The sequence below is a fragment of the Phascolarctos cinereus genome, unplaced genomic scaffold (genome assembly GCF_003287225.1).
Source record: "Phascolarctos cinereus isolate Bilbo 61053 unplaced genomic scaffold, phaCin_HiC Scaffold_2;HRSCAF=192, whole genome shotgun sequence".
Taxonomy (NCBI): Eukaryota; Metazoa; Chordata; class Mammalia; order Diprotodontia; family Phascolarctidae; genus Phascolarctos; species Phascolarctos cinereus.
The window spans coordinates 82,639,329-82,758,982 of NW_027555625.1; the positions used below are offsets into that span (position 1 = coordinate 82,639,329).

Here is a 119,654-nt window from a genome sequence, read left to right on the forward strand (position 1 = left end):
CCGAACATTCAAAGGTCAGTCCGTGTGGTGTAATTAGGTGGTACAGTGGATAGAGTCAGGAAGACTTCAGTTCAAATCCAGCGTCAGACACTTATTAGCTATGTGACCCTGGGTCACTTAACCCTGTTTTCTTCAGTTTTGTCATCTGTAAAATGAGCTGGAGAAGGAAATAGCAAACTACTCCAGCATCTCGGCCAAGAAAACCCCAAACAGGGTCACGAAGAGTTGGACACAACTGAAACAACTGAACAACAAATATATCAGGCTGAATTGTTTTTTGGGAAATTGTTCAGGACCTTCAATAATCCCAAGCCATTCCTTAACATAAAAGTCTATCTTTCCAAGGGAAGTAAACAAGTAATTATTAAGTATTTATTATGTGCCAGACACTATGCTCAGCTCTTTACAAATATCTCCCTTGATCCTTACAACAACCTTGGGAGGTAGGTACTATTATTATCCCCATTTTATAACTGAGGAAACTGAGGCAGACAGAGGGTAAGTGACTTGCCCAGGGTGACACAAACCAGTGTCTGAGGCCAGATTTGGACTCAGGTGTTCTTGATTCTAGGTACAGTGCTCTATCCACTGTGTCGCCTAACATCTCTTCAACATAGACATTCTCCCAGTGATAATTTATGGCTGTGATTCATGGAATATCATAGTCTTCAAAGGGAACAAACATTGCTGCTGCTGGACACTGGGAATACAGAGGCAAAGGTGACAACGGTTAGAAATTGCTTACATGTGCGGCATCTCACTCTATCCTCATAACAGCTCTCTGTGATAGGTGGTGCAAATATTATCATCCCCATTTTACAGATGAAGAAACTGAGGCTCATAGCAATCAAGTGACTTGCCTTGAGTCACAAAGCTAATAAGTAGTAAAAGTTTCAACCTGACCCTAAGTGATCTGACTTCAAATCTAGTGCTCTTTCTAATTTGACACAATACTTCACTGTTTTGATTTATTTGTGATCTCACTGATGTGAGACTTCCTCAAATAATCCAGATTTCAACCCAGCCACACCTTCTTAGCCTAGGTACCAGAAGGATTCCTTTAGTTGTTCGTTCATCACATGGATGTTAGTTGTACCCCTGGACTTGTTGTTATTCAGCCGTGTTTGTCTGTTTGTGACCCCATTTGGGGTTTTCTCAGCAAAGATATTAGAGTGGCTTGCCATTTCCTTCTCTGATTCATTTTACAAAAGAGGAGACTGAGGCAAACAGAGTTAAGTGACCTGCCTAAGGTCACATAGCTAATAAGTGTCTGAGGCCAGATTTGAACTCAGGTCTTCTTGACTGCAGGACCAGTGCTCTATCTACTGCACCACCTAGCTGCTCCACAAAATGGTAGAGCTTCCTTTTGGTGCAAATGTGCAATACTTCCTGGAATGAAATTAGTTTTGAGGCAAGGAGGTGAGAGGTCAGCTGCACTTGTGATGGCATCAGCACCACCTGCATTTCGATAAAGCCTGTAAAGAATGCTACTACAAAGGATTCTACTATACTAGCAAAGAAATGGTAGAAATTCTCCAGGTAATTAATAGCTTTTCAAAGTGGTAGAATTTTGAACCAGAAAATCAAACTAATACGATGGGTGAATACAATCCTTACCGTTCAAAATCTGGCATGGGGAGATAGAAACAGAGACAGAGAGAGACAGAGACAGAGAGACAGAGACAGAGAGGAAGGAGCAAGGGTCAGGGGACAGTTAGATGTCTTTGAATTAAACTACAGAACACTTGGAAACACTAAACTCCACCTTTGCTCTGAAAGCTTAGGAGATGCTAGATCCTGTGTGACATGTTCCTTTAAGACTGATATAAAGGAGGTTCTACCTTTATCCCAAGATTTCCCTCTTCTCAAGACAAAGAATGTATTATTGCTAAATAAGACAAAAATCTGTCAGGGTCATAATGTCCTGATTTTCTATACAACAAAAATTGGGCCAAAGTTATGTGACAAAGATGCCAGCAATGCTGAGTACAGACTGGGCACCAGAATTTGTGTAAGTTGGTGCTGTGGGAACTGAAGGAAAATTGCATATGGGGAGCCTCCCACGGACTGCAAAGTCTTGAAATGTGACTTTCTTTTCTGCAGGGAAACCCTGACCCAGGACAGAGACCTAACACAGACCTATTTTAAAGGAAAGTCATGCAGAACATTCCCCATTGGAAAGGGAGAAAGGACTTTCTGCCCCTCTGTTACCAAGGAGACATTGAATGTTGGAGCTGGAAGGGACCTAAGAGGTCACCTAGTGCCAGGGGGTTCTTAACTTGGGGCCATGAACTTGTTTTTAAAATATGTTGATAACTGTATCTCAATACAACTGGTTTCTATTGTAATCCTGTGTATTTTAGTATATGCATTTAAAACATTTCTCTGAGGAGGGATCCATAGGTTTCACCAGACCACCAGAGGGGTCTGACAGAAAAAAAAAAGTTAATTAAACCCTTGATCTAGTTTGACAGATTAATTTTAGGGCTGAGGGAAGTAAAGCCATTCATATTGCCTTTCACAGAGTACAGCATGTTTGAATTCTAAGTTCAGGGAATAAAGCGTGTGGTGCTTTTAAAAAATTGTTTTTTAAATCATGAAAAAAACGTCCTGGTAATCTTAAAGGCAAAATGATGATGAGGCAAAATGAAAAATTATCCCATTCCTCTCTATCTTCTGGCACCCCACCATCCTGTCTATTCTGTACTCAGGCAAGGAGGGCCTTATTCCCAGTCAGTTGTCTTGTTTTGAAAGCTATAGGTTGAAAGCTATGTCCATTAAGATGTAGCACTCCCATTGAGGCATCCTTAAAAACAAACTCAGAAGTGAGACCAAAAAGAACCTTAAGGGGCAGCTAACTGGCACAGTGGATGGAGCACTGGCCCTGGATTCAGGAAGACCTGAGTTCAAATGTGACCTCAGACCCTTGACACTTACTAGCTGTGTGACCCTGAGCAAGTCACTTTACCCCATTGCCTAGCCAAAAAAAAACCCAAAAAACTGCAGATCACAAATAGTAAATATAACTTTGAATGTGCATAGTATGTTTATAGCAGCTCTCTTTGTGGTGGCAAAGAACTGGAAATCGCAGGGATCCCCATCAGCTGGGGAAGGGCTGAGCAAGTTGTAGTGTATGGCTGTGATGGAATACTATTGTGCTACAAGAAATGATGAGTTCAATGACCTTAGAAGGGCATAGAAGGACTTGCACAAAATGATGAAGAGTGAAGTGAGCAGAACCAGGAGAACACTGTGTACGGTAACAGCAATATTGGTTTAAGAACGACTTTGAGTGACTAAAGCATTTTGACTGTTGTAAATACACAAATTAAAAATAAAGGACATATGAAGAAAGATATATTTGCATCCACAGAAAGAACTGATAAATTAAAGTATATATAGAATAATTATAGGAAGGGAAGATAAAAGGGGGGAAAAAAAGAAATTTACATGCTAACTTTGTTGTATATTTGGAAGGAATAGCAAAGTTATACATGGCAGATTTGTAGTTTCGTGTGCAATCATCTTTTTTATTGTATTGTGTTATGCAAAGTCTTGTTTTGTTCCATGAATTGAAAATAAAATAAATAAAAAAGAAATGTGTGTATGTTCATGACTGCAAACTGGCTTCTAAGGTTGGAACATATGTTATATTGGCATCAGGCAAAAAATCTTGCCCATGCATTGGATAATCTGCTGGGAGGACAAGTCTGAAGCCAGGGCCTTCCTTGGGTACTCCTCTATTACAAAGCTATTAATTATAAAGAGCTTATGGTATCTATGATAGCTCTATGATATTAGAATTTTAGAAAATGTGACTATCCAAGGAAGGAAATTTAAGGAACAAGACTTTTCCTAAAACTTTTAAAATAAGAACATGTAGACAGATACCTACTCTCTTACTTGTAAGGTCGATTCCATCTTCCCTGCTTTGCTACAAAGAAGAATTTAGCCAACAACTGGGGGGCTCCTCCTCCATCATTTTTTTTTAAATGCTGACAGTTCATGGATAACCTTTTGATTACATGTGGCCATTAAAAAGTATCCCCAGGCCATGGTAGCAAACCTTAACTCATCAGATATATTTAGTAGTTCTTAATGATGATGGGGCTGAGCAGGTTCATAAATGGCTTTAAGGAGACCTGTCGCTAAAGCCATGCAGGGCTGAAGATAGGTCCCGTTACAGCAATTACTCAGTTCTGCTAACTGGGGCTAGCCTTTTTGTTGCTAAGTAACCTCTAAAGTTTCTCTGTTTTTCTCAGTGCCAATGATCATGAAGACTCCTATCCCCTTTAGCTGGCTAACCCATGTTTATTAAGCACCTACTATGTGCTGTGATGTTTAAAAAGTTCAAGAGACATAGCTTCTGGGGAATCATTTTATTAATAATGCTAGCATATTATTAATAAAAGGGATCAGTGACACTCACAAATGCCAAAGACCCCTCATGGAACCCACTCAATGCTCATATGCCCTTGGAAGGTTAGGTGTTCCTAAGAGTAGCATTAGACTCTGATTGCTTAACAAGTAATAAGAGAGAGGTAAATAGGAAAGAGAAATCATAAGAGACTTATTAAGGCTGAACTGTTTACATTCCTGCATGGAAAGATGATATTTATAACTCATGAGTCCTTTGTCAGTATTAGGATAGTAGGAGGGGAAAAATTATATGTATGTATGTATGGATAGATAGATAGATAGATAGATAGATAGATAGATAGATAGATAGATAGATAGATAGATAGATAGGTAGAGGGCATAGGGTGAGTTGAAGATGAAGGGGTGATATCTGGAGAAAAAAATTAAGGGGTGAGAGAGGATTATACTAGGAGAAGGAGAAAGAGAGAGGTAGAATGGGGTACATTACCTTGCACAAAACAGACAAGAATAGGTTCTTACAGTGGGGAAACAGGGGAAGGTGAGAGGAAATGAGGGAATCTTATTCTCATAGGATTTGGTTAAGGAGGGAATAACATACACACTCAATTGGGTATGGAAATCTGTCTTACCCTACAGGAAAATAGGGGAGAAGGGGACAAGAGAGCAGGGGGATGATAGAGAGAAGGGCAGATTGTGAAAGGGGTAATCAGAAGTAAATACTTCTGAGGAGGGACAGGGTCAAAAGAAAGAATAGAATAAATGGGAGGGCAGGATAGGATTAAGGGAAATAGAGTTAGTTTTTCACAACACATCTACTGTGGAAGTGTTTTGCATAACTGCACATGTCTGGCTTGTATAGACTTGCATGCCTTTTCAGTGAGGCTGGGTAGGGTGGGAGGAAGGGAGAAAATTTGGAACCCAAAGTTTTAAAAACACATGTTTAAAAAAAAATGTTTCCACATGCAACTGGGAAATAAGAAATACAGGAAATGAGGTACAGAAATCTATCCTGCCCTACAGGAAAATAGAAAGGGAAGGGAATAAGAGAAGGGCGGGGAGACATAGAAGGGAGGGCAGACTAGGGGAAGGGGTATTCAGAATGCATGCCATCTTGGGGTTGGGGAGGGGCAAGATGGGGTGAAAATATGGAATTCAAAATCTTGTGGTAAAAATAAATAAATTTATATACCAAAAATAAAAAAATTTCTAAAAAACCAAGTAATAAGAGAGAATGACTATTATAACAAGAGGTGGACCTAATCTAATGAGAGGCTGAGGGGACATGACTGATCATGTCATTTACTTCCAAATCACCCCCAGCCTTGGGCAATTTAATCAAAGAATTTATCTCTACTCAGACCTGAGTAGAGCACAATGGGCTTCCCAACCTGGATGGGGGCTGAACAAGATTTTTAAGAAAGTTAATCCAATCTCATTATCAGCAATGCCCTTCAGAGATTGAATAACCTATTGAATAACTGATTATCAATACAAGAAAGAAATAATCATTTCTTTCAGTGCCTAACACTATTAGGAGTTATTGGGGAATAAGAAAGGGAGAAAAGTCTCTGTGTCCCATCAAACCACCTAACAATTTGGCTGAAGAGAATAAAAGTACATGAAATGTAGTTCACTGGAAGGAGTCAGAAGACTGGGTTCAGATCTGTGTGACCTTGAGCACTTAGTCACCTACCCTCCCCGGGCCTCAGTTTCCTCAGCTGACAAATGATGGGGTTGGACTAGACAGTCTGTGAGTTGCCTTCTAGCTCCAGATCTACCATCCTATTAAATAAATATATATATATGTATATACATATATATACACACACATATGTATTTATGTGTGTGTAATATATGTATGTGCATGTATATATATATATATATATGTGTGTGATATATAGGTATGTGTGTATATATGTGTGTGATTTGTGTGTATGTAATATATATGTATTGTGTGTTTATAGATACATGCATACACACACACACACACACACACACACACATATGACCAAGAACTACAAAGAGCCATATACAAAATAATGGACACTCTAAAGGCATACATTTTTTAGCCATCCAGAATAAGGGAATTATAAGAGTAAGATGAAAGAAATTGATGAATGCTTCCTCAAAAAATTTAGAGTCAGATTTTTTTGAAGAATAAACATGGACTGGTAGAAAGTAGAAGAGAACTTTCTTTAGGGAAGTGGTTTAAGCAAAGGGGATAAAAGCAAAATGTCATAAGCACAATGAGTGAGTGAGAGAGACAGATAGCAAGGAGATTGGCTTGGTTGGAGCGACGTTGGGAGGAAGAAATCAATACCTCAAGGATCTGAGAGTCTGTTCACCTGCACTGATAACTTGTCCTTAGGAAAGCAATCCATCAATAAGCACTGATTAAGCACCTACTATTACCAGGCTCTGTGCTAAGTGCTAGGGATGTCAGTGCAAAAATGAAGCAGATACTCTGTCCTCAAGGAGTTCACCTTCTATAGTGGGGATATAATACATTCAAGGGGCAGCTAGGTGGTGCAGTGGATAGAGCACTGGGTCTGGAGTCAGGAAGACCTGAGTTCAAATGTGGTCCTCGATACTCACTAGCTGTGTGACTCTGGGTGCATCACTTAGCCCTATTTGCCTCAGTTTCCTCATCTGTAAAATGAGCTGGAGAAGGAAATGGCAAACCACTCCACGATCTCCATCAAGAAAACCCCAAATGGGGGGTAGCTAGGTGGTGCAGTGGATAGAACATTGATCAGGAGGACCTCAGCTCAAATCTGGATTCAGATACATAACACTTACAAGCTGTGCGACTCTAGGCAAGTCACTTAACCCCAACTGACTCACCAAAAACAAACAAACAAACCAACAAACCAAATAGGTCACGAAGAATCCAACATGACTGAAACAACTTATCAACAACAACAAATACATCCAAAGCAGCAAATATAGGTAACATGTAAAATAAATAAGTGATTGAGGAGGATTAGGAAGGTCTTTCTAATGATGGAGGAAATCCTGAAAGGTCTCTCGATTGAGCTAATTCCTGAAGGGAGCTAGAGGTTCTAGAAGGAGCCGGTGAAAAGGGAGTGCATTTCCAAGAAGGACAAATAGCCCATTCGAAGACATAGAGGTAGAATATCAAGTATGGGGAATCACAAGAAAGCCAATTTTTTTTTTTCTGGAACAGAGTACACATAAGAGGAAGTAATGTGCAACTAGCTTGTAAAGATAGGCTGGAACCAGATTTCGGAGGACGTTAAATGCCAAACAAAGGAGATTATATTTATTATATATATGTCTTAGAAAGTTGCCTGAAGCTCAGAGGTGGAGTGGCTTGTTTAAGGCTATACAGCTAGTAAGTGGCAGTGGCAGAATTTGAATCCAGATCTTCTTGACTCCAAGTCCAGCACTCTATCAGCTCTGCCACACTGCCATATTAAGGAGTAAAATAATTGGTAATTAGAGATACTGCATTAATGACATTAGCTCAGATTTGAATAGTATTTAGAGACATTAAGGTGGCACAGTGGGTAATGATACAAGGACACTTTCAAGGTCACTCTGAAGAACTTTGGAATCAAATGGGAGACATGGGAGACACTGGCACAGGACCACTTAGCATTGTGTGCCCTCATCAAAGAAGGCACTACATTCTATGAGTGAAGCAGAATTACAGTAGTTCAAAAGAAATATGAGATGTGCAAATTAGAGACATCTCCATTCCAAATGTTAATGTGGACTATCTGTGCCCAACTTGTGGTAGAGCCTTCTGAGCCTGCATTGGACCAATCAGCCATAGTTGGACAAACTATACCTTGATTCCAACATAATGACGTTGTTCTGGTCCTCTTTGAGAACAAAGGACAACAATCACCATGATCTCTTCGTCACCCCTCCATCGAGAAAGAAAAAAAGACCAAAACTCTTTTTACAAATAGGTATAGTCAAGCAAAATAAATTCTTACGCTGGCCATGAACCCTCTCAGTCTTCAGTATGGATCCATCACGTCTCTTCCAGGAGGAACTTATAGTCATCTGGAATCATGGAGCAAGTATGTCATATAGGTGGAGCATTGTGCTAAATGCCACTGTGAGGTGGAGATGGAAAGAAAAGCATAGGACAGAAAATTGGAAGGGACTTTAAGGATCGCCTAATCCAATCCCTTCATTTTATAGAAGAAGAAACTGAAGCCTCAGAGATGAAGTGACTTGATGGATGTCACATAGATAGTATGTAGAGCCAGGATTTGAACACAGAATTTCCAATTCCAAATCTATCGCTCTTTCCCATTATACCACACTGTAAAGCAGAAAGCATTGTGGTGAGGATTAAGGGAGGAAACAGGAGACAGGATGCCAAGCTTTTACTCCAGACCATCAGGAAAGCCAAAAGAAATAGATAATTCCAGTTATATAAGCCTCACTGGAATAGAGGCTAGGTACAATTATGATAGAGATCTTCATAATACTGAATCAGCTACTAAAAATTTCTCCCTACCTCTCCAAGTAGAACTTAGGATAATTCTTGACTTGCTTTAGTAATAATTTCAAGGGCAGCTAGGTGGTGCAGTGGGTGGAGCACCGGGCCTGAGGTCAGGAGGACCTGAGTTCAAATCCGGCCTCAGACATATAACACTCACAGCTGTGTGACTCTGGGCAAGTCACTTAACCCCAATTGCCTCATGAAAAAAAAAAGTAATAATTTCATAATTTAGAAACTGGAGGAAGTAATTCATGCAAATACAATTCTGGCCCTGATTCAGACCCCTCAAGACTCAAAGGAGTCTTGAAGTAACCATAACCTCCCAAAGTTCATGATAGATAAGGAAAGAAAAATTCATGATTGGTAGATAAGGAAGGAAAAGTTTGTGATAGATAAGAAGAGAAACATTGAGAATGGTTTGATGAGTTTCTTTGATTTTCGGAGAGCAGATTTCAGAGTCCAAAGATGAGTTCTGTAGGATGTAGGCTGATGCCAAAGGAGAATGTGTGATGTATGATGCCAAGGTCCTAGATTCTAAAAGGTAGTATATATTGCCTTGTGTTTAGTTCTGGGTGCCACATTTTAGAAAGAACACTAACAAACTGAACATATACAAAAGAGGGTGCGTAGGCTCATGAGGTAACTTGAACATTGAAACAATTCCATTCAAGCATAAACTTTAATTATCTGGAAATGACCACTCTAAATAAGAAGACAATTCAACGAATTCAACAAACAGCTTTATTACAGATCTGCTTTGAAATTCACTGTGCTAGGAGCTGGTGATACAAAGGTCAAAATAAAACTGTGCTTGACCTCATGGCGTTTGTATTCTTCTAGAGGGATGCAGGATATCTGTCTTCAAGTTTCTGAAGGACTATGATATGGAAGAAGGGATGAGACCTGTTCTAATTGGCCCCAGAGGGCAGAAATGGGACTAATGAGTGAGTAGAAGCTACATGGAGACAGATTTTGACTTGATATAAAGAAAGAACTTCTTCAAATTAGTTGTCCCCAAATCAAATGGGTGGCCTTGGAAAGAAATGAGTTGTCTATCATTGGAATTCTTCAAGTGGAGGCTGGCTAACCTCTTTTCAGGGTTGCTATAAAAACAAAATTCATTCTTTAGATAATGGTTGGACTAAACCTTTGGTTTTTCACCTTTTTGTTTGTGTCATGGACCCCTTTGACAGTTTGGGAGTCTATGGACTCCCTTCTCAGAATAATATTTTTAAATGCATAAAATAAAATCTACAGGATTACAAAGGAAACTCATTTTATTGAAATACAGTCATCAAAAAAAAAATTTCCCTAATTTCATGGACCCCAGGTTAAGAATACCGGGACTAAATGACCTCTGAGATTTCTTTCGACTCTGGGATTCCATGATTTCATGAAGGTATTAAAAGTATTCCCCCTCAAACAAATGAAAAAATATCCCCCCAAATAAATATATTAGAGATTATATTATAACCTCTATTTAAATGTGTACCAAAAATTTTCTTTCAGAGAAATATAAGTGTGGAATTTAGATAAGCTAATGTCAGAGCTGATAGACAAGGAAGAAGATAAGACCCAAACCTCAGCCATCTATGTGGACTGATGACCTAAAATAGAGAACAAGGATAAGGGGAAAAGGAAGCATTTTAAGAAACCAGTTCAGACAACAGGATGATTTGGTACAGGCTAGAAGGCCTCAGGAGTACAACAGAATACATTACTTGACAAAAGTTAATTAGGAAAAGCTAAGGGTTTAGGAAGAAATGAGCAACTATATAGGAGAAATTATCCAGGCAAGCAGAAAAGGCCTGGGGAAGAGAAGTCAATTAAAGAGGTGCTAGGCCAAACAGGGAGCTGAGAAGATAAATTAAGATGATCTGTCTAAAGAGGTTGATGTGGATATAAAAGATCCTCGACAGAGACATGTACAGAAGCTGGAAGAAAAGGTAAGTAACCTAAGATGAATACGAAAGGATGGCATCAGGGGTGCAAAATGTCAGAATTGATTGAGATTGGAAAGGAAAGCTTAGAAGATCATGGAAAGGGGCAGTTAGGTGGCACAGCACCGACCCTGGATTCAGGAGGACCTGAGTTCAAATCTGAACTTAGACACGTAACACTTACTTAGCTGTGTGACCCTGGACAAGTCACTTAATCCCATTGCCTAGCCAAAAAAAAAAAAGAGCACGGAAAGATTATTGGTTCAGCTATACTGGAGAAAAGATGATCGATAAAAGAAGGGAGAGAGCCATGGCTTAGGATGCATGGGAATGATGATAAATGATATGAGAGAATAGACAGCTACTTATCCTTTATTTTGCTTCTATTTTCTCAGCCAAGGAGAATGAGCCTTGGATGAAAAAGGACAGAATGAAAATGGCCAATGGGGAACTGATACTCAAGGTAACGAATGACATGATCAGAGAACACTGGCATTTCCCTGATGAGTTTGAGTCACCCAGCCAGGTGAACCTCATCTAAGGGTAAACACTGTTAATAATCTTTGCAAAATCATGGGAAGCTGGAAAGGCAGCACAGGATTGGAAAAGGGCAAACGTCTGCAAACTCTAAGAACATGAACTTGACATCATCTCTTGGCAAAATTTGAGGTCATGTTATTAAAAGGAGGGTTAGTGAGCACTTAGAAAAGGGAATGGTGATCACAGAGAGGCAGCATGATTTTATCAAGAACAGATGATGTCACCTTGATGATTTTTTTTAAATCAAAAAAAGCTTCCTTTTTTTTCACTATGGCACTAGACTGTAAATTGTCCTCAGAGATAGAAATGTCTTTTACTTTTCTCTGTATGCCCAATGCTTAGCATAGTGCTTAATAAATTCTTGTTGATCGACTGAGTAACTAACATACTGGTATATCGGGGGCAGCAGTCAGTCAGTCAACAAACATTAATTAAGCATTTACTATGTGCCAGGAATCTGTGCGAAGCACTGGAGATACAAAGATCTCCCCTCCCCCCCCCCCCAAAAAAAAAACCCAGTCCCTACTCCCAAGGAATTCACAGGAAGTGATGAAGGAGACAACATGAAAATTAATATATACATACAAGATCTAGACTGAATAAATTGGTGATGATCAACAGAGGGATACACTTGCATTAAGAGGGACCAGAAAAAGCTTCTAGTAGAAAATGGGATTTTATCTGGGACAAAAGCCAGAGAAGTCAAAAGAGGAGATGAAGATAGGGAGTATTCCAGGCAATTTTAACCAAGCACTAGACAAAGATTTTCATACTATTCTTATGGAAAAGACAAAGAGGTAGGACTCCTTGATAGTACAACTGGATGGATTCTGCAATGGCTGAATGGTGTGTCCAAAATGTAATAGCTCAATGTGTACCTGGAAAGCTGGTCTCTAGTATAGTGCCCCAGGGCTCTTGGCTTGGCCCTGGTTAATATTTTTATCAATGCATTGTGGGTGGCAAACTCATCAAAGCAGTGACTAACGTAAAGTTGGGAGGGAAAGGTAGTCAACAAAGAGAATGAAAGAGTTAGGGTATGAAAATACCTTGACAATAAGCAACTCTGAAAGACTTAGAACACAACACAATATGATCAACACAATGACCCATCACAGTTCTAAAAGATTCATCATGAAACATGCTATCCACCTCCAGAGAGAGAACTGCGTATACTCAGAGTATACTATAGATTAAAGACAACTTTTTACCTCTGTTTTTCTTGCTTTTTATTTTCTGGAATATGACTATTGAGGAAACCTTGCATGACTATACATATTTGTAATAGGTTTGGGGTTTTGTTTTGTTTTGGTTTTTTTGGTCTTCTCATTGGGTAGGGAGAAGGGGAGGAACAGAATCTAGACGGGGGAGGGAAGGAAGTCTCTGTTTCAAAAAAGAAAAGAAAGGGGGGAAAAGAGAAAACACCTTTACAGTTAAAACATTAGGCAACATCTAGTAAGATGAAATGTAATAGAGATAATGGAAAGTATTATATTTAGGGTTTAAAAAAATCTCCTTGGTATATTCAAGTCAAGAGGACTAGATGATCAGTATCCAAGGGCCCTGCAATGGTGGAGACATTCTTAGAGATCTTTGCAAAACCATAGAAAACAGAAAGTAAGTTGGGACAGGTGAGGGCTGAAAGATCTAAATGATTCAGTGGCTTGTAAAGTCAATATGACTCAAGAATGTGATATGACGGTCACTCCAGGAAGTTGCTCACCCCAACACGCCATCAGGTAACTAAATTTCTTTTTAACTACATATTCTTGCTTTCTTAGTACTAAACTCTATTGCTTCTATGCTGTGGGTGGTGGCCAAGTACTGTCAGAGTTCTCTAAATTCAACCCCCTGGCAAAAAGTTCTAGTCACTCTAGCCTAGTTTTATAGCTTGGAGCACCCCCCCCAAAAAAAAAAAATTAAAAGATACCACTGCAGAGGGTTTATCTTTGGCAGAATACTAGGAGGCTCTTCTGTTTGGAGGACCCCCAGGCCTTGTATATCAAAATGGAAAACCAGCACAGTGCCTGGCACATAGAAAGGGCTATATAAATGTCAGCTATCATCATCACCATCATCATCATCCTTATTAAGACACAGTCCCCAAGAAACCAGTTGAGGAGACAACTGGAGTCCATAGCCATATATAATCAGGAACGAGTTAGTTTGGTATGGGCCTAAAAGGAAGTAATCAATTATTGTGATGAATAGTTGGCAACTCCTCATTCGATTCAGCCTCATCTACACTACCTCCATACCTCTCCATTCTTCTGCCACTGATCACTACCAGGACCATATAGATAGCTCCCTTAGGGTAAGGGTACTTAACCATTTTGAGTCATGGACCCCTTCTGCAACTGTCTGGTGAACTCCCTTCTCAGAACAATGTCTTAAAATGTATAAGATAAAACACATGGAATTGCAAAGGAAATCTTAACGTACTGAAATACAATTATCAAAATATTTAAAAGTCCCCAGTTCATTAAATCTATCCACAGATCCCCTTGGGGGTCCCCACGTTAAGAACCACTTCTCTAGAGGGTAGCAAGATTGTCTTAAGCTAAAAAATAAAATAAAACAAATGCTTCATTCTCCAAGTAGCTCAGTAAGGAGGAGAACCAAGCCCAGAAGTAGATCAATTTTGTTGTCGTTTCAGTTGTGTCTGACTCACAGTGACCCCTTTTGGGGGTTTTCTCGGCAAAGATACTGGAGGGGTTTGCCATTTCCTTCTCCAGCTCACTTTACAGATGAGAAACTGAGGTAAACAGGGCTAAGTGACTTACCGAAGATCACACAGTAGTAAATGTCCAGCTAAAAATCTGCAATGAGGAGAAACTGAGGCACAAAATTCTTAGCACAATCAATTTATTAGTTTCTAGCAAATACCTATAAATTGGATCCAAGAAATCTCACTAGTCAAGGATCCAGCTGACAGTCAGAGCAGCTCTTTTATACAGTTCAAAATGTAGCAGATTATATAGGTACAAAAATAGCCCAGTGCTGCAAATTACATCTGCAACTATGATTGGTCTGACCCCAAAATGGAGGGCGGACTATATTTAGCTTAATTCAGAGGGGATTTCCATAACTCTTCCATAATCCAGGGTAACAGGAAAAAAACACAGAGTTGACTAACATACTATGGAAAGTTTCATGGGGAACAAACATCCAGTGACCAGACTGACTCATCTCCTCCCATGCTCAGAAAAAGCTCACAGATTTGAATTTTTGTGTCTGGACTTTAGCCAATAGGAATAGGGAAGTTCATTTTGACTATTATAAATACACAAACTAGCTACAAAGGACATAAGAAGGAAGATGCTATCTGTATCCAGAGAAAGAACTGATAAATAGAAGTATATATAGAATGATTATGTATATACGTATATGTATGTGTGTATATTATACATATATATGTATACATATATACACACAAACATACATATTTGTGTTTAATGATAGCCATCTCTAGGGTGGGGGAGGGGAAAAAGTAAAAAAAATTACATGATAACTATCATATATTTAAAGGGAATAGCAAGATGTACATAATATATTTGTAGTTTTATGTGCAATCATTTTTTTTATTATACTAGGTTATGGAAATGCTTGTTTTATTCCAAAAATTAAAAATAAAATAAATAAAATTTATTTTAAATACAGATAACCTTTTTAAAAATGTTATTTAATTTAATGATAACAATAAACCCATTATGTGTCCAATATATAACATAACGTGAAAAAAATAATAATTAATCATGGAATACCAACATTCAAATTTCACAATAGGCAACTAAAATTACAGGCTTAAAGGAACTCAAATTCACACAATGAGGGGGCCAACCAATACATAGTGCATTGATCTAAATTAATACATAATAAATTGAAAATAATAACAAAATAAAGTGGGGATCAATTTTCAATTTCACAATAGCATTAAACATCTCTATGTCTGTTTCTCTTCAATTCCCCTAAATTAAAGTATGCCATGTATAGCTAATGGGGGGAGGGGGCAGCACCCAAGGTAAGTGAATCAAAATTATAGCTCAGGGGGAAAAAAAGACAAAGGAGGACTACAGAGGTGTGCTTCTAGTCAGTTCAGACTAGGATGAAAACAAAGCAAAGATTTTTGAGTTTATGGGTCAGTTTTTTTTTTAAGCCTGGTTTCCACAGATACACTCTGGCTTATGGTTTAGTTTGTGTCCAAATAGCCACTGGTTTGCCATCTTTCTTGGCGTCTGCAAAGCTGTCCAGAGGATGTCCTTTCTCACTGGGGTGTATTGACATGTTCTACTGTGCATAGACTCATAGCTGTGGTTACTACTGATGCAGCCCACTTTGCAGGCACCAGCCATTTCTTTTTGTCAGTGAAGAATTTGGATAATAAAGTAAAGGCAATGTGGTATAATGGGTAGAGAAGCAGCCTCAGAGCCAGAAACCCACCTTGGACACATCCTGGCTGTGTAACCCTGAGCAAATCACTTGAGCTCTCAGTGTTCTAGGCAACTCACATTATAAACTGCAGAAAAGATGCTGAACTCTATTGGTAGAGGGAGTTTCCTCCCCTGGGACTTCCCTATGCCAATGAAATCATCAATCCACTCCCTGTCCCTATCCCTATCCCTATTGACAGTGAATGGGAACAGAAACAATTCCATTGAGGGTAATAAGACTCATTAGCCCTTTTCCCTGAACTTTTAAAGACTAATGTTTTTAGTCTTTAATAAAGACTAAATATAAATAAATTAATTAATTTTTAAAAAACAGTCTTTAATAAAGACTATTATTTGTTTCAATTCAACTCCATAGAGTAAGGTCAATGGTTTAAAACCTTGCAGAGAAAAAAATGTTGTCCCAATTTCTTTTCATTTATATAATCTTTATTCTTTTTGTCCTTTCTTTAGATTCTGCAATCAGATGCATCCTTTCCGTGGAAAATGAGGAAATTCTGACATTGCTGAATTTTTTTTTTAAAGAAGGGAGAAAAATGAGGCCATTCAAATTTCATGGAGCCCATATAATGGTAACTGATAACAGCTTCCAGCAATTATTTTACTCTTAAGAAAAGTAATTACCATAGCAACCACTTTCTGCATCAAGCATTTCCTAAAAGCTCTTCCTAAGCTCAGTGCAAAAAGCAGTGAGGGAAAACAGATTTCAGAGACCACACGTGCTCTGCCTGGAGGTAAGGGAGTGTGGGGCTAAGTGCAATAGTAATGTCTGGTAGCATGGAATAGCTTACCTGTCAGATCTATGGATAAGGGAAGAATTTATGACAAAATAAGAGATAGAGAGCATCATGGGAAGTAAAATGGATAATTCTGATTGCATTAAATTAAAAAGGTTTTGCACAAACCAATCCAATGTAGCCAAGATTAGAAAGAAAACAGAAAACTGGGAGAAAAAAATTTGATAGCGTCTCTGATAAAGACCTCATTTCTCAAATATGTAGAGAACTGATTCAAATCTATAAGAATGAATCATTCCTCAACTGATAAATGGTCAAAAGATATAAACAGTTTTCAGAAGAAGAAATCAAAGCTATCTGTGGTCATACAAAAAAATGCTCTAAATCACTATTTATTAGAGAAATGCAAATTAAAATAAGTCTGAAGTACCACCCCCTACCTATCAGATTGGCTAAGATGAAAGAAAAGAGAAATGACAAATGTTGGAGGGGATGTGGAAAAATAGGGACACTAATGCACTGTTGATGGGGTGGTAAACTGGTCCAACCATTCTATAGAACAATTTGGAAGTATGCCTAAAGGGCTATAAAACTGTGTATTCCCTTTGACCCAACATTACTGCTACCAGGTCTGTATCCCAAAGAGGTCAAAAAAGAAGGAAAAGGACCTAATGTACAACAATATTTATAGCGATTCTTGTTATGGTAGAAAATAATTGGAAACTGAGAGGATGCCCAGCAATATGGCTGAACAAGTTGTGGTATATGATTGTTATGGAACACCATTGTGCTATAAGAAATGATGAAGGGGATGGTTTCAGAAAAACCTGGAAGGACCCATATGAACTGATGCAAAGTGAAGTGAGCAGAACTAGGAGAACATTGTACACAGTAACAATAATAGTGTTAATGACAATCAATTGTGAAAGACTTAGCTACTCTGATCAATACAATGGTCTATTGACAATTCCAAAGGACTCATGATGTAAAATGCTATCCACCTCCAGAGAGAAAACTAATGAACCCTGAGTGCAGACTGAAACATACTTTTTTTAAACTTTATTTTTCTCGGGGATTTTTTGGTCTGTGTTTTCTTTCGCAGTGTGGCTAATACAGAAATGTGTTTTGCATGACTGCACATGTATAATCTATTTCCAATCGGTTACCTTCTCAAGAAGGGGGAAGGGGAGAGAGGGAGAAAGAGAATTTAGAGCTCAAAACAAAAAAACTCAAATGTTAAAAATTATTCTTACATGTAATTGGAAAAATTAAAATTTTAAATTTAAGAAAAAATTTTAAATAATGTATCATATTTATATAGTACAGGGTGATTTTACAAAAGTGCTTTACATACATTATTAGTCATTTGATTCAAAGTTAAATAGACTCTTGGCAACATTGTAAGTTTTGAGAGGCAATGTGACATAGTAGATGGTGTGGCAGACTTGGAGTCAGGAAGTTTTGAAGATTTGAATTCTGCTTCAGACACTACCTATGAGACTCAGGACAAGTCAACTAACCTCTTAGCCTCAGTTTCCTCACCTGTAAAATGGGCAGGATAACTGTAGCAAGTGCCTTACAAGCTTGTTGTGACAATAAAATGAGATGATGTATTAAAGCTCTAGATGGGACCATCATTATTAAGTTTAAATACCAAGTCCCCCACATTTCAGAATAGATGTAACCTTTGATGCCTAGGACTTGTTTTGAAGGGAGAATTGGTTGAGGATGGGAAAAGTGAATGATAAATATTGAGTTTGAGGTAGCAGTGAGATATCCAAATTTCTGCTTGGCTGAATGTTTAGAAAGTATTTGGATATAATAAAGTCACAATTATATCAGGCTTTAAGGTTTACAAAGCACTTTCTTCCAAACAAAATAACAAAGTGGATAGCATAAGCATTATTATCTCTGTTTTGCAGTAGAAGAAACTGAGGCCCATTGTGGTTAATAATAATAATAATAATAATAATAATAATAACTGACACTTTCACATTTATAAAATGTGCTTATACATCCTATTAGTCCAATCCTGTATTTGAAGGAACTGTTCCATATTCTATTGATCTGACTATTGGGTTTATTAGTCACAAACTACTAGTGTTACATGCAATTAAAGGATGCAAGGAGACTTCTAAATCTGCTCTGCTACCACTTGGGCCATTTCAGTCCCGAGAGCACCAACAATAGTTCCAAGAAACTGTCCCTACCCAGAATTTCAGGCTAATTCTGACTGCCCATGAGTTAGGGATAATTTTGCCCACCCAGTAGGACAAAGAGAGAAGACCTTTACAAATATTCCATCGTAGAAGAAGCCAGGCTAGGTGGCTCAGTGCCGGGCCTGGAGTCAGGAAGACTCACCTTCCTGAATTCAAATCTGACTGTGTGACCCTGGGCATGTCATTTCACCCTGTTTGCCTCAGTTTCCTCATCTGTAAAATGAGCTGAAGAAGGAAACAGCAAACCACTCTAGTATCTTTGTCAAGAAAACTCCAAATGGAGCTGTGAAGTCAGACTCACTGAAACAACTGAACAACAGAAATCTAACCTACCTATGAATGTGCCAATCATGAATTAACTAGATAAGAATAAACAGGGTTGGGTAAAATTCCTTTGGTGTTCAGTGGTTGTTCTTAGGTCATTCTAGCTATTTCTGCTTTTATCTCCCACCTTCTCCCTCTGGGGCAAAGGGTTTAGTCAGTCTGATCATACTGATTCACATGCATTATCTTATCTGATCTTTACAAGTCTACAGAAGGCATCATTTCCATTTTACAGATAAGGAAACTGAGGTTCATCATAGAGATGTGACTTGGCAAATGTTACTTAGTTAGTAAGTGTCAGATGCAGATTCACACCCACATCTTTTCTGGCTCCAAGCCCAGAATTCTTTCCATTACACCAGGGCTTCTTAAATTTTTTCCACTCACAACCCCTTTTTGCCCAAGAAATTTTTAGGCGACCCTAGGTACATACGTATATAAAATAGGTATACAAATCAAACATTTACTGATAGTAAATCATAAAGAAATTTATTTTAATTCACCTTTTATTAAAGATGAAAGCAAATTTGCATACTAATGAGATGGATGTGCTTCTTTATTTTTACATAAAGAAATAAATCTTGGTGGAATATTTGATACTGCAGGATGTAGATCATCTTACAATTTTTTCAGAGTTGGTTGACATTTTGATTTTATAATCGTCAATGCTGAGAATGCTGCTTAACATAAATAGGCAAGACAAAATAGCAGAAGTATGTTTAGGGCCATTTCAGAAATTATTGGAAATTCTGTCCTAATTCCAAGCCAAAATTCACTTAAGGATTTTGTATGTACAGTAAAAACACTGGAATTCCTAACATAGAATAGTCTGGAATCTGAGCTGAGAAGTTTCTAACAGCATTTGTTGGTGTTGTGTGCCTGAGGGCACGTATAGTGCAAAGTGCACATGCTTTGTGTTAGAACCAAAGCTAGAGTGAAGTTTGGTGATGCAACAGAGGTGAGCACTGCCAGAAACACCTCAAATTCATCACACATTTGATTTTGAATTAATTTTTGGTAGTTGCACATTCAGAAACCTTTTATTGTTGCCAAATTTTTGGGCTCTGTACCCACAGTTTAAGAAGCACTGTACTATACCACTGCTATCACTGGGACTATAGGACAGAAACTCAGATAAGGGGATTAGAAACTGAACCAATTGAAAAACATTAGACACATAGGGAGAAAACAGAAGGAAAGAAGAACAGAGGGATAAACCTTCAATTTAAAAATATTAGAATTCTTCTAAGCTCTTGTTACCCAAGAGCCAAACATTTATTAAGTGCTATGTTCTAGGCACTGTGCTGATGCAAAGAAAGGGAAAAGACAGATGGTCACTGCTCTCAAGGAGATCCAATCTAATAAAACAGGAAGGAAAGATAGAGGGAAAGAAGGAAGGGAGGGACGGAGGGAAGGAAAGAGGCATTTATTAATGCCTACTATGTGCCAGGCGCTGTGCTAAACATTTTACAATTATTTCACTTTATCTTTACAACGAGCTTGGGACATAGGTGTCATTGTTATCTCCAGTTTACAGTTGAGAAAGCTAAGGTGGATAGAAGTTAAATGACTTGCCGCAGGGTCATATAACTAGTAGATATCTGAGGTCAAATATGAACTCAGGACTTTCTGACTCTAAGTCCAGCACTCTGTTCACTGTACCACCTACTTATCTTGCAACATACAAACAAGTACATAAAAACAAGATCTATATGAAACAAATTGGTGGTGATCTCAGTGGGAGGGTATTAATTTTTAATTGGGACCAAGAACATGAATTTCTAAATTTACTGTCAAATTGAAAATCCCTTGCCTTTGTTTGGTTTAGGAAGGGATCAAAAAATGGATATTTATTGCTTCCTTAAAGATGGAATGAATAGTCATTTTACCTACCAATCCAGCATCCATATTTACATAATTATAGTTTTAAGATAAGAGATGAATATGCAATGATACAGACTCCATTTTTAATGGTCCTGCTCCTGAAACAGGATAGAAAATCTGCAAAGCTAAAATATCCAGGGTAGGGTCGTGCAACTTCTCTCTGCACATCTGTTGTTGTTCAGTTGTTTCAGTCATGTCTGACCCTTTGTGACCCCATTTGGGGTTTTCCTGGCAAAGGTACTGGAGTGGTTTGCTATTTCCTTCTCTAGTGGATCCATTTTGTCAGGCAACCAGAAGTTAAGTGACTTGCCACAGGTCACACAGCTAGAAAGTGTCTGAAGCTGGATTTGAACTCTGGTCTTTCTGACTCCAGTCTCAGTACTCTATCCACTGAGCCACCAGCTGCCACTACCTGTACATTAAAGAATCCCAAAGAATTGGCATCATCATGATGCCCTGTCACAGCAATCCAAGGGTAGATTTTCTCTAAGATGTTTGCTCCATCCTTAACTTCTCAAACCTTGAGATCAGAAAGACCAGCAAGAAAGATATATCAGCTTTTAACTACCACTTTTTGGTGCCTTGATGATAAGCAACCATATAATTTCCTGTTTTCTCCTCTTAAATACAAGACAGGTATCATAGCAAAGCAAGATGTCACACCTACATGGAATAATGCATGGTGCACACGAAAGTATGAGTTGTGACTATCTGCTTTTGTTTTGACTCAGGAGGTAAAAAACCCCCATTCACGGGCCAACTGTACCTCTTCTGTTCTCTTCATCCTTGAAAATGGAGATAATCAAATCAAAAAGTCAGCAGGTCATACTCTTAAAAAAAGAGCTCCTGAGTAGATATTCCAATTGGAATACATCATAAAAAGCATTAAATTTGACAATAAGAACCCTTTGTGAAGAAATGATTCAGGCTTCCATACAATGAAAGTAGACTGCTTTCCCCCAGTGGATGGCATATTTTTAAAACCATGACTATACTTTTTTAATAGTATTTTTTTCCAGTTACATGTAAAGACAATTTTTAACATTCATTTTTTTTATAAAATGTTAAGTTCCAAATTTTCTCCCTTCCTCTCTTCTCTCCCTTCCTCCCTAAGGTGGCAAGCAGTTAGATATAGGTTATACATGTGTAATCATGTAAAATATATTTCTATATTAGTCATGTTGTAAAAGAAGAAATAGTTTGCAAAAGGAAAAAACCATGGAAAAAAAAAGAGTGAAAGCAGTATGTTTCAATCTGCATTCAGTCCATCAGTTCTTTCTCTGGATGTGGATAGCATTTTCCATCATGAGTCTTTTGGAATTGTCTTGGATCATTCTATTGCTGAGAAGAGCTAAGTCAATCATAGCTGATCATCACACAATGTTGCTGTTACTATGTACAATATTCCCCTGGTTCTGCTCACTTCACTTTGCATCAGTTCACATAAACATAACTACACTTTTTTAATATTTTCATGAGTGTGGGCACTTCCTTCGCTATCTTAGATCTAGGATAAATTTAGAGGAAGAACTGACCTTCAAGATCACTCCAAAGAAATCAAAGAAATATGAAAATGACCTACAGAGGCAGAGTAAAAACCTTACCTTTTTTTAAAAAAATAAAAACTAACATTATTAAGAAATATTTTTTCATCTAAAGCCTTTTTCAGACTCCACAGAAAAAAAAAAGCCTGTTGGAAAAGTGGATAATAGGTCAAGAGTAAAAAGGCTTTTCCTAGGGAAATGGATTGAGTGGTACAAAATCTCATAACAAAGAATAACTTATGTCTTGTTTACATCATTGCTTTCCCTGTTCCAGTTTGATCATTGATTTATCCACATAGGTTCCCAAAGTGGGTGATACCGCCCCTTGGGAGGATTGGGGGGGGCAGCAGTAGCCTTGGGTACAACTGAGGGGTGTTGAATAAAAATAAAGGGGTAGTAGAAGCATAAGGAAAGAAGAAAAGATAAGAAAATTTTGAAAAACTTTACATGTTTCATCTGTTGTGTAACAGAGTTAAAATCGTAGTGGTTACATTATTTTCCAAATAAACACACAAAATCCAAGTTATAACTGATCGGTGGTCAAGTCTGCCAACCGGTCTTAACAAGCAAGTGTTGGCAGGTTAGTATGTGGCACATTGTTGGGAAGTCCAGCATGTATCAGCAGGAATATGTGCATGTTATAACTTGTTTACAATATGATACTATATGGTTACATGACACGATATTGCATCATCAAAAATTTCAATGCAGGAAAAAACCTACAAATTTACAATAAATTATTAAATTTAAGATGTACCATTTAAAAAAATTTTAAATGATGCAAATTTTTTTAAAATGTTACAGGATTAAAGAAAGTAGATTTCTGGGCTGGGGGTGGTACTGAGTAATTTTTTTTAAAAGGGGACAGTAGACCAAATAAGTTTGGGAACCTCTGATTTAAGGGTAGTCTCCTCTTTATATGCTGACCTAAAGTGATCGCCACTTAGGGCAAGATATCAATGGAAGAGAGGAGGTCTTTTTATTTAACCTCAGAAATGAGGGGCTATTCAACAATTATGGAATGTTAATGCAGAATGTATTTTAACATATCTTTTCCTTGTTCAAGAGTCCCACAAATGTTACCTGAAATTTTCTTGGAGCAAAGAGTCACATCAGAGAGCATAGGGAATTATGTAGTTTGGACTTCTCTCCAAGAAAGAGATGGCTTAGATATTGGAGAAGTGTTGAATTAAATGAAAAGTTGTTTCTGTCACACCTGAACCTGATTCACAGAGTACAGTATTAGTATTATTATTTTTTCTTTGGCAATCCTATATGCACTAAAATATTTATAGCATTTCTTTTTGTGGTGGAAAAAACAGAGATTAAGATCATCAATTGTGAAATGGTTGAACAAATTATGGTATGTGAATATAATGGAATGATATTATGTTGTAAGAGATGACGAAACGGACGGATTCAGAGAAATCTGGGAAGACTTGAATGAAATGACGTGAAGTGAAATCAAGTCAACAAGCATATTTTGCTGTTATTCAGTTGTTTCAATGATATCCAACTCTTCATGACCCCATTTGGGGTTTTCTTGGCAAAGACAGTGGAGTGGTTTGCTATTTCCTCCTCCATCTTACAGGTGAGGAAACTGAGGCAAACAGGATCAAGTGACTTGCCCAGGGTCACACAGGTAGTAAGTATCTGAGGGCAGGTTTGAACTCAGGAAGATCAATCTTTCTGACTCTAGGCCCAGCGTTTTATATACTGCGCCACCTAGCTGCCAAACATATATTAAGCACCTCCTATGTGCCAGGCACTGTGCTAAGGCAAAACAAAAAAAAAATCCCTGTTCTCCAGTAGCTCACAACCTAGTGGGAGTGAAGTGAGCAGAACCAAGAAAACAATTTATACCACAACATTAACATTGTGAAAGGAGCAATTTGAAAGACAAGAACTCTGATCAATGCAATAATCAACCACGATTCCAAAGAAGTGCTCATGAAGAATACAACACTCTCCCAAAAAAAGAGGGAAGTAATGGACTATTATACAGTATGAGATGCACATTTTTGTACATGGCCAATATGGAGAATTTTTAAAATATGTGTGTGCGTATACACACACACACACACACACACACACAACGCACACATATATCTTGACTATATTAATTATAATGATTTTGCTTTTCTTTCTCTTTTTCACTTGGGTTGGGTTGGGAGGTGGGGTGGGAAGGAGAAAAATAAATGCTTGACAATTTGAAAATATATAATTTATTTTTTTATAAAAGGTCATCCAGTCCAACCTTCTCATTTTACAGTTGAAGAAACTGAAGCCCATAGAGGTTAAGTGACTTGCTCAGGGTCACTAAGCTAATTTACGTCAGAGACAGGCCTTGAACTCGAATCTTGACTCCAAGGCTAGCCTTCCTATCCATTTTAATACATGGGCTCATTTTGCATATGATGCTTTACATCATGTGTTTTACAAATGTTGTTCAATTGAATTGAAATCCAGAGGTTGCTTTTTCTCTCATTTGTCTAGCTATAACAATTATACAGAGTTTACTAGTGCCTAGCATAATGCCTGGAACATAGTAGGTGCTTAATAAATGCTTGTTGATCTTTTAACTTTCTCTCCCTGCTTTGCTCTTCTCCTCCTCCGCCCCCACTTCTGCCACATCCTAGCAGCTTTATATATCGGTACCAAACTTATTGCCTACATTCAGTCCCAGACCCAAGCAATCTGCCAGCCTCAGCCTCCTCAGCAGTGGAGATCATAGTTGTGTATCATAACCACACTCAGCTATCCCGCTGTGATTTAACAACAGCAAAGAGGTCTTTGGACCCTGAAGAGAAGAGCATCCCTAACAGGGCTAAGAGATGATGCGCCACAAAGCAGGTGGCACGCATGTAACATCATGCCTCCCAGTAATATCCTGCTTCTCCCAGGATAAGCTGATCACCTGAAATCTCATCCCCATCCAGACTGACTCAGTTTCTGATATTCAATATTTTCTCAACTCCCCCAGTTGCCTCTCCCCTCTGATTGGGGCCGGATGGTCAAGCAATAGACTCCTCCCAATCCTTCCTTTTAGAGAGGGCCCAGAACTTTTCAGGTAACTCTCCGTTTTCCATCAGCATCTGTGCCTGGTTTCAATTCCATGGAACATCATGCTCTTGGGCTGGAGTACTCCCTGATGGTGCCCTCCCCTCTCCTCTTCAACTTCCTTCTGCATTTGGTCTCCTCCCATTAGACTGTAAGCTACTTAAGGGCAGGGACTAACATTCTTTTTTTATTTGTATTCCTAGTACTTAGCACAGTGCCTGGCACTTAGTAGGCACTTAATAAATGTTTATTGAATGAATGAATTGAATTTTAAGTTGACATTTATGATAGGCTTTATGAAGCCCAGACTGAATTCATCTCACATGGAAGGAGACATCAACCATACATACCAAAGTTGTATCCAGAAGAATGAGTCCATATTCTCTGATACAAATTATCCTGTACTTCCCTACCTTTGCATTATTATCTATTGGAAACTAGAATTGGGTGAAAATAAGGAAGAATATGATCCTTAACAAATATGGCCCAATTAGGAGGTATGGAATTCTCTTCAGTGTCAGAAGACAGCTGCCCAAAACACATCTTCTAATAAGCTATTTCATCAAGTGTTTCCATGCCAAGAAACATATCAACACTAGCAGAGGTTGTGGTGTCAGGAAACTATTGCTGGGCCATCTGGGATACTTGGTAAGAATTTTAAGAAATACTATTTTCAGGTTCTGCAGCAAGGGAGACAAGCACATGCCTGTCATTAGGAAAATACCCCAGCTGAGGTATGGGAGGAAGAATAATCAGCACTTGAGGGAAGAGAAGCCAGGCTCAAGATAAGAGGAAAGGAGGCCTTTGACAAAATACAACAGCCATCCCTATTAAAAACACTAGAAAGCATAGGAATGAATGGAGCCTTTCTTAAAAGGTAAGTACTATCTATCTAAAACCCAAAGCAAGCACTATCTATAACAGGGATAAACTTGAAGCCTTCCAATAAGATCAAGAATGGTACAATGATGTCCATTATCACCACTACTATTCAACATTGTACTAGACAGGCTAGCTGTAGCAATAAGACAAGGAAAAGAAAGCAAAGGTATTAGAATAGGCAACGAGGAAACAAAACTATAACTCTTTACAGATAATATGATGAAAAATTAGAGAAGCAACTAAAACACCAGTCGAAACAATTAACAACTTCAGCAAAGTTGCAAGATATAACATAAATTCACATAAGTCATCAGCATTTCTGTATGTTACCACAAAACCCAGCAGGAGGAGATAAATTCCATTCACAATAACTGTAGACAATATAAAATAATTGGGAGTCTACCTGCCAAGATGAACCCAAGGATTATATCAGACCTGTACAACTTGGCAGTAGGTAGGGGCCAAAATTAAAATGGGCTAAACTTCTTTTGGCCAAAGATGGGTTTTTAGCGCTTACTTTCCAAGTAAAGGTAACTACAGACAGATTGACAATGGTTGGTTGTCGCAGTCACGTGACAAGTATGTTGTACAGGCATGGATTATATGAACACAATTACAAAATTCTTTTCACAAAAATAAAGACAGATCTAAACGACTAGAGAAACATTAATTGCTTATAGATAGGCTGAGCCAATATGTTAAAAATGACAATTGTACCTAAGTAGATCTACTTATTCAGTGCCATACCAATTAAACTACCAAACAATTATTTTTATAGAACTAGATAAAATAATAACAAAATTCATCTGGAAGAACATCAAGGCAATCAATGAAAAGAAATGTTTATGAAGGAGGCCTAACAGTTCCACTTTTTAAATTATATTACAAAGAAGTATTAATCATCAAAACAAAGAAATAGAGTAGTGGATCAGTGGAATAGGTTAAGTATAAAATACACAGTAGTAAATGACCACAGTAAGCTAGTGTTTGATGAACTCAAAGATCCAAGTTTTGGGAGTAAGAAATCAACATTTGACAAAAATTGCCAGGAAATCTGGAAAGCAGTTTGGCAGAAACTAGGTATAGTCCAACATCTCCCACTGCATACCAAGATAAAGTCAAAATGGATACATGATTTAGACTCAAGGATATCATAAGTAAATTGGGGGAGCATGGAAAAACTTACTTGTCAGATCTATGAACAAAGGAAGAATTTGTGACCAAAGAAGAGGTAGAAAGGATTATGGGCAGTAAAATAGATAATTTTTATCACTGAAATTAAAAAACTTTTGCACAAACAAGATAAGAAAGGCAAAATTGGAAGGAAAACAGGATATTCCTCTGATAAAGGCATCATTTCTCAAATATATAGAGAACTGAGTCAAATTTATAAGAATACAAGTCATTCCCCAATTGATAATTGGCCAAAGCTTATGAAAAGGCAGTTTTCAGATGAAGAAAATGCTCTAAAATCACTATTGATTAGAGAAATGCAAATTAAAATAGCTCTGGGGTCCCACCTCACACCTATCAGATTGACTAACAGGAGGGGATGTGGGAAGATTGGGACACTGATGTGCTGTTGTTGGACTTAGGAACTGATCCAACCATTCTGGAGAGCAATTTGGAACTGTGCCCAAAGGGCTATAAAACTCTCCATGCCCTTTGATCCAGCCATACCACTACTAGGTCTGTATCCCAAAGATATCAAAGAAAAGAGAAAAAGATCTATTTGTACAAAAATACTTATAGCAGACTTTTTTTATAGTGGCAAAAAATTGGAATTTGAGGGGCTGCCCATCAAATGAAGAATGGCTGAACAAGTTGTGGCATATGATTGTGATGGAATAATATTGTACTATAAGAAGTAGGAGTAGGATGCTCTCAGAAAAACCTGGAAAGGGGCAGCTAGGTGGTGCAGTAGATAGAGCACCAGCCCTGGATTCAGAAGGACCTGAGTTCAAATCTGGCCTCAGACACATTACACTTACTAGTTGTGTGACCCTGGGCAAGTCACTTAACACCATTGCCTAACCAAATAAAAACCAAATAAATAAATAAACATGGAAAGACATAATGAACTACTGCAAAGTGAAATGAGCAATATTATAAGGATGATTAATTATAAATGACTTAGCTACTCTGATTACAACAATGATCTAAGACAATGCCAAAGAACCCATGATGAAAAATACTATCCACCTCCAGAGAGAGACCTGATGAACTCTGATTGAAGCATACTTCTTTTTACTCTCCTTATTTTTATTGTTTTATTTTCATTGTGATTTCTTTTGGTACATGGCTAATATGGAAACGTGTTTTGTATGACTTCACATGTATAATTGAAATCAAATTGCTTGGCTTCTCAAGGAGAAGAGAGAAATGCAAGAGAGGAAATTTGGAACTCAAAATTTTAAAAAATTATTTTTAAAAATTTTACATGCAATTGAAAGATATCTAACAAAATAAATAAAAATAACTAAAATTTTAAAAAGATAGAAGCATAGCAGACATATTCCAAAGGCTAGGTGCTATCACTCAAATATCAAAGGGTTACTAATATCCAAAGATCAACGTGTGCAGCTGGTCCCCTGGGTCTTGGGTAAAGGAATAAGTCTCCAACACTAAACATACTGGGTAATATCATAGTATAATCATAGCCAACAGAAGGTCATAAGTCAGTACCTGTGGTCCAGCCTGGCTCTGGGCTGGGGCTGTAGGACTGAAACACTGACCAACCAGTCTTGTTGAGAGGGAGGTACAAACACAAATGGAAGTGTGAATGGCTATCTGAGATCAACCCCTCAGTCTCGAATTTCCAACTGCCTTTCAGACATCTTGAACTAGGTGTCTAGTAAACATCTTAAATTCAGTGTGTCCAAAATGGAACTCATATCTTTCCCTCTAAATCCTCTTCCCTTCTTCCCTCACTCCTATCTTCCCTATTACTGTAGAGGACAATACCATCTCACCAGTCCCTTAGGCTTGCAACCCTGGAGTCATCCAGGATTCTTCACTCACCCTCCATATGCAAGCTGTTGCCAAGGAATCTCGATTTCACCTTTGCAAGATCTCTCAAATATACCCCCTTCCCTCCTCTGACAGTGATGCCACTCTATTGCCGGCCCTCATCTCCCAGTACCTGGATTATTGCAATAACCTGCTGATGGGCTGGCCTGCCTCAAGTTTTCCCCCACTCCAATCTATCCTCCATTCAGTAATCAAGTAATTTTCCTAAAGCTCAATCCATCATGTCAACTCCCTACTAAATAAATTCCAGTGCTTCCCTCTTGCTTTTAGGATCAAATACAAAATCTTTTGTTTGGTCTTCAAATGTAACTTAGACCCTCCCTCCAACATACTCTTTGATTCAATGACACTGGCCTTCCCACTATGCCACCAAGATTCTCCATCTCAGTTCTGGGTGTTTTTTGCCTTAAATGCTCTCGCGCTCTCTCTCTCTCCCTCCCTCTCCCTCCCTCTCTCTCTCTCCCTCCCTCTCCCTCTCTCTCTCTCTCTCTCTCTCTCTCTCTCTCTCTCTCTCTCTCTCTCTCTCTCTCTCCTCAACTCCCCTTGTTGACTTCCTTGGCTTCTTTTAAGTCCCAACTAAAATCCCAACTATTAGTGGAAGTCTTCCTCAACCCCTCTTAATTCTAGTGTCTTCCCTCTTTTAATTATTTGCTATTTATCCTGTATACAACTTGCTTTGTATAGATTTATTTGCATGTTGTCTCCTCCATTAGATTAGAACTCCTTGAGGGCAGGGACTGACTCTTCTTTTTGGTGGGGTAGCAATACCTAGATTGAGAAGAATGTTGATCCTATCTTCTATCCTCGGTCCTTCAGAGGCTGAGCCTTGGGAAGACTTTAGAAACAGGGAGAGAACTCTGAATCTCCCCAAATCATTGCTTATTAATAGTCATCTCTCTCATTACCTCTGATAAATGCTATTGCAGGAATTCTTAACCTGAGATTCATGAACTTGTTTTTAAAAATATTTTATAATTATATTTCAATATAATCGTTCCCTTTGTAATCCTATAAATTTTATTTTAGTATATAAATATATATAAATGAATATAGTATATATATGTATATATACACATGTGTATATATACATATATGGCATATATACATATATAGTACATATACATATATGGTATATATACATATATAGTATATATATATACATATATACTATATTCATTTATAGAGACAGGTGGAACATTGGATATAGCACTGGATCTGGAGTCCAAGAGAATAATAAAGAATCAAGAAAACAATATTCACAATGACCAAAATATCATAAACGGAAATAACAACAACAAAATCAAAGCTGAATGCTATGAAATGATAATGACCAAACATGGCCCCAAAGATGAGATATGAGAACACATTTCCCTCCCTTTTTCATAGAGGCAGGGGGCTCTATGGCTGCACAGCATCACATTTAATGTTGGATTTGGTCTATGTGATGGTTACTTTTGCTTGCTGAATTGTTTTTTTCTTTTCTTATTCTTTGTTATAAGGGATGGTTCTTTGGGAGGGGGAGAGGAAGGACATGTTGAAAAATATAGGTAATAAAAATATATCAATTAAAAAACCATTTTCAGATTAAAGTGAAACAGTTCTTGCCTCCAAGGAGCATGCCTTCCAACAGGGAAGACGTGCTCGTACATTGATGTATTCAAAGCAGACACAAAGTAATATTTCATTTATGAACTTGGAAATTCCCTTATCCATTCACAATTTATTGTTATTCCATCTTTCCTTTTGCCTTGCAACTCCAAACCCTTTATTTTGTCAATACATGGACCTCCAATCCCATGACCCCTCAGTTCTTTCCCAGACCACCAACCCTGTACTATCTACACTCTTCTCCCTTCGCCATCTTGACTCCTTAAAGAATCAGTTCTACTCTACACCATCTTCTTATCTTGAGTATCTTGTCTCCTTACTGTATTACCAATGGATCACTCCCATCACCCACTGCCTTTGCTCTACATACTGAATCAACCTAGAGAAAAATCACAAAACTATGCTGACTAGGTCTACTCCAAATGTATGTTACATAACCTCAACTGCGCATTCATTGCTGTAAGGCAATCTTTTAGTGGTTCTCTAATTAACTCATTATCCCAGTCACCACAGTGACTTTTCTAGATTTTTTTATCCCTCCTCAAGCCTTCCATTGCTCTCCCTTTCTCAACTCTCTCAGCTGAGAATCTTGTCCATCTTTTTTTTTTAAGGCAATTGGGGTTCAGTGACTTACTCAGGGTCACACAGCTAGTAAGTGTCAAGTGTTTGGTCTGAGGTCGGATTTGAACTCAGGTCCTCCTGACTTCAGGGCCAGTGCTCTATCCACTGCACCACTTAGCTGCCCCCTTTGTCCACCTTTTATTGAAAAAGCTAAGGCCATTTGCTGAGATCTCCATAATGGCCCCTATTCCCCATCTGGTCTCTAGGGACAGTAGGCTCAGCTTTAGCACAGTTTCTGTAAATTGTTGGTCCCATTAAGGTCATGTCTAAATGCCAGATTAGTCCTTGTCTCAGTTACTGGCAAGCTCCCTCCCCTCCTCCCCCTTGGGGGAAGGGGATAGGCAAGCAGGCCCCAAAAGTCACTCCTTGCTCTTTGAGGGTGGGTGCAAAATCTGTCATGGACTCAGGCTCCCAGAATCCTAGACCTTGGGATTCTCTTGCCCTTTTGAAATTCACAAGGTCAGAACCTCCAGATAAATCTCCTTTATTTAAAACAAAAGAGCAAATGCTAAGACAAAAATCCTAAGTCCATTTCCACAGCAGCATATGTTGCCCTCGTAGGGAGAGGACCCAAGGCCTTTCCCTCTACACTGGTCTTCTCAGCGAAGCAGTCAAATTATCTGATAAATTTACCACGAGAAAACAGACAAAGAGAAATTAATACCGAGAGTAAGAGCTTTAGTCAAAGAATCTGCCATCTACCACATGGTTAGAATGCTTACACATGCGCCACGGTCTCTCTCCAAAACACATCCATTACATGTTATCACAACACTCCCTGAAGCAGGCTCCCCATCCTCTTCAACAATTTACATCAGCTGAGCACACTGAAGCATTCTGCCTGGTGCTAATCCCCCAGTACACTTAGAACAGGGGACACATTGCAGTTAAATAAATCACAGACCCTTTCTTACCAGTGTGATCCTCTAAGGACCCACGGCTTCCTAAGGAAATACCCATCTTCCTTTGATGTTACAAGTATGTCAGAGCTCCCAGAACAGACTGCTGAGAAAAAAATACACAATCCTTCTCTCCAAAGAAGGACACCTGCAGACGAGGCATCTTTGTCAACAAAGCATTGCCAAAAAAGGGGGGGGTGTACATCAGAGTTATGGAAGTAAGAAGAAGACAGACGCTTTTCACAGTTTATGGGAATTTCTCAGAGAAAGCAGCAAACACAGGCACATGGTGCTGTCTGAGAACCATATGCAATGTCATTTGGTGTATTTTGATACCAGCATCACTATGTGTTTCTGAAGACACTTATGAGCTCTTTTTTCCCTTTGCTTTCAGATCTTTGCTTCAAAAGGGAAAGTCGGAGCTTGTGGCTGAAATCCTAAGCAGGCTGTGAAACTGCTCAGATTCTTTGGAAAGGGCTAAGAGACTGATGATATGTTTCATTAGCATCCCATTCTGGGAATGCAGTTGTATTTCTCCTAATTCTCAGGTCCTAGATGTATTTCCATATTCTCAACAGCTCTATACATACACCCAGAGGGTTAGCTGGGAAACAAAGGCTGGTTGGTTTTGGTGGGGAACTGAAGAGTTCTCTCCCCTCAGGCCAGCCCCAGGGCAAAATTGGGAAGGAAGTGAAATCTGTGGCTTTGTGGGGGCCATTATTTCTCTTCTCAGGTCTCTCTCATTTTGTCTGTTCTGCAAACATTTATTTCAGGCCAACAATGTACAGGAAAGAGAGGCCACAAGGGTTGGTAGATAGAGGACTAGCCTTGGCTACTGGAAGTCCCACGTTCAAATTCTGCCTCAGACATATAATAACTGTGTGACTATGGTCAAGTCACTTAATGTTCCTCTCCCCACACACACCATCTCTCAGCCCTTGTCCCCATGCCTCTTTGTCCCCACTTTCACATTTTGGAATTCAAAGTTCAGTGCCAGCGCAAACTTCTTTTTCAAATAATATTCTATTTTTTTCCCCAATTATACATAAAGATAATTTTAAAATTCATTTTTTTAAAAATTTAAGTTATCTATATCAGATTGCACATTGTCTTGGGGAAGGAGGAGAGAGAGGGAGAGGAGAAAAATTTAAAACTCAAAAGCTTATGGAAGTGATTGGTGATAAATCAAAATAAATTAATTTAAAAAATTAAGTTTTACATTTTCTCTCTCCATCCCTCACTGCCCCTCTCCCAGAGACAGTAAGCAATCTGATATAGGTTATACATGTGTGGGACAGCGACCCTAACCCAAATTAAACTTAGAGACTTCTCAAGGTGGAAAGCAAAGGTTACCTTTATTACAATCTCTCCAGATGGCTGTCTGCTCCTTAGATACAGGTGGAAAGAGAGAGACCAGTAACAGGGGCCGCCTTATAAAAGCAAATCTCTGCCCACCACACAGACAAGTCTCCACCCACCACTATCTCTTACCCCCTTAACTGGGGGGGTGGGCTTACATTCTAACTGGGAGGTGGGGCTCACATTCTAAGCTCGAAAGTTTCTTCCTATCCCCTTAACGGGGAGGTGGGGCTTACATTCCTGGCCCAAAATTCAAAGACAAGGAAAGAGGCGGGTAGCCAAGGGCAAAGGCTCAGGTTGGGGGTGGGGCAGGGCTTATTCTTTCTGTTAGGTGCTTAAAAACAGGGTCTGAGTGGGGGAGGATTTTGAAAATAATAATAAAAAATTATTGACCTTTTCAGGAGGCTTTACCTCTGAGACTTCATCTCTCACATACATGTTCAATCATGGAAAACATATCGCCATATTAGTCATATTGTGAAAGAATACACACACCCAAAGGAAAAAAAATAAACTATGAAAAAAATACAGAACGTGAAAAATAGTATGCTTTGATCTGCATTCAGACTCCATCAGTTTTTTCTCAGGAGGTGGATAGCATTTTTCATCTTGAGTCCTTTGGGATTGTCTTAGATCACTGCATTGCTAAGAATAGCTAAATCATTCACAGTTGATGTCTATATAATATTTCTGTTACTGTATACAATATTCTCCTGGTTCTGCTCACTTCACTCTGCATCAGTTCATATAAGTCTTTCCAGATTTTTCTGAAATCAGCCTGTTCATCATTTCTCATAGCACAGTAATATTATATTGCAATCATATACCACAACTTGTTCAGTCATTCCCCATTTGATGGGCATCCCCTTAATTTCCAATTCTTTGCCACTACAAAAAGAGCTGCTATAAATATTTTTGTGTAAATACACCCTTTTCCCTTTTTTATAATCTCTTTGGGATACAGACCTAGTAGTAGTAGTATGGTTGGACCAAAGGGCATGGAGAGTTTTGTAGCCCTTTGGACAGAGTTCCAAATTGCTCTCTAAAATGGTTGGATCCGTTCATAACTGCACCTATAATGCGTCTGTGTCCCAATTTTCCCATATCCCCTCCAGCATTTGTCATTTTCCTTTTCTGTCTTATTAGCCAGTCTGATAGGTGTGCGGTGGTACCTCAGAGTTGTTTTAATTTGTATTTCTCTAATCAATAGTGATTTAAAGCATTTTTTCATATTGATGGGGATGGGATCTGAACCCCTGAAGGGAAAAGACCATGTCTTTGGGATATGGACCCCAAAAAAGAAAATCCCTGGATTTTTTTCTGATCTCGGGCATTTGACTAAAGCTGTCATCCACTCAACTGACTTTTCTTTGTGGCTATGCCCAATCTCTCAGTTCTGTTCTGCAACCTCCCAATTGCCCCTGGCCACTTCCCACCCTTAATCCTACCTAGTCTCCACTTTCCCTCCGACTTGTGGTCCAGATCCCTAGCGCTCTGTTCATCCCAGTTTCCTGGCCACTCCCATCCAGATCCTCCTTAGACCCTTCCTCCAGTCACCCCAGACTACTTGGCCACTCCAGGATCCCTCCCACAGTCTTTCTGTATATAAGATTCATCTTGTCTCCATTAAGGGGCTCAGATTCCTAAAATCTGGCTTACTTGCATTAGCAATATAAACACTTATATTCCTTAAGAGTGTGGCCAAGATGGCAGATCTTTAATAAACCTTGTCTTTGGCTGAAAGAAGTCTTGGGTCAAATTCAGGAAGGAAGGGCCTATGTCTCTTGCTGTCGATATTTTGGGGTCCCAGCACCCTTAAACCCCTAAACCTCAACATTATAACTATAGATAGCTTTGATTTCTTCATCTGAAAACTGCCTGTTCATATTCTTTGACCATCTGTCAATTGGTGAATGACCTGCATTCTTATTAATTTGACTCAGTTCCCCATATATTTGAGAAATGGGGCCCTTATCAGGGTCGCTTGCTGTAAAAATTGTTTCTCAGCTTTCTACTTTCTTTTTCATCTTGGTTACCTTGTTTTGTTTGTGCAAAACCTTTTCAATTTAATATAATCAAAACTGTCCATTTTATATCTAGTAATGATCTCTATCTCTTTTTTGGTTACAAATTCTTCCCTTCTCCATAGATATGGCAGGTAAACTATTCCTTGCTCTCCCAATTTCCAGCACCAACTTCTACTTGAGGTGTTTCCTGGCCACCCTTGTTAGTCAGTCAGTCAATAAACATTTAATTTACTAAGCACCTAAGTAGCACAGTGAATAGAGTCCCAGGCCTGGAGTCAGGAAGAGTCATCTTCATGAGTTCAAATCCAGACTCAGATGCTTTTACTAACTGTGTGACCCTGGGCAAGTCACTGAACCCTGTTTGCCTCAGTTTCTCATCTGTAAAATGAGCTGGAGAAGGGAATGGCAAACCCTTTCTGTGTCTTTGTCAAGAAACCCCCAAAATGGAGTCAGGAAGACTTGTACATGACTGAAATGACCGACAACAAGCACCTACTATGTGCCAGGACCTGTGCTAAGCACTGGGGATTCAAGAAGGTAAAAGACAGTCTCTGCCCTCAAGGAGCTCACAATCTAATGGAGGAGACATACCAACAACTTTTTACAAACAAGCTTTAAGCAGGACAAATAGAATATGATCAACAGAGGGGAGTATTTTTATTGATAGCTTTTGTTTTTACCTATTTCCCAACATCGTGCCCCTGCCCGACCCTTTTGGTCTTAATATACAGTTATTCTCCACATACTCTACAATTCGAATATTTCTCACATGTGACCCTCCAGCTCTCATTTTTGTGCCTGTGCACTTCAAGACTGAAATGTATTCTCTCTCCCACTCTTGCCTTGAGCTTTCTCTAGCTTCTTTGACATCAGGAGGCCTTTCTGGTTCCCTCAGCGTCAGTCCTTCCCCCATCAAAGACAGCTCGGGCTTTGTGTTCACTAGCAATGAAAAGTAAACTCCCAGAGGGCAGGGACTTTTCTTTGTAGTCCAAGGATAACATACTTAATAAATCAACAAGCAACCCACTGATTAGTGTGCTTTTTCTCTCTAGCTTTACAATGTAAATTTTTTAAGGCATTAATTGATTTTGTCTGTTTCCCCTGGTTCTTAATAAATGCAAGATTGAAGATGCACCTCTCAATGCCTCTAGGCAACTCTATGAAATGATAAATTACCGATGAATTGTCCTTACACTAGCAAAATCCCAAAACAAGACAAAAAAAAGTGCAAGATGCTGTCCCCGGTCATCAAGAAGAGAATATAAGATTTAAGACACAGTGCCTAACATCAAGGATCTTGGAAACAGATTTAGAAGTAAAAGGACTCTTAAGAGTCATCTGGTCAATCCTCTTATTTTATAATTTCTCAGGGGGGAAGGGAAAGGAATAAGCACTTAGAAATTACCTACTGTGTACTGGGCACTGGGCTAAGTATTTTACAATTATAATCTTTAATTCTCACAACAACCCTGAAAGGTAGTGCTGTTATTATCCCCATTTTACAGCTGATGAAACTGAGGCAAAGAGAAGTTAAGTGACTTGCCCAGAGTCACACAGCCGGTATGTGTCTTTGAAATGATAGAAGACTCTAGGCCCAGTCTTCTATGTGCTGTGTCACACAGCTGTCTAATTAACTAGTCACTCAAATAGCTTTTTATCAAATGTTTACTGTGTGCTAGGTGTTGTGCAAAATGCTGGAAATATGAAGAAAAGCAAAAAACAGTCCTTGCTCTCAAGGAGCTCACAGTCCAATTCGGGGAGGGGATGTTGGCAAAGGAGTGACAATATGCAAACAACTGTGTCCAAACTAAATATGTGCAGGATAAATAGGTAATCTCAGAGGGAAGGCACTATGATTAAGGAGGACTGGGGAAGGCTTCTTGCAGAAGGGAGGCCTTTGGCAATAGACTGGATGTGGAGGGAAAGAGAGGGAGGTTTTGAGCTTGGGTGACTTGGGAGGATGGTAGTATCCTTGCCTGAAAGGGATAGAAAGTTAGTAAAAGAGAAGGCTTTGGTGGAAGGGAAGGATAGTTTTGGAAATGTTAATTTGAAGATGCCTTTGTGACATCCAGTTTAAGATCTCCAGTGTGAGACTGGAGGTCTGGAAAGATGTTAGGAATAAACAAATCTGAGACTCATCTGTATAGTTATGATAATTGAATCCTAGAGAACAGAGGAGATCATCAGGCAAGATAGTATCTCAAGAGAAGAGAAGAGAGTCCAACCCAAGATAGAGCCTTGGGGGACACCAAAGCTTATTAAGGTTAACTTTCCCAAGATCACATACCCAGTAAGTATGCAAGGCAGTACTCAAACCTAGGTTCTCTAACTCCACGTATGAATGATCCCTTGAGGAGGAAGACAGAACTAACAGCTGGGGGACATGAGGAAAAGATTCTCACGGAAGGTGGCACCTAAACTGAATATTGAAAGGAAGCAAGATTTATAAATGTGGAAAGTACATAATAATAAAATGCATAAAATAAATAAAAACAAATAAAAATAAAGGAATACATAATAATAATAGCTAGCATTTACATAGCACCTTAAGATTTGTTTTACAAATATTATCTCATTTGATCCTTACAACAACTCTGGGAGGTGAATGCTATTATTATCTCCACATTAGAAAGGAGGGAACTGAGGCAAACATATTTGCTTGCCTAGACTCATATAGCTACTATATCTCTGACGCTGGATTTGAACTCAGGCCTTCCTGACTCCAGGTCCATCCATACATCCAATACATTACTTAGTGTATTCCAGACGTGGAAAAACAACCTGCTCCACATCACAGCAGCAGGATGGGCAAGCAGGTCAGTTTGTCAGGATTGTGGGGCATGTGATTTAGGCGAGGAAGGGCAGGTTGGAGACAATTTGCAAAGGGCTTTAAACGCCAAAGATAGGAGATTCTATTCTGTCGCAGAGGGAAATAGGGCCCTCAGAAGTCTGAGCAAGGGAAGAACATAAGTAGACTTGTTCTTTAGGAAGATTGCTGCAGCAGCTCTTGGTTCAATTCTTCCATGGTTACTATTGCTTAAAAACAAAAGGCTCTTAGGAAGAAATATTAATAACCCCTAACATTTATATATACTGCCTCTTCAACAATCTCTTCTGATGCTCAAGAACTTTAGAAACCATCCCCGCTATTTACGGTGACCTACCCCACCGGGAACGCTCTCTTCACTGAATTCCTGTAGCACCTAATGGAAGCTTCTCAACATTTTCCCGACTGCTATGCACCTCTCCGACAATCTAGTGAAGTCTGTGGATCTTGACAGGGGCAGCGAGGAGACCAAGTGGACAGAGCTCCGGAGGAGTCTGAAAGACCCGAGTTCAAACGCATTCTCAGACACCTACTAGCTATGTAACTCTGGGCAAGTCACTTAACCTGCTTGCCTCAGTTTCCTCGACGGTAAATCGTAGATGATAATAGAACCTCCTAGTAGAGAGGGTCGGAAGGGATAATCATCTTCCAGCGCTTAGCAACTCCAGGGGTTGAATGAGATGATAATTGTAAAATTGATTAGCATGTCTCCAAATTGAAGTAGCTGATCTTTGTAAAGGGCTTAGCACCTCCCCGGATTGAATGAGATGATAATTGGGTAATCGTTAACAGCACTTTGAACCTCTCTGGGATGTAGTGAGGATCCTATAAGATAGTAATCGTGAACCGCTTAGCACAGTACTCAGCACATAGTAAGAACTATAGAATGTTGCTCGTTATCATTGTTTTCAAATACCTAAAATAAAATCCATGCTATAAACAATGGAAACCAATTATATGGAAATAGCTATTATTAAAACGTCATTAGTTATCAATGAAAAAGTTCAAGGACCCTAGGTTAAGATTCCTATAATATCTACGGGAATCTCTCCTTATTGGTGGAGATGAACGCCCTGCCCCGCACGAGGGTGGTTTCTCTCCACCCGTTAAACTAGGATTGCTCTGATTAGGGATTTTTCTCAAGATTTAGTCTTCTCTTCCCCAATTACGTGACCCGTGTTCTTCAATCACTTGACAAACAGCCTGGATGTAGAGCGTCCAAAGTACACGGCTCACTCTCTTACAGGAGGGCTCCACCCTCCCAGGTTAACAGTTTAGAGCTATGGAAAATTTTTAACTAGGGGAAAAAATCCCCGTTCTTTAGCCTACTCCCAGAAAGCAGCCTCGCCTTTCGAAGACTACCACTCCCAAAATGCAATGCAAGAAAAGTTGCGGAAAAAGAAGGAAAGCACGTGCTGGGTTGGTCTTTTTCCTGCAAAGTAACCCTAAATCTAGGAGCGGGCCGGATTAAGCGATCTGAGGGCTGGCCTTCCTATCCCGGAGATAGGGCGGGCGGGAGGAGGAGTTTAACTTCTCTTTTCTAAAGTAACCTCGGCCCCGCTCCCGGTGTGTGGTTTCTACTCCTAGGTGTTCCTGGTACCTGGGCTGCAGCTCGGTGGTGTGGGCTTGCTGGTTGTTTTCCTTTCCCTTTCGCCCATGGCTTCGGTGACCAGAAGTGTGTTTGGGGATCTCCCCGGTGGAGCAGGGACTGTAGAGAAGTTCCATCTACAATCAGACCAGCTGAGAATGGAGATTATCTCCCTGGGCTGCACTATCACCGCACTGGAGGTCAAAGACAGGGATGGGAAATTCTCAGATGTGGTGCTGGGCTTTGCCGAGCTAGAAGGTGGGTCGGACTGCACTGGAGTAGCATACAGTCAGAGATGGGACAGCTGGAAGGGACCCCAGAGTCCCTGAAGTCCACCTTTCCCCCCTCCCCCCCTCTTGTATTATACAGACGAGGAATCAGGCCTAGAGAGTTCAAAGGACTAGTCCAGGGTCACACAGCCGGTAAGGGTTGGAAGTAGGAATGGAACCCAGGGTTTCTTGACCCACAAGTCCCTATTTTGACCACTACCCCTTAGGGGAAAGAGTCAGGGTGGGTTCCATCCCTTTATTCTGGGTCTGGATATTCAACCTAATCTTGGGTACGTTTGGCTAACAAATGGTAATTTCTCTTGGGTTTGGGAAACACTTGCTAGAGGAACATGAATATGGGCTTAGCTTTCTAGTTACCCATTCACCTCACTTAACTGGTCCAGAGTCCATTGAAGGTGAGTTGGGCTTTAAAAAAAAAAACGCCAACAAAAACGAACATGAAAGTGGTCTTTGAACTGTTTTAACACTGAAAGAAAGTTCTACTCTGGAAGGGACTCCAGCTAGGAGAAACTGACTTAGGGGGATTGTGGTTCCCTCATGCACAAGGGAAAGAATGACCGGGGGGGGGGGGGTTGCTTTTTTTTTTTTGCTTTTTGGTGAGGCAATTGGGGTTAAATAATTTGCTCAGTCACACAGCTAGTAAGTTTCAAGTGTCTGAGGCAGGATTTGAACTCAGGTCCTCCTGATTCCAAGCTTTTTTTTTTCCCTTTACTAGTTTTTCTGCAAGAACTGGGCATCCCACATAATTTATTCTAGTGGCCTCCTAGCCCATGACTCCAAAGTACCATCTTGGCTGGAACTCTGGCACTTGAGTTAGACTGCCCCCTTTTTTTTTTCTTTGGAAATCTCTTTTTGCTTTGTGCTCCAGGAAGCCAGTTGCATAGTGGGGTGGTGGGTTAACAGGGCAAAGTGGATGGGGGGAGGGGAGAGACCCTTGAGAATGAATGAATTCAACTTTCTCAGTGGGTAATGGGACATAAGCCATCCACCAGGTTTGAGATTTATCTTTTTAAAAGCCTGCTTGTATGGATTTTTTTTAAACTTAAGAACTTTCTTTCCACCCCAAATCCCCCCAAAAAAGTAAAGATCTGATTATTGGTAAGATCTTGAGTTCAAAAAATGACCTCAGATACTTTAGTAGCTGTGTGACCCTGTGCAAGTCACTCAACTTGTGTGTGCCTTAGTTTCCTTATCTATAAAATGGATATAATAATAGCACCTGCCTCTCAGATATGAGGGTCAAATGCCATAATAATTGTAAAGCACTTTGCATCTAGGCAGTGATATGTAAATGTTAGCGATGATTACTATTATTATTATAAAAAGCTCTTAATAGCTCACTGGAAAGAGGCTCTGGAATCTTAAATTGTTGTTGGGTGGTAAGTCCCAGCTTCCTTTGGGGTGTCCTCAAATCCTGCCTCTGACGCTTATTACTTGTGTGACCTTGGCTGGGCGTGGCATCCAACGTCTCTGCCTCTGTTCCCTCTGTTCCCTCGTCTGTCATGAGAGAGCTGGAAGAGGTAGCCTAGAGCTACTCTAGAGCTATAATTCCTGCACAAACTTCCCAACCCCTTCCTCAATTCAGGAGCCGAGGATATTGATGTTGCCTTTCAATCTCTTATGAAACGAATACCCTGGTACTCTGTGGTTTTCCTGTCTCCTGTTATGTTCCATGGTTTGCTTTTGTACTGACTTATTCTTTACAAGAGGTAAATTCCTTCATGGTGAATTACTGCATTTAGTCATTTCATTTAAGTTCCCTGGGAGGAAAATGTACAGAGGTGGCAAAATCTTCCCCTTACCCCCATCTACCCCTGGGTTTTCCCCAAGGGTTCTAATGAGTGGTGGTGGTGAGGTTAGGGAAAATCTGTTAATTGATTGGGTTTTGCTTCCTACAGAAGCAGAAAAAAAAATACTTTTTACCCAAGGGCTTGAAGACATTTTGCAAATCTCTCTCTCTCTCTCTCTCTCTCTCTCTCTCTCTCTCTCTCTCTCTCTCTCTCTCTCTCTCTCTCTCTCTCTCTCTCTCTTCCCCTCCTTTCTCTCTACCTCCCTTTCTCTCCCTCTCCATCTTTCCCTCTCCTTCTCTGCCTTTCTCCCTCTCTTCCTCCCCTTTCCTCTCCCTCCTCTTCCCCCTCTCCCTCTCCTCTTCCCTCTCCAAGTCCCTAGTGTGACCAACAGTTTGCAAACTGGGTCACCTTCTTAACCACAAAAAGGTTAAGTGACTAGTGCAAAACACAGCTGATGGAGTCAGAAGACATCTCCAGACTCCAGTGGTACAAAGAGAGGTGATTTCCTCTACCATTATTTCTGTTCTGCACCATTAACTAATTTGAATAAGGTTGTCATATGGTTTATCTACCCATTCCCACCATTGCCTAATTTCCTAATTATTTGATTATTTTAGCACTTTCAGGTTTGCTGAGTGCTTTACGAATATTATTTCATTTGTTCCGCTCAACAACCCTGGGAAGATAGGTACTAGTATTATCCCTATTTTACAGATGGGGAAACTGAGGCAGAAAAAGGTCAAATGACTTGCCCAAGTTTGCACAGCCAGTAGGTGTCTGAGGCTGGATTTAACTCGGATCTTGTTCCAAGTGGAGCACTTTATCCATTGTGACACTTAGCTTCCCTGTGTTTGTGTAATTTGAGCCATGTGTAACTCAAAGCCAAAAAGTGTCTTAGACATGCATAATGGGCTTATGTGTGTGTTGGGGGGAGGGGTAGCTGAAAGCAAGCCTACTTCTTGGAGTCGCAGCTTCAGCTTCCTAATCTGTCAAAACCAAGGGGGTAGAACCCAGGTGATACTGGAGGTCTCTCCCAGCTCTTTGACGTCCTATGGTGAGCATCTCTTGTTATCCTGCTGACCCTTGGGGATCTCAATAGAAGAAAAGATTACTGGAAATTATATAAGAAGGAAAAAGGAATTAAACCAGATTTTTACATTGTAACAGTCCAGACCTAGTAGTCTGTGGAAACTTTCCATTCTGAGAGTTCATGGGGAAATTTTTCCTCTTGAAAGAATTGTTCAGTATTGAGTCATGGTATTTAAAATATTTATCTAGGTGCTAGGTTGTTATTGACATGGCTTTAAAAATATTAAACTGTATACTTTAATATAGTATAGTAATTTAATTTCCTTTTTCCGTAAAGGCTGATAGTGAAGTGGGGAGGTGGGAGGAGGGGAACTACGTTTAAAGGAGTGGAGTTTGAAAACCAAGCCCCCTGAATATCAGTTCTCTGACAGACACATTCAGCACTCCTCTTGGGTTATAAGTGGATTCCTGTTTCTCTTTTATGATGTGGTCTTTCTATTCAGAGTCTTGCCTGAAATAGTAGGGGCTGGCTAATTCTTGGTAACAGCCACCATGGCCAGCTGTTAACAGGAATTGCATTAATGAACTCTGCTATTCTATTGCTGAATTCTAGTTTATTAATAACCTGTAGTAAGCAAGTTTCAGTAGTAAAGACTGGACAGAGGAGGAAATGGTTACCTTGAGATAATAAAATCCTCAAGCTTGCTTTTGTGCACCATAGGGAACAGCTGAGAATGTCTAATCCCCTGACTCACAGCCCCTTTAGACTGAATGTGAGCTATCTCCCAATTTCACAGATAGATGAAATAAGCTGCTCAGATGTCTTGAGGTGACAGATGAGGTCAGACTGTTTCAGATGTCTCCAGGAAAATGAGATCTGTCCTCTATAGCATGCTGAGGAGGTAATCCAAATGTTCTTTTAGTTAACAGCCTAGAAAAATGTCAGCAAAGTCTTATGTGAAATAATTTTGCTGCTTTTTGCATTTTGAAAACTGGCTCCCCTCTCCATCACCATCATGGTTTCTCATAGGCCATGTAAGCAAGTCCCAGGTACTCACAGTACTTGGGTTTCTTTCTTAACGTGTCATGTTTGGCCACATATTTCATTGTAGTACAAATCCCCTTTGTTCAGACTGGTCTGTGAAGGGATTTTCCCAGAGGAAATTGGGAGCAGTTGGTTTTTAATGACCAGACTGAACTCTGTAGAGCTCATGCAGATGAAGGGGATGGCAGCTGTTTTATATGTGAAATACGTCCTAAGTATATAGACTGTCAGGACTCTCAGCTGCTTGGGGGAAGGGTGGCACAGCTGAATAAAATATGAAGATTTGTGGTTCTGGTGGTATGGTTACTATTATCCTCATTTATTTTCACCTTATGGAAGAGTAAAGCAAAGCCCAGAAAGATGAAATCATTGCCCAGAGTCCCACTAGAATTGGTAAGGATTGGAGTCATGGATGGAATACTAGATCTGGTCCTTGTTGTCCTATGCAGCAATCTTCTCAGGAACTGAGCCCCGGAGAAGTTATGTGAATTGCCCAGATGAGAATGACTAATAACGGAGAGAGCAAGGACAGCCAGCACTTGTTGGGAAAAAGGTTACTGTCTCCCATTTATAACTGGCATGAGACCCTAGCTGTTTCACATCCCCTCCTCTAGGTGTTTAAAGGAACCTACCCAGCTTTGCAGACCTTCACCTCCTCCCCTCTTTTTTGTTGGAGGAGTCAGTTCACGCCCTTTTGCCTACTACACACCCCTCTGGATTGGCCACTTTTTTGCAGTCTTTGACTTTTGCCCAACTTAGGTAATAGATTGAACCATATGCCAGCCACCCCCACTGGGGTTATGTTTTTTCTCTGGAATGGTTGAATGATTTTAAGCCCTCTAGAGCAGGGACTTTTGTTTTTCATATTTGTATTTCTGGGGCCTAACATATCATAGGTGATTAATAAATGCTTGTAGGTTTTTTGATAAGTGATTGATTGTTAATCTTGTACATGATTCAGCTCTGCTGTCTCCCTTTCCCTACCCCCCTTCACTCCCAGCCAGGAGAAGCCCTCCAGAGTCAAAAAATGCTAAAGCTAAACAAGACCTAGGAGATCATCTAGGCCCAGCATTCTTGTTTTCACAGATAACAATCATAGTTCACTTTTCTATAGAGATTGATAGTTTAGGTAGTATGGATAATATTAGCCTCATTTATGAAAGCAGGGCCTAGAAAAATGAAATCATTGCCCAGGGTCATACTAGAACTAGTGAGGATTGGAATCGTGGATTGAATACCATTCTTAATACCTATTGCAGCCTTCATTGTATTTTACATCAATCCTTTCTGGAACTGAGCCCCAGAGAAGTTAAATGGATTGCCCCAACTTGAATGACTAGTGAGCGATGGAAAACTTGAACCCATCTGTCTCCTGACTTCATCACAAGGACTGCTCTTTCTGCTAGACAGGCAACCTATTACTGCTTTTTTTCCCTCCTTTTTCAGATGAAATAGTCACATCTAAAGAATAAAATTCCTTTCAAGAGAGGTGTCAGAAACAGGTAGTGATGCCTCTTTTAAAGCAATTTTTTCACCCTACATACTTTTGTATTTAAGAAAACAAGGGAAAAGCATAAAAGATAAACTAAGGTAAGGCAGCTTGGCCTGCCAGATCATCAAAAATAACATGCCTGTGATCAGAGTTTAAAAGGGGCAGGTTAATACCCCATCCTATTTCAAATACCTTTTTATTCTGGAGCGAATGCTTTTTTACTTCCTTTGGAGAAGTATCTGGGGGAGGGCCTACTACTTTGAGAAGCCAGGAGAGTGGTAGGAAGAGCACGAGAGTTTGGGGTGACAAACTAGAATTTACTTCTATCAGTTGTTGATCAACAACAGTACTGGCTTTTTTTGTTTTTGTTTTGTTTTTTGGCAAGGCAGTTAGGGTTAAGTGACTTAACCAGGGTCACCCAGCTAGTAAATGTCAAGTGTCTGGTCTGAGTACAGATTTGAACTCAGGTCCCTCTGACACCTGATGCTGGACACTCTATCCACTGCACCACCTAGCTGCCCCTATGATACTGAGTTTTAAGACCACCCTGAAGAGCCAAACTGTCACCTAACACTGCATTTTTTTTTTTACCCACAAGGAAAAGAAAATAGAGATAGTAGGATAACATTTTTATTTCAAGGTAAAAGTCTTATATTTTTGCATCAACTGGCACACCTAGTCCTGTGAGTGTTGAGCGCCTACTGTGTACCAGGTACTTTGCTAAGCATGGGGGACACAAGAGAAAGTCCTTGCCCTCAAGTTTATCAAGGGAGATAGCTTGTATATATACAGGATATTCCAAAAGTCTTAGGCTGTACATCTATATATACCCTGTATGGATGTATAGTTTAAAACTGCATTAAGGTTTTTGGGATACCCTGAATAGGTATAAAAAACAAAGCAATGATTATAGCTACCATTTATATTGTTCTTTAAGGTTTAAAAGAGCTTTTACATGTGTTGTCTCAGTTCTCATAGAGAACCCTAAGATAAGTGCTAACATCCCCATTTTATAGATGAGGAAAATTACTCTAAGAAGTCTAGTTACTTGCCTAGGGTTACACAAATAGTTAAGTGTCCGAGTTAGGATTGGAATTCAAATGTTCATGACCCCAAGTCTAGTATTCCATCTACTGTACCATCTAGCTGCCAACAAATAAAAGGTAGAGACAGCTAGGTGATGAAGTGAATAGAGTGACAGGCCTGAAGTCAGGAAGACTCCTTCCTGAGTTCAAATCCTATCTCAGACACTTATTAGTTATGTGACCTTGGACAAATCACTTAACCCTGTCACTTAAGCCTCAGTTTCCTCAACTGTAAAATGAGCTGGAGAAGGAAATGGCAAACCACTGCAGTATCTTTGCCAAGAAAACCCCAAATGGGGTCATGAAGAGTTGGACACAACTTAAAAAAGACTAAATAACAACTGATATTCAGTTAATTTGTAACATGAGCATAACTGAACTTTTGACTTGTCAGGAGGTTGTGAGGAAAGCACTTTCCAAACTTGAAGTATGATATAAATGTCAGTTATTGATTTTGGTTGTTTTTTTTATCTAGGCAATTGGGGTTAAGTGACTTGCCCAGGGTCACACAGCTAGTAGGTGTCAAGTGTTTGGTCTGAGGTCGGATTTGAACTCAGGTCCTCCTGACTTCAGGGCCGGTGCTGTATCCACTGTGCCACCCAGCTGCCCCAGTTATTGTATTTTGGGAAACCGCTATGGCGTTAGAGATGGGAGTCAGAAGGCTTGGGTTTGAATCGCAGCTGTTGCTGCTTCCTACCTATGTGACCCTAGGAAAGTGACTTCTTGGTAACGTATATCAATCTACTGTACTTTCCTGATCTACCAACATGGCCTCTTTGCAAAAAAAAAATTTCTTTTGGTATATAGCCTGTTATTGATGAACCCATGCAGATTCTTTGTGATTATAGCTTCCTTTTCTAGAGGTGCACTAATCATCCTTCTGATCATACACTGCACAATTTTTTCAGGAATGAAAGTCAAACTCATTGGCTAACAGTCTGCAAACTCTATTCGTCTTCCCTTTTTGGAAAATCTTTTTTTTAAGTTCTCCTTTTTCACTTCTGTATTGTCTGCCATTAACCATGACCTCTCAAGGGTCCCTGATGATGAGTGGCTCAGCAGACCCTATCTGTCAGTACCCATGGATGTGGCTAATTTGGGTCTGATGAATTGAACTTTTTCTGTCTCCCTTCATACCTTCGGTGTCAGTTCCTTATTAGCCATTTTTATTACATCTCTTCAAATCCACAGATCATTCTCCTTTGCAGTGAAAAAGAGATTCAGATTAAGAGTTGAAAAGCTCTGCTTTTCTTCTGGCATCAGCATCTTTTATCACTGTTATATCCCTGCCAAGCTACTGTCCTAATCTTGCTTTGAACATCCTTTGGTTTTTTTTCCCCTATTACTGTTCAAATAAACCACCAAGACCCCCTTTTGTTAGCTTTCTTCAGCTCAATTTCAATAATCAACCAATAAACATTTATTAAGTACCTAAATATGTACCAGGTACTGTGCTAGTCCCAATTGGAGCTTTAGGACTCCTGACACCATTTTTACCAGATTGCACCACACTTACATATTCATCTGCTGTTACCTGCCCTCGCCTCCATATTTTGTACACATCTTTTAAAAATCTAAGTTGGTCTTTGGAGTCAAAACATAACACAAAAATACCTGTGTCCAGTTCATCTCCTTTCTAAGTCACTTTGCTTTTGTTACTCTTATTTTGTACATGTGTGTCTAGAATATCTGAGGCCAAGGGTTTTATTAGTGATTCTAGATTTGGTCTCCTGTGAATTTCTGGAGGACCTGACAACTAGTCTCCCTACCATGTTGTAGCTGCTCTTTGGTATCTCATTCCATTAATATACATAAATGATTTTCTCCCTCTTCATTTCCTATTTGAAATTTTTTTATTATTATTATAGTTTCAAGACTCCCAGCAAATATACTTTTACCAGCCCTTTTTAGGTGTACTTCGTCTCTGGCCAGGTTTCTGGTCTTCCCTGTATTTTAAGAATAGAAATCCAAATTATATTCTCACACCTCATTTTTTTTAAAGCCCTTTTTTCACTTCTCGGATCTCCTTCCTGAAGTCCTTGAATTTGATGAGAAACAACGATGAAAACACAACCTATGTGTGTTGATGGTCTTCATTTTCTTGCCTCAGATTTAATAATCCTTGATAATGCTTACTTACTTGATTACTTCTGACGATATCATTTGTGCCCACACTCATCTCCAGAAGTGAGTAGTATTCATCTTTACCCCAATTAGAGGGCAGGTTCCTTGTGAGCAGAGTATGGGTCTTATCTTTGTACCCTAAATGCCTACCACTGCTCACAAAGAGTGGGCACTTAATCAATTTGCTCAAACAAGGGATGTTCAAAGCAAGGTTAGGACAGCAGCTTGGCAGGGATGTAGCAGTGATAAAAGATGCTGATGCCAGAAAAAAAGCAGAGCTTTTCAAGTTTTAATCTGAATCGCTTTTTCATTGCAAAGGAGAATGATCTTTGGATTTGAAAAGATGTGATAAAAATGACTAATAAGGAACTGACACCGAAGATATGAAAGGAGACAGAAAAAGGGCAACTCACCAAACCCAAATTAACCACATCCACAGTTACTGACAGATGGGGTCTGCTGAGCCACTGGTTGCCTCTCCTTGGATTATGCTACAAGGAGTAGAAACATTTTAGCTTCAAAGTTACTTTGCAAAGTTGCAAAATAATTCATTGTTGTTGTTATCATCCTGAAAAATACAACTAACCAACATTTACGTGATAAATAGTCTTTGACAGCATACCATATAAGCCTTACAGTATCCTTCAAAAATCAGTAGTAGAAAGAATTATTACCCTTCCTCTTTTTAGCAAATTAAAGGAATGATCTTGTTTGATTTGTAGGGTATCTCAAGAAGCATCCATACTTTGGAGCAGTAGTTGGACGAGTGGCCAACCGAATTGCCAAAGGGACCTTCACCATAGAGGGGAAAGAATACAAGTTGGCCATCAACAATGGACCTAATAGTCTACATGGAGGACTGAAAGGTTTTGACAAGGTAAACTTGAAAATGCTTGATAGTTTTCACTAAACTATGTTTACAGCTCACTGAACTTATTGTTAGCAGTCCTCTTCCCTTCCTCCATACCTTTGTTCATTGTACACAGTCCTAGACTCAAACATCTTAGCAGAAAGCCTGCTCACTGCACAAGATGAACAATATGAGGGAAGATGGAGGAAGAAGACTACTCTCTTGGTTACAAAGGTGCAAGGATGGGATTTGTCTGCTGATCATAGGAAGAGGTTGGAGATAATAATAACAACAGTAATAATAACTAGCATTTATATAGTGCCTTAAGGTTTGCAAAGTACTTTACAAATATTATCGTATTTGATCCTCAAAACAACCCTCAGAGGGAATGCTATTATTATCCCCATTTTATGGATGAGAAGCCCGAGGTAGATAAAATGAGAGGTAGACCTGAAATCAGGAAGACTTGGTTTCAAATCCAGCCTCAGACACTTGCTATGTGATCCTGGGCAGTCCCCTCTCTATTCACTGTACTACCTAGCTGCTATGTCTCTTTAGGAGGATAAAAGGGAGGGTTGGTCATAGTCAAAATTGCAAAGTAAATGAAATCTTTGAGCCTTTACTCTCCCCCTAACTTCCATATAAATGTCCTGGAAATGTTTGTAGCCACAATAGAACAAAATCAATAATACACAGCGGTTGTAATAATTTGGTGATGTAGAGGAGCTAACTTTTTTTTCCAGAAAAAAAACACCAAAACTCTTTTCTCTTTTTTGTTTTTAGAAATTATTTGGTAGAGGGAATAGAAGCTGTGTGCCCATACATGAAAATTCATAGGCCTGCCTGCCCTTAACTATCCTATGTTCCAAATTAACTATAACTTCTCTTAAAATTTGCTATTTTCTCAGTGAATTTCAGCCAGGCATTTGAAAAGCAGTCTGATCAAATGATTTCATATTAAAGTATGAATGATAGCCTGACCTTAACCTTCCCACAAGCTAGGGATATATATATATATATATATATATATATATATATATATGTACACACACACACACACACACACACACACACACACACACATATATATGTCTGAGGCCAGATTTGAACTCGGGTCCTCCTGAATCTAGGGCCAGTGCTCTATTCACTACGCCACCTCACTGCCCCAAGCTAGGGCAATATAAAGGCTACTGGATTTAGAGCCAGAGAAGCTGAGTTTGAATCTCATTACCACTTACTTCCTGTGTGATCTTAGACAAGTCACTTCACTAGTCTAGGCCTCAGTTTCCTCATTTATAAAATAAAGAGGTTGGTCTTAAGTAATTGCTGAGATCTCTTCCAGTTCTATATCTGTGAACAAAATATGATATTTGGTTATTATAATATAATCTATGAACAAAATATAATCCCTTCCAGTTGTATAATCCTATGAACCAAAATTGGTAAAAATTTCACTAGTGTGGTGGGAAGGAGTGGATAGTTTTTCCTATAACCACAGCATTCCATTTACTCCCACACATAGAGCCCGACCTAGGAAATAGAAGAGGAATGAAGAATTTGGAAATTCTAGGAACCGTGAACCTTCCTTTCCCTTAACCCTTTACAGGGCTGGAAAGAAATGTTAATAATTGCTCTGCTTGACCCACTCCTACCAGCTGCTTCATCTGTTTGTGAGATTCAAGTTGCCTTGCTTGACCTTCCTTCCTTCCTCAGTGGGCAAGGCAAATCCCACTGCAGAGTGGAGAAGGCTGCCCTGCCCTAAACCTGGACATGGAGTACCTCAGTGCCTAGCCTCTCCTGGCTGGCTCCTAATGCCCGAGGGACAATGGATCTATCAACAACATTCTCAAACACCCAGTTCATTCCTTTTCCTCAGCTGACTCTCTCAAATGCTTAGTTGGTCTGTGGAAAAGTAATATTAATTACAGTCATTTGTGTGGCCTGCTTATCATTTATGCTTAGTTGCCATGCACCACAGTGATGATTATGCATCCCATTAATTATGGCTCAGATCAGTTTATTACAAATGCATACTGGATTTCTGCACAGAGCTCTATTCATGTATTCTCAGTTTTCATAATTCATTGCTCAAGTGACATCATCATCCATCTACTCGTGATTATTTAAAAATCAGAGGATACTAGTACTTGGGTGCTCATTTCTGAGACCATCTTTCTATTTGTGACATTGATGAAAGACCAGTTCTTCTCAGAGTCCTATCAGAATCAGAAATGCTGAATGTAGTCCTGGACATAGAAATGTCCTGTACGTTTTTGTAGCCAACATAGAGACAACAAAATTAATAATACACAGCAATGGTAAGGTTTTGTGACGTAGAGAAGCTAACATTTTTTTTCCAGAAAAAAACAAAACTTTCTTCTTTGTTTTTAGAAATTGTTTCCTGGATGGAATAAAGGCTGAGTACCCGTACATGAACATCTTACCTTAAACATTTTATTTATCATTCTTTAAAAAGTCATCATAATCTTAAAGTTTATGAAAAACACATACAGCCATAAGGAAAATGAGTATTTGGGGGAAATATGAAAGCATTTGAATAATGATATACTTATATAATTTAAGTTGTATAGTTATACATATGTGTAATTGATTGTTTTAATTATGTGATATGGATATGTTGTTGCTGTTGCTGTTATTTTCCCTAGCCTTCACATGTTTAAGTTAGAGCCCATATTTTAAGTTTATTTAAAGTTCAGGGTTTCCACTTAGTGATTTGGATATGAGATTGATTTCCCTAAAGCCTGTGACTTAATTCCAAATTTCAGCTGTTTTTCCTGTGGTTGAGGATATGAATCTTTTCCAGTATTCTTGTGTTCTAAAATCTTGTGACAGAACAGACTCGGGCCCTAGCACCGATCCATCCCACAGGTGTAAGATGGAAGAGCTGTGGCTAGGCAGCAGTTGATCTGAAAAAAAGGTGTAGGTATTTTAGTCAACTGCAGCCTCAGCCTGAATCAGAGATGTGACCTGAGAGCCAAGAAAATTAATGAGATCTGAGACTGAATTAACATTCTAGACAATGGTGGCAACAGTCCTGTTATACTCTTAAGGATAATAAAATGAGTAGCCGGCATTATATAGCACCTACTATGTGCCAGGCACTTTACAATTATGATCTCATTTGATCCACTTACCCAAGGTCACACAGCTGATAAGTCTAAGACTGGATTTGAACTCAGGTCTTCCTGAGGCCCTCTGCTTAGTTTCACCCACTGAGCCACCTAGCCACACTCTCTATCTTGGGCAGGCTACAGAAGGAGTTTTATGTTCAGTTCTGAATGCTCTGTTTTTGGAAGGTTATGGATGAGCTGAAGAGCACCCAGAGGAGGGCAGCCAGGGTAGTGAAGAGTTTTGTGATTCATGCTACATGAGGATTTGATTAAGTAGATTGTTCAATTTTCAGTTTGAGCATTTACACCTCCCATAGCTGCAAGCACGACAGATCAGGACTTGGTTTGTTTTGTTGATTGTCTAGACTTAAGAAAGCAATAGAGAAAATACTGATAAGACAGGTCACACTTTAAAGTGTGCCTTACATACATTTTCTTTCTTTTTTTTTTTAGCTAGGCAATGGGGTTAAGTGACCTGCCCAGGGTCACACAGCTAGTAAGTGTTATGTGTCTGAGACTGGATTTGAACTCCGGTCCTCCTGAATCCAGGGCCGGTGCTCTATCCACTGAGCCACCTAGCTGCCCCCTTTCTTTTTTTTTTTTAAAGATAATAGAGAGCTGGTTGTTAAACATTTACCAGCACACCAGTCTAGAGGCCACCTTATCTAGCCTTCCCCACTCTCCTCTTCCTATTTTACAGATGAGGAAAATGAGGCCCAAAGAGATTGAATGTACTCGCCCAAGGTCATACAAGTAATTAGTGGCAGAGGTGGGATTTGAACACAGGTCCTCTGACTTCAGAGTCAGTCACCTGGAGAAGAGGCGATTGGGGCTTAGGGCAAACATGATAATTATCTCCAATATTTAAAGAGTGGCTCTGAGGAAGAGGAATTTGATTTCTGGTTCTTGGTCCCAGAAGGCAGAACATAGAGCAAGCAATGGAAGCTGCAGGAAGACTGTTTCCATAGAATCCGATTTACAACTAGATTACGAGATTTCTAGTCTGGCTCCACTCCATCATTTTATAGATAAGGAAACTGAAACGTGGAGAGGCTCCCAATTCTAAAATGTAACAAGCCTTGATTTCATTTTCTGCTCCTGTTGGTGGAGGATCCCAGAGAAGGATTAATTTTTTTAAACTGAAGCCCAAGATAGCCATACCAGTCTCCAGTCACCATTTGTTAAAGCAATTATTTCGGTATTAGGCCAGAATGTGAGCAAGGCATTAGGAGAAAAATAGGAGAGCTGAGAATTTTTTTTTTTAATCGAGTTCAGAAGGGAAAGAAGATGTTATATATGCAGGGAGAAAAAAAAAGAAATAGTCTTATTTTTTCATAATTTTTCCATATTAAATAAACAACAGAGATTAAAAATTAAACACTGTTCTCAAAAAAATTAAGAGAGTTGGTGTAATCATTTTTATACTCCTGAGGTTAGATTTCCTTGAATGTTTTGCATGGGATATTTACTTTGTGTTTTGATTTATTCTAATGATATCTTCCTCCAGGTCCTTTGGACCCCTCAAGTGCTGCCAAATGGCATTCAGTTCTCTCGGATCAGTCCAGATGGAGAGGAAGGCTACCCTGGCCAGTTGAAAGTTTGGGTCACATACACGCTCGATGGGGGGCAGTTAATAGTGAATTACAAAGCCCAGACCAGCAGCACCACGCCGGTCAGTCTGACCAACCACTCATATTTCAACCTGGCGGGCCACGTAAGTGTCGGCACATTCTTTTGAACTACATGCATGCTTTGGGGGTGGCCTAAGGTCCAGAGGAGCTAGCTACCTACGGGAGAGAAAGCATCAACCTGGCATTGGTTTGATAATGATAATCCCGATGATCATGATGTAGATTGGGGAAGAATATTGGAATGATCGATTAATGTTCTTTCCCACGTGTTAGTCACTAGCTGTTCCCATACCCTGGCTAAATTCCAGCTTCTCTTTTCCATCTCCCTCTTGGGACTGACCTACAAGTGCCCATTTGTGTAAGCAGCATGGTGAATAAAGAGAGTTGTTTTGGAGTCCTGGGTTCAAACCACCCCTGATACTTACTAGTCATGGGACTATGGGCCAGGCATTTAACCTCTTTGACGCTGTTTGTTCTCACCTGTAAAATGAACATAACAATATATGTAATACCTAGCTTACAAGGTTCTTGTGAGAATCAAATGAAAAAATACGTGTGTGTGTGTGTGTGTGCATATACATATATATATATATACATACATACACACCTACATACACACACACACACACACACACACACACACATACATACATACACTTGGAAATACTTAAAGTCCTATCTTTTTTTTTTTTTTGGCTAGGCAATGGGGTTAAGTGACTTGCCCAGGGTTGTACAGCTAGTAAGTGTTTTATGTCTGAGGCCAAATTTGAACTCAGGTCCTCCAGAAGCCAGAGCCAGTGCTCTATCCACTGCACCACCTAGCTGCCCCTAAAGCCCTCTCTAAATATCAACTCTTGCTATACTCTGTCTATACTAACTTCAGCTCTGACCTTTGCATACTTCCCTTCCCCAAAACCATAGACTTTTTGCTACAGGAGACCGGCAGGAAACTGCTTCTAGGTTGGGAGGCACCCTCTGTTTCCTTTTAAGGGCGGTGCTCCGGTCAATTACTTGCCCCTTCTTGCTTTTATCTTAGTTATCCTGCCCATCTTTGTGGTCTCCCACTGCGTGATGTGCTGTAGCTCTGGGGAGCATGTGGGTATGACCATTTAATGTCCTGATGATTTACCAAAGAGTGGCCCTTTCTTTCTTTTTAAATTAATCTCCTTCTCATGTTGTTAAATATTGAATGAGCACCCACAGTGTGCTGGCTGTTATCTAGAACATACATATGAGAGTAGACTAGTTTTGCATGGGAACAGTTCCATCACTGTAAGAAAAATAAGGGTCATTTAGATGCTATTCCCAAAAGAAGGGCTTTGCTCAAAGTCTCACAGTAGGTCACGAGTCAGGACTTGAGCATTTTGACTCTTTTTGTTCATTTTTCTTACAGATTAGTGTTTCTCTCTTCTTCCTTCTCCCTCCCTCTCTCTTTCTCTGTCTTTATCTCTTGTCTCTGTCTCTCTCCTTCTCCCTCCCCCCTTCTCTGTTCCTGTATGTGTGTGTGTCTGTGTGTCTCTGTCTCTTCTTCCTTCTCTCTCCCTCTCTCTTTCTCTGTGTCTCTATCACTTGTCTGTCTGTCTCTCTGTCTTTATGTCTCTTTATCCTCTTTCACCATCCTATTGACATGTTAACAGGCAGCCAGGTAGTACAGTGAATAGATCACTAGAATTTGAGTAGGGAAAACCCAAGTTCAAATTCCATCTCAGTCACACTTACTGGCTGCATGAGTCCTAGGCAAGTCACCTAACCTCTTTGCAGCCTCAGTTTTCTCCACTGTAAAATGGGGATAATAATAATAGCACCTTTCTCACAGAGTTGTTATGAGGCTCGATTGAAATAATGTGGGTAAAGTGTTTTGCAAGCCCTGTATAAATGGCAATTATTATTATAGTTATTGTTATTATTAACATAACGTGTGTGGCTAGAATGTAAGGAGAATTAGAAATAGTTTTTTTTTCGTTTTTAGGCAATTGGGATTAAGTGACTTGCCCAGGGTCACACAGCTAGTAAATGTCGAGTGTTTGGTCTGAGGGCAGATTTGAACTCAGGTCCTCCTGACTTCAGGGCCGGTGCTCTATTCGCTGCGCCACCTAGCTGCCCCACCCCTAGAAATAGTTTTAAACTGGATGAGTAGCAACCTCTATTCTGCCAGTGGTTTTCTACGATCTCTGAGATCTCTTTTGCCCATGCTTGCACATTGCTGCTCTTTGTGGAGTTTTTATAATCCCTTCTCCACATCTCACTTGTATCTTATCCAGATGCAAGCAATCTCACCAAATGTATTTAGTCTTCAGAATCAACAGAGTAAAGGGGGCTGTTAAATTGAACCTACTGAAAAATAATTCCCCATGGGTCCCAGTGGCCTAACAGTGCTCCAGGATCTTTTGTCTACTGTGAGTTCGAATCTGGCCTCAGGTGCTTACTAGGTGTGTGACCCTGGCAAATCACTTAACCTGTTTGCCTCAGTTTCCTCATCTATAAAATGGCTACAGTAATAGCCCCTACCACCCAGGGTTGTCACGAGGATAAAATGAGATATTTTAAAAAACACTTTGTAAATATAAATGCAAGCTATTATCATTCTTATCCTCAAACCAAAAATAATAGTTTGTTAAAACTCCCAAGGGGTTAGTAATCATAAGATCATTGCAGCATGAATTGTTAAGGGGGGGGTGCTAAAAGGTAAAAGGCAGGTGCCCCCACCCACCCAGTTTGCTTCCCTTTCCATCTGCGTTGTGGAGTCTCCAGCTGTGAGGATTTCATAAAAATGGCTGACACCACCATCCCTCTTGCTTTCCCCATGCTGTAACCTAAGTTGTGGGTTTTCATTTCCAAGGTTCCTAGGTCTACTTTCCTAAGTCTTCAGATTGAATTTCAATAAAACACGTTCTCCCAGTTTTGTATAATACCCAGGTGGGAACCACTGAAGAGCCCACACACAGCTTTTAGAGTCTTTGAAAAACTGTTTTCATTCCTTTTTTTCTTTTTCCTTTGCAAGCCATGAGGAGCTCACAAGCGGTTTTCATGGGCCTGAGCTTATTAATAGCCAGGCCACACTGAGCCGGGTTTTCAGTTTCCTCAAAGCTTTCTCAGCAGCTAGAGTCCCTCAGAAGGCCCTTTTGAGTGCTAGAGAAGACCTTTGGTCAGGTTGAGTCAGAAGACATGAGGCAAAGACCCCCAAATCACTGTGGGTCTTTTGTGTTCATGGGCGTCCTACACCCCACTCCCTGTAACACCTCCACCTTTTGCAGGTTCATTTAGCCCTCCCCAGCACCCTCCCCCCACCTCCATCTTGTTCTCCCCCAACTTCACAGCTGATTCTGGCTCATATGCTGGTGGATAATATTTACCTGACATTCAAGCCCCTCTATAATCAGGCCCAAACCAGCCCTTCCATATGATTCTATTGTGGTGCTATTATTATTATCCCCATTTTACCTTGCATCCCAGGGTTATCCCCCTAAGACGGAACTGGGAAAATGGTATTTGAACCTATACAAGAGGAGTGAAAGTTTAGTAGCACAGGACTAGGGATGGTTAGCCAAATCAAACACCCATAAACCCAGAGATAACAGCCTGTCAAAGTCTGTTTATGCAGCCATGCTTCTTGCCAAGTTTTTTTAAAAAAAGAAATAAACACCAGCAGGGCACATGCCACTCTATGAGATCACAAACACAACTGCTTCAGTTGTGGTATCGCTGACCAGAACTGTCTGCTCTCACCGAGTACAATGCAACCCCTGGTTCACCAGGCATTTAGGAGTGAGTGAATGAATGAATGAGTGAGTTAGTGAATGAATGAATGAATGAATGAGCAAATGAATGAATGAATGAATGAATGAATGAATGATGAATGAAAGAAAGAGCATTTAGAAAGTGCTGCCTTTGTGTCAGTATACAGAAGCACCAGGCCAGATGCGTCTCATGCATCCATCCCCTTCTTTCTCCTCACCTGGCCCTAACCCTAGTTAAGTCTCTTATCACCTTTGACCCAGGCTATTGCAAGAGCCTCCTAACTGGTCTCCCTCTCTCAAGTTTCTTCTCCCATTTAATTCTTCCTTCACACAAAAATTATTCCTAAATCACAAGTCTGATCATGGTACACCCTGCTCAAGAAACTTCAATGGTTCTCTGTTGTTGTTTGTCCTTCATTCTCGAAGAGAACCAGTGACATCAGGGAACTGATGCCATGACATGCAAGTGAATTGGATTTAAGTGAGGCAGGGCTGTGTAAAGTCACCAGCCTCACTTTTTCCTCTGGAGCCATCTGGGTCCAGTGGCCAGATATGGATCAGGATGACTGGAGATGGCCCTCCAAAGGTTCTCTATTCTCTCTCTCTTTTTTTTAGGCAATTGGGTTAAGTGACTTGCCCAGGGTCACACAGCTAGTAAGTGTCAAGTGTTTGGTCTGAGGCCGGATTTGAACTCAGGCCCTTCTGACTTCAGGGCCAGTGGTATTCTATCCACTGCGCCACCTAGCTGCCCCTCTCTATTCTCTTTAGGACAAAATATAAACTCCTCTCTTTGGCGTTCAAAGCCCTTCACAGTCTGTCTCCATCCTGCCCTTCCAGGCTCATTACATACCATCATCCCTCTTTACACCTTCCTACCTTTCAGTGAAAGTGGTGTGCTTGCTGTCACACAGAGACAACATTCTACTTCCTGTCTCCATGCTTTTCCCCATGCTTAGACCTCTCATTCTTCTTAGGTCCAACTTTATGAATTTCTACCCCTCTTCAAGGCTCAACTCAAGTGACATATTCTACGCCCTAACCTCCCCCTCTCCCTCACCCTGAGACAGTTCCCCACCCTATCCCTGCTAAGTATTTTGTGGTTGCTGTGAATATATTTTGAATTTTACATATGTGTGTGTGTATATGTAACTATGTACATGTGTGTGTGTGTGTACTGTTTCCTCCAACAGAATATAAACTTCTTAAGAGCAAGGCCTGTTTTAATTTTGTCCTTTTTGACGAGCATATAATAGGTGCTTAGTAAATGCTCGATGACTGATTGCGTTCCAGCCTGCAAGGTGCTGACGAGGCATATTTGGGGCATATTATAGTTGGTTCTGATCCCTGCTTTTCAGGCTTGTGAGAAAAGGCAACAAATTCAGCCACAGACTTATCTAATCAAGAGTCAGAAATACTTTAAAACCACTCTGGTTTCTGACCTCTTGGTAACATAGTTGTGTCTAGGTAGGAAAGTTCATTCTGTTGGCTGATGGTATCGAAAAGCGTTTTCTAATCTGGTTGGTTACTCTATTTATGGGATGGACACAGTGTAAGATGGGCCCCCTCTAGCACTAAAGGAATGTAAAGGTGATGTGAATTATAGATGATCATCACCTCACATGTTGTGAGGCCTTGATTACTGTCATATTTCCCCTACTAAGTTTATAAACCAAATATAAAGCAAGATTAAATGTTAAATCCCTTTCTCCACCACCTTCTCTCGTTTTCTCTTTCTTCTTCCAGGGTTCTCCGAATATATATGATCACGAAGTTTGTATAGATGCTGAAGCTTTTTTGCCTGTCGATGATAACCTGATCACGACTGGTTAGTAAATTGAAGGGTGTTTTTTTTTTCCTTTGGCCCAGAGAGGAAGGTGTGCGTGCGTGCGTGGCTGGTGATCGTGTGGTACAAAGACCAACAAAAGCCCAGCCTGTCTCAAAGCACTTTTCCCCATGTCCTGGCAGAGTACCTAAGCTTTCCATCATTAGAAGATCCTAGGATTTTAGAGCTGAAAGGGATCTTGGAAATCAAGTCCAACTGCCTCGTCTTCCAGATGAGGAAACAGACCCAGAGTTTACAAATGTAAATAAATGTATGCTCACTGCAAGTAGGGATTGTTTTACTCTTTGTCCTTTTATCCCCAGCACCTAGCACAAATGCTTGGCACATAGTAGGCACTTAATAAATAATTATTCATTAATACATTGTCTAGAGTCAAAACAGGTGGTAAAAAAAGCCTTTCCTATTTCAAATCGCATGCTCTTCCACTGTCCCAGAAGGCATTATTTCCAGAAGGCCCCTAAAAATATATACATATAATGGAAAGAGTGCTAGATTTGAGGTCAGGAATTCCAGCCCTGTCATGTACTCCCTGTACGACTCTGAATAAGTAACTTGGAACTGTCAGGGTTTCAGTTTCCTCATCTGTGAAATGGGGGTATTGGAAGCCTTCTGGAGGCTCTACCAAGTTTAAAGCCATAATTCTGTGATCCTTTATTAGGGAGGTGTAGCAATGCTCCCCCTTAGCACTGAGCAAGCATAGCGGAGTCAGGGGGGAGGAGGGAAAGGAGTAATTGTTTATATAGCCCCTACTCTGTGCCAGGCACTGTGCCAAATGCTTTTATAAATATTATATCATTTGATCCTCGCAACAACCCCAGGAGGTAGGTACTCTAATTATCTTCAGGAGCAGAGATTTGTTCCTTATTACAGCCTGACAAACAGCATGGTCTGTGAAAGAAAGGGATATAGGACAGGTTAAGTATTGATAGAGGAAAAGGAAAGATCTGGAGGTTAGGCCTGGGTCACGGCCTTCCCTAGGCAAGGGGCAGCAGGAAAACACTGGACCCACCGAGAGGAGAAGAAATAGTAAAAATTATATTTCACCAGCCTCCTAATTTTGCTTATGGTTGTCTATTACAATAGTGTCAAGGCTCCCTGCAGGCTGCATATTGACTGAGAAAACCACAAGTCAACATTATCTGTGTTGTATTGCATTTTAACTTTTTTTTGTTCAGCATTTTCCAGTTACATTTTATGGTTTGGATTGCATTTTGGGAGTTTTGTGGGCTTTGAGTTTTGATACTTCTGGTCCAGTAGACATCAGAGGCATCTAAATAGGATAATGTAAAGGCTTTGAAAAAGATGACCCAGATGGTTCCTTTGGTGAAGAGAGAGTTAATTTTCCAAGACAACAGAGGCAGAGTGTGTGTGTGTAATGTAGTGGAAGGGGCATTGGACTTGGAATAAGAGGACCTGGCTTCAGTTTATCCCCTAGTAGTTACATGATTCTGTGCAAATCAATCATTTGACAAGCATTTATTAAGCACTTACTGTGTTCCTGGCACCATACTAAATTCTGGGGGTACAAATACAAGCAATAAGAAAGATAGACCTGCCTTCAAAGAGCTTACATTCTAAGAGAGGAAGACATAGCATAAGAGGGGAACTAGAAAGAAGGGTTTTGGAGGGCAAGGAGGTACCGAAGAATAACTGATATGTGCCCTTCCTCTAAATGGAGTTTCTGGGGAAAATTTGCCAATGGCAGGAGGGGCCCAAAGAGCAGAGGGAGATGGGAGCTGAGGCGTGGGGGTTACATCCACATAACTGATGTGCTCTCTGAGTCTCTGTTTCCATACCTGTGAAATGAGAATAATAATGCTTGTAATACTTCCCTCACAGGAGCGTCATCATCAGGGAATTTCTATGTAAATCACAAAATTCTACCCATATGGGCCAGGATGGTTATGTCAGCCCATGTGTACACAAGGCATGCCGTTGATACTGATCCAGCCAATGTTGGGGCTTTTCTCTGATCAGCCAGACTGGGTTCAGACGGTTCCAGGAAAGTGGCTCAGACAGAACATCCGCGCTCCTGTCTTGCCCCCAGTATCAAGTGATCTGTGTAGTTAAGTTGGTTGGCAGGAGGGAGGGTGTAATCTTTGGCTGCTCATTGATCTCACTTTGAAGCAGTTGCCACCGAAGCAGGAGAGTAAATGTTCCTTTTTCAGATTTCATTGGAAGAAGGTCATAGATTCGGAGCTGGAAGGGACCAGACCGTTGAGTCTCACAGATGAGAAGATTGAGATTCTAAGGTGTAGGCAGTTTTCTTTTGTGATTTCTTGAAATGTGACCTGCTGGCTTTTTGTTTGGTCATGGTTTTTAGGGGATCCTATGATTTCTTAAATTTTATCTTGACCCATTTTCTAGGTCAGTTGTTTTTGATAAAAGATACCATGCATTTTCTTTTTATTTTTTTCAGTCTTTTGATTTTGTTCTAATTCTTCCTGTTGTTTTATGGAGACGTCATGTTATGTTTGCTTCATTTCGGTTTTTAAAGGAATCTGCAGCTTGGATAATAATAATAGCTAACATTTATATAGCACTTATGATGTGTAAGTAAGTGCTTTACACTCATTATCCCATTTCATCCTCACAACAACTCTGAGAGGGAGGTGCTGAGGAAACTGAGGTTAAGTTACTGGCCCAGGATTGCACAGGTAGTAAGTGTCTGAAGCTGGGCTTGAACTCAGGTCTTCCTAACTGCAGGCCCCAGGGTTCTGTCCATTGCACAAGCTAAAGTATGTTTCTCCTAACTTCTAGACTATTTTCTTTTAACCTGTTTTCTTTTCGGAGGCAATCGGGGGCTGTGACTTGCCGAGGATCACACAGGTAGTAAGTGTTTGAGGCCAGATTTGAACTCGGGTCCTCTTGACCCCAGGGCCAGTGCTCTATCCATTGTGCCACTTAGTTGCCCCAGCTTCTAACCTAGTTTCTAACCTATTTCCCTTTCACTTTTTTCCTCCCAAAGTTCTCATTTCATTTTTTTATCTCTTTCTTCATTTCATCCACATACTCTTGTAGTTCTTATGGCCATTTTGTCCTAAGTCTCCTTGTGGTGGGGTTACTCAATTATCCTGGGTTTATCTCTCGGACTTCCTTTAAGCCATAATATTTCTTAATTATGTTAATCTTTTATTTCATATTTTCAGCCTCGGTTCTTGGTTGGAGATTTTGTGTTCAGGAAAATCCCCTCTGCAACAGGATAGGCTTTGTTTGGTTTCATCCCTTCTGTAAGAGGGCCACTGCCTTTGCCAGTCTGGATGAAGTAGTTTTCAGTCAGTCAGTAAACATTTATGGAGTGCCTGCTGCATGTCAGGAACTGTGCCTGGGGGTACAAAGAAAGGCAGAAGACAGTCTGTGCCCTCAAGGAGTTTTTATAATCTAATGGTAGCATTAGACTCCACTCTCTACTTAAATTCCTGGCTCCTTTCTCAGTCTCCCACTGCCCCTATGGTTTCAGGACATGGCTCGTCTCTTTCCCCTTTTCGCACAGTCCTCATTTGAGTGTTGGCCCCAGTGGGATGTTGAAGATGACAGGTCTTACGCCTCTTATGCAGCCATTCCTATTGGAACTCATGTGTTGAACTGGCCGTGCCTCCTTCCATTTCTTTGACTGTATAGATGGGTCCTGTATTCTTGTATAGTGACCCAAGGTGTCTGATTCCCTCCCCTGCTTCTGACATGGGATCTGGCTTCAGCCCCTTGATTACTGGAGCGGGGGCTTTTTTGTTTGAGGGCGTTTGGGATAGCTTGCCTCCTTTCTGCCTCTGTTGGCTTCCAGCCTGCTTTTTGGAGTATGCATGATTTCCCCTTGTGCTCTTCCTTCCTCTACTGGTGGTTTAGCTGAGCTGGCACAGACTTCCTTAATTCAACCCCTCTGTCAGCTTCCCTTTCCAGTATAGCTCCAGACTGGATGGAGTAGCTTACTTCTTTCTGTGTCTTTTCACATTTCTCTATGGTTGATCTTTTTTGGAGCTGTATTCAGATGTTTGCTAGAGTCTATGTTAGGGAGTTGAGTTTCTCTATAATTTTTCATAAGGCCATCTTAAACTAGAAATCTAAAAGAGTAAGAATCATCCTTTTTTAAAAAAAAAAAATTTATAGTTTAAAATTCTGTCCCCCTCTCTCCATCTCCTCTCCCCTACCCATCAAGAAGTCAAGAAATACAATACCCATTTTACACACACACACACGCATACACACACATACACACACACACACATATGAAGTCATTCAAAACATTTCTACATTAGCCTTGTTGAAAAGGAAAAAAAAATAATGTTTCAATCTATGCTCAGAGTCCATTGGGTGGATAGCATTTTTTTTTTATCATTTGTCCTTTGGAATTTTTGTGGATCATTGTATTGATCACAAGAGTTAAGTCTTTCACAGTTGATTATCATCACAACATTGCTGTTCCTGTGTACAACGTGCGCCTCGTTCTGCTCCCTTCACTTTGTAACGGTTCATATAGGTCTTCCCAGGTTTTCTGAAGCCATCTCATCATTTCCTACAGAGCAATAGTTTTACAGAACAGATCCTTTTATTAAGGGGATTTGTTCTGTGAAGTTTGGATTCACTCAGAGGGCTGCACTTGAGGACCTACAGGGCCACATGTGGCTTCGAGGCTGCAGGTTCCCCACCCCTTTCTTGAGCTCTAGAAGACATGAAAGGAGGAGGCCTAGAATTTCTATACCCAACAAAAATTAGAACATGAGAGTTGTGTACTTGGCCCAAAAACTGAGATTATAAGGAGAGAATATACTACCATTTTAATCGCTGTCAGCATGGTGTTTATCAAAGCTGATAGGGATAATTGTGAGAAGCAGAGATAAATAGACTTCATTTGGCAGCTTGGTGGTACTGGAAGGTCTCCCAGTTTTCAAGGCCTGATTTAGAGGCTTTTCTATTTGTCCCGGTGATGTGTTCTTCCTTTGATGTTTTCTTTTTGTGATGACTAGGTATTAACTGGGGCAGCCTTCCCTAGACAGAGAAGTTATTGCATTATTAGTGACATGTCAGGAAAAACAGAAATAGGAGATTGATATTAGTCAGTTTGTGGTTGATGGTTAAGAATAAAAATTTAACATCTTATGGTTGTGGCATCTATGTATGTGTATGTGTCTGTCTGCTCTGTAGGTCTTTACTTCACTGCTAAGCTATGTAACTCACATTTTTATAGCATCTTAGTTTTTATTAAAAATCACTTTACTTTCAATAACCTTGTGATTCAGGGCAAGTGTTATCCCCATTTAACAGATGAGGAAATTAAGTGAAGTTGACTTGCTTAAAGTGGCAAATTTAAATCAGAACCGTAACTCAGAGCCAGGTCTTCTGACTCCAAGATGAGAGGAAAAGGAGGAGGAAAGGTCAAAGAATATTATAGTCTTTGTACAAAGCTTTCAGAAACCCAAGTGTTGAGATTCTGTAACATCCTCCAGCACCACATGAAAAGTCGTTGGCTAGGGGCAGCTAGTGGCATAGTAGGTAGAACACTGGCACTGGAGTCAGGAGGACCTGAATTCAAATCCGGCCTCAGACACTTGACACTTTATAGCTGTGTGACCTGGGCAAGTCACTTAACCCCAATTGCCTCACCAAAAAGAAAAGGGAAAAAAAAGTCATTGGCTATGCTTAGCTAAAACCCCTGCTCTCATCGTAAATGAAGTCATGCTTTGTTGAGATATAAAAAGTATTTGGGCCATGTAGCAGAATGTGGGGTGTTGGCTAGACATTTTATGCTGGTCAGAGATTAAAGAAGATGATTTGAGGTCCCACCTAACTGTGAGTTGATTCTAAGCTTCTATGCAATGAGGTGATTGTTAGTGTGGTCATATTTTGGGGGTACTACTAGATGGCTGTTTAAATGAGGCTAGACTAAACATGGCCTGGTATAGGACCACAACAGGATGGTGCACACGGCTTGATAAGCCCTTTGCTCTTTACTAACAAAAATTGCTCCATCAATTCAAGAATTCAGTTTTCAGTCATGTCTGACTCTTCATGACCCCATTTAAGGTTGTCCTGGCAACAGTATTAGAGGGGTTTGCCATTTCCTTTTCCAGCTCATTTTACAGATGAAGAAACTGAGGTAAACAAGGTTAAGTGACTTTCCTAGGGTCACACTGGTGTCTGAGGCTGGATTTGAACTCAGGAAGATGAGCCTTCCTGAGTCCAGGACTGGTGCTCTATCCTCTGCACCACCTAGCTGCCCTTTCTCCTTCAATCAATAAGATTTATTTTTTTCCTACATTTGTTTCACAACTCTTGACAACCTCTCCCCTACCGCTTCATACTTTAGGAACTGTCTTTCTGGAGAATTGAAGCTCCTTACTCATCTGATACTCCCAGAGAGAGAACATTATTTTTATGCAGATGGAGGCACCAAAATGCTGGGGGTTCTAAAAAGTCAGTGGCTGAGCTTGGCCAAATCGTTGCTTTTCTCCTACCTGAAGTCACATTGCACTGAGAAATAAAAGTACCTTGGATATGTGTGGGTGTCCACGAACAAGCCCTTTCAGGTCCTCAAGGTGCAGCATTTTCATGAATTTTGGGGCCTCTTCTCAGCATCAAGACCATCAAGAGCTGATTGGTTATTTTTATGATGGTCTTTTTTTTTCTTTTTTTTTTTTGGTGAGACAGTTGGGGTTAAGTGACTTGCCCAGGGTCACACAGCTATGGGTGTTATGTGTCTGAGGCCAGATTTGAACTCAGGTCTTCCTGACTCCAGGGCTGGTGCTCTATCCACTGCACCACCTAGCTGCCTCTATAATGGTCATTTTAGATTAAGGAACTGCCTTGACCAAAAAAGTACATTTCTGTAGCATCCTTTCTTAATGATTGGCTTCAGGTTCCTCAATAGCCTGTCTATTTTTAACCAAACCATATCATGTACCTTCTAATATGACATTCCTCTCCTGCACATATTTTAATAGACATCTTTTTGTGGCCCTGGGTGCATCTGTCAATGTACATTTATATCCATTTTCTAAATGCTATGCCTATCTGTTGCTCTTCACAAAAAACTATCAGATGGGGGGCAGCTAGGTGGCGCAGTGAATAAAGCACCAGCCATGAAGTCAGGAGGACCTGAGTTCAAATGTGGCCTCAGACCAAACACTAAATACTTAGTAGCTGTGTGACCTTGGGCAAGTCACTTAACCTCAATTGCCTGAAAAAAACCACAACCAACTATCAAATGAGCCCTTCTTAGGGGAAAATGCTGATGCAGAACTAAACCATGGCGCTGTCGTTAATTCTTTAGGTATGTGCTGGGTGAAAAGCAGTTACCGTGAGAACACAGTAGATCCTTTCTTGTGTTGACTGTAACAGGCCTTTTTTCTCTCATCAGTGATATGTGAGCCCCAGTAGCTCAGGCATTTGGTTAAAGTGGTTTAGTGTCTTGCCTTTACTGGAGGAACATAAAAGCTTAGATTGGGAACCGAAAGGTTCGTAAGATCATATATGTAAAGCTGCAAGAGATAGACCACAGGAGCCACCTTACTCAGCCCCCTCATTTTTTTTAATTTAAAAAAATTTTTTTAGTTTTAGAAAACTGAGGCTCAACGTGGTTAAATTAAGTGTCTTCAACGGGACTTGCACTCATTTCCTCTGACTCCAGAGCCTCGGTCAGTCCTTCTGTGCTTCCAAGAGACCTCACATCATCTAGTCAACCTCTCCCCTCATTTTACAGATGAGGAGGCTGAAGTGTTGAGTAGTTAAGTGACTTGCCCAGGGTCATACAGCTATGTCATTGTCTTGGGGTAACCCCTCTTCCTCAGCTCTTTCCATTGTACCTATGGGCCTTAGAGGTCCTCTACTAAAACCTCCCCTCATTTATTTGTTTGTTTGTTTGTTTGTTTGTTTGTTTATTAATTAATTAATTTATTTATTTTAGGCAGTTGGGGTTAAGTGACTTGCCCAGGGTCACACAGCTAGTAAGTGTCAAGTGTTTGGTCTGAGGCCAGATTTGAACTCGGGTTCTCCTGACTCCAGGGCCGGTGCTCTATCCACTGCGCCACCTAGCTGCCCTAAACCTCCCCTCATTTTACGGATAAGGAAACTGACACTCAGGGAGGTTAGTGACTTACCTAAGGACACACAAGTATAAGTGTCAGAGGTGAGATTCCAATCTAGATCCTTTGATACGGGATCTAGCACTCTGTCCACTATGTCATTTTGTCTCTTGGGGAAGATATGTAAAGCTAAAAAATGTTTTATCCCTTGTCCGTCACCTGCCAATGAGCCAAAGTAGACAGAAAATAAGGGGCAGGTAGGTGGTGCCATAGTGTGTAGAGCATTGGGCCTGGAGTTGGGACTCTTCCTCAGTTCAAATCTGGCCTCAGACACTTACTAGCTGTGTGACCCTGGGCAAGTCACTTAACCCTGTTTGCCTCAGTTTCCTCATCTGTAAAATGAGCCGGAGAAGGAAAGGGAAAACCACTCCAGTATCTTTGCCAAGAAAACCCCAAAATGGGGTCATGAAGAGTCGATGTGACTGAAATGACTTAACAGCAACGAACAGAAAATAAAATGAAATTCTCTGTCATTTTGTTTTGTTTTGTTTTGTTTTTGCTAGGCAGTGGGGTTAAGTGACTTGCCCAGGGTCACACAGCTAAGAGTGTTACGTCTCTGAAGCCGGATTTGAACTTAGGCCCTCCTGAATCCAGGGCCGGTGCTCTATCCATTGCGCCACCTAGCTGCTCCTGTGTCATTTTTCAGGCTTGATCACAGGTAGTGTTTTTCTGTCCTGTTAGTTACTTTCTCTAAGTGCATCTGGTAGGCACTTAAGTACTTATGGCGCTTTTATAATCTAGGGAAACTATTCATAGGATCATAGATCTACAGAGACATTTGGAAAGTGCTGGAAGGCTTGTGTGACATTTTCTCTCCCTTTCTAGGGAGCCTCTTTGATTTTCTCTTTTTCTGAGTCACAGGAAAAGGTCTGCTGAGATCAGGTCTCTGAAGCAGTAAGCTTCCGGCAGCCTGGTGTCCTATGGAGCTCCCCGCTTTCCTGGCCAGCTGGCGGGCTCCAGATATAGCTGAGATGCCCTTTTCCCTCCAGCCAGCTGGCCTAGAAGGGTGATATGTAGATGGGGTTATTTTCACCCTCCATTCTTTCAGAAGCTAAATCTATATAGGTGATGTCCTTCCTCACAGCTCAGTAGGGAAGCCTCAGAGCCAATTTGGGAGTAAATCAGAACCCTCCAAAGGGTTGTGCAAGTCGTTTCATGTCATTAGATCTCATATAGGCTATTCCTGACCGCCTTGTTGGCCGTGGGAGTTTCTGAGCACAGCAACCTTTGTGTGTTTTCAGTCTGGAGGATTTTTTCTATAGACTTTTTTCCTTGCCAAAAGGGAAAAAACGAAACCACATACAAGTGAATTTAAGCCTTTTGTTGTTAAATGCACCGAGTCCTATCTTGGAGAAGGAAGTGGGGCACTTATTTTCTAGTGCCTCTTCCCAGGAACCCAGAACAAAGATTCTTAACTGGGGTTCCAAGAATTTTTCTTTAATACCTTGATAACATAATTAGGTTGTTTTTTTTTTTAATTTGCTTTTTTTGGTGAGATGATTAGAGTTAAGTTACTTGCCTAGGGTCACACAGCTAGTAAGTATCAAGTGTCTGAGGGCAGATTTGAACTCAGGTCCTCGTGACCCCAAAGCTGGAGCTCTATCCACTGTGCCACCTAGTTGCCCCCATAGTTAGTTTATTTTGTAATCATATATTATTATTGTAATCATATATTATTAATCATTTATTTTATGTATTTAAAATAAAAACTTTAGGGGCAGCTAGGTGGCACAGTAGATAGAGCTCCAGCCTTGAAGTCAGAAAGACCTGAATTCAAATGCAGCCTCAGACAGCTGTGTAACCTTGGGCACGTCACTTAACCCCAGTTGTCTCCACACAAAAACAAAGAAACAAAGAACAGCAACAAAAACGATTCTTTCCTGGGAGGCCACGGGGCTAGCAGATCTCTTGAGCTTAGGAATTCTGATCTTCATGGGACTAAGCCAATCTGGTGTTTTCATTAAGTCTAGCATCGATAGAATGGGCCCTTTGTTGGATATGTGGGATGCAATTGGAAGTTTGGAGGAGGAGGGATGAACCAAGATGCCTAAGGAAGGGCGAACCAGCCCAGGTTAGAAACAAAACAGGTCAAAGTACTCATGCCTATCCGGAGTGGAATTGTTCCATGAGTAACCTCTTACATTTCCTACCTGAGTGAGTTTGGGAGGCCCAAATTATTTTTAAATAAAAAAATAAAAGCATTCTTTTGAGAAAAGGGCCGTAGGCTTCACCAGCCTGCCAAAGGAGTCCAAGATATCAAAAATTTGATTGAGAACTCCTGCCACAAGACAAAGAAGAAGGCTGCTCATCCTGGTAGATCAGGAGATGTGCTTTGGTCACCTTCCCCTCCAGGTGGATGATAGCAGTTAAGCAAGGTTTACAGAGCTGCAGCGCATCTTATAACACAATCGCTTCTTCAGCAGGACATAAACCCTGGCTCATATTTTTGAGCATGTCATTCATGGGTGAGTCAAAAGATAACTGGCTCCCAGTGAATGCAGAGGGACAAGTTTCTCTAAGCAGCCATCTTGTCCCTGTAATTTACATGGAGTCGAGCCCAGTTTGTAGGAGAGGACACAGGTAACCAATTGTCCCTCAGAGAGAGAAGGCTAGCCTTGCTTCCTGTGCTACAGGGTTAGGTTTTGAGAACGTAAAAGACACCTACGTGCTCAGTAAGAGCAAGGCAACTGTTACAGTGTTACAGTGTTATAATGTTATAGTCTTACCGTGCCTCTGGGTTCAGATCCCACCCCTGATTCATACTACCTGTGGGATCTTGAACAATTTACTTAGCCTCCGAGGCCTAAGTTTCCCCATTTGTAAAATGAGGGGATTGGATAAACATTCCTCCCACACCACTACCCCTAGTCTTTTCCAACTCTAGATCTATGATTTTCTGAAGAAAAAACAGTTCTGGAATACCCCTGCCCATAATGACAGCATGTAGAAAAATGAAGTCTTTCCTTCCTCCTCTGGGGTTCCATTCATGACTAGCCTCTGTTCTGAACTTGGGTTTCCTCATCTGTAAAATGAGGGAGTTATACACTTAGGTCTATTGTAGTTCTAGATCTAGGATCTTAATATAAATATTACTGTCCTTCCTGTTGGTCTAGAATAGACCTAGGGGTCCTGGATTTGGAGCTCTGAGGGACCTCTGATATCATCTAATCCAACCCCTCCTCTCCTTTTACAGATGAAGAAACTGAGGCCCAAAGAGGTTATGTGAATTGACCAAGGATATTCAGGAGGTTGTCTTGTCTGTCTTCCTGCCTCCAGTTAAGGGGCAGAGAGGAAATGCATTGGATAGAGCGCTAGACTTGGAGTCAGGAAGACCTGAGTTCAAATCCAGCCTCAGAAACTTACAAGCTGTGTGGGCTCTGGGCAAGTTACCTAACGTCTCCCCAGCCTCAGTTTCCTTGCCTGTAAAATGGTGATAATAATAGCACTTACCTCCCCAGGGTTGTTGTAAAGATTAAATGAGATCATATATGTCAAATGCTTTGCAGACATATAAATGCTGGCACTATCGTTTTTATTATTAATATTATGATTATTCACAACAGGCGCATGGCAGTAATCATTTCTCTTCCGAGAATCTCTGATCCTCCAGATTCCGTTTTAGTTATGCAGTAAGCTCATTCTAAAGTGACATTTAGGCAAACCAGTTTTAGACCTTCAGTATTCTGGTTAGGATCAGAATGTCATTCCGAAGAGGGACAAAGAGATAGCATCTGTAACTCATCCCAGCTTGTAGCTCACTTGGTCTTACAATTGCTGCCCCGGGCTGGCACATGCCAACTCTGTTCTAGAGCCATAACAGATACCTCCAAAATCTCCATCCTCAGAAGATCATCCCAGTTGAGCAGTGAGCTGGTTAGACCATTCTGATCAGTATGTATTAATTGGTGTTTTGATCACTGTGATATTTAACCTCTCCATGGAGCTGTATCATTTACCCATTCTTTTCCATCCGAACCTCTAACTGAGGCCACCCATAACTGGGCTCCATTCACATTTGTTGGGTAGCTGATATGTGCAGAGAATTGTGCTAAAGCCATGGGGGCAGGGCAGCTAGGTGGATAGAGCACTGGCCCTGGAGTCAGGAGGACCTGAGCTCAAATCCTGCCTCATTCACTTGACACTTACTAGCTATGTGACCCTGGGCAAGTTGCTTAAACCCTTTAAACCTCGCCAAAAAACAATCAAACAAATAAAGCTGTGGGGGAGACAGATTAAAGTGAGATGGGGTCTCTGCCTCCATCAAACACTGATAGCCACTGACCTCTTACATCTGAGACTACCCACATTCATTCTCTTGGTTCTTATTCCCTGTCTAGGAAATCTGCACTAATCAGTTCGTGGAAACTTAGCATTCCCCTACTCCAGAGCGAGTGACTTCATCTCTGCCTGCCTCGGTTTCTTTAGCCCTAAAATGGAGATAATAACTGGGCAGGGCCATTGTGAGGATCAAACAAGATGATATTTGCAAAAAGGACTTAGCATGTGATGGCAGCTAGATAAAGATTTCTTCCTTGCCCTGCCCGATCCCGTGGCTGATTTTCCTGCTTAGAGGGACCCCCCCACACACCTTGCCCACCCTACCTTCTTTTCTCCTCTGTTCCCCTTGTATCCTGCTGATCTCCATGGCTTCCTAGCACGCAGTGTGCCCGTTTTTCAGGTGATGATGCCAGCAAGTTTCTAGTGGTCTCCAATCTTTTGATATTTGTTCCTTAGAGCTAGCTAAGACAACCCTCAGGTTTTTTCTTCTGTCCTGGTGGTTCCCACTTTCTCTCCAGCAGTGGCCTTCCTTGTCTTTCTCCTTGTTCCCAGCCCTCACCTAAAGTGCATGGAAAGCTTTGCTCATGTACCCCAAGGTATGTCGTTCCTTGGAAGGGGGGAAGAAGGCGAAGTCTCTACTAGCCTACAGCTAGAATTACACGATGCTACCTTACGCAGAGAACTAGAGCGGTAACAAAATGAAGTGCTCTGAGAAGGCTGAAGAAGGAAGGTCCTTAACGGGGAGGAGGGGGAGCGTAAAGGGAGATAGATTGAGGAGGGAACGTTCTTGTTGGATTGTAAAGGATTCAACAGATGAAGGAAGGGATCAAAGACATTCCACAAACAGGAAACAATTAACTTGTGGGAGAGAAGAAAAGTTAATATGAGGAGAGTGGTCCCCGCCCCCAATGGAGGGGACAAACATTGATAACTATGTTACCTTGTGTCAGAGACTTAGGGCACATGTTTACTCTGGGAGATGTTCTCTCTTGGCACTTTCTTCCTGGATGGAGGCATTGAAGTCCAGAGTGTTTCATGGGCTGAGAATGGTCCACTTTAAAAAGATAGGGAGGGGGTGGCTGGATGGCACAGTGGATAGAGCTCCAGCCTTGGAGTCAGGAGGACTTGAGTTCAAATCCAGACTCAGACACTTGATACTTAGCTGTGTGATCCTGGGCAAATTACTAAACCCTGATTGCCTCAGCAAAAAGGAAAAAAAATTTAAATAAAAAGGTAGGGAAAAGATGAAGATGAATATATAAGCTGCCTCAACTTAAAAGTAAAAGCCCTCCAATCAATCTTCTCCAAAGAAGGCATTAAAATGGCACCTCTTGTAACAAAGAATAAAAAAGAAAAACGGGGAAAAGTAGTTCAGCAAAACTAACCAACAGATCAACTGATCATACAGTGTATACAACATTCCACACCCCTAGTTCCCCATCTCCACAAAAAAGGAGAAGGGGTGGAAAGGGTATGTATATTTTAAAATTTCTTCTTCATCTCCTCCCCCTCTTTTTTTTTTTTTTTTTTTGCTGAGGCAGTCCAGAGTTAGGTGACTTGCCAGATAGAGTGCCAGGACTGGAGTCAAGAAGAGTCATCTTCATAAGTTTAAATCTGACCGCAGACACTAGTTGTGTGACCTTGGGTAGGTCACTTAACCCTATTTCCTCATCTGTAAAATGAGCTGGAGGAAGAAATGGCAAACCACTCCAGTGTCTTTGCCAGGAAAACTCCAAATGGGGTCACAAACAGCTGGACACAACCGTGAAAGGACTAAACAACCACAACCCCACTACCTTGATCTTGAGCAAAGAGTTCCTATCAAGGAATAACATGAAATAAATTGGAAAAGGTGACAGCAGATTGTAAAGGGCCTCCATTCCTAGGCAGAAGAGTTTAAACTTTAGGAACTTTGGAAGATTTTTGACATCACTGGAGGGGGGGGAGGGGAGATTGAGTACATGGAAGCATTCATTAAGTGTTTACCACGGGCCAGGCCATGTATGTATGTAGAAGAAAGAAAGATATTCCCTGTCCTCAAAGAGTTTCCATTCTAACGGGGAAAGACTACACATAAAGGAGACCTGGTCAGGGTATGCAAAATTCTGGAGAAGTAGATCTTGGTTCTGGGTGAGACGAGAGGCAGCTCAAAGTCTCGTGCCCCACTGATAACAGTCCAAGGTCCTGGGGCCGAGGGGCATTGTGGAAATGGCCTAAAGAAGCTAGTCCTTGCAGCAGGGAGTTAAGTTACGCATCTTATATAATATTACGTCGGGCTGAATCTTGGCAAGGCCCTGAAGTAGAAACCACAGGATTTTCTCTAAGCTTAAGGGTAGTGAGTGGTGTGTTTTTAATGCTTTCTTTGGAGAAGCTTGATTGGAGAGATTTGTTTTTTTCATCCAAGCAGCTAATATAGCCAAATCACCTTTACCTTCTCATCTTCCTACTTTTCTCAGAGTTAGAAATGGAGCTTAGCCCTTGACTTGGAGAAACTAAGCAGAAAACAGATATTCCTGTTTTGAGCTGCTAAAAAGGTTTTATTTTATTTTATTTATCTCGTTTTCCCTCATGCAGGGAATTTGCAATGTGGTCTTTTCAACCCAGACCCCAATGCTAAGGAAATTTAAGTGAGAGCAAATTCTGCCTACCCTTGAGGTCATTGGCATTTCATTTTTCTACCTTCCCTATGCCTCAGCATTGGCTCTCCTACTTTTTCTTTAAATTTTTATTGATGTCATTTGTTTTGACATCACCTTCATTTCCCTAAATATTCCTCTCCCCTCCACCAATGTCACCTTTTGTAACAAAGAATAAAAAAGAAAAATGGGGAAAAGTAGTTCAGCAAAACTAACCAACATGTCAACTGATCATACAGTGTATACAACATTCCATACCCCTAGTTCCCCACCTCCACGAAAAAGGAGAAGGGGTATGTACATTTTAAAACTTCTTCATCTCCTCTCTCTCTCTCTCTCTCTCTCTCTCTCTCTCTTTTTTGCTGAGGCAATCTGGAGTTAAGTGACTTGCCCAGGGTCACACAAAACTACTACTTATCAAATGTCTGAGGTCGGATTTGAACTCAGGTCCTCCTGACTCCCAAGCCAGAGCTCTATCCACTTCACCACCTAGCTGCCCCTCCTCTTCTCTTTTTAAAGAGCATGTGGTAAGGTATGTAACCCACTAAAACTCCCTAAACCTTTTTCCGATGAATTCTTGTCTAGGTTGGGGAACCATGACAGCTATCTGCCAGAGGAAAGATCTAGGGGTTTTAGTGGCCTGCAGGGAGGTGGTGCCAGAGTGCATAGAGTGACAGAATGGAAGTGAGGAAGACTCATCTCTCCGAGTTCAGATCTAGCCTCAGACACATACTAGCTGTGTGACCCTGGGCAAGTCACGTAGTCCTGTTTGCCTCGGTTCCCTCATCTGTAAAATGAGCCGGAGAAGGAAATGACAAACCGCTCCAGTGTCTTTGCGAAGAAAACCCCAAATGGGGTCACGGAGAGTCAGGCATGACTGAAAACACGACCTAACAGCAGCCAGGTCATCATGATTCGGTAGTGTGATGCAGCAGCTGGGAAAGCTGGTGCAGATTGAGACTGCAGTAAGAGAGCCCATCTTCTAGGCACAGGGAAGTGCGGGTCCCCCTTGTCAGACCACATCTGAACTGTGACTCTTCAGGGAGGACATTGATAAACCAAAGAGTGTCCAGAAGAGGATGACCAGGATGGGGAAGGGTCTTGGGGCATTTGAGGATCAGTGGAAGAAACTGGAGAAGGACCGTGGCAGTCTTCGAGTGGCTGAAGTACTATCAAGTGGATCTGCCTGGCCCCAGAGGGAACAACTAGGAGCAAGGGGACACTTAGGCTGGAAGGAAGAAAGCAGCATTTATTAAGTGCCTGCTGTGTGCCAGGCGCTGTACTAAGGTGACCTCATTGATCCTCACAACATAAGAGGCGCTATTATTATGCTATCTATATATAATACAGATATCATAGATAATACTAGTATATTATTGTACTATACTATATTATATTATATTATACTGTGAGGAAACTGAGGCTGAACAGTCAAGTAACTTGTCCAGGGACGCACAGCTTGGAAATATCTTACAGAACTTGAACTCAGGTCTTCCTAATTCCAGGTCTAGTTCTCCATCCCATGCGCCACCTAGGACCTATATGTGACATGACGCTCTGACTGCAGAGGACCCTTACCTCCCCAGGCCTCTTGCTCATGATTCTCCTTAGTCCATTTGTCCTTCCAGCCAAACTGGCCTGTTTACTGCTCTCTACCACTGGTCACAAGCTTTCTGGGAAGGGGTTTAAATATCTTGCAGAAGAGCCAAAGTTCAATTCTTGATGTTCCCTGTCCATACGTTTTTAAAAGATGATTTTAATAATATTTAAATGTAGAGGCAAATATAATGTCTGACATACTAACTACTTAACTGGGAATGAGAAGGGAGGATAACTTCATAGTCCTTCTGAAAATTTTCCAAGTACTATTGTGTTATTATCGTTATCGCAATAACATTATTATGTTATTATATAATATAATTGTATATAATAATATATAATGATATATCAATAATATTAGAGGCAGCTAGGTGGCACAGTGGATAGAGTGCCAGGCCTGGAGTCTGGAGGACCTGAGTTCATATCCTGGGCAAGTCACTTAACCTTGTTAGCCTCAGTTTCCTCATCTATAAAACAAGCTTGAGGAGGAAATGGCAAACCACTTCAGTATCTCTGCCAAAAAAACCCAAATCGAGTCACTTTGACTCTTCATCGTCTTCGTGTAGTAAGATCAAGAGCTTTGCAAACCTATGAATGCCGGGTGCTGTGATTATTCATCTGTAAAGTGGAAATAATAATATTTGCATTACGCACTATGCAGGATTGTTTGGAGGCAAATGTTTTGAAAATCATAAAGCGTTATAGAAACGTAGCTGTTTACTGGTTATTGAAGTGCCTCAGGCTGGTCTTTTAAGAATGAGAAGTCTCCAAGGGAGTTTAGTCACTGAACTGTTAATTGAAGAGCAGTTTCACTGCATGAACCTTGAAGACAGTTTTTTAATGATTCTCCAGAATACTTTCTAAAGATGCTGATACTACCTGCCAGATGTACCATTGCTACAAGATGGCTAAAAATATAGATTGGGGGGAAATAGGTAAATATATGTTTAGGTAAGGTAACATTATCCCTGTGGCAGCTGCAGTCCAAAATTCAGTAGATTTTTGACAAGCATGTTTTTGTCTAACACCTCAGCTCTCTACCTTCCCTCATTCCCTCACCATTTCCCCCTACCCCAGTCAAAGTTGTGTTTGGTTCAGGACCTTGGATTTACATAAGGGTTGACTCCGAGATGAAACATCAAGGTCAATAGTGCCCAGAGCAACATTAGAAATCGTTTTCCCATAGGTGAGCCGATTCAACAGATTAATATAACAAGTACCTACTGTGTGCAGAGACAGGCTCCAAAGCAGGGGTTCTTAACCTGGAGTCTTTGCATCTGTTAGATTTCCAGGGAGTCGTTGAACTCGGAATGGAAATATTTTACATCTTTATTTCAATATAATTGGTTTCTTTTGTAGTCCTGTTTATTTTACTTTATGCATTTAAAGATATTATTGTGAGATGGAGTCCATAGGCTACATCAGACTGTCGGAAGGGTCCATCACAGGAAAAGATGTTTAAGAACCTCTAGTCTAAAAGACCCTGGGAAAATCAAGGCTGTTCTTGGGGACCCCAGACTGAGGAATATCCTAGAGTGCTTCTGAAGCCTTTTTGGTGATCTAGAAGTGACCCACAGTTTGGGATCAAATATGGCAGAGGCTGCCTGGGTCTAGACCAGCACCAGTCTCTGCAGACAAGAACGCCAGGGGCATCAAGCAAATAACTTTTCTGTCACACAGTCCACTTGACTTGGGCCATGTGGAAAGATTGCAATTGCCTCCTCCCCAGAGTGTAGCTGGCCTGAGGTGGGGCCAATACGTCCCTTGCTCATACAGAGCTCTGGGTGCAAGTGCAGCAGAAGAGGCATTCATCTGAAGGTCTTAGCATAGTGCCTGGCATACAGTAGGCCCTTAAGAAATGTTTATTGACTATGTGCTGAATGAATGGAGAGCTGTGGGCACAACTCTTCCTTAAGTATGTGTGTTTATTGGGAGGAATTTTAAAAGGAGGCTAAATTGAAGAAGAGAGATTGGGAAAATGGTGCCCTGCTAGTTGAGTCTTTGCATTCTCTTTATTTTCTTGTCTGGACATGACTGTGATACCCAGATAATTCATTCCTATTGGAGGAAATAGTGCCTTCTTCCCTTCCTCCAGGTAGGCCCAGTGTGAAAAGGACCAGAGACCCAGTGGCAATGAGCTTTTGATCCCACTGGATACTCCACAGCAATCCCTAAGCTTATGAGGGAAAAAAGAGTCACCACGCAGAGAGACATATGAACAAAGAGGGGGAGAGGGGATGTAAGCCAGCTTCCTGAGAGCCAGAGAGTTAGGAATATCTGGATGACCACTCCAGACCTCTGCCTTGTGTTGGGTAGATAGTACACATGACATCTGGGGTTGAACCCTGGAGCAGCAATGGGAATGGAACCCCCTAAAGCAGGGGTTCCTAACCTGGAGTCTTTGCATCTGTTAGATTTCCAGGGGGCCCATGAATTTGGATGGGAAATATTTTACATCTTCATTTCAGTATAATTGATTTCCTTCATGGTCCTGTTTGTTTTACTTGATGCATTTAAAAATATTGTTGGGAAATGGGGTCCACAGGCTATACCAGACTGCCTGAGGGGTCCAATGCTGAAAAGGACCAGTCGTTGGTCACAGCTTCCTCAGTGGTATTAGTGTAATATCAAGAAATATATTTCCTCCCCCAGCACAACTTGAGTGAAATCAGCAGCTACTTAATGGGAAAACAAATAAAAGGTAGTTTGGAGAATAAAACTACAAACCAAAAGAACTTGTAGTCAGGGAAGAAATTACAGCAAAGATGGGCCCCATAGGCATGGATGGAACTTAGGAAATATTATGTTGCCTATAAAAGAAATCAGAGATGCCTCTCCTGACAGCCACTGAAATGATGTCAAAATCGCTCTCCAACTATGTCCTAGAGAATGTCATTTTAAATTAGCATTCTCTTTATGTTATTTCCCTAAAATAATGATAGGCATTTTAGAAATTATTTACTGAGATGGTTTAATTAGGTACCAGATTGGTACCTGTGCCCGAGAGTATGATTATAATTCCCAACATCCTTGTATAGATGTTGTTGGCTGCTTTGGTTGAAATAGAAAAACAAAAAAAAAAGGTTAGACATAATGGGAACAGATGTGGCTGGGAGCACAGCTGTGCCGTCCCCATGGAGATATGACTTCCAGCCCAGGGAGAGCATCCCCATTTGTCCTAGAAATTCTGCTTCCATTGTCATCTCTAAAATGAGGAGGTCATGCTAGGTGATCTTGTGGGTCCCTTTCACCTCTTCAATTCTGTGATTCTGGGCGTGCAGCAGTGGTACATCTGAAGGGGGACTTTACATTTAGTTCATATCTGCATTAAAATAGCACATATTTGCATAGGAAATTGAGATTTGCAAACCACTTTTCTCACTATAGCTCTGTGAGGAAGAGCTGCAGGTAATTATTATCCCCACTTTCCAGCTGAGAAAAGGGAGACTCATAGGGTGGTGAGTTGGCCTTGCTGACACAATTTAGCAAGTGTTGGAGATTTGAACTTTGTCCTTGGTAGTTCTAACTCCACGGCTTTTTCTTCTGCCTTGAATTTTCCCATTACTGCTCCCATCCTGTGGCTGGCCTGTGGAGAGATCGAAGGTTGAAAGTTTGTTTTGGGGTCATTCTCGCTCCTCTTTCAGCCCCCTTTGCTTCCCTTCCAAGCCCTCCTGCAAGTATCCGTTGTCTTAATTCTCCTCTTGGCTACTGGAGAGCCAACCCCTGATACTTTTCATTTAATACGGTGTCCAAAGCTCTGAGCCTAAGTTTCTACCCTGTCCATAGTCAAAATTCTGTGTTATTTTGAGAGAGCTCTTCCACATCAGTTATTAATGCCAAAGTATAAATAGTTAACATCTTAATATGTCTTCCTTCCCAAGGAAATTTGCATTTTTAACATGCTTTAAAAAAGAGAAGCAGAGATAGGAGGAAAACACCAAAATGGAGACCTGGCTTCCAGTCCAGGCCTTGCCAGGTCGTGTGACTTTTGCCAAATCAGTTAAACCTCCTGTACCTCGGTTTTCTCATTTTAGAACCAAAAGGGACCTTGGAAATCATCCAATCCAATCTCCCCATTTTACAAATGAGAAAACCGAGGTACAGCAGGTTTAACTGATTTGGCAAAGGCCACCTAGTGCAACCCCCTTCGTTTTATAGACAAGGGCACTTGTGTCCAGGGGATTAAGTAGTTTGCCCCTGTGTTACTTAGGTAATACATACTGGAATTGGAACTTGGGGCCTCTGACTACAGAGTCAGAGAGCTTTCAGCTGTTCCGTGCTGAATAGTCTATGAGTCTGATGGTGGCATTTCAGGTATCATTGGATGAAATGACTTTTAGACAAAGGGAGCCCTTCTTTTTTTAAATTATTTATTTATTTTTGTTTGTTTGTTTTTTAAAGGGAGCCCTTCTTGCTGATCCTCAAATCATATCACATGAGACACTGCCTAGTGGTAAGACTAGTTCACACACATCCACTAGTATCTTCTAGCAAGCTGCAGAGGGTTTAGGCACATGCATTACTGACTGCAAATGTTTTCTTAATACGTGTGTGCTCCCATGCATGATGCTTGTGCTCACTTTCCTCATCTATCAAATGAAGGGGCTAGAATAGAAGATGTCTAAGATTTCTTCCAATCCTAAGTCTTGTTAACCTAGAATAGGGATGGGGAGCCTGCGGCTTCCAGGTCACTTGTGGCCCTCTGGGTCCTCAAGTACAGCCCTTTGACTGAATGCAGGTTTGGCCGTGTGTAGCCTTGAGGCCACAGGCTCCCCACCCCTGACTAGAAGGCTAGACAGAGTCATTTTTTGTTGTTGTTCCGTCTGACTCTTTGTGACCCCATTTGAGGTCTTGGCAAAGATACTGGTTGGGTTGGCCATTTCCTTCTTCAGCTTATTTTCCAGATGAGGAAACTGAAGCAAACAGGTTTCAGTGACTTGCCCAGAGTCACATAGCTAGAAAGTGTCTGAGGCCAGATTTGAACTCAGAAAGACTCCAGGCCCAGCGCTCTACCCACTGTGCCTTACAGCACTCTACCCGCTGTGCCACCCAGCTGTCCATAAGAGTCAGAGAGCAACAGACAGATGTACACATGTAAATTAAATGCAGTAGGTACAGAAAAGTCATGATATTTGCCAGGCATAAGATGGAGGAGAGAATATTTGCAGAGCAGAAGTATGGCATTTTAGTTTCAGTAGCCTTGTTTAAAACTGGCCCATGACAGGCAAGAACTCTACATTCAAAGAGTTGCCTGACCTCAGTAACAATTATATTCAGAAATGCCAGATCTTCTAAGGGCAAGCTGCTAACTTGGAGGGATTGCTGTGGGGTTTACTAACTGACAGTCCCACTTTCCATCATATTGTATTTGACTCCTCTGCTCATCTGACACTGCCTAGTGATAAATCCCTGTGTTTTCCATCTCACCAGCCTCTGCCCACTCATTTACAGTTTCTTCCAGTTAGGTTATACATGCTCTGATGAATGCAGCAGCATGTCAGTCAACTGCAAGCCAGTCTGCTTTGTGGCACAGTTACCAGGAATGTGTTTCATCAGAAGAGGGACTTTTCTGTAATTTGATGGGAAGACTCAATTTGACAAACCCTTATTAAGCACCGCCAAGTAAAAGTCACTGGGCTAGGGGTTGGGGATAGAAAGATTAAAAAACAAAAGGCTCTTGCCTTCAAGGAATGTACATTCTAGCAGAGAAGAAACATGCACACAAATGATTATAATAGATTAGAACAAGATTGGGTGTAGAGAATAGGTCAAATGCAGGGGCTTGAACCATGTAGGAAGCAGGAGTTACTTTTAGGGGAGAAGATATTAGAAGTGGTCCCTGGGCTGCATCTTGATGAAAACAAAGGATTTCCACAAGCCAAAGGCAGGGGGGGACCTGTTCCAGGGATGGGGGGATGGCAAGTAGTAGCTTAGTTGGGGCATAGAGGGAACAAAGGGGATATCAGAGACTACCAAATTTAATTCAAAAAGCATTTATTGAGCCAAGTATCAGTTATTATTTTGTACAGTGTAAATACGAAGTATTTGGAAGGGGAGGTGAAGGCACAAATAGCTAAGGGGATCAGGAAAGACGGCTCCTCAGTTATGCTTGATGTGAGGTGAGGAAATGCCATGAGGTGGAAGTTGAGATAACATTCCAGGCAAATGGTTGGGGGGTAGGGTGAGGTAGGGTGGGATAGATAGCCAGTGTAGACTGGAACCAGTTCCTTTTGCTATATCGATGACCATTAGTCACCCAGCCTGTGCCTGATGACCTCTAGAAGAGAGAACCCAATTCCTCCTGAGCCAGCCATTCCTTTTGGACCTCTTGAATTGCAAGGCATTTTTTCCTTACATCAAACCTGAATCTACTTCTTGGTACCTCCCACCCCTGGCACCTGGTCCTGCTCTTGAGTCAACCGAAACAGATGTAGTCCTTCTCCTGCATGACAACTGCCCATCCCACACTGAGCTAAGCATCCTTTGTTCCATCTGGGGTACTTACACAGGACAGCTCCAAGCCTGGGACATTTGTTACAGGCCATTATTTTGTGCAAAAGCAGGAATTTGGAACGAGGGATTTGGAGTTTAGGGCAATAGCCCTTCCTGTAGCATACCTGGCTTCTTTGTTGTTATTCTTCTCAGCCAGTTCATTTGCATATCAAGCCCCAAAGGATTTTCTTGCAGGGCTGAAAGAAACCACAGGGCTTCATGACCCCAGAGACCTTCATGATTTTTTCGGTTGATCTCCACAAAATGGTTTGAGGGGGATGTAGGTGGGTGATCAGGAATTGATGGACGGAAAAGGGGACTTACCCAGCCTTGGGACAAAGACATTGATACTTCCAGCAGGAGGAATGAGAGTTCAAGAGGCAGGCTAAAAGCTTGAGGACTCTAATTACTTGGAAGACAGTTTAGTCCCCGGGGGAATAAGACCCTTGAGCTGTCTGACTCTCCTCCTCTCTATGAAGAGAAAGCCACTTTTCCTTGGATAAGTGCCTGGTTGTATGAGGTATCTTCCTCTCCCAAAGCTTGGCCTCTGGACCCAGAGAGTTGGCCAAACCCATTCCTTCTCTTATAGAGAAAAGGTAGCAAGCACCTCAGCTGAGGGGTGGGTAGGTGACAGCAGTGAGACCACCCTGGATGGATCTGATGTCCAAGGAGAGAGTAGGTGTTCGAGAGTATGAAATCACCAGAAGACATTGGTGGCCTTGGGGTATTATCAAGGTCAGCTGTCTCTCTCTGTGTGTGCCTGGAGTATAAGAGACATGCTACAGAGAAGGACAAATGTCCCAATTTTAAGAGAAGAAAACAAATTTTGTACACTATAGACCAATGAGCTTTATTTTCATTCCTGGGAAAATTTTAAAAGCAGATCATTAAAGAAATGATTAATGAACTAGTTGGGGGGGGGGTGCAGTTCTTTTGTTTTGCTTTTTTGAAGCAATCAGGTTTAAGTGATTTGCCCAGGGTCACACAGCTAGCGTCAAATGTCAGCTCCTACTAACTCCAGGGCCAATGCACTATCCACTGTGCCACCTAAAGTGGTTCTTACAGTAAACCAGCCTTGTTTGTCCTTCATTCTTGAAGAGGACCATGACATCATGGAGGTGATGCCATTGGATTTAAGTGGGGGAGGGCTGTGCAAAGTCACCAGCCTCACTGTCTCCTCTGGAGTCATCGGAGTCCAGTGGCCAGATACATCAGGACAGCTGGAGATGGCCCCAGATGTGATGAAAGACCGTGGCCTTTTAAAGCTAAGGGCTTTATTTAGCAGATCTCAGTTTGACTGAGGCAACACCTATTCAGTGATTAAGGCTAGGTAAAAAAAAATGAGGCAAAGAATGGCCTCTTTTACCCTGTTGTTTGTCCTTTGTCTTTGAAGAGAATCATGTCGTCATGGAGGTGATGCCATGATATGCAAGTAAATTGAATTTAAGTGAGAAAGGGCTGAGTTCTTACAGTTGGCCAACTTAGCTTCATGATAGAAGCTAATCTAACATGCCAAACTAACTTTAACTTCCTTTTTTTTTCACAGAGTTACTAGACTGGTTGATCAAAGGGGCACTGTAGCCATAGCTCACCTAGACTTTAGCAAAGCATTTGGTAAAGTATCTTAGACTGTTTTGGTAGAAAAAAATGGAGAGATATGTGGGCTATATAGTAATGCTGTCAGATGGATTCAAAACTAGTTGAATAGTTAGATTCAAAGAGTAGTTGATAATGGGTCAATGTCAGATTTGTGGGTGGTCTCCGTGAAGTAACCCAGGGATCTGTAGTTGGTGCTGTTTTTATGTGTGTGTATACACACACACACACACACACACACACACACACACACACGGTATGTTTTTTAACTAGTGACTTGAATAAAGGCATAAATATCATGCTTATCAAATTTACAGATGACACAAATCAGGGAGGGATAGTTAAACGCATTGGCAGATAGGCCAGAAAATCACCAGGAATAAATGTAGTCTTAATTATTGAGTCCTTTCAGTCATTTCTGACTCTTCATGACCCCATTTGGGGTTTTCTTGGCAAAGATACTGGAATAGTTTGCCATTTCCTTCTCCAGCTCTTTTGACAGATGAGTAAACTGAGGCAAGCAGGGTTAAGTAATTTGCCCAAGTTACTTAACACACAGTTAATAAGTATCTGAGACCACATTTGAACTCAGGAAGTTGAGTCTTCCCGACCCCAGGCCCAGCACTCTTATCTACTGTGCCACCTAGCTGCCCATAAAGTCTTATACTTGGTTTCAAAAAATTAGCTTCACGAGTACAAGATGGGGGTAGTCTTAGGGTGTTGAGTGGGACAAAAAGTTATGTGACTTGACCAGGGTCACACAGACAGTACTGTCAGAGGCAGGAATTGACCCAAATCTTTCTGACTCAGAGGCCATACTGCCTGTTGCTGGAATAATATTAGTGTTTTTAAAAGACTTGTGTGTCTCATGGAGTATCTTGGGATCATTGAAAAAAAAGGCAACATTATTGAAAAAGCAAAGAAAGTTATGTCCCTGTGGAATAAGTGGATATAGTGAGCTCAGCAGTTGGAGTCAGGAAGGCCCAAGTTGGAGTCCTGCCTCAGACACTTATTAGGTGTTTGATGGTGGACAAGTCACTCAACCTGTCCGGGCCTCAGTTTCTTCATCTATAAATTGGATTTGATGACCTCTAAAGTTCCATCTACCTCCTAATCTATGATCCCATGACCTTATCTATGTTTCCTGGACTTCATGTCGTCAATAGTATAAACAAATGCAAAAAACACATTTTCAGAAACGGAGCTGAGGAAAAAAAGTTTAAAAGGTATCAAGGAGGGATACAGCATTTATCAAGCACTTACTATTACCAAATAGTGTACTAAGTGTAGGGTAGCTAGGTGGCACAGTGGAGAGAGCATTGGACTTGGAAGCATCTTTATGAGTTCAAATCCAGCCTCAGACACTTAGTCACCGTGTGACTTTGGGCAAATTAACTTTACCCTGATCGCCTCATCTGTAAAATGAGCCAGAAAAGGAAATGGCAAACCACTCCCAAATGGGGTCATGAAGAGTCAGACATAACTGAAACGACTGAACAGCAGCAAAAATACCAAAGCAATCGAGACTTTTTTTTTTTAGTTGGAAGGGCTCTTGGAGGTCATCTAGACAAGCTTCCTCGTTTTACAGAAAAGGAAGCTGGCTTAGAGAAATTCAGTGACTTGTCCAAGGTGACAAGGGTAGTGAGCAGCAGATCCAGAGTTGGAGTCTAGGTCGTCTGACTTCAGATCTATTCCTCCTTCCCTGTACCCTTCGACCTTCCTGTCTTCCATGTACAGAAGCTGTATTGATCTAACATTAAAATATACAGAGTATTTTTTCCAACAATATATATCTCAACCCATCCACACTGGCCCTCCCCTTGCAACTCCTGGCTGTATCCTCCTATAAGTCTGCCTTTGAAGGACCTCCCCCTCCCCAATATGGTAGAAGCCTTTTTCCTATTTTCTTGACTTTGTAAGTATACCAGTGGTATTCTTGGAGTGCATAGGTGGTTATCCTTTTCTCTCTTCAGGTAACCAACCCGTCTTTTTTCACTCGTATATTTATTTGATAGCATACTTCATGCTGCTTTCTTTTGTAATTTCTTATTTATAAGGGCAACAAAGAGGTGCCTGGTCAGTCAGCCAATCAGTATTCACTGATCGGTTTCCTAGTACGTACCAGGCACTGTGCTAAACTCTGATGATACAAAGACAAAGCTGAGCCAGTTCCTGTCTTCAAGGAACTTAAAGACTGTTAATCTAATACCATAGATAATGGCACATAAAATCTTTTAATTGCATAGGGTTCTTTTAGAAATAGTTTTGTGGAAGTAAGAACTCAATTGATAAGCATTTATTATTAAGCACCTACTGTGTGCCAGGCTTTGTACTATGAACAACAGATGATAAACATTTTATTCATCATTCTGATAAAATTATAACCCAACATTTCCCAGATTTTCCAGTTTAGGGAGCAATGCCCGTGAAAAATTTTTGTCCCCAGTTTTTTTTTCCATTCTTTTTGCTTTTAAAGCAATTCCTAATTGTTATTTGTTTAATTATGCAGTATTTGGCGGGGGACTGTCCTCTTAGAGCTGTGTTGGACTGGCATTGTGATGTCAGTGGCCTGTGGGTAATTAAGAAATCTGGCAACAGTTTGAAAAACTGGCTTTATAATTTCTAACACCTGGTCTCATGATAGCCACCTGTTCATTTTCTCTGTTCCTTTTCTTAGGTTACTCAGCATTAAAAACTGCTCCTCTATCTTTGACAGAAGATAAGTGGATTGGCCAGACCAGGGAAATACTGTAGACTTAGTGTGCCTAGAATTCACCAAAGCCTTTCTTTGACCAATGCTTTTACATGATCCTTGTGCACTAGATGGAGAAATGTGAGTTAGCTGTCAGTACAGTTAGATAAATTTGGAACTGCTTGAATGAGCAGAGCCAGAGTATGGTGGTAAATATATTGATGTCAGCCTAGGAGAGGGAGAGCCCTAGCAGAGTATCACATTGTCCCTGTTCTATTTAATGTTTTGGTCAGTGACCTGGATACAGGTATAGATGGCATCACCATAGGTAGGCAGCAGAGCATGAGCCCATACTTAATAAGGAGAAAACACATTACATAGTATGAAGTAGACAAGGGTTGCAATCTACCTTAATGGAGAAAGTACAAATTGTGAGAGAACCATAGAGCTTTCAAAATCATTGTAGTAATATATGGTAAAGACCAACCCTTGAGTTCCAAGATTCATATCAACTACATAAATCTGGAATAGGTGATATAGGGTTAGTCAAGTGAACAATCATTTATTAAGTGCTTACTATGTGCCAAGCACAGGGGAATATAAAAACAAGCAAAAAGACAGTCCCTACCCACAAGATGCTTCCATTCTAATGGTGGATGACAGCATATAAAAGGAAGCTGAAGGGTGTGAGTGGGAAGAGATGAAGGCTGGAGGCATTGTAGAGAAAGTTCAGCAGAGTCTAGAATAAGCCCTGGAGAGGAATGAACACATTGCTGGCCCAGGGACCTCCTTCTAGGAGGAACCAGCCAGTCAGATCAAGAGCCTGCAGGGGTGGGGAGTGCTTCCATGGTGTTAAGGCCAGAGAGGGAGGAAGCTTCAGAGTGAAGAGGTTTCTGCTTAACAACAGTTTGTGTGAAAAAGATCTGGGGGTTTTAATGGATTCCAAGGTAGGTGTGAGTCAGCAGTGTAACAAGAGAGCCAAGAGACAGCTAGGATATATTAAAAGAATATGAAACCTGGAGTCAGAACACCTGGGTGGAAATTCAAGGTCTTACTACTCTTGTGACCTTGGGCAAATTACTTACCTTTCTAAGCCTCAGTTTCCTCATCTATAAAATGGAGGTCTTAACATACATACTATATGTTTTGCATGACTGCATGTACAACATGTATCAAATTGTTTGCCTTCTTAAGGAGCAGGGGGAGGGGAAGGGAGAGAATTTGGAACTCAGGATTTTTAAAAAGCACATTAAAATTGTTTTTATATGTAATTGCAAAAAATAAAATACTTAATAATAATATACATACTATTTTCCTGTACACACACATACACACATATAGATATAGATATACATACATACATACATATGGAAGAAGCCAAATTTCTTGTGTGGAAGCGGTTGGGAAGGCTGTAACTTCTTCAAAACATAGTATGGCAGAGTAGATAGAGTGCTGGGCATGGAGTCTGGGGGACCTGGGTTTGAAATCCTGCTTCTGACTCATTAATTCTGTGTCCATGGCAAATTATTTGATTTTCCTGAGCCTCAGTTTCCCCAGATGTAAAAGGAAGGTAGTAATGCCTTCCTTATGGGGTTGTAATGAGATTCAAGTGAGATAATATATGTAAAGTACTTTGCAACGTAAAACTATCAAAATATTTTTTTTTCTTTTCTGGTTCAAATCCTTACTATCATTGGAATTCTTACCAATATGGGCAGGCACCATAGTTATACAAAGTTGCCCGGGGCCCTGAAAAGTTAAATGGTTTGCCCAGTGCCATATAACCAATAGTATGTGTCAGCAGCAGGATCTGAACACAAGTCTTCCTAATTCCAAGGCCAGGTCTTTATTACCATGCCATGCCATCTTTATATGCCAGTTATTCTTATTCTAAACATAACTTTTTAAAAAGCCTCTTTTTATTGCCTATAGTGTTTTTCATAAGCCGCAGTCCTTTCTTGTCTTTAGAGCATTGATGTTACTATTTTTATTGTTCCATTCCAATTCCGTGTCAGACTTCTGGACTCTTCTTGCATCTGCCCTTTTAAAAATCTGAACATAACTATCTGACAGCAAGAGATACATGCACTGTCCGGAAGTTTTGCTCAGAAAGCCAGAGCTAAAACTTCCTGGGTTTTGTTTTGTTTTTTTTCCTGAGAGAAATTCCAGAAATTGAGGAACAGGGATCGCACCATAGGCAACTTCTTTGTACTGGAACTGCCGCCCTGTTTCTTTAGGATGAATTCTAATCAGTTAGCGTCTCAATACTCAGACCAAAATGCCTGATGAAAAGTACCGAGAAGGCAGGAAATCATCTTCAGAAAGCAGTTATCTCTCTGAGAACCCAGGCCTTTCTGGTGTGTGTGAAAGAACAAAACCCAATGAGTCAACAGTTGGAGAGCACCATTCTGTCTCCGATTGAGTTTCCTGTATTCTGAAGCTTTCTAAGAGAAGTGCTTTCGCACCTAGTTCTGTTCTTAGCATCAGAGGCACATTTTTTTGCAGACCACCAAAGTTAGCAGAACTGCAAATTCATTCTCCTGATCCTTGGTGAGTGAGGAAAAATAAATTAAAAAAAAAAACCTTACTGGCGAGGGGTGGGCAGGAAAGAGACAGCTGTCGGGTGATAGGGTATATTCACCCCATCCCACCACTGCCTAAACTTTAGGGTAATAATAGCAGATGATATATATTATATGTTATATATATTTATATAGCTTTCTAGTTTGCAGAGTGTTTTAAGTATGCCATCTCCTTTGATCTTCTACAACCTCTTGCTATTGTTATCCTCATTTCACACATTAATATACTGAAACCCAGAGATGTTAATAAGGGACTTGGCCAAAGTCACACAGCCAGTATGTGTTGGAAACAAGAAGATTCCAACTCAGCTTTTCCAGACTCCAGGTCCAACATTCTCTCCATTTGGGCCTCCTAGCTGCCTTCGTGTGACAGGACCTTTCGTCTTTTCCCCTTCTACTTTCTTCTCCTTTCTCTTGTTCAGCAAGAACTAGGTACTCTTTAAGCTTCTAATGTTGAGGAGAATTTCACGGCCAACCTGATCTGTTCTGTTTTTCTATGTGGATCTTGCCCTCTTTGCCCTCTGGCATCATCACATCTCTGAAATGTGCTCATTTTATCTCTCCTCTGTCCCTCCACTTCTTAACACTCAACTCATTGTTCAGCCCTTTTCATCTGCTAAATCCAAAAGACTTTTCTACGTCCTCATCCTCCTTGATCTCTCTGCTTTTGGATACTTTTATCTTTCACTGGCTCAGGACACTCTTTCTCCAGGTCCTCTTTCTACCTGTCTGACTCCTTCTTGTCAATCTCTTTGCTGCTCCATCTTCTTCATTAGTATGGATGAATCCCAAGACTCTGTCTCGAGGCCTCTTACCTGCTCTATATACACTCTCTCCCTTGGTGATCTCATTACCGCTAAGAGATGGGTCTCCTAGATCACTAGTTCAGACCTGAGGTTAGACCTGTTGCTTGTCTCTTGTCCCCACTGCCACTGAAGCAAGATGAGATCTCATGGCTGCTCGTTCTCTTGGGGCCAGCTCTGGGTCTGTAAAGACACCAGAGTGGAGACTGACCATACTCAGAGCCCTTGCAGTTCAGTGTTGAGGATCAGAGATGGGTTGGGGAGTTGTGGGGAAGGTAGGTTCAAGGCTGGAGTGGTGATCAAAGGGCCTTGCTGCCCCTTGTGCATGATGGCAGGCGGGGCAGTCTATGAATGGCTTCTGGCCTCGGGGACAAGGTGGTAAAGGTGGCCTAGTTGTCACCTTGTACCCCATCATCCACTTAATTCTCTGGGGTGGGACGGGGAGAGTGCTGGAGGAGCTGACACATTCTGGCCATAAGCAAAGGCAGAGCTTGATGCATAGACACCCCCAGGTAATTTCTGAGTGGTCAATAGCTATATCTTCCTAGGTTATTCATCCTAAATGGGTGGAACCAAGCTGCTCAAAAAACTCAGAGAAGATAGATAGATAGACAGACAGACAGACAGAATGAAAGAATATTAAGGATTTACCATGTACCAGACACTGTACTATATACTAAGGCTATAAATGCAAGCGAGTAAAAGTCCCTACCCTCAAGGAGCTTGTTTTCTATTAGGAGCTAGAGAGGGAGGAACAGGAGGGAAGGGGACTTGACCTATAGCATAGTGTGGAGTTGGCAAGGAAGTGAATCTACCAGACAAGGGTCCTAAGTTAGGATATAGAAAGAGATCTCTTCTAGTCCTTTTCTTCTCTTCCTGGCACCAGTGAGTCTGCCAGTGTGGGGTAGCTAAGCAGGCAGCCCACCTCGGCTTCACCACCATGAAGGCCACTTTGGCCCGGTCTGTGGAAAGTCCTCTGGGGATGGAGCTCCATAAAACAGCTTGAACGGGGCCAGAACCCTAGCCCACTTGGCAGATAGGGTTTACCAGCCATTGTTCTGAGGTCAGCTCCAGTCTACATGAATGAATTCAGTCAGGAGCACCAAAATACTTCTGCTATAATCTACATTCAGGCTAAACCAGATGAATGTGTTCCCATGGGGGAAAGAATTCATTATTTTAACAGACTAGATTTCTGCAATCAAAAGCCTTTTGCAATCAGACTGAAGAGTCAGTCCCAATTTAACTTCTGGAATCTTGCTTCTTTGTTTTGTCTGATTTTCATTTCTCTATATGTGTGTGTCTTTGAAATGCCATGAGTTGGGTTTCACTTCTGCTTTTAGTGGAGAGAAAATGTGTATCGCATCAGCGTTGGGCATATTCCATCTCATAATTTTTGCCAGTTTAACTGACTTTAAAAGAGTCAATGTCACAGCCATGGGTACTAAAAGGAAGGTAAGAGGGTTGGTCTCTTTCCAACATAAATAGAGTAGTTTCATTATGTAGTTTTAAGGGCCTCTAAAAAGACACATGCCTATACCTAGTTATTGCCCCCAGACTCCATTAAAGTCATCCCTTTGGGAATATGTAGTGGAAAGAGCGCTTTGCTTGAGATTCCAGAGCCCTGAGTGCTAGTCCTGACTCTGTCATGAGTCAGCGTTGTTACCTTGGGCAAATCACTCCCTTCTCTGTATCTCCTGTTTCTTCTCTTCTGAAGAAGTTGGACAAGATTCAGGTACTGTCCAGATATAAAATTATAATTATCGTAGGACATTGTGTCTCCAGGAAATCTGATTTAAAATGCAGGTTTGTTTTCTGGGAAAGGTAACGGTTTAGACATTAGTATGCATTAATAATATTTACACTGATGAGTTTATTGAACAATGAGAGGCAGCCTCAGGGGTTTGCCTCAGAGTCGGGAAGACCTGGGCTCAAGTCCTGCCTCTTAGATATATTAGTTCTATGACTATGGGCAATTCACTTGACCTCTCAGTATCCGCAGGAATCCCTCTAAGACTCCACTACCCCCACTCCCAGGTCCCAGCTAAATTTTTTCTTAAAGTTTCTTTGTTGTCTGTTGTTTTTGAGTGGTGGGAAGTATGGGTCTTGAAGAAATGGGACATAGGATAGATGGGTTGAATCACTTTGATAAGGGCAAGGACTGTAGGGTAGGATGGGTAGATTGGCTAGGTCCAGAAGATGGAAGTCCTAGGGACAGGGAGAGAAATAAAGGTCCTGTTGAGTAATCCCCACCCTCCAACATACACATATCCCTTGGCCTCTACAAGGAACACCCAGTCTCCTCAGTGATCTTACCAAGATGACTATGTCATCATTACAGTGAAGCCTGGGTAGAATAAGAAGTCAGTTACTACTTGCAGACTTTGAAGATGCCAGTCTTCCCAAACTAACTTCACAGCCTTCCTAAAATTCCTAAAGGGAGAGCAGATTGTACTGTAGAAAAGGGAGGCTGACTCTTTGTCTCAGGTAGTAGGTTTGGGGGCAGGGGGGAGAGTGTCCTTTCGTCTTATCATTTAGGAACCCACAAAAAAGCAGAAGTAAATGAAATGGGACACCAGCCAATTCTTTTCTTCCCCATATTGTCAGATAGAAATTCCTAGTTTCTCCTTGTCTCTTTGAGGTATCAACTCACTTCCCATGTTTTAGTCTTGTCACAGATAAATAGCCAAATCCAAGTATTTAGAACCAGTGTTACAGAATTTGGTCTTATGGCCTCCTTCTAAGAGCAGTTTAAGTAGCTGTTGAGACCGTGTTCAAGATGTTAAATTGTTTTTCTGGTCAGTAAAGCCTTACATAGTTAGACTACATCTAAGTTAAAGGGATTAGGGTCACTTTGCCCAGAGAAAAGAAGGCTGAATGTGTGTCTACCCAGCCAACCTCTCCTCTTTCCTCCTGTTACATATAAGTATTTGGAGAGAATGTGTTCTCTTTCTCTATGAATGCATGTATATTCACACACCCACACACATATACATACATACATATAAAATATACATGTGTGTATATACACACAGGTATGTGTGTCATGTTGGCACGTGTTAATAGAATTTTTTCCCTTTTTTTTCTTTTTCTTTTCTTTCTTTCTCTCACTAGGAAAAATGGAATCTGTGCAGGGGACTGCATTTGACCTGAGGAAGCCGGTGGAACTGGGAAAGCACATAGAGAAGTTCCACATTAATGGTTTTGACCACAACTTCTGTCTGAAGGATACGAAAGAGAAGCATTTTTGTGCAAGGTCAGACATCTTTCATTCATTCTGTGGCTGGGAAAGATTGCCACCTCCTGTTTCACTGAAATGTTTCCCAGCCATTCTAGTAGCAAGGCATTAGGTTACAGGAGACTAATAAAGAACCAGCCCTCCCTTTGGAAATCATGTAGGATTTGTATTGAACAAATCACTTGCCTTTACTGGGCCTCAGTTTCCTGAATTATAAAATGAGGAGGTTGGGTTAGATAACCTAAGATCCCTTTAAATTTAAATCTATGATCTCAAGATTTAAAATCTGGAATTTAGATCTCAATCAATTCTATGATCTCTGGATCCCAACACTTAACAGAGGATAAGGTAGCATTTTTAACTCAGAAAAGAAATTGCTACTTTTCTAACAGATTGTTTCTCCAAGTCGTTGAATCTTCTGAGAAGGGATTCCAACCTGGCCAGTGCCATAACTCTACCTCATTCCTACAAGTTTACTGTGTGATGAGGTGCTAAATCAGGGGTGGGGAAACTGTACCTCAAGGCCATGTGGCCTTCTAGGTCCTTGGGTGCAGCCTTTTGACTGAGTCCAAGTTTTATAGAACAAACCCTTTTATTAAGGGGATCTTCCACTAGGTGAAAACTTTTCTTGTTAATATTTCTTCCTCTTGCCTGTATGTCTCCATTAACTCTTCTTGTCTTTGCCCAATTCCTTGTCTGTCTCCCCTGCTCCTCTTGCCTCTTCTAGACCCATATATTTCCCAGTAAGTTTACCCTTTCTCCTCTCCCTTCTACTTCTCTAAAATATGAATTATTTATCGTTCAATTTTTTTCTCCCCAGAGTCTATCATCCCCGCACTGGACGGAAGCTAGAAGTATACACAACCCAGCCTGGGGTTCAGTTTTACACGGCCAATTTCCTGGATGGAACACTGAAGGGAAAGGGGGGTGCCGTATACCCCAAACACTCAGGTTTTTGCCTTGAGACCCAGAGCTGGCCAGATGCAGTCAACAAGGTAAAGTCAAATTTACAGGTGGCTCCTCTACTACTCTTCTCCTTACTAGTCACTGCTGAGACCTTGTACAAGACATTAAATTGGTTTTCTGGTCATTACAGCCCTGTGCAGTTATGATTATGGTAGGGGGGATTGGTATCATTTTGCCTAGAGAAGAGAAGGCTGAAACTAGGGACTAGCTAAATCTCTTTGCGTCCTTTTCACACATTACTCGCCTTCACTCCAGCCAGACTGGCCTCACCCATGACACTCCGTCACTCGTCTCAGTGTCTTGGTGTTGACTCCCAGTGTGCTCCAAAGAGGTGGAATGCAGGCAACTGCTTTGGGCACCCCGTTTAGCTGCTGGAACTCCCAAGCCTATTGTTAGTTATGTTGAACACCTATTAGTAACAGCTGACCTTTCTTTGTGGTCTTAAGGTTTGGGTGACGCTTTACATATATTTTCTCCTTTAATCATCACAACAACCTGATAAGACAGGTACTGTTCTGATAGATTTTATTAAACCCATTTTACAGGTAAGGAAACTGAGGTCACGTGCCTTGCCCTTGGTCAGCTAGGAAGGGTGAGAGGAGGCATTCAAACCTGGGTCTCTCCCTCCTGACTTTAAATTTGGTGCTCTCTCCACTAAACCATGCTGCCTTGTCATATTCCTTAATTTCAGGGCTGAAGGTCATGGTTCAGTCCTTATTTACACACACAATTATTTATTATTATAGTGGCTACAGCCCTCCTTCTAGGGCTGGAAAGAATCTGTGAGGGGACATGATCTGGGTCCCCATGTGAGGAAAGTAGGACTTTGCTCACATTTCCCCACTGGAGTGGTGTAATTGGAAGGAAAATCCCACAGATTTTCTCAGAAATCAAGTATATGTATTGGGAGTATATGGGAAGTATATGATTGGGAAGTTTCTCTTTTATGTCTGATCTAAATCTCTCCTCCTTCCATTTTGGCTCACTTCTTATCACCTGACCTTTAATGAAACTGGAAAGGGATGGTTGGCAAGCTCCTGAAGCTTCGCCTTTCGCATACGAGATGATAATTAGTCAGTCAATCAGTGAACACTTAAGTTCCTATTATGTGCCAGGCACGCTGGGGATACAAAAAGAAGAGTGGAAAGGTCTCTGCTTAAAGCCTGTGAACCCCTTGTCAGAAGAACATTTTTAATTGCTTCATATAAAATCCATAGGATTACAGAAGAAGCCAATTATATTGAAGTCAAATTATCCAAAAAAATTTTTAAGTTCACAGACCTCAGGTAAAGAACCCCTCCCAGTGCTGGCATTCAAGCCTGGTTACATATAACCTGCTCCTTCCATGGGACAGGCTAGAATAAAAACCAAATTAAATTAATGCAGAAGGGTCCCTGATGGTCATTACAACTTATGAGAATTTTCTTCTAATGATCTTTTCACCGAATGGAAGAGGAAAGATCAAAGCAATGACAGAGAGAGGAAAGTGGACATTGAAGAGTCCTGGCCCTGTCATTCCCATTGCATTTCTATATTTGATGGGACCAGAGTTTCAGAAACTCCACTCTTTTATATGTGTTCTCCCTGTTTCTGTCACCAGAAGTCTGGGAGGAGTTTAATATTTGCTAAGCTGCTGAGTACTTTGTGAGGCCAAGTGATTTAAGAAATAACTTGTGATTGTTTCTTTTCTTCTTGATTATCTAACATTACTCTTTTCCAATTAGATTTTTTGCTGTTCAAAAAGAGATCAGAGAAGACATTCTTAATCATGTGGCCTGTTAATGAGAAAAAGCATGTTGTAGTAGAAAGAGCACCGACTTTGGAGCCTGGCAATACCTTGGTTCACATCCAGCCTCTGATACTTAATAGAAAAGTCACTCTACCTCTCTAATTCCGTAAACTGGGGCCAATAATACACCTATCTCAGGGGCTGGTTATGGGGATCAGATGGGACGATGTATATAAAGTGATTTGTAAACCTCAAAGTTCTGTGTAGGTATCAGCTGCTGTTTGGGGGAGGGGAAGGTCTGAACCTGTGATATTCCTACCAATACAAACTGCCACCTTCTCTGCAGTTTATACTTAGTTGTCTGGGGTACTGGAGAAGTTAAATGACTTGTCATCACATGGCTAATACGTGTCAGGATTTAGACACAGTTGTTTTTTGTTTTGATTAAGTGACTTGCCCAGGGTCACACAGCTAGTAAGTGTCAGATGTCTGAGGCTGGATTTGAACTCAGGTCCTCCTGACTCCAGGGCTGGTGCTCTATCCACTGTGTCACCTAGCTGCCCCAACACAGTTCATCTTTAGTCTGAAGCCTGCTCCCTCTCCACCATACCACATCGCCCTTCATGAGTATCATTGTCATCATTACTGAGAAGGCATTGCAGCCTGGCATCCCGGATAAAGAACTGGCCTTGGAGTCAGGAAGACCAGGGTTCAAGTTCTGCTTCTTATATATCCTGGCTGTGTGACCATGGGCAAGTCATTTGATTTTATAAAATTTTATGCTTTATAAAATGATTAAGTTGCCGAGCAGCTACTGATCAGCATTGGTATAGGGAATTTCTTCTACTCCAGTGACATCACAGGTCTAATCCAAAAAATTATTATCATTACTGTTGTAGTCCCCAGGGCCTGGATGTCGAGGTGTCTAACTGGTTTCTTTTCTTTACACAGCCACATTTTCCTCGTGTACTGCTCCGTCCAGGTGAAGAATATAACCACACTACTTGGTTCAATTTTTCTGTGGCTTAAGGAGGGTCACATTGGCCCTACCAGATGAAGAGCACACAAACAATGGAAATACATCTAAAGCCTCTTCAGCAACCAAAGTCTTAGGTTTCTCCTTCATAAGAGGGGAAGTGTTATATGTCAAGGAGCTAAAAGTAATCAGCTGGGTTGAAGTAATCACAGTGATAGATGCTAGATTAATTAGTCAGATTCTTAAGTGCTGGTGATCTTCTAAAATGACTAACTCCAGGTTGTGCTTAAAGGTCAACTCGGTTGCCTGTGCTAATGAAGGGAGCCAAAGTAATAAGGAACACCATGCACTGAAATCCCAAGTCTCTCCCCCTAGACTGGGTAGAAGTAACTGGGGGCATTAGTACTCTGAGGGCCATGGACAGTGAAGGCAATTGCTGATGGCCATTACCATTTAAATCTTCTTGTCTTTATACTTCTTTCTTTTCCTTTCTCTTCTTTCCTTTTCCTTCTCCTCTTTCTTTCATCTCTCCCTATGCCTAAGGGCATTACTTGTGAAACTCTAGGTAAAGAGTTTCTGGCTCCTTTTCTGGCTATTTCATCCTTTTTTCCCCACTTGCCCTTCATAAAAATTGCTCCCAAGTAGCAAAAAGGTCTGAGCAAGGTATATGAGCTACTTGTACTTTGTATTATTTGCCTTTAATATGGTGGGGGTGATTAACACTAGGGGTGGGGAACCTGAAGCCCTCTAGGTCCTCAAGTTCCCCACTGTTCTATGAAGTTTGGATTCAGTCAAAGGGCCACACTTGAGGACCCTGGTTTAACCCAACCCCCTAAGGCCAGCAAAATTTGGAACTGTGTAGCGTCTTCCTCAGTAGTCCACTTTAGTATGGGTGGATCAGACTAAACTAAAAACTTAATGGAGATGACCTATTAGTAGTAGACTAGGATATTCGGTACTGCCTCTTAAGTCTTGCTGCCAGAAACCTTATTTTTAGGAACAACACATTTGCCTGGATTGTGTTCGTGATCTTTAGAATAACAGAAATACCAGATGACTTTGTTATGCACTCATGCTCATTCTGAATCAAATAAAATTCTGCACTTTGAAAAGGTACCGATTCATTCTTTCAGTTAGTGGGTCACTCACTGTCCCAGGGAGAAGTAGCCGAGCCAAAGGCACACAGTTGACTTCTGTCCTCCCATCCCTGTCCAAGCGTCAGTGTTTTTCTAAAGGAAGGAAATCCCATTAGAAGATGCTTCAGTGAATCAGTCTCCTATCTCCACTTCCTATCACCTGTTCTGTCGAAACCAGAAAATAGTTCTGTCTTAAAATTCCTTTCTGTGTCTAGGGTTTTCAGGAGCTGGGCTAGGCGCTGTGGATGATGAGATGATATAAAAGCTGCAAAGCCTGGCTTACAGGGAATACAGTCTTTTGGGAGAGACCAAACTAATATGCTTAAGGCAATGAAACAACAATTTTTTTTTCTATTTTATTTTTTTAATTGACAAGCATTTCTTTTCTTTCCTGCCCATCCTCCTGCATTTAAAAGGGGAAAAAACCTTTCTAACAAATATACATAGTAGAGAAAAACAACTTCCTTTGTTGCCCACATCTAAAAATATATGAATGTAAGACAGCATATGATTAAGTGCCAAAATATGAAATGTAGATAATGTGCCTTAGGATTCGGGGGCATAACCCCGTTTTGTTCTCTACTCTAGGGTGTTGGCAAAAGATAGAAAAAACCATGTCATTTCCTTTTATGAAAAACAAACCAGAATAGTGCATCCAAGGCATAGGAGTTAAATGTGTCTCCTAGCTAAGCCTCCTTCCCAGATATTGGCAATAGTAATTCTCACCCATTCTCACCTTACTTCAACACCCCTCATTATCAATCATCATTCATTCTCACTCCTGCTTTTTATCACACTACCACCTGTGGTTCTCCAGTCTCAGTATTATAAAGGTTATTGGACCCTAATGTAGGTGACAATCTACTCACTTCATTGTTAATTTGGGGACTTGCAAATTCAGTTATGACTTTGCCTCTTCTCTGAAGTACTACTACAATGGGTATTTGAGGAGTAAACATGAGTCTTTAGAGGGAAGAAATTTGGGAATCACTAAATGGGTATACTAGATAACATTCCAAGAAAATAGTGCTTAAATCATGGGGGCTTAATTAACACCAGCAGCAAAGATGAAGCTTTGCCATGGTGATTTTTCCCTAACCATATTTTAAGACCGATTGAACTTTTGTCTTAACTAATGAAATGCCAGAAAGCTGGAAGCGCATATTGAGTGAAGACTTCTCTTATGGTACTGTAACCTCAAAATAGAAGTTAAGCAGAAGGGCATGTTCTCAAATAGCACCGGGAAACAAAACTTTGTCCTCTGACCCAACCTCCTTCCTATAGGGAACAGCTGCAACTCAGGACTCAGCTTTCAAAACTCAGCTGCCACCAAATAGCTGTGCCCAACCACTAGAAATCAGGACACCCTCTGCCCCAAACTCTCCTAGGTAGGATGGTTGGGGAGGCTTGCCTTGTAGCATGTTAGAAGAGCATTCCCACCCACACAAACTATTGCTTATAGCTACTGGATGTTACAACGTGGTGATGGTTACAGCTCAAACAGGTGGTGGGTTGACTGAAGAAGCCCAGATCTAGCCCCCACTTGCTCTGGATTCCGTGTGTTTGAGGCTGATGCAATGGGGATAGCATGTGCCATAGAACAAATTTCCTGTTCCCCTAAAAAAGATGTGAATGCTTATCACAATGCAAATCCAACCTTTGGCTCACTTGACTACGAGCATTTTCTCAGTTCCTACATCAGGACAGAATGCCACAAGCTAAGCATATTTCTATAACTTGCTGAGAGATTTGCTGAAATATGAATTAGCTTTAACTGGCTAGAATTCAGGTAGCTAAACCAGCTACTAATAGAAGGAAGGTTTTGATTTACCAATATTCAAATATAAACAAGCTACATGATTTAAAAATACACTGCCTTTAAAAAAAAGAAAACACTTCCAATATAGAGTCCAGGTTGAGGAGATTCCCAGTTGGTGAGGTCCTTCAGATACTCCTGTTTGTGATATTCCCAAACCTCCTGGAAAAGATCTGTGATCCGTCAAAGTTTAGAGTTTGACCTGTCCATCCACACAGGAAAGACCAGGTGGGTGAAGAATTTCCATTGCCTACGTTTCATCATCCTACAGAGCTTGTCCATCAGTATGTGCATCTGGGACAGATAATACAGATGGAGAATGAGCTGGACCCAGAATTGAAAGCAAGGAGAGCGGCTGGATTGCTTTGGGGAAATTGCAAAACCCTTTTGCTGACACCCACCTACCCACCCAAGTTGCTCAAAATGGCAAAGGCCCATATTTTCAATTTGTTGATGTTGCAGTGTGGCAGTGAAATCTAGGATACCACTGCCTCTGAAGAACTACAGAGTGTCCCTCCGAGGGCAATGGAAAGGCACATGGTGGGTGTAAGTGAGCAGGCTGCGACATTACAATCAGTGAGGAATAACAAAAAACAGGAAGAAAGGATGTCATCAAAGATTATAAGCCAGAAAGAAGATGGGCTGGTCTCGTGGAGATAGCAAGGGATGACGGATAGATAGCCAGCGTGCTCTGCTGGTACTCTTGTTATTTCAGGAGAAAGGGAGTTAGGCCTCCACCATGCTCCACCATGGACACCTAAGGTGAACTTTGGGAAGGAGATGGTCAGGAGTTGTACAAACTTGAATTGATGAAATTGTAGAGCCATTTGAATACCATTGAATTGGCATTCTCCTTAAGGAAGTCATATCTCATTACACTGTTGCCTTATAGAACAGATTAAACAATTAGGGCATATGCACAAATGGTTAGTGAAGCAAAACTTTAGCATCACATGACTTTTCTTGGTGTCAGATTTGCCAAAAACAGATTTGGGGAGAAACATAACTCCTCCCATCTTCCACCATGTCTGCAGCAAGGAGATAGAAAATGATTGAAGTAATTCATTTGGAAACTTGTAAAAGGCATACATAACCCACCAGTCTTGGGTTCAAACCACCTGAGGGTAGGTGCTCTTGTAGTATTGCAACATTAAATTTTTCATTAAACTTAAACTGTTAATTAAATTGACGTGATCAGCACAAAATCTTATATCAGAGATTTCCTCACAACTTTTCTAATCAAATTATTGCTTGAGTGTGTGTGTGTGTGTGTGTGTGTGTGTGTGTGTGTGTGTGTGTGTGTGTAGTGCACTAAAAAAAGAGCATATTGAACAGTGACATAAACTCCAGTTCTGGGTCTGCTGGTGACCAGGAAAAACAACGTGTTCAGGAGTCATTTTCCTTGGCTGCGTAATAGTCTATAGTCTATAACCCAAGGGGTTGGTACACCTCTCACTAAGGGTTCCCTGCCCTGACCAGGTTTAACCCTGAGAGGGGAACCTGGTCTCTAAAAAGAGAAGTCGGACTCTTATTGTCTACTTTTTACCTCTTCACGCAAGAGTTGTGGGTAAAATCCCTTAAAGCTAAAGTATGGCTTTATGTTTAGGATCTCTCTGAAAAGGATTAACAGAGTTCTCTTTATTTACTTATTTATTTTTGTTTTGTTTTTTTGGCAGCTGGGGTTACATGACTTGCCCAGGGTCACACAGCTAGTAAGTGTCAAATGTTTGGTCTGAGGCTAGATTTGAACTCAGGTCCTCCTGACTTCAGGGCCGGTCCTCTATCCACTGCACCACCTAGCTGCCCCCAGAGTTCTTTTTAGAAATGGACAAAGTAAATTATATATTTTGTTCTACTGTTTCAGTCTCGTCCAACTCTTCGTGACCCCATTTGGGTTTGTTTTTTTTTTTTGAGGGGGGGCAAAGGTACAGGAATGGTTTGCCATTTCCTTCAGCTCATTTTACAGATGAGGAAACTGAGGCAAATAGGGTTAAGTGACTTGCCCAGGATCACACAATAAGTGTATGAGGCCAGATTTGAACTCACATAGATGAGTTTTCTTGGTTTCAGGCCTGGCACTCTATCCCACTGTGCCATCTAAGCGTCCATATGTATGGGACAGTTATATATTTCCTCGACCATAAAAGTCTTATAACACAAAAGACTCATAAGGGTGCAATGACAAAGACTTAAAACATGTAACAGTAACTCAAAATTCCTATCAAACTCTCCTAGTAGATTGACATCGAAAGCATCAGAACGTGAAATGTTTTGTGGGATGTCAGCTCTGCATTATCTGCACGGTTCTCTCAAGGTCTGTGTATTTTGACAAGCCAGAGCATAGCTTGGGATCATCTCCTTGACGGTGGTTATATTCTCTTCTGAAAATCACTGTAGCAGCTTCAGGTAGTGTCTTCCGCTGCCAATCACTGGGACCTCCAAGTGACTCCAGAGATCGATTTAAATCCGCAAAGGCGCTATCAAGGCTGGAAACTTCCTTCTCAAGATCACAAGGCCTTGATCCAATCTCAAGTTCATTTAGATGAGCATAGATCATATTATCTGTTTTTTAATCATAATTTCCCCTTAATTACATGTAAAAACAATTTTTAACATTGATTTTTTTATTTTTATTTTATTTTTTTAAATTTTTTTTCTCCTTTCCTCCCTCCCTCTCCACCCCCCCTTCCCGAGATACTAAGCAATTTAATATAGGTTATACATGTACAATCGTGCAAAATGCATTTCCATATTAGTCATGTTTGGAAAGAAGACAGACCCAAAGGAAAAAAAAACACAAAAAAATAAAGAATGTGAAAAATAGTATGCTTTGATCTGCATTCAGACCCCATCAGGTCTTTCTTTAGGGGTAGATGGCTTTTTTCTCATGAGCCTTTAGAATTCATTTGGATCATTAAGTTGCTGAGAATACCTAAGATGTTCATAGTTGATCAAACAATATTGCTGTTGTGTACAATGTTCTGTTCACTTCACTTGAGCACATTCTCTCATGCCACATGCAATTACCACAGTCGCTGAGGGGAACACTCCAGTCCGTTGTCCTCTTAGCAAATCCAAGAGAGCTGAGTTCTAAGCCACATGTGCAGAGGACAGTGAGAGGGAAAGTAGAATCTCCTTTTAAGCCTACTGACTGAGTAGCTCTTCGTGCTCAGTAGTCAGGCCTCTTTGGCATACTCCCTACCACCACCATCACCATCGTGAGGACTGAGGAACAGTCAAGGTATTGCTTCATCACATCAAAAGGAAGTCACGTGTATCATTAGATGTAGCAGAGGAGTTCAGCTCAGCTCCCGGCATGCTCTGTGGGATGAACCCCACAGGCCCATTGACTTTCCTACACCCTACCATCCTCTCAAGTTTTCTTCCTATCTCTCACCTCTCCTTCTCAGCCAAACTCGTAGATAAAAACTGCCTGTGCTCCTTACCTTCACTTTCCTATCATTCACTACTCAGCTCTTTGCTATCTGGCTTCTGACCTCATCACACAACTGAAATTGATGTCTCCAAAGTTACTGGTGACCTCTTAACTGCCAAACCTGAGTACTCAGCCTTTTTGACCTGTCTGCTACATTTGTTACTGTTGACCATACTATCCTTAATACTCTCTATTCTGGGTTTTTGTGACAATATTCTACCTAAGTATTCCATCTCTTTTGCTACATCATCATCTATATCACACCTTCTAGCCTTGCCTTCTCCACCTATTTCTCAGCTCTCATATATTTAACTATCATCTCTATGCACCTGACTCATAGATCTTATATATCCAGTCCCAGTCTCTTCCCTGAGCTTTGTTCCTGCTGAACAAATTGCCTATTGGTCATTTTAAACTGGGTGTTCTGGAGACATCTCAAGCTCAAAATAGCCAAAACTAAATTCATTATCTTTTTTCTCAGCCATCCTGATAAGGACACCAATATCATTGCCCCGTTCTATGTTTATAATAATAGCATTATCGTTGACCTCTCACTCTCCCCCACCCCATATATCTAATCAGTTGTCAAAGCTTACAATTTCTACCGACACATCCCTCACATCCCTTCTATTCTCTCTAGTCCCCTAGTTTCACCTTCAGGCCTTTACGGCCTCTTATTTGCAATGGCCTCTGGGTCGGTCTCTCTGTTTCATGTCTCTCACCCCTCTGGACCACTCTACATGCTGTCACTAATGTTATTTTCCTTAACTGCAGATCTGTGTCATTTGCCTGCTCAGTCCACTCCAGTGGCTACTTTTTGCCTCTAAGATTAAATATAAATTTGTGGATTTAGCTTTTAAAGGCCTCCACAACCTGACTCCAACCTAGCTTTCTAGCGACACTGAACGTTATTCCCCCTCCTACACTTTGACATGCAGCCAAACTGGTTTACCTGCTGTTTCTCACCCACTGCACTCTTATCTCCCATCTCTGTGCATTTGAATTCTCTTTCCCCCATTCCTGGAAAGCCTTTCTTCTTCATCTCTACCTCCAAGAATACTTTTCTTCTAGTTGTAGCTTAAATACTGCCATATACATGAAGCCTTTCTTTATTTCTCCCCTCTTCCAACTGCTGGTGCCTTCTCTCCCAAACTACTTTGATTTGAACTATTTTATATTTATATACACATTTGTTCTCCTTGTATGTATTCTGTATATACTTTAAAAATGTATGTGCTGTCTCTTGATTAAACTATTAAGTTTCTTGCAAATAAAGATTATTTCATCCTTTGTACTTTTATTACTGGTGCCTGGTACATATTAGGCTTTAATAAATGCTAGTTGATTGATTAAATGTTGTGAAACTGTTGACTCCTGCCTCTCTCTCTCAGGTGTCTCTGCTCTCTAGTGGACTTATCAATCTACTAGTTTCATAGTTGCTGCTAGGCATTTATCCGTCTTACAAATTTCTAGGCTTCATCTCTTCAGAGCCACTTGCTGGCCAGCCTGCCAAGGTGTAGTAACTAAAAAGCCTCTCCTGGCTAGGAGCAGCCTGAGAGCTCTTTAATCATATTCAGAGGCTATGAGCTATCACCTTACCTAACAAAAGTTAAGTAGAGTGCCCCTAGGCAAAGATAGTTCTTAAAAAATAAAGTGCCCAATGGGGAAAGGACCCACATGTACAAAAATATTTATAGCAGCTCTCTATGTGGTGGCAAAGAATTGGAAATTATGGGGATGCCCATCAATTGGGGAATGACTGAACAAGTTGTGGTATATGAATGTAATGGAATACTATCGTGCTGTAAAAAATCATGAGCAAGCCAACTTCAGAAAAACCTGGAAAGACTTGTATGGACTGTTGCTGAGTGAGCTGAGCAGAGAATGTTGCACACAGTAACAGCCACTTTGTGCAGTGACTAACTTTGATAGACTTAGCTCTTCTCAGCAATGCAAGGATCTAAGACATCACCAAAAGGCTCATGATGGAGGGTGCTATCCACATCCAGAGAAAGAACTATGGAGTCTGAATGCAGATCGAAACATACTGGTTGCTCTTTTTTTTTCTTCTGTTTTGTTTTGTTTCTTCTTTCTTGTGGTTTCTCCCATTGGTTCTAATTCTTCTTTACAACATAATGTGAAAATATGTTTAATAAGAATGTATATGTAGAGCCTATATCAGATTGCACACCGTCTTGGGGAGAGAGGTGAGGAGGGAGGGAGAGAAAATTTAAAACTCAAAAGCTTATAGAAGTGAATGTTGAAAACTAAAAATAAATTAATAAAATAAATAAAATGCCCTCCTTGTGTCTGGAGCAACATTCTAGTGCTCTGTCCTAGACTACAATAGGATAATAGATCTAGCGCCAGAGAGGACTTAGGAAGCCATCTACTCTAAGCCTTTCATTTTGGATGAGACAACTGAGATTCAGGGAGGTAAAACAGTTTGCCCAAGGTCACAGACTTGCATAATAAATGACAGTCAGGTCCTCTGACTCCAGAAGAAATGCTATTTTTACTATATCACAATGTATTTTCTTAACTTTCCAGTCATCTTTTCTATAACCTCTCCAACTACCTCCCCACCCCGGAGAAACTTTCACCTTGGGGCTCCCCTTCCTGATTGGTGACTACCTCTGCCCAAGATCCTCCCTGGCTTCTCATGCAAATGATCTTGTGTCCAAAGCTAAGCAAAGAAGTTCACTCACCTGTTTCCTATTCCCAAATTTATTTTCTATGTCAGATAACAGAAAAGTTGTTATGGTTTGACCACTGAGATATAAAATACCTTGTTAAGTATTCAAAGCCTTTCATAATTTGGCCCCTTCCAGCTTTCTAGTCTTCTTATGCCTTGGTACTCCCCCCAAGTACTCTTGATCCAGTGACACTGGCTTGCTATACACAAGACCAACTCCAGGATGTCCTCCTTCTTGAAAAACTCTTCTCATCTCCATCTCTTGGATTCCCTGAGCTCCTTCAAATCTTAGCTAAAATGCCACCCTCAAAAAGCCTTTCTCGTCTTTCTTAATTTTTGTGCCTTTTCTCTTTTGCTTCCCTCTAGTTTAAGCTATCTACATTTTGTTTTTATATAGTTGTTTCTATATCGCCTCCCACATTAGACTGTGAGCTCTTTGAAAGAAGGGACTTTTTTTTTGTTTTTATTTTTGCATTTCTTGCACCCCCGGTGCTTAGCACAGTGCTTAGCACATAGTAGGTGTTTTAATAAATACTTCTTGGCTTAATTTAGTATCCCCTGTTCATAAAAATTTATTATGTCTCCATATTAGGATTAGTTGAAGGAAATGGGAATATTTAGTCTGAGAAAGAGAAGACTTAAGGGGAATGTGACAGCTGTCTTCAAGTATTTAACGAGATTTTAGATGGAAAAGGATTGGCTTGTTCTTCTGAGTCCCAGAGAGTAGAAGTAGGAACAACAGGTTGAAGCTGCAGAAAAGAGGCACATTTTGTCTCAATAGAAGGGAAAATGTCCCCAACCCTTATAGCTCTTCAGAAGGGGACTGACTCCGCACAAGAGATAATGGGCACCCCTCAGGAGAGGCCTTCACACAAAGGCTCCATAAAGTAGGCAATGTTTGTCCCTCCTGCCTGACAGACTGATAGTAGTCATCACAGTGTCAGGCAGTCTTCCTCCGAGATGAAAAGGATTGTGTCCCTTCTTAAAGGTCATCGGGGACAGTGAAATGTTCTTTAAGAAAATCAAAGAAAGATTTCAACAAAGAAAAAAGACCCGAAGAGGCAATGGGAAAGTCTGAGCAGAGGGTGACGCAGAGGAGAAAGGAAAGAAGGATCTTTGAACATTTGGAGCTAAACAGTAGAAGGCTCATTCCCCAGTTGATGATTGGTCAAAGGATGTGAACAGGCAGTTTTCAGAAGAAGAAATCAAATCTCTCACTAGTCATATGAGAAAGTACCCTAAGTTACTAATAACTAGAGAAATGCAAATTAAACAACTCTGCGGTACCACCTCACAGCCATCAGATTGGCTAAGATGAAAGAAAAGGAAAAATGACAAATACTGAAAGGGATGTAGAAGGACAGGGACATTAATGTACTATTTGTGGAGTGGTGAACTGGTCCAACTGTTCTGGAGAGCAATTTGGAACTATAAAACTGTGCATACCTGTTGACCCAGCAATACCACTTTGCTAGATCTGCATCCCAAAGAGGTCAAAGAAAAGGAGAAGGACCTAACGTATAACAATATTTACGGCAGTTCTTTTTGTGGTGGAAAGAATTGGAAACCGAGAGAAGGCCCAGCACTATGGCTGAACACGTGAAGGCATGTGAATGTGATGGAACACTATTGTGTTATAGGAAATAATGAAGGAGCTGGTTTCAGAAAAACCCGGGAAGACCTGTATGAACTGACGCAAAGTGAAGTGAGCAGAACTAGAACATTGTACAAGGCAACAGCAATATTGTGATGACAATCAACTGATCAATACGATGGTCCACAACACCACCAAAGAACTCATAATGGAAAATGCCATTCACCTCCAGGGAGAGAACCGATGAACTTGGAGTGCTGATTAAAACATATTTTCTTTCACTTTGTTTTTCTGGCTTCCTTCCATCATCACATGGCTAATGTGAAAATAAATATGTTTTGCATGACTTCATATGTATAATGAGTATTATATTTCATGCCTTCTCCATGCATAGGGGAGGGAAAGGGGAAAGAACTCAGAACCGGACATAAAAACTAAAAAAACAGTCATTTAACCCCAATTGCCTCATTAAAAAAAAACTAACTAAATAACAAATGAATAAACAAATAAAATTTTAAAAGCCTACTAAACAATATGAGGCTCTTTTAAGGAGAATCACAATTTCCTCTTCTGAGGAAGAAAAAACTATTCGTCCTTGAACAAATGATCAGAGGGATCCATTGGTGCCATCAGAGTTAAGAGTCTTCTCTTAGTGTCTTCTATGCACCAGGCACTGTGCCAAGTGTTAGGGATGCGAAGAAAGGCATAAGACAGCCCCTACCCTCAAGGAGCTTTATAAGGGGGTAGAAGGGGTGTGATGAAGTCCTGCAACCAAGGTGGGAAATGATCTGAAGAGATAAGAGTTATAGGGTTGATTTCATCTTTCAAGATGATGATTTTTCTAGAGATCATGAAGCCCAGGACAGCTACTAAGTGGGAGATGATGAAGTGAATGCTCTTGGGTGCCTTCCTCAAGCAGAAGATCTGGGAGATACTCCCAGATATCTGTCTTCTACCTTGTCCAGTTAGAGGGGAGTGTCTCAGGGGCAGGGGGTGATAAGATGTGAGGTTTGAAGTTGATTTCTTCTTGCAGAATAATGAAGTAAATTCCCTGGGTGCCCTCTTGAAATGGTGGAGGATTTGGGAGGAGCTCACTGATGACTAGCCTCCATCTTCTCTAATCAGAGGAAGGGAGGGGCCCCTCATGGGGTGAGAGATCATCCAGGCTGGCTCAGAAAAGAAGAAGAGTGTTTGATTCCCAGCCAAGAGCTATCGAGGCAGTAATTTGTCAACCTGACATTTAAAATAGAGACGTTTGCTGTCTTCCCAGATAGTGGAACCAGGACATAACCAGAGAAGCCCCCAAGACTCGTCAGATCTTAAAACTGGTAATTCATCTGAGTACAAACGATACTGCCAGAAGGGATCTAGAAAACTTTGCTAAAGATTACAAAGTCTTGAGCATGAAACATAAGACCTGAGAAGCACAGGGGATGTTGTCATCACAGCTGCTAATTAAAAGCAAAGGCTTCAAAAGAAAAAGGAAGATTTGTATTTATTCGCTTTCTGTTTCGGTTCTATGCATTTCTGTATGTACTTATCTTGTCCATTAAAACATAAGCTCCTTTTGGACAGAGATTGTTTTGTTCTTTGTACTTATATCCCTAGCACCCAGTCCAGGGCCTGGAACATAGTAGCCACAGAGTTGCACAAAATTATCAGCCTCACTCTCTCTTCCTGTCATTGAAGTCCAGTGGCAAGACAAAAGTCAAGATGACTGGCAATGGCCCGGGATGAAGTGGATGACCTTGGCATCTTCCGCGTTTGACCAAGCTGTCAGTGTTCTGAAGCATGGCTTTCGTGTCCATTGCAACAATTTGTTCTCATCTTCCTATTAGGCCATCTGCCAAGATGGTTTTACTGTAGTCTGGCTGCTGAGCAGGCAGCAGCTTCTTGGAGTCACAGGTAAAAGATGGAGACCAAAGGTGGATGAACAGCTCTGAAAAGGGCTCAGCAAACCCTCACACCAGAGATATTAGTCCTCCCTGAACACCCCATAATAAATGCTTACGGATTTTTGACTGATTATTTTCAATGATCTTGACCTAATTGCTGACACACATACCAAAACAAACAAAAACACATAACTCTTTTTCCCCAGTACATAACGCAGTGCCTATGCTTAATATGCTTAATAAACGTTTTTGACTTCACTTTAGCTGTAATATCCATATCTGGCGATAATATATAGCTATGAATCCTGAAACACTATATACTCCAAGGAACAAAATTAGGCATGGCCCAAAGGGGGATAGAGATACAAATAATGAGTATGAGAAGTCTGACAATGACTTTCACACAAGAAATGTACCTTTAAAGGTCATCACTAAGCTTATAAATGCTCAGAAAAGGAGGTGGACCAGCGTATGTATGTAGAATGTATCATGTGCAAGACATTACTGATGAACAGGCCATCTACTACACCTACACCCATGAAATGGGAAAAGACCTAGAGGAAAGTTTCCAATGTGTCGGGTAGATCCATTATAAGGGATTTATGGACAGATGCAGATAAAAACAGAACTGAATAAAAAGGAATAGATGGGTTATGAACTATAGCGGTTGTGCCTAAAACTGGAAGGAAGTTTAGCTGTTCTCCATTTGGAAGATACTAAAACTCAGAGAAGTTAAGGTATTTGTTCAAGATCACACAGCTAATATGGCATATAACCCAGGCCTTCCAACTTCTGATTCATTACCCTGTACTTCTTACAACGTATTTCATGTTTCTTAGTTTCAAATGAATTGTTTTAATCTTTCTCACAAAATAGGGAGTGATAGCCGCTTTTGAAATAATGCGATTGACACCCAATATTCAGCTCATTCTAAATTAATTTTGGTCACCTCTATAGGTAGATTAAACTTTTAAAGAAGAACTTAGAGAAATCTTCCTCTATGAAATATAAACTGTTTACTTAAACGGTCTAAAAAAAAGGCTATCTTGGGTCTAAAACATACACAAAAATTGAAAATTGAATAATCTTTCTGATGATTAGTCTATAGTGTCAACCTAACATATTTCCCAAGTTTAATAACATCCAGTCATTTAACATTCAAAACCAATGGGCTTGAAAGTTTACTTTCTTTTTCCTTTGTTTTTCAAAACAATTTTATTTCAATACAATTTTTTCCAGTGGTCCAGGTCTAAGTGCCCTTCTAGGGCAGTTGAAAGGAGCTTCTGCTTTTATAATTGGTTAGGATTATGAAAGTCAGACAAACTCACATTAAATATGTGATGAAAGTAAAAATGAACTTGGAGAAATAAATCTATTTTTGTAGCAACCAAGTTTTCCTTGACTCTGAAAGTGAACAGAGACAATAAACAGAAAACAATAAAAATAATTCTGATTTATTCTCAGAAAACAGAGCTTTTCCAGAAAGGTTCATTAGGGAAATGCTAAAAATGAGCATTTCCAGTTGCTTTGAGTGTTAATTCTGCTTCCTAAGGACACATAGAAAAATAGGGTTTAAAATGACTAATAATAATGCCTAATATTTACATAGGGTGACAGTTTGGAAAGTGCTTTACAGATTTCATTTGATTCTCCCAACAGCCCTGTAGGGTTAATGCTGCTATTATTCCCATTTCACAAATAAGGAAACTCAGACTGAGAGAGATTAAATGGTTTGCCCAGGACTGCACAGCCAGTAAGTAGCTGAGATGGGACAAGACCTCACGGTCTTCCTGACTTTCCAGATTCGACCCTCTATCTCCTTTGCTAAGCTGCCTCTCTAAGGAAGTACAGCCAGGTCCGTGCAGACCCCTGAAAAGGTTAAATGTGGTAGACTGTCTCATGATGGTGATGTCAAATAAGGCCTACATGACTGGAACCCCAACCCCTCACTCTCTATCCCCAGGCTAGGTTTGTGATAATCATTTGATAAATATGGCTCATCGCCATTTCCTCTCTGCCCCACCCCCAACCCCGACTCTCACCCTCTAGTGCATTTTCTATTCCAATAGAAAAGCTGTTAATTAAGAGAAAATAACATAATTAATCACAAGGGAAAATCAAGCTGTAGAATCATCTCCTGTTTCCCCCAGGATACAAAGGGAGATGTTCATGCCATCGGGATGGGGGGGACCCTTTCTAGGCAGCTCTTATAGGGCTGGGTTGTGTTGTTCTGTGTGTTGTGTTGTGTTGTGCTATGCTGTTATGTTGTGCTGTGTGGTGTTTTATTTTGTTGTGCTGTGTGCTATATTGTATTGTGCTGTGATCTGCTATATGTTGTGCTGTGTTGCATTTCATTGTGCTGTGTGTTGTATTGCGCTGTGCTGTGTTGTGCTATGCTGTATTGTGTTATGCTGTGTGTTGTGCTGTGCTTTACTGTGTGTCGTGCTGTGTTGTGTTGTTTTGTTGTGGCATGTGTTTGTTTGCTGTGTTGTGCTCTGTTGTGGTATGCTGTGCTGTGCTGCGTGTTTTGCTGTATTGTGTTAGCTGTGCTGTGTGGTGTGCCATGTTGTGACCGGACCATCTTTCACAGCTCCGACTTGCCGCTTCACCCCTGAAGCCTTCTGCCTGGGCAGCTGCCTTGAAAAGCTTCTGCGTCTTCTTAGCTGTCTCTGCTGGGCTGCTGCTGCCATCTGCAGGGACTGCGGTTGGTGGCTTGGCTTTCTTCCTCCTTTGTGAGCCTGCGATTACACCTGTAAACTAACCATTTCTTCAGTTTTCTTAAATCAGGCCTGGGGGCTACCCCGTGCTTCAAGCAGAAGGTCCCCTTTAGTGGCAAAGACTGTTTTTCTCGAGCTGACCACTCTTCACTTACCTGGAGATCTTCCAGGTGCCCCTCATTGGTTTTAGGGAATGAATTCCTTTCACCTCCACGTATGCCCCTAGAAACTGTTACCAGAATCATTCAAATAACCTTTGTTTTTTTAATCAGTTTATTTTGATTTATCAACAATCACTTCCATAAGCTTTTGAATTTTAAATTTTTCTTCCCCTCCCTCCATGCCTCCCTCCCCAAGATGGTGCACAATCTGATATAGGCTATACATATACATTCCTATTAAATATATTTTCAGTAAGTAAGTAAGAACTAGAAGCAATAAGAGGAACCACCAGAAAGAGGAAACAAGACACAATTGAAGAAAAAAATAGCATATAGTATGCTTCAATCTGCACTCAAACTCCATAGTTCTTTCTTCTTCATGGATAGCATTTTCCATCATGAGACCTTTGGAGATGTCTTAGATCCTTGTATTGCTGAGAAGGGTTAAATCTGTCAATATTAGTACCTAACTGATTATGTTATTCTCTTCTTGAGCCAAATCTGATGAGAGTAAGGTTCAAACAATGCTCATCTCTCTCCCCTCTTTCCCTCTGCTGTAATAGGTTTTTTTGCCTTTTCCTGTAATGTAATTTACCCTTGTCTGCCTCCTACTTTCCTTTTCTCTCAGTACATTTTCTAAGTTAGATCAGATTAAGCCATTAAACCCACTTGATTGGATTTTTTTTTATCATTATATCTAAGTCAACTTATACCTACCCCCTTTATGTATATCCTTTAACATGGTGTAATAACAAGACAGTTCTCATGGGTTATAAGTGTTATCTTTCCTTGTAGGTATATAAACCATTTGCCCTTATTAATAACATGTTTCTTTCTGTCCCATTTAGTTTTTTATGTCCCTCTTGAGTCTTGTATTTGAAGATCAAATTTTCTGTTGAGCTCTGGTCTTTTTATCAGGAAGGTTTGGAAGTTCCCTATTTCATTGAATATCCATCTCCTCCCCTGAAAGATCATGCTCATTTTCTCTGGGTTCATGCTCATTTTTGCTAGGTTTACCTTTGGTTTTAACTGGACTGAGCACCAAGAGGTAGAGGAGGAGGAAGCAGCATAGCCCAGCTCCCCAACAACCACAGGAACAATAATCTAAGAATGCCCTACCATGTAGTGATTAGAAAATCGAAAAAGAAAGTATAGTGGCCAAAGATTACAAACTCAATCTATAGGCAAGGGACCAGGGCAGATACTATGAAGAATAGACCAGGATCACAGACTCCAAGCTCCAAGCTAGAACAGCAGCAAAGGGATACCCAGAATGGATTATGCAGCTCAAGCCTAGGGACAAGGGTTCAGTGCTCATTGCTCCAAGCTAGGCCAACAGCAGAGGAACACCCAGAGCTGATCTCAGCTTCAGCCCTCTGCTCAGGAAAGCAGCTCAAGCCCTGGAGGACGGGCTCAGGAGAGGTAATTCAGAGCAGATCCTGGACTCAGTCTCCCACCCAAGGAAAGCAAAGGAAAGGAACGATGTCTCCAAGAAAGGTTGGGATCACAGACCCAGTCCTCCCAGCTCCCAGCTAGGCCAATGACATTATGTTGCCCAAAGCGAGTCACTGGAAGAATGACTAAACATAAAAAGATAAACAATTAGTAGGGGCAGCTAGGCGGAGCAATGGATAGAACACCGGCCCTGGAGTCAGGAGGACCTGAGTTCAAATCTGACCTCACACACTTGACACTAGCTGTGTGACCCCAGGCAAGTCACTTAACCCCAACTGCCTCACCAAAAAAGAAAAAGACTTTATAAGGATGAAGTATTTGCTTTCTGCTAGGAGGAGAATGATGAAAACATACCCTAAGAACAGTGATGTCAGCAGGAATCAAGCTAGATACTGGCCTTCTTGTTGCTCTCTGCACATAATTCTACATATGTCAGCTCCAAGAGCTTTCGTTGACTGGAACATTCTCCATCCTCATCTCCAGCTTCCCAGCTCCTGGCTCCCTATAAGTCTCAGCTAAAGTCCCACCTTCTGCAAGAAACCTTTCCTAGCCCTCCTTCATCTTGGTGCCTTCCCTCTGAGATTACCTCCAGTTTATCCTGTCTATATGTAGTTGTTTGCATTTTGCCTCCCATAGTAGAATGTGAGATTCCTGAGAGCAGGGACTGTCTTTCACCTTTCTTTGTATCCCCTAACTTACTTAGTACAGTGCCCAACACAGGGTGTGGCTGTTCAGTTGTGTCCGTCTCTTTGTGACACCATTTGAGGTTTTCTTGGAAAAGTTATTGGAAAAAAAATTAGGGGTGGCTAGGTGGCGCAGTGGATAGAGCACCGGCCCTGGAGTCAGGAGGACCTGAGTTGAAATCCGGTCTCAAACCAGACACTTGACACTTACTAGCTGTGTGACACTGGGCAGGTCACTTAACCCCAATTGCCTCGCAGCAAAAAACCCATTTCCTCCCTCCAGATCATTTTACAGATGAGGAACTGAGGCGAACAGGGTTAAATGACTTGGCCAGGGTCACACAGCTAGTAAATGTCTGAGAGCAGATTTGAACTCAGGAGGATGAGTACTGTTGATTCTAGGCCCAGAGCTCTATCTACTGTACCACCTAGCCACCCACCCAGCCCATGGGTTCTTAATAAATGCTAAGGATCTGGAAGTGATTTTTGCTATGTGCCTGTCATCTTAAAAGGAGAAAGGAAAGGGGGTGAGGGAGGATACACTGTGAAGAAAAGGAAAGAAATGGGTGGAGAGATGAATCTGACATAGGGAGCAAAAGTAGAAGCAAGCTGAGACAAAGAGGAAGGGGTGAGGGCAGCTGTCAATTCCTAAAATTAACAAGCATTTACTAAGCGCTTGAACTGATGCCAAGGGAAGGGAGCAGAACCAGGAGAATAATTTATAACAACCACACTGTAAAATTGAACAATTTTGAAAGGCTTAAGAATTCTGGGGGCAGCTAGGTGGCACACTGGATAGAGCACTGGCCCTGTATTCAGGAGGACCTGAGTTCAAATCCAACTTCAGACACATAACACTCACTAGCTGTGTGACTCTGGCCAAGTCACTTAATTCCAATTGCCTCACCCCCCCCAAGAAAAAAAAAATATATATATATATAATATGTATATATACATGTATATGTGTGTGTATATGTGTATATGTATGTGTGTATATATACATATGTGTGTATATATATATATATATAAAATTCTGATCAATGCAATGATCAGCCATAATTCCAGAGGACTAATGATTTAATTTAGAACACTGCTTAACCCCCTCACTATGAAGTGATAGACCAAATTATGCAGAGTGGAAAACACATTTTTGGACATGGCCAATGTGGAGATTTGTTTTGCTTAACTGTGACTATTTGTTGCAGGGATTTTGTTTTGTTTTTTCAGATGGATGACAGAGAAGATGCTTGCTAATAGAAATATATATATACTTTATATATATACATATATATACACTTTATATATATACATATATATTTATATATGTGTGTGTGTATATATACATATATATACATATATACATACATATATATACACTTTATATATACATATATATATACTTTATATATGTGTGTGTATATATACATATATACACACATATATACATATATATATTATATATATCTATATCTATCTATATCTATCTATCTATCTATCTATCTATCTATATATATATATATATGTATTTTATACTTTAAAGAAAAAAAGCTTCAATCAGCCTCAAGAAACCCCACAACAGCAATGAATGGGTTACGGCAGAACTGATAACATTTGCCTTACATTACAGTTACCATAGCAGTAAAAATCTGTATTCAGTTCCTACATCCAGGTACATTAATCATCTATTAATTCCCATAGAGTAGGGTTGCATACATTCAAATGGCATAGCATGGGCCAAGCTCTTTGCAAACCTTAAAGCATCATATAAATGCTACCTATTATTATTATTATTATTATTTTTTTTTATTTTTTGGTGAGGCAATTGAGGCTAAGTGACTTGCCCAGAGTCACACAGCTAGTGAGTGTGATGTGTCTGAGGTCAGATTTGAACTCAGGTCCTCCTGACTCCAAGGTCGGTGCTCTATCCACTGTGCCACCTAGCTGCCCGCCTATTATTATTAATCCCTAGCCTCAATTATAGAGGCTACATGAAGGTAACAGACATCCAATACAAAAACTGTATAATGAGCAATCACGAGCATTCAGTACTACATAACGTCAGATGATGGGGTTACATACAAAACATATTCCATTACTAGGGCACCGTCTAGCAATATATGTAATTTCTTCATCTGTTACTCCTCACGTATCACATGTCAACTGGCCTGTCAGATTTCTCTTGATGTAGCCTTAGTTTACATCAGTTCCTTTGATTGCCTGATCACGTAGTTGTCATATTGAGGCCTTAGCAAAACCTGAGATTACAATGAGGCAGCATGGAGTAATGAGAAAGTCTGCTCAGAACTTCAAAAGAAAAAAAAAAACCCAACATCATTTCATTTTTTAGGTAGTTGGCCCTGATTTCTTTGAGAACAGTGCCCCCTCCTGATAGTAATATGCATAAAATGCTATTTCTTTTCTTCTAATGGAAAAATAGTTATTCCTTCCATGTCTTGGGAATTAGGGGCACGGTGCCCCCACAATCTGGAAAATCTGTGTAAAATTTTTTGGCTCTCCTTTTGTACCAGAGAAGAATTCTGAGTTTTTTCTTTTTCTTTTATGGAGTGTTTACAGTACCTTGTTGTAAAATTTGGGTTGATATTACACAATACTCTCTCTATATATATTATGCATTTCTGAATTTCTAAGCTTTTTCTGTGTCATCTGCTGGCCTTTGTTCGTTGTCTGTGGCTTCCACAAAACTCCTCCCCTCCAAATTCCCACTTAATTTCTTATGCTGATCTGTGATATATAGAAACTAAAATGAGGAAGGTCCCAATATGGAAGCAATAACTGTCTATGCATGTATTCCAGCTTAAACAAGATACAACCATTCACTTCAGAGCCAGACAACATTTCTGTTTCTCCCTTAATTTCCTAAGGAGTTATTATCCTTTTTTTCCCCCTTGAGGCAAGCAGGGTTAAGTGACTTGCCCGCAGCTAGTAAGTGTCTGAGACCAGGTCTGAATTCAGGGCCTCCTGACTCCAGGGTCCATGCTGTATTTACTGTGCCACCTACCTGCCCCATTACCCTACTCAATCATAGGGGGTTTTTTGTTGTTGTTTTCGGAGTGGAAAGGAGTGCAATTCAGTTACCTGGTAGTTCATGCTTGTGAATGCTGGTATTGGGAGGTTTGAGATCCTTTGTCAGGGCCTGCTTCCTTTACTGCCCTCGTTTAGATTTCAGAATCTCTTTGGCTCTCCACTATCCCTCTTTTCCCATCCAAGCTCAGTTCCATTTTCCAGGACCTTGCTACATTGATGATGCTTTCTTCTTGCAATGAAATGTCTTCATTCACTCATCTTTCCCTCTCTACTGCCTCCTTCCTATCCTCCAACAAACATGCTTAAGGTGACATGTGTCTGACTGGCCTCTCATCTGGTAGTTTCGGTTCAATATTGAAAGATGAGACATGAATAGACATTCAACAGTAAACACAGGGAGATTTACATAGACACAGGAGGAGAAGGCTATTCCACGGAGACAGGCATTGAGAACACACCAAGCAGAGTGAAGATTCCTTGCCTGAGTTGCCCGTAGAGAGCACGGAGGCTGCTAGGTGGACCAGTGAGTAGAATTCTGAGCCTGGGGTTAGCAACATCTGAGCGCACATCTGACCTCAGACTACTAGCTGTGTGTCCTCAGGCAAGTCACTTAACCTCTGTTTGCCTCAGTTTCTTCCTCTGATAATAACAGCATCTGCCTCCCAGGGTTGTTGTGAAGATTAAGTGAGATATTTGTAGAGTGCTTAGTTATGTCTATAGGCTATATAATTAACTATAGATTAATAATAGATATAATTCTAGCCTAATTCCTCTTCCTGCAATACCCACCTTGGATCTTGGATCCTGCCTGCCTCTACCCTCCCAGCTAGGCTCTGGAGGTGATGGGCATGGTCCTCCTCCTACTCTGTGCAAAAATGGACCAGATTCCAGGTCATGCCACCCATGAGCCATGTC

At 40.9% G+C, this 119,654-nt stretch overlaps 1 protein-coding gene across 1 annotated transcript; it reads left to right on the top strand.

Moving 5' to 3' along the window:
• Positions 1-40,228: 40,228 nt before the first annotated feature.
• Positions 40,229-99,218, top strand: GALM (galactose mutarotase). The gene is made up of 7 exons (XM_020976993.2): positions 40,229-40,655; positions 49,975-50,129; positions 54,741-54,947; positions 60,345-60,426; positions 94,312-94,453; positions 95,256-95,430; positions 98,082-99,218. Exons 1-7 carry the CDS (start codon positions 40,466-40,468, stop codon positions 98,157-98,159), a joined length of 1,029 nt encoding a protein of 342 aa, XP_020832652.1. The 5' UTR covers positions 40,229-40,465; the 3' UTR covers positions 98,160-99,218.
• Positions 99,219-119,654: the final 20,436 nt, after the last annotated feature.

Coding starts and splice junctions, on each gene's coding strand:
- GALM (XM_020976993.2), top strand. CDS start 40,466: ATGGCTTCGGTGACCAGAAGTGTGTTTGGGGATCTCCCCGGTGGAGCA. Junction 54,948..60,344: donor ATTTCAACCTGGCGGGCCAC/GTAAGTGTCGGC, acceptor TTCTTCTTCCAG/GGTTCTCCGAATATATATGA. Junction 60,427..94,311: donor TGATAACCTGATCACGACTG/GTTAGTAAATTG, acceptor TTCTCTCACTAG/GAAAAATGGAATCTGTGCAG.